This window comes from Parambassis ranga, chromosome 13 (assembly GCF_900634625.1).
Source record: "Parambassis ranga chromosome 13, fParRan2.1, whole genome shotgun sequence".
NCBI lineage: Eukaryota > Metazoa > Chordata > Actinopteri > Ambassidae > Parambassis > Parambassis ranga.
Window position 1 is genome coordinate 10,597,970 of NC_041033.1, and position 117,899 is coordinate 10,715,868.

Below are 117,899 nucleotides of genomic sequence, written 5' to 3' on the forward strand. Positions count from 1 at the left end.
TTCAGATGTTTGGTTTAGAAGGAAAAAAATGCGACTATTAGCAAACACAATGTGCATGAAATAAAGTGTTTGAATGTAAAAATAAGTATAGAAGTGTGCATGCATATAAACCTGTGTGTTCTGTGTATTGTGTGTGTGTTCATGTGCCTTCACAGGGCTGCTGATGGCTTCATAAAGGAGCCTTTCAATGGCTTGGCTCTGGTAAATTCGTAGCAGATGTGAGGGAAAGAATATCCACCCAGGTTGAGTGGCCCTTTGCTGCAAAGGCGACAGGAGTCCAATCCAGGGGAGGCAGACGGACGGCAGACAGGAGCCAGGACACACACATTCACACACATACACACACAGGTTGGGTGAATTCCAATCAGCCAGAAGGAAACTGCAGGGCAGTAAACAGGAGACAGAAAGTTTCACTTTGAACCACTCTGGCTTTTAAAGTGAAAATAATTCTTGCTTCTTTTCTTTCTTTCTTTTTTTTTAATTTCTGACAGAGAGAAAAGTTTTTCTTTCCAGTGTAACAGCTCAGGCCAGGTGTGTACTTCAGGGATGGCCCCCACAAACTGGATCAAGCCTCCCAGTTCCCTCTGGACCCAGGGAGTCTGGAGCGCTCCGAAGCCAGGCTTTATGCCACCTTTCCTGGCTCTGACTGACGCCAGAGGAGGGCTGGGGAGAGACTGGCGCCTCACTGCCAATTAACATCCTCTCACGCTGAGAGCACGGCCAGGTAACACATGATAGGCCTGAGTCTGTTTGAGCACAGAGCTCGGCAGACGGTCAGGTGGAGTGGCACTCATTAGCCTCTCCATGCGCCGGACATCTGTCAGTGGAAGGTTTTTTTCTTTTCTTTTTTTAAGCAGAGCAACAGTCAGAAAATAAGATTATGTTTAAAGTGTTTACAACAAAAGGAAGACATGAGAAATGCATGATGCAGCAGTACAAGTGAATGCACCTAAAACTAAAATAACATTACATAAAGTCTTTATGTTCTGCTGGACAAATGTGAAAAGGTTCTCTGTCCACTGTGTCAGCAAAACCAGCTTTAATTAAAAGTAGTCTGGAACATTTATCACATGGGGGGTGCCTAAGCTCATTCCCACGGGTTCTTGCCTCCTACAGCCAATTACAGCTGATAGATGGCTTTATTACCTGCACGGCTATAAACAAGGTGTATGTACAATGAGCTTTTTTTTTTTTAGTTTAAAGTGATGAGGGACTCCATGTGCCAGCTCATAAATGAGGCCCCAGCACTGTGTATCTGGAGGGCGATTGGTAAACACAACATGAGCTCAGTCTCACTCGTAAACTGCTGCCTCGACTGTGACCACAAACGCTGCTGTCGGGCTTCAACAGAATCTTTCCAAATTTGATAAAGAAAGCATGAAAACACCACAGAAGATGAATGGAGGGATGCTTGGAGTTCTCCTTGTTCCTTCCTTCTGGGTATAGGAGAGGTCTTTGTTGTTCTTAGAGAGTTGACAGAGGTGATCTTGCATGCAAGGGTGCTTCTGGAAAACCAGACTCTGGAGAGTAAGCAGATTTCTCTGTAAGCAATAGACCCTCCTGTGTGTGGGAGGGTGGGTAGGTGAGGGCAACGGGCACTTTGTAACTCAGGCTGTTCCATCTGACTGCAACTAAAAACAAACAGCAAGAAGGGAAACCTCACACCCTGGGCACCTCCTCAGCAGATAAATGATATCTCATGTCCCTCTCTGCTGCATCAGTTTGTGTGTTTTGTTCATTTTTTCTGACACCTGACTGTCTCTTACCTTCTGTAGTTTGCTGTTCTGTCTTCATTTCCCACTCAGATGAACCTCGGGGGACAGACAAAGCCAGGGTGGTTGGCCGGCGGGCATCACTTTCACTTTTAATTAAAACTTCACACCCAAATAAATGTAGCTGAGTATCACACCCAGTCATATCACCCTATGAAAAGAGCCCGGCGGGGCCAGATGTTTGCCTTAGCGTGGATAAATATCTAAGTGGCAGCTTTCTCTGTAAGGGAATCTGCTCCCTCTGTCGTTTTGTCGGATTAGCTGGGGTAAGGAAAACATGAGGATCGTGTTCTGTGCGTTTCCCACTCGCTGGCTGTTCAGCATAAACACTACGAGTTCTTGGCCTCCCTCACATCCGCCTCCTCAGCTCCTCCACCACTCTCCTCAGTCTGCTAGGGTTCCAGCACAGGGTTTGTTTTAGTAGCATAGCCCCAGAAGAGTGTTTGGTTGTGTTGTGTGTCACACTGGGTGAGTGTTTGATTATGTTGAGTGTTACACAGTGTGGTGTGCATGAGCAGAAAGGCGGGAGACGATAATCCCTCTCTGCTTTGTCCTCTGCTGCACAGCTTTGGTCTTCACAGGACACTTCACACTGAATTCATGAAGCTGCCGCTCCCAGAGCGGCTCTGAGGGTCTCATAGTTGTGCACAATGAATGGTTACTTGCACATGCACAAACTGAGAGAAAGGATGTATCAAAGGACACCTCAGTATAATCAGATGGCTCTGGCTGGTTTTGCATTTAGTGGCCACTCTAACAGCAATGCAGTAAACTTATGGGGGCACTTGAAATGATCAATACATTGCAAGAAAGGAGAAGACAAAGGGGGGGAAATCACACTATGAGGTAACTAAAGCTCTGCACTTGTCATAAAAGCGGTGACACAATAATAGCGCCCCCATTTGATGGAGAGGTACTACACCTGGTTAAAGTATTTAAAGTTTTGATGCGCTCATAGATGAGAAAAACAGAACATTAGCAGCATTTTTCTTTAATTCTGTGTCCAAGTTAATGAGTCATTCAGGATGATAAACTGTGTTTTGTGGGGGGGAATTCATGTTGCACACTTTTCTAATGAGTGAGCCTGTTTCACCCTGTTTGGCTGTGTTGTGGAAACCAGGCTGCAGCGCGGAGCACCTGGCCCAGTTGGGTTCTGGTTTGGAGCTTCAGGCTGGCCCCACTAATAGGCACTTGAGCCCCCCCACATCCGCCTGGTACCATGTTCCACTTAATGAGGCTCTACCCTTGGCTGTAAACAAGCCCAGATGCAACCCCAAAACACACACAGGAAATGTCTCATGACCATAACAACACAAGGATCCTGCCAGCTCATGCATGATGGGGTGTGAACAGGAAGGCTGATCCTTGCAGGTTTTCTCCCTCTCTGCTCTACAAGCACTTATTATCCTGGGGGAAAAAGGCTACATGTGGTACTGCTGCTCTAGCTCTTGCTCGGCATGCCAAATTCTCGCTGGCCGCCAAGATCATCACAGACCGTTGCCTCACTTCTTTTCCACAGCCTACAGTTACAGTATGTACACAAACCACAGTTTATTCAGCACTGTGTTGGACCTGGCATGTCAGCTTTGACACGCCACAATAGGAACAATGTCTGCTTCCACACAAAGAGTATCTCTCATACAACAAGGTTTTTATTTTACTTGTAGGGGGGGCTGAGACCTTGACAAAAGGTCCAGTGTTAGAGTGAGTGTGGCCCCAGCTGGTTCCCTTTACTACACAGACTGGCTAATGTACAGTGATCAGCCTGAGTCAACAGTGCTGGCCGGAAAAAAGGACTTAATTGATGATAGGAAAGTTTTTGGCTAAATGTATTTGAGTTGTCCTGAGACGTCCCATTGAATTTTCTGTTTCATTTTGTTCACAAAATACAAATAAACCTGGACAACCTCTGCACATACCTATAGCAGGACATGTAGGGTTAATTACCATGTTCGTCCAGAGAAACCAGAACCAAAAACACTACACAGGCATTCACAGTCACCTTAATTAACCAGTTACACTTCTCTTTGATGTGTCACACTTGCTCAAGCTAATTTTACAGCTTAAAGTAAACTGATAACTAATTGACTTGAAACTTATACTAATGAACATATATAGTATTCTGCAGGACAAAAAGTGACAGAAAGTGCATGTAACCTCATTTGATACAGCATCTTGTGAGATATCAGTCCTCTCATCTAATTTTAAACAACTGAGATGAAGCTGTTTCTTCACTCGCTGCTATTGATGATCTTTACTGAATGATTAGGCAGCATTACAGCTGTGCTACAGAGCAGAGTTTGAAAACCTTATAAATCAAAACAATCAATATGAAACACAACTAAGTCAGAAAGAGGGAAAAGGCAGACAAGAACAAACTTCAAAACTCCAAATCAAAGAGTGTGAAATGCAACAGAGAATAGCAGATCCTTACTGAGCCCCGGGCTGGAGTGGGGGTGGGGGGCTGGGGTGAGGGGGGGGACAGCGCACAGGGGGGGGGGGGGGGGGATGTGCCTCCTTGCTGAGAACACAGAGCCGAGGGGTGAACCTTTGATGGCAGAGCGTGACATGAGCACATTTAGGATGGGGGAGCAGCGGCAGTGTGACAGCAGACACACTTGCCAGACGACCCAGCTCTGGATCACAGCAGTTCTGATCCATTCTGGTACCTGATGACAGACAATTGACAGACTTGCATCAACTGTCCTGTTTACTCACCTGCTGGAGCTCTTCCACATGTTTTCAAAAGACAGAATCTAAGAGTTCAAAATTATATGCAAAGGGCCCCAGATTTGGATGCTGCATCTCGCCTGCTGTTGTTGCTGTGATGTGATCCTACAGTCATCCAGTCTGTGGCACAAACAAGGGGTTTAAAGATGTTCAGGAGGGCCGGAGCAGGGTAGAGGGCCCAGCTTAGACTCCCACATCCTGTCCCCGTCCACTCCCTCCCTTTATAGTGTTTCTAAAAGCAGGCCTTGCATGGGTTTGTGCTCTTTGTTGATGCTGTTTTCACATTTTTTTCATCCTTTGTAACTCCTGCTCCCTCTCTTTTTCTCTAGGGAGACACTCTTTGGTACAAGAGATTAGAGCGGGTGCTGCCTAGCAACTGAATAAAAATGGCAGCTACAAAAGGGGCGCTCTCACTCTCCAACGTCTGACCTACATAATCCCAAGCCTCTGATCGTGCAACATAACAACATGATGAAAGGCTTGCTGTGATTTAACCCTCAAACAAATACTTGCCATCGCTGACCCCCTAGCTCAAAGAGCGATCTCGCTTGCTGCAGAACACCAAAGGGTGACTTCTGAAATCTTGACGGTGCCTAATTAGAAAGGAAGAAGAGGCCGTGAACGCTATTGGAAATGAGATGAATGTATTTGAGGAGATGGCAGCAGAGTGGCAAAGGAGATTAACAGTGATCACAGCAATGCTGTTGGCTTCAGAGAGAAAGAGCGAGCGGTGGAACCTCCCTCTGTTCACTGATTCATCTCTCCTTCAGCCACAGGCAGACGGAGCACAGGAATGACTACAGAGGGATGAGAAAGCTTTACTTCTCTGTCTTCTGCTTATTGATCAAAGGACATAAAAAATACAGAAAAAGCTGGAAACTTTTTCTGGAAACTTTTACTTCCTGCTCTTAACATAATCTGCCTGGCCTCTGGTCCTCTCTCTCAGGTCTGACCTGTGTGGACCTGTCACAGTACAGCTCTTCATAAATCTAAGAGTGTGTTTGATCAATATGAGCTCTGGTTATTGCTGTGTTAAAGTGAGTACTGACAACACTGGTGCATACAAAACAGACTAAACCAACACCAACCTAACCCAGGCCCTCAATCCGCTTATATGTGAACTATTATATTTGACTGAAATATGACCACCTGGTGTAACAAATGTGACCCTTTGACAGAGAGAGAGCTGTGTGCTAACAAAGCAAAACATGCAAACACAGAGCGTGAGGAGGCAAAAGCTCCACTAACATGTGGTCTGATGAGTGTATGCTTTGAAATGTTAACTAAATAAGAGTGTGTTTGTGTCTTGTTCAGATTTGGTTAGGTCTCAGACTTACTAAAGCTGTCATATTGCATTTTGTGACTTATTCATCACTGCACACTCCTGAATTTCTGCTAATATGCATGATTGACCTTCTTTAAGATGATAAAATGACACTTTTAATCCTGATAATGCATAAAATGTGTAGTGCAGTGGAAGAGTTGACATATGAGTTGGTATATGATTTGAAATAGAGTTGGTATATGATTTGAAATACATGTTGAGGGGATCTTTGTGTCTAAATCTAAATATAAGTCCCTTTTGGCTGAGGTTTAATTCATACTTCGTTCTGATTTAAATCCTCTTCATTTCTCTTCCCTCATTAGATGAAGATGAAATGATGTCTCACGCAAAGTACAGTACATATCTTGTCAGTCTGGTTCGGAGACTTAGTGTTTTACTTTTTAAAAGTTAAAAACTTTCAGGTGGATGCAAATGTGCTTCTAATACAAACTAACTTTTGTTCCTAAAGAAGAAGAAATCCTCATGAGACGGTCACTATTTTCAGCAGTCTGCCTTCCACTGCCTGTCTTAATTTGGATGAGGAAATAACAAAATGTACCTTCGCTTTAAGTTACTGCTGAAAGATTTAACCTCAGACAGAATGGAGAAGTAATCTGAGGATGAATCTGAAACTTCTGATACAGATTATATGAAAAACACTTCAGCAGGACTCCTGAAATTCCACCGAACAGTCCTCTGCACTCCAAAACAGATTTTTAATCTCTGGACCTGTCTGCTTTTATTTCATTGACTTGATAAATGCTGCAGAAAAATTTCAGCTGCTCCATCTCTTCAAGCCACCTGACACTGATTTCAGCAAGAAAGCCAAATTCTGAAAAAACTCTTTATTATACCTCTGGAGCGGATTCTTCTCAGAGGTCACCGTGTAAACGTCGGCGTGTTGAAATGAGTCAGCATGCATGTGCAGTTGTGTATTTTTGTGCGTTGTGGCCCTAACAGGCGAGACGACTGTGGGCGCACAGGGCGTCTGATTGGAGTCCGGTTGCGATGAGTAGTGAGCTGTGTGAACTCTGGTGCTCTCTGACTGCCGCATTTTCATGGAAAGCATCTCTTTGGGGGCCTGCAGGTTTTCAATGCGCTCATTTACACATCAAAACAGCACAGGAAAGGGATAGTGCTCAAGGGGGAGAGGGACTGCAGGAGGAGGGAGGGCAGGGTAATGAAGGATGCTTTATTTTCTCTCTTTTTTTTCTTTTTACCCTCAGGGGTGGGCAGGGGTTTAAGTCTACGAGGGAGGCGCATTGATGCCATAATGATCGCCTTTAATCAGACCCATGACCAGATGGAGGGATTTCTCCTCGCCAGACAAAAACATGGTGTCAGCAGCTAAGGCGGGATAACCGCTGAGGTGTTTTTAAGCCTTTTTATCAAAAACAAACTGTACCAAATCTTGAGGAAACAGACTTGTTCTGTCACTTTAAGAATCAATAAATAAAACTGTTGGGCTCACAGTCAACATAACAATGAAATATTCCCGAGAACCCTTTAAGGAAAAGTGTTGCCTTTTCTGGGAGTAGTCTCACTTCTGGCCCAGACAAAGTTGCTGCTCAGTGTGACTGACTCTGACACTATTTAACCTCCTGAGCCAGAGGAGAAGAAAAACAGCGCGGACCCTCAGCCAAACTAAATCTTTCGAGCGAGACCGAGCTTACTTACTCCTGAAATTGGACATTGCTGAAGATGGGGTGGCGTCTTCCTCAAAACAAGGTTGCCGTTGATTGGCTGGCACTGATCCAGAACTGCAGACCTCAGGTGTGTGCGTGTGTGTGAGGAAGGTGTTCCCAGCAGCCACATCTCTGGCGCCAAAAGGAACCACAGCTCAAACAAAGTCTGTTTTTGGAATGAACCTTTCTTTCTGTCTTTCTTGCCTCTATCTGCAGCTCCTTTCCTCTGGCTAAAAATAGCTGTCAGTGACCTGGAAATGTAGTGATAGAATTCATATTTGTGGAAAAAGAAACAGAGTAAAGACTTCCTGTCGCTGCTATAACAAGGCAAAAAATTAAGAAAAAATTAGACAGGGTGAGGAAAAATAAAAAGAGAAATGCAGAGAAGGGAAAAAGTTTCCCATGTGTTTAACCCTCTCCTTCCTATCTAATCAGTGCAGCTCGGTGCAGGTGGGACTGGCTGGTTTGTGTCTCACACAGCAAGTGTTTGGCCTCTCTGGGTCGTGTCACTGGAGTGTAAACTGGGGAGGAAGCACGCGCCCCCGTTCAGGCGCCCATGAACTGGAACATGTGGTTGAAACACCACCAGCCGAGTCTATAGCTGCGAGTGTGCTCCAAGCAAAACAGCCCTCTTTTTTTTTTAAATAGTTAAATGTGATCCACACAGTGTCAGAGTCCAGGACTCACAGTGCTCGCCTGCCAAGCCATGGACAACGTCTACAATGGCTGAGTAATGAGAAAAAAAAAACATAAAAAGTGGGGGAGGATGTTGGTAGTTAACCCACATCTTGTTCTGAAAAAGGAAGAAATAAGTAATTTAAGCTAACTCAGGCGTTACACACAGAGTGGAAATGCGGTTAATTTACTACACAGACATAATGCATCTTTGCTTCTAGCTGGTGCTAACATGCTCATGGAACAGGCTGCAGTACATGAATCTTAACTTTTAACTCTGCTGGAATGCAAACGGTGGAAAAAATGAAAACAAAACATCTTTTAACCTCCAGAGATGTCAGGCGAGCACACGCCTGCTGATGTTCCAGTAATGTAATGAAAACAAGCTCCTGGTCATCATGGTTTTTCCACACTATCACTTCCCATGTGCTGCTGGTGACACAGCACACACACACAGACATAATAAACAATCGCACACTACTGACCTGCACATGTGCGAGGCTACAATTTGTGTTGGCACTTAAATCGTTAAATTTTAAAGCTATTTATTTTCATTTTTTATGGACCAGATGAGGACATGGTGGCTCTTATGCAATATAAAACAAACTTTATTACTGAAAAGTTAGCTGCAAGAACCAACTCTTACTTTTCATTTAATGAAAAGTAAGAGTTGCATACCTTTTCTTTCAATCAGTCAGTGATAAATTTGAGTTTTTTTAAGTTCTAAAAGTAGACTGCTCTTTAAACAAAATGCCCCTTAATGCATATCAGTCTCCAGGAGCCACATATTATAAAAATTCATCCACTCAATGAGAAAACACGCTTTTGAGTGCCTGTGCTGAACTCAAATCTGTCAGCGAAACCATGCAATCAGGCTGAAATCCACTTCAGATTTGTCCTCTCAGATCAAAGTGTTTGCACCAGGATAAAACGGAGCAGCGAGAGGGCAACAACAGCAACTGTGGAAGGATTTAAAAAAAAAAAAAAAAAACCCAGCTATTAATTAAATATATTCCTGCTCCTGCATTTTTAAGCCTGTGATGCAAACATTAACACTCGCCACGGTTTGTCACTCTATTCATCTGCCATTCTCTTTGAGGATTATTGCCGGGGACGCCTCTGGGAGGTAGCGTGCGCTTGAAAGACGCCACATGTGAGTGAGAGGGAGTCACGGAAGTGAACCTGAACTGTTTAAGATGGCTGTGATGCCAAAATAAGACAAGGAGGCTGCATATGAATTCCACAAATTTATTATCCTCCAAAAAGGCCAGAACCAGAGCTCTTAGAAAAGGCACTTCAATTCCCTTGACCTTTAATAAATGCATCTAAACAACAAATCTGGTAAGAGCCAAGGTGAACTTTAAATTAAATATATTTACAATAAATAAAACCTTTATACAGATTTATACAGTCAATCATGCCACTTTTGTGGAGGACAATATTTCCCAAGATACCTGCCAAAACAGTCCTTTTTTTGCTTTGCAACACTGGGCATGTGACTGCACAGAACACTATGAACAGGAGAATATGTGTAACAATACTGAACACTTCCCTTTATGCATTGAATACTGACGCCTGTACCTGTGTGTCCCTTGGCAGCAGCAGAGAGAGAAGCAGCCGACAGTTCAATTCAACCACTCATCTTCTTATAAAGTCTTTTAGCAGCTCCTCACACAGGGCGTGTGTGTGTGTGTGTGTGTGTGTGTGTGTGTGTGTGTGTGTGTCTTTCAGACGTGTGTGGGGTTGTCTGAGTGCAGGTCAGTCTTGGCCATGTGCAGAACCACAGCAGGTGATTTGTAGTGGCAGTGTGTGCTGCCGCAGCTGACGCCGCTGCACGGTTTCCTGCTACTAGTCCTGTCCGCCAGCTTCCTGCTGCACAGACCCTGCCAGGTCTGCAGGGTCTTAGAGCTCCATACCCACACCCCGCTGGTGATGCCCACCACCAGCGACATGAAAATCTTCAGCATGAACACGGCCACCGTGGGCACGGAGGTCTGCAGCGAGCAGTCGCTGCTGTGGCCGTTGAAGGATCCACACTTCATTTGCAGCCCCCTCAGCTTCCAGTAGTCCATGTTGAGCCTCTCATAGAAATAGCAGACTATGACGCAGGTGGCGGGCACAGTGTAGAGGATGGAGTAGATGCCGATTTTCACCATGAGCTTCTCCAGCTTCTCCGTGTTGGTGCCCTCCGTCTTCATCACTTTGCGGATGTGGAAGAGAGCGACAAAGCCTGTGAGGATGAAGGACGTGCCGATGATCAGGTAGCAGGACAGAGGGATGAGGACGAAGCCGGTGAGGGCCCCCGAGTCCATGCTCCCTACATAGCAGAGCCCCGTCAGCTCATCTCCAGCCACCTTCCTCATTGTGAGGATGATTATAGTCTTCAGAGCTGGGATGCCCCAAGCAGCCATGTGGAAGTAGTTGCTGTGAGCCTCAATGGCCTCGTGGCCCCACTTCTTCCCCGCAGCCAGGAACCAGGTGAGTGTGAGGATGACCCACCAGATGGAGGAGGCCATGCCAAAATAGTAAAGGATGAGGAAGACGATGGTGCAGCCAGTGGACTCCAGGCCCTCCTTGATGATGTACAGCTCGCCATGCTCACGGTCGCAGGCTATATTCTCAGCTCCGGCCACTGATCTGATGATAAAGGCCACAGAGTAAACATTGTAGCACATGGAGAGGAAGATGATGGGCCGCTCAGGGTACTGGAAGCGATGAGGCTCCAAGAGGAAGGTCAGCACAGTGAAGGCAGTGGAGACGAAGCACAGGATGGACCAAACAGTCATCCAAATAAAGGCAAAGTCTTTATCCTGCCTGGACCAGAAGACGTCTATAGCAGGAGAGCAGCGCGGAGCACACGACTGGCTCTTTTCCACAAACTGGTACTTGTCTGGGTTCTCACAGGAGCCCATACTGCCTGGCACAGGGCCACTGTTAGTTCCCGGTGGCCTGGGGCGAGGGGGCACTGGGAGCATGCCTTCGCCTTTCTTTACCTCCGGCCTGGTTTCATTCTCAGGGGCCTCCATGCACAGAGCGTTGGGGTCGTTCCTGGTGGGCAGCTTGGAGCAGTCCAGTGACTCCGGCCAGGAGTAGCTGAACTTCTTCATGATGGGGGCACATCTCTCCCTGGCCTGCTCACACATGGGTCTGCAGGCGGGGATGGAGGTCGACACTTTGTCCGTGCACATGGGGGCGTAGAGGGAGCAGAGGAAGAAGCGGAGGTGCACGTCGCAGCCGTAAGCCACCAGAGGGGCGAACTCATTCAGCTTGATGGCAGCCTCCCTCTGGTCGTCGTGGTCCATGAAGTTGGGCATCCGGGTCAGGTTGTAGCCGATCCCCTCGCACATGGGGATCACGATGGGCTCGCACTTGGCTGGTCTGCCTCGCTCCAGGTCGTAAGAGCCAATTTCAAAGCTGGAGCCAGAAATCACCAACAGACACCACAAAAAAATCACCACCTTCAACGGGCAGCCGTCCACGCTCATGATTTCAGCCAAAAACAGAGCTGTGCGCGTTAAAAATGATCATGAACACAAGTCAGTCACACGGGGGTCGGACACAGAGAGGTCCCCGCTATTTCCCCATGTCGACGGCAGCTCGAAATGAAGTCCGTGCCGTTAAATCCGCTCCAAAAACAGCTGCACGCGTAAAGTAGCAGAGTCTTTAACCATTTAGACTGGAATAAACGCGCTCACTCCCGCAGACAGTCGGAATTAGGGTCTGCAACTAAAACGTGACAGTCGGAAACTTCGATAAACAAACGCAGTGAATTCAGAGAGACGAGAGAGCTGTGCGTAAAATCCTCAAACCGACAACAAGCAGACCTGACAGCGGCTGTTTGTGCCGTGTGTGGCAGATCCAGATGAGGCTATTTGTCGGCTGCGGGCTCTTCGTCCTCCGCTTTCAGGATCGAGACTGAAGTTTGAGAGCCGCACAGTGGGACTTCAGTCAGGGAGAGACGGAGAGAGAGAGAGAGAGAGAGAGGAGGGGGAGGAGGAGGAAGAAGACGAGGAGGGGGAGGGCGCTCCGTGACGCTCACACCAAGCTCCACACAAGGAAAATTATCAGACAGATGCTGGAGGATGTTCAAATACCTCTGACATCTCTGCCCCCCTCACACTGTACAATTAGAAATGAAAGAAGTGGTGAAATATACTCAAATACCAAAAGCACGTTACACCTGAACGTTTGCAAGGCGTTTTTACTGCAATAAAAGCAGTAAAAAGTACAGTGCTACTGAGACAAATCAATAAAATGATATCTTTGAAATAATGGAGGACTTCCATAACATAAGGCACCCTGTGGGCCCCTGATCAGCCCCCTTAGCGCTCACCATAGCAAGAATTCACACCACAGAAGAAGAAATAACAGAAAATCTAACATTAAAACTAGTGCTCTGTGAATAAGCCAATAATATGAACAAGGTGATTTTTTTTCTGCACAGGTGGCAGGTGTTGAAATGCAAACATATCTGAGATATGTCATCAGAGGCTGAGAGGGAGCTGATGTCCCTGAACAAGAGAAAAGTGAAACAGTGGCTGACTGTGTGTGAAGAAGTCAGTCAATTTGTCATTAAAACGACATAAGAATGAGCGGTTGTGCATGTAAAGTTACTCAGACTTTGACAAATGGAGAAAGCTGCATGTCAGCACAGACTCTACGATCCTGCAGAAAACTACTGAGCATGTGTGAAGCTCAGACTGCAGGTAGACTTAAAGAATAACAAGGATGAATGTCTGCAGCTGTTATAGGAGTTACACTACAAGGTGCTGTTGATGAAATGATCACAGCCTACGTGTGGCATGGTCTAGTGGTCCTGCACAAAAGTACTATATAGATAATAATGTATATATACAGCATACACTTCTCTCTAATACAGTGGAATAAATGAATAGATAGATAATAGAAACATTCAAGGACAAGTAAATGAGTCATAGTGTGGCAGAGCTAGGAGCAAACCAATGAGTCATATCAATAACATTCACATTATACTTTATTAAGTAATTATAAGAACAACACAAAACTCGAAAAGGTGAAGCACAAACTTTCCCCTCTGGATCCATAATAAGAAATCTGCCACCACTGCTCCGAGTCAAACACAGAGCGGTTTATTTTTCTTCAGCGTGGTTGTAGAAAATAACTCGCTCCTCTGGTAAAACGATAGTCCCAATGGCCTTTCACTGTTGCTAACTCCAAATTACTCTGTCACCATTTCTGCTAATGTTTTCATGCAATATAGTGTGAAACTTTACTCAACCCTGCAGGTCAGTCCCCCTCTGAGCAGAGCAGAGAGTCCTGCAGCTGGTATGGGGACTTCGCTGCCTTGCTAATGGACACTTCAGAAGGAAAAATGTTTGAAGGTGGAGCAGGTGATAGATGGTTTGCACAAAGACACACAGAGAATCCACAAACAGGGTGTTTTCATTGAGACAAAGAATCAGCACTAACATCATGCATCAAATGAATGCAGCAGTGATTGTGCAGCGCAGGCTATTGTTTCCATCTAGTGGCTGAATGGGAAGAGCCTGCAGCTCCACAGCTGTTGCACTGAGCATTTGATCTTTTCTCAAACAGGGGTGGAACTCAAGGATTTTGGCCTCTCGCCCTGCAGGACTGAATTGGTTGTCAACTGCATACTGTCTCTATTAGTCCCTGTGTTAAAGGTCAACCTGCTGCAGCAGTTACTACCAGTGGTGGAATGTAACTAAGTATTTGTACTTCGTTACTAAGTACATTTTTACATATTTATACTTTACTCAAGTAAAAATAATTGTGCATACTTTAGACTTTTACTCCATTACATTTTGCAGCTGTTATATACATTTTCTGCTTCACTACATTTATACAATGTTTATGACTTCTTACTTCTTATGAGAGTTTTGCCAAATTGTTGCCTCGATCTACACAAAATATAGATTGTGTTTCTGTCTCTGAAGTTTAAACCAATCAGGTGGCTCTATCGGCTCTAATGATAGCAGAGCTCACGTTTGGCAGCAGCACGACAGTAGATAGATTGTCTCTGTCCTCCTGTCCTTCACAGCTAACCTTACCATTGAACATGGATCCAGAGTCAGCCTCCACTGAACTGAGCCACCTGTGAACATATTTAAAAGATGTGTTTGAGTTTAGAGGGCCCAAAAATGATTGGTGGATATACCAGAAAAGAGTTGCTGGCAGTAGTGACTTACTTACTAGTAGTGACATCTGTAGAGGCAGAAGTATTACCAGGAGCTGTATCTGCATCAAAATGGCACCACCTAGATACCGAGAGACAGCTCTTTGCTTTTCTTGGTGCTTTTAGTTATATGTGTTTTTTGTCCTTGTGAGTATTCCAAGCGTCCAGCCTTCCAAGCAGCCCTGAGTGTTCTAGCTTTGACCTTCAAGTGTTTTTTGGATCTACCTTAGCTTTAGTCATCGTGTTGTTCATAACCTTATAGTGTTTCGGAACGACTTAGCCTAGCCATTTTGTTACCTGTGCTTCGTGGACTGCTGACCTGTGTACAACCTTGGACTGTATTAAAGGACCGCCCTCTTGGTAAACCCTGACAACAAGTAAGTACTTAAAACTTTCACTTAAGTTTGTTGATGTAGCACTTCTACTGTTACTTAAGTATATATTTTGCTTGGTAGTTGTACTTTTACTTTAGTACCAAGCTTCAGTACCTCCTCCACCACTGGTTACCACCAGTAGCTTAAAGAATGAAAACAGCTGAAACTTAAAGAAAAAGAGTTAAAGAACGGTAGAATAATGTATAAATTGTTTGTACATTCACAAATGAACACAAATTATTAACAAAGTAAAGCTAAAGGCTGTGAGTCTCTTTAAATAAGTGAAGATAAGCATTTACTTTCTCAGGAAGGTCACAAAATTCTCCCTAAACTGTGGATTTTTCCTTTAGGATAACTGTATTCCCCAATATTTTCATCCTGTCCAGTGACGTGTCCAAATAAATTCAGCTTGTTGTATCCTCAGGTGTAACTTACCTGTGCTTTAGGAAAGGAAATCTCCTCTTGTGCTTCCTAGATGACAAATTGAGCTAGATGAAGGCTGTATGAAGGAAGCTTTATCAGATCTGGCTTCAGGTGGACAAAAAAAAGCCTGCAACTTCAAATTAAGCCAAATCGAGTGCGGGGGGAGGAAATGCATTCCAGACCATGAGATGATATCTCATTGTACGTCAGCACTGAGGCTTTTGGTGAATCAAACAGAAATGCTTTGACTGAAGTTCCATTACTACTCAGCAGCCTCTCCACTAACATTTTTTTAAGTTCACACTTCAAAGACAAAAGGTCATTCTGTCGGGCCAACTGGAGGAGTGAGAGTGTACCCTTAGAAGGCCTCAGATTAGTATCAGAAAGATAGCTCTCTCCAAGCTAAGCAATACATATCAGGAGGCATTAGAATCCAAGTCATAAACCCTCTTAAGGCAGGAGCAGCTCTGGATCAAGGTTTAACTCTGAATTACTGCCCTTCAGTCTGCATTGGTCAACACTAAATTTGCCTCATTGTTGTATATAATTTAAAGATGGTGTGAACCTGGCTGGATCCCTTCTGTGTGGAGTTTCGCACAGCATGCGCTGTATGTTCCTCATCTTTGGTCTCAGTATGCACCGGAGTGCATGCAAGTCAGCAGAACTGAACCCTAAAGCTCACTAATCAGTGCATCACAGGACATCTGTGTGTCAAAAATAGCTTAGCTAACCAAGCTAACCTGTTGTTCAATGTATCTTTATATATTTGCCATGTAGAATACGTATCTGACTCTTGGCAAAGCAGCAGACAACAGCAACCCTGTTATTCTGCTGTGGGTTGATTTACAAATTAACAACTAGCACAGTGAGTTTGGGAGGCCTCTGACTCCTGCGTGTTCCTGGGGCGACATCCACTAAGAATAAATGGCACTGTGCTGTTGATTAGTTCAGGAGCCACAAGGTCTGACCGCAGCACTGCTGTGTGTCCTGAGCCCTACAATAGGATACCATTGTGCTTTCGCAGCGTGTTTTTATATCGCCTAATTGTGTTATTTCTTCTTGACCTGATCGGAGAATGGAATATGTGCAACTTAGTATTTTGATTTTGGACATTGTCTGGCTTGTAGTTGATTTGTTTTAAGAAGGTCAGCACTATTTTCTTTGCTATTTGGTGGTGGAAATGAATATATGCTATTTGCCCCCTGCTCGTAATACGCCGTATGTCAGGTCTCTGTATGTCTTTGTAATAACTAGCCTCCACAAAGAACCCCCCATCTTTTATTTCACGCATTCATCAGGCAATCCGACGGAGTGTGGGCCTTGTAATTACTACCTCTTACTTATTGGTTATCATATATCAGGCACACAGCTATAAACATCCCATGGAGAACAATGGGAGAGCCTTGCCACGGCCCGGCATGACATTACTATCCCAGAGACACAGGCTGTCTGAGATTGTTATGGGTGTAATAAGAGACACCTCACACGTAAAGCAATGCATCTGGACCAGTGTGCTGCCTTTGACAGGGAGTATAATGGAGAATTGTTGAAGCTTGGATCATGTAATTATGTCTTTCTTTGTATTGTGTAATAATAATCTGTAATTTATGCAGCGCTGGGGGAATAAGCAGGCACAGGAGTTGTACTTTCTTGTTTTTTCATCATGACTGCAGAGTTATGATGTCTGTTAAAAGTGACAGTGCTCAAATCCACTGGTTATTTGCTGTAACGAGGGGACAGTGTGCACAAAATGTCTCAGTTTCCCCGTTATGCAATTTTATGTAGTGCTATTAGGTGACTGAGTGAATGGACCTGATTCATCACTTCAGTCCATCTGTGATCCTCATTCTCCACTGTTTTGAAATGAGATAATGTCCTTTACAGCCTGCAGCAGGTTGCGGGAGTGACGCTGCTGCCATGTCCTAAAACTGTCAGCATTACAGGAATTAAACAAGCAAATAATTGAGCTGTGTAAACATCATAAAGGCTTCAAAGTGGTCCAAGTTTGGAAGAGGTTCTGATTATAGGTGTCCTATAAAAACATATGTTTCTAAAAAGCCTGTCAGGAAGTGATGGTGCAGCACATGAGATTACCAAAAGAAATGTGAACCCCCAAAATGGCTGCCAGAGTGCGTTAAGGAGTGTGAGGCTACTTTAGTCCTCTGCGCCAAGGTCCACTCAGTCATTCTGGTCCACTCTGGCGTAGAACTCCAGGCGGTGACCGTGATACAGTATCAATTTTAAATTGTGAAGCAACCACTCCCGAGAAACAAAACCAACCCAGAGGTACGAAAAACTGCAGTTCCTCAAATGGCCACTTGAGGCTGGCTCCAAATGCAAATCAATCTTCCACCTCTTTGCCCATATTTGGATTAGACTGGGAGATAAGCAGACTTATGAAGTGCCAAGATGGCGTCACAGAAGCTTCATCTATCTTTATTTACAGTCTCGTCACAGTACAGGAAACTGTTCTGTGTACACACAGTGTATACTTTATAATACAAACATACTACATAGCCACTGAGGCTGTTTTGAGCTTTAACATCCCGTTTACACTGTTTAAAACTTAACTCTTAACTGTGGTATTCATGTAAACCAAACATTGATCAGGGACACTGAATATATCAGTCTTAGCTACCAGGTGGCTACATGGAGCTTCTTTTTAAGGGCAGTGGCTATTTGTTGCTAAAAAGGTTTCAACAAGCTGCCAGATGATGGTTCATATAAATAGGATGTATTTTGTACACTGCTCTGTTTAGAATAACTGGGGCCTACCTCTGCTGCACACCAGCGATATGAGTAGTATGTGACGGGCCTGCCAAACAGAATGGTTGGATGTAGATGTGAGATTTACGCTGGTTATGTTTAGGCGTGAGCCTTGAGGGGTTCTGTTATGATTAGACTTAGATTTGAGATGATTATTTTTGGTATTTCTGTCTGTTTTCTGCCGTTTACACAAGCGGCTCATCCAGGGGTTACCTGCTTTCACACCTGTCCCTCATTCCTCTGATTAGTCACCTAACACCAGCCCACCAGCAGGCTCCTGTGGCAGTCTGTCTCTTTTGCTAATGGACCTTAGCATCAAGCACTAGTTTGGTCGTTCTTTGATTTTTCATTTCCTGTCTGCTCTCTTTGAGCTGTTATCTGCTTTAATGACATCTTACCTGCTGCTTTGTGTTCAGTTACCCCTCCCAGGCTCTGACTCTCCACAGATTCTATAGAAAGCATTTTTTATTTCGATATTCCAAAGTAAAAATATAGTTTATTTTTTCCTGGTAAACACATGTTTTATATCCTTGTATTAATATGCTGACATTATTCCTTTTAAATGTATAAAGAGTACACGTTGTTTATCTGCAACAAGTTGCTTCAACATTTCCTTAGTTTCCATAGCAACAAGTCCTATCAGATCTAAAATATATTCCTACACTTAATCAATCAAACAATACAAGCATATACTGACTGTAGAACAAGAAGCAGTAATAATACGTGTATTTTTGACAGTTATTCATGCAAACGCATAGTCAAAGAAATGAGTCTATGTGTCTGTAATAATTTGTCTTGAAATAATAGTTAAACAGTTGGTATACAACAGCTGGCCTCATGCTGAACCATCCCATCCTGACTGTGACATAAGTTCAAAATGGCCCCTGTGGGAAAGAGGTCTATAGGGTTACAGATCTGCAGCTGCATCATAAACTATAAAAAGGTTGTACAAGAATAGACACAAATACTGAAACCTTTTTGTTCAGCATCCTAAAAAAAATCCCCAATTTTTTGTGATGATATTTCACTCACTGTTTCAGCCACAGGATGTTTATCCATACTTAGGAGATCATGCAGGCTCTCGCTGATTCAGCTGGACACTCACATTAACTGTGAATATGTCCTGAATGTGAAATACCAGCAAGAGGAAAACATTTTTAGAGATATTCTAAAGTAAATTGGGTCTCTATGTTCATAAGAGAGGGATTTGTGAAAACATCAACAGTCTCCTAAAGGTTTGTTTTAGCTGAGGAAAAATAAAAAGGTTAGAGAGTTCAGTGAAGACGGATGCTTGTCTTCAGGCTGATGCCGAATGTCTTGATTTGCAAACAGTTAAATGTCTCTGCTTTGTTTTCGAAGGCTGAAGTTTCTGCACACACACACACGTCCACTCTCAGATGTCCTTGGGGAGCAATGCAGTTGAAAGCAATACTAGCATATGGTCATACATCCGTATAGTGGAGAGGGGTGCGGGTGTTTTGAATGGCTGAGGCTTTGCACCGAGGGAAAGTGGGGTCAAAGGATTTAGAAATATTTCAAGATAAAGTTTTCAGGGGAGGTGAGCCTAAACAATGATATTATGTTATTTAAATTGTTAGAATTTCTGTGGGAGGAGAGGAGAAGAAAGAGTGCCTGTTTGCCAAGCTTTTATGACTGGAGAGGATGTTTTATTCCTGTTTCCCAGAGCATGAATTCATCATCCTGCATTAGTGAAAGCACGGATTGATTGTGTTTCACTATGGGTCGGAGTGCAGCGAGTGGCCGACTTCAGGCTGTCAGCCAGACCGGCATGGAAAGACTAAAAATGGACTGAGGGGTGTAGTGAGCAAGGTTAAAGGAACAAGTAGCATATCTGACTTGAAATAACACTGGCAGTTGCTGTTTATTTTGTCAAGGCCTGTCAATCAACCTTAACTGTAAGTACAGAGTGAACAAAACATATCGATTTACCTATGTTTGGAAGATACTTCGTTATAGATAGCACTTGGACTTTGGAGGTTGTGGAAAGTAAACGTGAAACTGGCAGGACTGAAGCTCTCATATGTTTGTTTTAAACCCGTTTAACTAAACCTTTTAATTATCTGAAATATGACGACATACAATCGTTTTCACACAAGAACCCAATCAAACAAATGAAACAAATGTTTCACTTTTTCATTTATTTTTTAAGAAAGGATCTAATGTAACACATGTGAGTGGCAGAAGTGTGTGAACCCTTGCTTTCACAGTATCATCTGTGACTCTGTGTGCAGCAGTAACACCGACTAAAGGTTCCTGCTGATCAGTCACCGGCTGTAGCTTGGAGGAATTTTAGCCCATTCTTTAGTACATAGTAGCTACAATCTGAGAGGTTGGGGGTTTCAGGTGCTTCCACAACATTTGAGTTGGAAAAAGGTCAGAACTTTGACTTTACCATTTCAGAACATTAAAGAAGGTCTCAGTTAATGATCTGAAATGATCAAGTCAAAAGTTCCAACGTGTGTGGTTGTTGTTGTCTTTCTGTATGAACCACTTTACCACCCTTGTCTAAGTCACTGTTATCATTTCAGAATTCATTGTTTTCAAACCATGATACTACCACCACCATGTTTAACAGATAGGATGGACTCATATACTGGAGTGCAGTGTCATTCTTTCTCCCAACATCAGGCTTCTTGTTTAATTCTACTATGTCCACTTAATATTTTCCTAGTGGTGGTCTGGTTTGTCCACCTGAGCTGTAATAAAGGTAGGGTAGGAGACTTTGAAAACTCAGTGAGAGTCAGCCAGATTTTGAAAGTAAACACATGCCCTGTTCTCTCGGAGCTCACCCTGAAGCCACACCTCCCAACCAGTCTGTGACTTCGGCCATCATGCACGTACCTCTCTGGTGTGCGCAGAGCAGGAAGAGAGTGACAACCAGCCAACTATACGCGCAGGGGCACCTCGTAAGATTGGCTGATGCTTTTAGCGTTTTATAGCTTCCACAGATGATTAATATTCTTCGTTTTAAAGCAAAACTGCCGAACTAATCAGTTGCTATCGGATTGTAAAGAAAAGTTACACTAATTTAACAAAAAGTGCATCAGAATGAAATCTCCTACCCTACCTTTAAACTGTGGACAGGGAGCATAAACGTTAACATTAGCCACTGTGAGAGAGGTCTTTAACTGCTTAGAGGTCAGCCTGGGTTCCTCTGTAACCTCACAGACCATTACATGACTTGTTTTTGGAATAATCTCTTTTTGATAGACCACTCCAGTGGATTTGTGGAGTCCAAACTAGATAGAGATGATTTTGTTTCCAACCTGATAAGCAGCTTCTACGGAGTAGTTACAGACCGAGGTGACAAGTGCAGAATGTGAAAATCTGTCTCAGGTGTCATGTTACCATCAAAGCTAGAGGAAGTGGAGCTGATACATGTCTGACACAACTGCAGAGTCATTTGACCAGGAATGATTGGTGATTATACCCTTTCACACTGGAGATAAGAGGCAGATGGCAGGTTTTTTTTGGTCCAATTTAAAGGGAAAAAAAATTGATCGCCAAAAGAAATGTATTCACGTGTTGGTGCTGCCCAAATCCTCCTCACCTCAGAGGCAAAGCTAAGTTACATGTTTGTCTTTTCTTCATTCTTTACCTTTTGGGCAGTCTGTCAGGTCTCCTGTTTCTGGTCTTTGTGCTAAGCTACATTAGCTTCATAGTTACTGTATTAACATGTCTGTGTGGAGTTGTGTTTATATAAAGTACTAGAAAATCAGATCAAAAATATTGCTGAAGAAAGTCTAATCATTCTAGCTACAGAATCTTTTCATTGTTAATGGTGTAAACTGGTCCTGGTACATGTGCTACAGAGCTGTTGCTGTAACTAGTGCACCCGTCTGGAAAACCCTCCATGGTGCTCAGGTTCAAGTCCCGGTCCCCTGCCAGGCCGTCCCCCTCCCCTCTTTCTTTTCTCCGTGCTGTCGGAAAAACTAATAAAATACTGAAGGAGGGCGGATTGCTCACTCTTCTTTGAAAAAAGTGAAGGGAGAGGATTATTCTTCACAGCTGTGCAGTCCTGAGGCCATATCTAAGGAGCCGCCACCGTAGAGGTCAGCTCTGCCACAGTCTCAAACTCGACTTTAAATCAATCACATGTCAAGGCTGTGAATAGCAGACCAATAAGCTCAATTAACACCAAAATACTCTGAATCCATGCCCTTCTGCCGCCCGTCACCACCTCCTGGGAGAGGCCTCTTAGATCTCGGGACATGAGAAGACACCGACAGCCCTGACCCACCATAGCTCTAGCCCAGCCGTGGCCTCGCAGCCACGTACGGCCCCTATCAAGCTATAGCCACATAACTTAAGCCTGCACTCACACACAAACAGCTTGGTGCCTATTTATACATCACATCCTGGCAACGCACATGGGAAAACAAGACCCCGTGCTATCACTGTATCCAGTGTTGTCTGCCCCTTACTGTTCTCTCCCCGTCTGATGTCGGATGGGGCAGAGACATAAGATAGCTGCTTAGGATAGCTGAAAGATGGCTGCTTTAGATAGCTGGAGATACCAAAACAACTTGATTATGCATTTGGCAGGAAGGAGCAGTTGTTGATATTCCAGACGTTGCATTCCCTGCTGACATTCCTGTGCATGTAATTGTCTGCAGTGCCGTGTTATCAAATCATTATCAACATGAGTTAGCTACAATAAAACAGCAGGCTGGGATGATTTAATTCTGCCTGCAGCGCCATGCGTTCTACTGCAAAATAAAAAGATCCAAATGATTCCCTAAACTCTGTTCTTTATTTGAAGCCTGTTTCAGCTGATACCTTACACGCACACACACGAGAAAAAATAAAACGGAGAATATCAGAAGCACTGGTCGCTCCAAGAAACACAGCGTTTCAGTAGAATGTGTTTATTTTGTACACCACAAAATATTTATTTTGTGAACTTGGCATAACAAAAACAACCCAAAATTATAGGCTATTTTATATTATAATCATTACACAAAATATCACCTACTTTTGGTTTAAGATGCGGGCCATAAAACTGCAATTTCCTTGGTGTGGGTTCAGCCAAAGACTATGTGATTGTGCGCCACCAGTTCTCCCCCACACGTTTCAGTTGTTTTCTATCACAATGCATGTTGCATGTAACCAGCCTGCATGAAATGTGTTTGATCCATGCTACTACAAATAGAAACCAGTTTCTGCTACCAGCAGAGAGCCACTCTATCTCTGTCTAATGACACTAATGGTTGACCTGGGGGACACCAAGTGGCATCAGGCAAACACATTTTATCAGTGTGTGGTGATAACTGTCAGACTGATAGAAGCCAGATCAGAAGCTCAGCATGGTACCTCCTGTTTATCCTCCTGATTGCTGTCTTATCTTAGTTTCTTTCTTAGCAGAAAAAGCCTCCAACACAGTACCAGGAAGTTTGATTGTCGGGGTTTGTTTACTTTAAAAGCACATCCCAGGTGGATCTGCAGTGATTACACACTGTGAGCCAAGAGTTATACACTCTGAACTAAGACAAGTTTAAAATCAATTTGTTGTTCTCCTCTTTACTCAAGGCTCCATATTTAATCCAGTTGATCGTCTTTAATCTTGTTAATCTACACATCCCGTTTCTCAGGGACTCGCTGTTGGGAAATACAACATGTGAAAGCCGAAGAGTCGTAATTCATATTTTAACACATGTTGACTCATTCTGTGCCGCAGGCCAGGGGTGCAGATACATTGAGGCGGAGCAGAGATTTAGGGGTCTGTTATAATTATGATGATGAAGCACAAATCTGCTCTCAGTCGCCGACCATTTGCCATGTGCCCCGGCACCTCGAGTACAAGCTGTCAACCAAGCTCCAGCTGAAGGGAGAGCAGAAGGGCGAGAAGCCGAGCGATGATGATGATGAAGCACAAATACCTCTGGCCATTTGTCATGTTTTCATGTGTTTGACCATTTCGATTACATGCTGTCAGCTGGAGAGAGAGAGAAAGAGAGAAAGAGAGAGTGTATGAGAGATGGAGGGCATGCCAGAGAGAGTGCGAGTGACACATGTTACACCGAGTGAGTGAGGGAGGACACATGGTGGGCCGACAGCAAGGGAGAGGGAGTCTGTAAGAAAGACAGCGACCAGCCTGTGAGAGAAAGCGGGCACCAAAGAGAACGAGTGAGGGGGGTTAGAATGAGTGGTTAGAGGACACAGGGATATCAACTATCTTTGACCCTACCCCCACCCCGTCTGCCCACCCTGTAAGCCTCAGCGCTGGTACGTCAAACGAGTCCTATTTATAACCTGTGGATGGATGAGGGAATCAGGTGGACTCTTCTCTGGAAACAGTCCACATCTGAAGGGTGTATGAATGTGTTGATGGTGAGAGCTGTGTGTGTGCGTGTGCGCGCGTGGATAGAAACATATGTTCATTTGCCCCAAAGTAAGTGCACGGGAATGTCTGGACTGCTGTGCTAATGTGTTGAAGATGAGCTAAAAATGGAAGAAGTTTGTTTGTCCTCTGTCTTTTTGATCTCATGTATTATCATTGTATACTTTGACAGTATAAAAATCTTAGAGTACAAGACAAAGTTGGAGAGGAGCTAAATGAATTAGTGGTCCTTTTTACTTCACATTTTGCAGGTATATTAACTAGCATGTAATACTTTATAATAATAACTTAGCACACCTTTGACACCTCTTGTTTGAATTTAGGAGTTGCATCCTTTGAAGATCATAGCCTCTGTAAACCAAAAAGGTCTGGCCTGTGGAAGTATACTCGTTTGCTTTTGCTTGTAGATCCAAACATCAGTAGCCCCATTCACACAGTCTGTTGACTGTTTTACCTCGCTGTGCCCTGTGAAGTGCACAGAGGCTTAACAGTGGAGCATTTTGTTGAGCCGGCTGCTGGTTGCTGTGTGAAAGGGTGAGCCGGCATGGAAGCAGCTGTCACGAGGGACACCTCTGATCGGAAACGGCTTCATTAGAGGTGTGTGAGTATGCAAATGTGAACAAAGGCAGCGTTAGGAGGGGGGCAGAGTTACCCCAAGTCTTCAGATTCATCTTGGGACAGGTTGGGTCAAAAGGGCTTATCTATTTTATCCTTTTAACCCAACCTGTCCCAAGAAAAAGATGTCTATATTTCTAATAGTCATTGAAGGATATATCGGACCGCTCGATTGTGCCGTTGTCTTGCCAACAGTCCTCAAATTGGGCCTTCAAAGGATACAGGTGTACAGTGTGCAGTGCCAACTCGTCCAAAGTGTATTTCAGGGCAGCGTTTTAAGGTGTGTGAATGAGCATTTTGGAATAAAGAGTGTTTTTGGACAGTTTTTGGGTTAAAATGCATCAGTTTTGTAAGCAAAATCTTAAAACCAAGTTGTTTGGTTAAAAATAAGGGAGATGACAGCTTTGTGGTGGAGTGAGCATCATAAATCGTGCACAGTGCAAGTATCTTGGACAGCATTCTAAATGCTAGTGAAATGCATGTACTCAACATATTTAACATAATTGCCTGCTGTGTGCGGGAGCTGCTTCAGATTTTTCTTAATTTGATCTCATCGGTCGTCCCTGGCACTTCCTCTTCTCCTCCCGCGGGCTGCTGGAACTACTTGAGGTTTGTGCCACGAGGCACCGCCGGCCGAGGTGTAAGGCTAAACCTGCGCTAACAGTGGACAGCTAATGGGCTCATCCATCATGGAGGAAATGAGACAGGCTCTCCCCCGCTGGCGCTCTCCCCTCTCGCGCTCTCCCCTCTCGCTCGGCCAAGTCTTGAGCCCAGACACACTCTCACACACTTACAGGCGAAATTACTGCAAAGTTCTCCACCAGGGTACCCTTTCTTTATTATTCTTAGTGAACAAGGGGGCCCTTCATAGTCCACGTAATTTATCCAGTGTCTCATTTCGAAATAAAAAAATCCAAAAATGAAGCGAAAGGAGTGAGAAGGTCGTTGTGGTTTAAAGCCTCCAAGCCACAGGCCTTCCTGAGCGGCCTGCATGTGGAACCAAGGCTGGGGGGTCATGAAGAGGCACATTGAGTCCTGGCTCTGTTTGACACGGGCAAAAACACAGATCCATCACTGCGAGCATTTATAAACCCTTACATTCCTACACTTTCTTCCATGATTTGCTGGCTCGTAGTTTCAAAATATTTCAGTTTCATGATTTTGAGGTTATGACACTAAAAATATCTTCTGTTTTTAAAACACAGCGAAAAGGAAGCAAGAGAAAATATGCAGCATATTCTGATGCTGGCATCCAAACACGGCTGCATGCACAGATGATATTTGCTGTGTTTTATTTTAAGTGTCTGGCTCTTTTTTTCAGTGTAAGGTAAATATATGCCCAGAGAACATGGAAGCAGGTGGAATAATTCCCTCACTGGAGAGATTACTTTTGTTATCAGTAGGTGTAAGTGTTTCTGAATCAGTCCAAAACCATACTTTTAACCTGAGGTTATTAAAGCCACAAAGATGTTCACAGTTGTTTTTGCTGTGAAAAATTATCAAAACTATGCGTGGGCTCTGTCGGAGTTCCACAACACGTTGTCTGAGACTTTGGGGTCATTATCTTGCCATTGATGCAGTTGCTGATAAAGCATGCATCTTGTTGAAGGAAGGAGAGTTGGATCACGATACACTTCAGAATTCTGTGTGAAAGAGAGCAGGAACAGAAGGGGCATTGCTGTAACACCTTAAGGTTTTGTTTAACTCTTTTTGCCCTGTGCCAAGCACCTCCACAAAAATATAAGTACATCTCACAGCAATGCACACTACTACAGTTGTGATATGTCCACTTAGTGGAAGTCACAGTATGTAAACATACAGGGGTCAGAAACGTATAGTATAAGTTAATACTGTGTCTCTTAGCAACACTGCTTCTCAAATGTCAGTCACCCGTTGCCATGGGAAACACCTCTCAGAGGCCTGAAGCCGATGTGGTTGACACAAAATTGTTCAATAAATATTTGACCTTTCTAAAGATGTACACAGAACCTGCAGCATCAATACACAAATGTTTAGTTAGATATGTGTGGTGACTCTACTATAGTCACCTATTGCTCATGCAAATGACACACACACACCTTTAGATGGTGAAAGACGTCTTTGATTTGGCCTCTAGTGCTTTACGCAGATGTCTGCATGTTTTCCTAAAAAGCAGGAAAATCGTAAAATGTCCAGGTTCCTAAATTACTGTCATTCAAAGAGTTCCTTTCTCCTTCCCTCTCTCTCCCCCGTCTCCATTCACCTCTCCCTCCGCCAGCCCCGCAGTCTCCGACCCCTTCCTGCTTCCACCAGCAGCAATGGGGGCTTTCTCTTGTTTCCTGGTGCTGGCGCTGCTGGATAAACACACAAGCTCCCCTCATATAAAGGCTCAATTCTTCTCCATCATGTTTTAAATATGGATACAAAGAGAAACTTGTATGATAATTTTTGGCATATGGTGGTGGGGGTCAGCGGGTGGGGTGTGTGTGAGTGTGTGTGTGTATATAGTGGGGGGTGAGGGTTGGGAGGCCCGGCGAGACAAAGTTCTGCCTTGTTCTGATACTTGTCTAAGAGTTTGAGGTTTTTGTTTTATGCAAGATCAGACCAATGCCATCTGACAGAGTGACTGAGTGACTGAGTGAGTGAGCTGCAGTGTGTGTCTGAGCGTGCCTGAAAATGTGAGCTTGGCTCCCCTCAGTCGTACGCTGATATAAGTGTTGGCAGGATATGCTGCTGCATAAAGTAGCTCTGTTATGGAATTTGGGTGGCATGTGGAAACACACTGAGCAGTCAGAGATTAAACAAAGACTTAATTGCAAAAAAACTCAAACGAAGGCGATCAGCTCTCCTATCCGATGGTGGGCTGTCTGGTCCCCGGGCATGCAGCAATCTTTCATCTTTGATTTCATGATGTAGTAATGGAAATGAAGAGAGAATCTGGCTCTTGGCTTGGAACATGCCGGAGATGACACAGATACCCTGGATGATACTGATGGCCTGCTGATAGCCTGTAGATCACCTTACTGCCCCTGTGCCAGCAGCACTGCAGCGTGGCCAGTATGGGCCTCTGAGGAGGGTGACGTTACCCTCTGTGGATGATTCAGAGTAAGAGATCACATGAAGATGCAGGCTTGGTTTGGTTTGATCGAATAGGCACACATTCTGAAAATCTCTGCACCTCTTGTGTCTCTTTTTTGTTTTTATATAAAAAGAAATTGATCAGAATAGAAAAATAAAATCTTTAAAGAATGATGCATGATATGTATGACCACAGCAGTTTATTAATGTAAAGTAATAAGAATAAGGTACCTTTCAACTCACAATTTGTACTGCTTTTATTGATATTCTGCTCTGAGGATTGAACTGAGATTATGTTTGTATCCCTCAAATTAGGATTATTTAGTTTCTGCTTAATTTAGTCCTGAATGTAAAGATTAAATCCCAACAGCTAAATCCATCAATCAATGTGATACAATGGGTCATTTTAGGTGTGTGCTTTGTGGTCATAGTATTTGTTGCTTATCAACAACAAAAATCCAAAAAACAGCAAGCAGAAACCAAAACCATCAGATAGGAGCTGGCTCCATGATTCTTTCTGGTGATAAAACAGGATCAGCTGGGATTTGAGAGTGGGTGGCGTGTGTGGACGGTTGAACTCCTGCTAAAGAGGTGAAAGATTTCAAAGATGTGGATGGAGGTGGAGATCACAGACTCCTCCTTGATTTCATTTTTTTAAACAATGCAGCTTATTATATTAGTAAAATCGTAGCTGTTTCTACACTAGTGTGAGGGACACCTATGATGATTGGCAGCCTTACGGAGCATTAATAAAGCAGTTCATTCTTCTTTCTGTCAGAACATAGAGCGCGCATTCAGCAGCCGCCAGCAGACACAGCCTGCTCCGGTTTGCTGAGGAGGACATATAAAAACCCTGTTTCTTTTGTAATCATCCCAAAAAGCCTATTTGATATTTTAATCCCATCTCACCTTACCGCCGCCTCTGAAAAGTGAAATTTGGAAAAACAACACATTAAGTTTACATTTGGCTGAATCTTTTCCATTTTGACTTATTCCATGTTTGTATTTTTGTGGAACAACTAAAGAGTCCACATCAGATGGTGTGTAATTACTCATGCCCGGTCCAAAGGGAACTACTGACAGTCAAAGCTAGACTTGGACCATACACCAGATTTCCAACCAGATTTAACCTTGTTTCTGCAGACTTTCAATGCAGCCCTGCTGGGCTCATGTATCTTTTATGCCTGTAGCACCAACACCTGACCAGCCTTGGCTCCAAACTCTCCATCAAAGAGGCACAGAATAGCTGCACTGTAAATTTGTTTTTATCTGGGCAGTGACCCTTTGTAGCGTTTTCAGCTCACTTGGTCGTAATTGTATCAGTATGTGGAGAAATGAGGTCTGTAACTTTTAACCTCATGCCCTCATCTAACACTGAGGCACAGAGGGGGATTAGTAGACACAGTGTAGGGAGGACAGGGTAAGATAAGGCACCCCTATGCCAAACTGTACACCAGAAAACTGATCTCACAGATAATAGAGATCTAAAACACCAATGTTCAGGTTTCGAGCCGATGACTTGGACTCATAACAACCTCCTCAGTGCAGCGGGCATGAAAGAAAAACCTTGAATGAAACTGACATGTGGAGGAGTGTGAGAGATGCAGTGAAAAAAAACAACACAAGACTTTTAGTGTTTCCAGTGAGACTCATCTGTTGAGCTGAGTAGACAAATATATACACAACTTTCAGAGCAGTATTTTTGGTTTGAGTTGTTTTGTTGTTGTTTTTGCCTATAATTCAGTTTCATGGTTACAAAAGTTTGTTTATCTGGATTACTTTGATAAAACTGAACCACCTGTCTGCTGGGTTATTATGTATTCAGACCACAGATGGTTTCTGCAAACCATTAATAGTCAACATACCCCCCCACCCCCTTCCCTCTGTGAAGTTGTCATGACAAAAGTCAGGAAAGATTCTCTTCAAACTAACGCTGGTTTTGTACCAGGCTGTGAACATGTTTATGTTGAACATTTTTAACATGGATGCCTACTTTTGGAGGCAGCCTCAAGTGGCCACTGGAGGAACTGCAAAGTTTGCTTTTTGATCTAACAAACAAACATAGTGTTTACTTGAGGGGTTAAATACCTTCACCTGAGATGTCCACAGAGCTGTGATTGGCTCAATAACATCTGATATGTTATTGACTGATTTTCTGGCTTTAGTTTATATTTCTAAACCTGACTCTGTAAACTTGTGCCAATAAAATATCACTCTAATCTAAATCTCCACTTACAGGTGTATGCGTTGTGCTTCTCTGTGTTGTGTCAGGACTTTTGGTGGAGCCACTGCTGTGTCGAGCATTTATCATCCAGAGCTCAGTCTGTCAACATTCAATAACATACTTTACTGTGTTCGTGATCCCATAAAGCTTCAGCCAGCATTGCAAACTCTCCCAGTCTCAACGGCCGGATGGAGGATGAGCTGAAATATTGATTGTGCTCACTTCACCACATAAATCCTGTTAACAAGAACGTTTCATCTACCACAGCTGTTGGATGGAGAGCTTGGTGTCTTCAGTATTGAGGAAAAAGACATTAATATTGCATGGGAATTTCTGATAGATGGCCATGTATTCTGAATGTAACATTTTTCACGCTGCAGATGAGGGACTGCCGTCATAAAAGGCTGAGTGAGTGCATATAAGGTAATGTAACTTTTTCAGCCAAGAGTTCAGCGTTCACTCCCCTCAGACCGACCCTTGTGTGTCTCCAGGTTAAGCACATGTGAGTTACGATGCGTGAACACCAGCAGGAGAGTTTTAGCTTCCTCTGGTGTCATTGTTCAGGCCCGCTGATTTACAGCACGTCTTCCCACTACTTCCCTTGACCTGACAGAGTCATGGCGCATGGTTAGGGAGGGGGCTACCGGCCAATCAATGACCGGAGCAGTCCAGGTCACAGTGTGCGACGTGGTTCCACAGGGAGGCATACTGAAGTCTAATAAAGCTCCAGTGTGTCTGGGAGCAGAGAGGCCCCAGTCCACTGGGGGGACTCAATCTGTCATGGCCCATCAGTGAAGCCTTAAAGCACAGCGATGGCTGTATTCTCAACAGCTCACTGGAGCAGAGTTTGTTACAGAGCAGGTCGGAGTGCTACTGCTGTCTCCATCCCACCAACCTGTTTGATGAAGGCCGACATGGCTGCATCTAAACTTTATGTGACGCCGCTGCTGACTGACACATGCACAGTGCACTGCAGTCAGGAGGTGTCGACAGAAAGCTGCACATACAGTACAGCAGAACCAGCCGACTGATGCAAACAACATGCTAAATTATAAGGTGATTACTGCATCTTTCACATCTTTACTGCTGCTAAATTTAGTTTGTACTTTATAAAATGTGTCTTGAAGTTGCTATAATAATGTCAGTGCTAAGCTGGTTCACTGTTCCCAAATATACATGGTCCTAGTTAAAACAAATAGGTCCATTTTGAAGCTGAAATATTGATTGTTTCCCTACAGGATGATTGATTCTGCGGTTTTACTCTGTTGTGTACCCTGTTGGTCAAAAGTTCCTAATGGTGTACTCCAAACTAAATGTGAAATAATAACCCAAGGTAGCTCAGTTAAAAGGCTTGAACCAACAATGTTTTGCACATGTTGTGTTTGGCCCTGATGAGCTGGTCAGCCGCAGATAACTTGAAATTATATAACCTGTAGTCAGAGTTAGAGCCCATATGTATAAAGTGCTGAAGAGATGCAGAGTAAAGTTGCCGCTGCTTTTTCTGGGAGACGGCGTCACAGCAGGGCGATACGAGTCTCCAGGAACTGACAGGTAGTGTTTGTACTCCAGCTGCTGTGCCGTGCCAATCCAAACCGAGTCACTGTGCTGCAGTCAGACGAGCCAACAGAAACAAGAAAGCAGCTTGTGGACTAAAGCTGCATTTATGAATCCGATAACTTTTTCTTTTCAGTTTAATGACTGAAATGTGTGTTCAATCTTTCAGTGAAACATTTTAAAATCGACATGTTTTGTGTTTTACCTTCAACTCTCACAGCAAAGTCATGGTTAGTGTCACATCTGTTCTCAGTCCAATATGAGGGGAAGAAGAAGTGCAGCCCAGCAACATATTATTAGACAGTCACTAATTCTCTTTGTTAGTATTTATGTCAATAAACAGGTAGTTATTAATGAAACATTAAATATGACCCCGACTGAAGCTCGTGGTCATTAGAAAGAAGGATTAATTCTGCTTCCTCGCCTTCGTATGTCTCCAGAGGTGTTTTAGAGCAGCTGCTTCCCAGCATTGCAAAGCATTGCAGGTTTGATGTGTTTTCCACTGATCAGAGACCATTTATGATTGACCAACAAGCAAACAAGCACAAACCAAACCGCTCAGATTAACAGCGGGAACAAGTTTATTTCATAAAGACAATAAATGGAAAGTGATGGATCCTCTAGACACCTGCCATTACTGGGATTGAAGGCCTCTAGGTCTGTGTAGGAGAAGATAACATGCAGGTGGTTGTTTTTTCCATTATTGTTTGTAGCAGTCATCCATGAATCCAACATGTTGAGGAAATACACACCTAATCTTAGTCAGTTTACTCCATGTAATGACATCTTTGTGTCTTTTTAGGACACCCAGTTCAACCAGCTCTTCCATATTAACTCGTACTGACACCTTTGCTGCTTTAAGAGCTTAATATTCAACTTTATCTTCTTCACTCCTTTAGCTTCACACCCTGATGTCATGTATAATAGGCACATTTTCTGCAGTTGGTCCACAGACACATTCTCAGGAAAAAAAGTGAGCACAATGCTTGAATACTGATTTTTACATACAGGATTCATATTATATCAGAAAATTGCATGCACCAGTTTTGTACGGTAGTTTTCTCTTTGAGATTGTTGATACTGAGCCTACAGACACACCTTCTCTCTCTGCACCTGACTCGCCCCCTCAGCACTGTCCACTATGTTTTCAATGTACTGAGGAACGCTAGCTCGGCTCAGCCAGATCTCACAGAGGTCCCCCCTCTCTGGCCATAAAGGCCACATTATGCAGCTGTGCATCTGTGACCCAGCCTGTGGAAATGTCACACTCGGCCTGTTTGCAGCTTGTGTGCTCTTCCTGGCACGGAGGACACTCGCAGTGCTCAGTTACTCACAGATGCCAGCGAAGGACTCACTAATAGATGCTAATGCATTCAGGGTGGAACATGTGCTTTCTTATGGAGTACTTCCACGTTAATGTTTAAAATGTTTGACCTCTGAGTCTTGGTATCAGTGCAGAGCAGAAAAGAGTTAATCTGGCTGACTGGTGCGGTGATGAGACCTCCGCAGCACATGTGTGCAGCGCCCTCCTGAAGCGTATTTGCAAGGGATTACATCGATGAGCTGTGATAAAGTGCTCAACTGTTTTCCACACGCCGCTCTCATGGCCACAAGGGCTTTAGAGATAGATCGAGACACAGAGCACAAGAGAATGAGGAAAGGAGACAGAAATAGCAAGTGAGCTAGATGGACAAAGAGTGACAAAGAGACAGTGAGAGGTAGAGACAGAGGAAGACAGAAGGCTGGGCTGAGGGAGAAATGAGCAGCGGCAGAAGCAACAGACTGCGAGCATGAGATGGCAGAGAGGGAGAAAGAGGGGAACAAAGAGCATATTGTCAGTGCTGGGCGCTAATCGTCTCCTCTTAGGCTGCCAGAGACAACAGGTGAGAGCAGTTTGACTCCCTGCAGGCTCCATGAAGCTTTCAGGGCTGTGTGTGTGTATGTGTGCGCGTGATCAGGGGCCAGGGGACCAAGGGAGAACACTGCCAATGCCAACTCAAACGGCAAATGAGGAGTGAGGGCCGCGCCATCAAAGGCTTCTTTTCAGACATGCCAGGCCCTTGGCTGTATAATGTGTGTATGTGTGTGCGCAGTATGTGCAATATTGACACTTCTTCCGAGAAATGCTCCATCCCCTCACAGCAGCAATAATAATGGTGTATATGTGTTCAAAGCAACAACAGAAAGGACATCACACTGATGGAAAAAGAGGACGTTCGTCTTTGATGTTTACAAGAGTGTGTGGGCTTATTATGTGTTAACAATCTAACAAAGCATGTGATCCACAGCAGCTGTCTGAGAGACTCTCACCTACAGGAGACTGCAGAATATAGAGCAGGAGAGACTAAGAGAGAAAGGTGAGCTGACAGAAGATTGGATGGGTTTCAGGAGAGGTGAGCGGTGATCTGCCTTCAGACTCCTGGGATGGGATCGAAGATGAAACGTGACACAGAGATGGATGATGTCACATCATAGTTTTCCTGAAGAACAGTTTCCAAAGGGCAGTGTGTGAGGCTCCAGTGATCATCATACTTGGCTTGAGGGCACTCTGATCTCATTAAAGTCTAAACATGACCCTGTTCAGACTTGTCTAATCAATCCGACTAGAGCGGGACTCAATCTGAACAGGTTAAAGCCGGATTGATTTCATTCAGAGGTGCATCTAGCTGGTGGTTTGCACGTGTGCAATAGCCTGATTTGAAAAATAGGTCTGAACGTAAAGCAATCCGGATTCGATCCCACACTAGCTGGGGTCTGAATGGGGTCTATCATTTAAAACCATGGACACATTATTTATAAAGACAATAGAGTTTTGCTGTTGGCTTCAGGTTACTTTACATACTGTACATACAACATTATCCTCCATGTTAACACTCTCAGTGTATATTGTAATACACTTTAATCACATCTAAACACAAGCAGTGTTTTTAGTTTAACTGTTTTGTTTTAAATGTTTAGTTATAGTTCTATGTTTCATATGATATGTGTGATATTTGATAGCATCATTATTCATGAAGTTCAGAATAGGTGTCACATTACAACCACAACAAGGCAACAACAACCATTCAGTCATGTAAACATCTGACCAGAATATTACCATTCCTATTTATATTTAATATGCCAAAACTGACAGGTTAAGTACAAAAACAGTTGAGCAGCTATTGGCACTGTGATGAACCTGTTCTATAAGCTCACTAAATGTGAGCACAGCTCTGATTGGTTAAACTCTGTGCTGACCTCACACAGGTGCTTTCAGTCAGGCGGTTTTCCTGCTGCGCCTGTTTCATTCATTCATTTTCTCACTAAAGCCATGTCAGTGTGAGAGTGAGCCGCAGAACCCAAACTAATCTGACTGAAAGCACAAATCATCACCGTGAGTGTTGTCCCAACATTTGAATAGAAAAGTATAAACTGGTGAGTGTTGCCTTATGTAGAACGTTTTCAGCCTCTGCAGCGCCTTACAGTGTGATTGAGTTCCAGTGGAAAAGTGCGGCAGGGCTCTGTTGTGCAGAGCATGGAGAGCTAACTAAGCATGCAGGATAAACAAATGTGTTGGAGCCACAGCAGACCATGTCAAGAAACATCTGCATGGCTTGTGTGCATGTATTTATGCTGGCATATTTATGTGTGTGAGTTAGTACATGGTAGAGAGCACAGACCACATCCTCCTGATCATCACAAGATAACTCCCTCATACATGCAAGTATAAAACATCATCCAAAGATAAAAATAAGAGTGATAAGGTTACAGTGGGAGTTTTTAGATTTGAGGCGTGTTACCGCTGAAGGCATTCTCAACACAAGTTATGGTCGTCGGTACTGAACTGGCAACTTGAGCTCCATTCGATCTGAAATGCCAGGAGACGGCCCACAACAAGAAAGAGCCTAAAGTAGTCCTCCTTAAATTAGCCTATCTGTCAGAGCAAGATGTAGTACCTCTGAGGAGGCAGAGAGAGCTGGTTTTCATCTGGGAACTATCATTATCCATCTTTTTTTCCTCACAAAGACATAGTTTTGAACTTATTAGGACAAAAGTGTGTATTTATAGCTTGTATTTTAGTGACCCGCTGACCTTAATGTTGCGGTGACGCTGCAAAGCAAAATAACTTAATAACTTTAATAACGTTATTGTCATAATTTGTCAAAAATGGAACAAAGCAGTTCGAATCTGAAGAAGCTCTGCCAGACGTTTCTGTAAGCTGCAGGGCAATTTTCCATTAGATGGGCCTGACTTTTGCTTTACTCGCTACTTTCAGAAACACAAACCCGTTCACGGTTGTTTGATTTAATTGTAGTGTGGAGCAATTGAGACAACACACAACTTTCATCACGAACGGTGACATCATCTACATGCATCAGCCATGTGCAAACAGAATTCTGAACTGTGATTGACTGATTTTTGTACCAACAGCAACAACTACAAAGATTCAAAGGACTGACTCCTTTGTGCAGACATTTTTTAAGGATGTTTGAGTGTATCTGTGCTACTGTTAAATCAACCACGTTCCTCTGTGCATGCACATAGGTTAATGGATGTGGTTGAATCTCTTACCAACACAGCTAAACATGAAACCAGTATGCAAATAAAACCTAGAAACATATAAAGACAATAGTTCATCTGTAGTGATCATACCAGCCAGGATTAACCATTTAATACAATTTGAACAGCATCTTTTCATGTTAGAGTGTCTTTAGGTGCATTTTTCTAAGTGTCTAAACCTTTGGCCAAAAGTCCTCCTTCACTTCATGTTTACAAGGAAGCAATGAATCAGAGTATGAGCTGAACCTGTGAGGAATTAACACATAGTTTGGTCATAGTGAAACCAAAGGTCCTCTGTCAGACGCACACAAATGTATCCATTAACACTAACACCACTGCAGATGGGTCCATTGGTATGAAGTGAATTCACATATGCACACACACCAGGTGACACCGACAGACTGGAAGAGGTATATTACTGCATCTGAGAACACACGCACGCATGCACACACACACGCGCACGCTCACTCACTCACTCTAACGCAGAGGTGGACTTGGACTGAGTCCAGACTGCCTGCCGTGCCAACTGTCAGTCATATTACACTGCTGACAAAGAATGCAATAAGTACCAGCTAATTAAATCAAACTGGATACACTCTTAGAAACTAACACCGCCTCACAGCTAGGATTTCTGTTTTTTGTGTCCCCGCCATCCAAAACCGTGGAATCGATTGCTTTTGTACCTGCTTCTTAGCACTCACACACACAAGCTGTCTACACAGACACAGATGCCAAAACAACTGCCCGTTCAGTGACCCTCGAGGTAGCACAGTGTACTTTAATTAAAGTACATTAACACATGCACCACAACTGTTGAGGACGAGGAGTCGTAAAGTGTTTTCCTGATACAGTATTCTGTGTCATTACATCCCTCAGCCTCCGTTTGATGTGCTGATCTTCAATCACCCTGCAGTGGAGGGGCGAGGAACATCAGAAAGCTTTATCCGCTGGCCAACTCCGGTTTCAGGATGCTATAACTTTTTGAACTTTAAGCTGTTTCCTTGGGATTTTCTACTTGTGGCAGAGAACTTTATTCCTCGTGACAGGTGATTGGAGAGATGTGGCAGAGTGCTGATGGTGGAAATGGGCGGACTGTGAAAGTTAAGAAGCAGGATACAAGGTTAAAAAGTGTGGTGTAGATTCAATAAACGCATACATGACAGCGAAAGACACAATATAACCTGCCCCCAGTTACCTCAGATATGTATGGTGGCCCTTTATTTATATATTATGGTAAACACAGGCCCTCTTTCAAAGACGCATAAAAACCCTGCAGTTATTGTATGAAGGGTGACTGATAAGTTTGTGTCCTAGGAAAACAGCAGCAACCTGTCACCTCATTCTCATCTCTCAATAAAGGTGGTGGTGGTGTTTTTTTTCCCCTTTTGTCTCCTTAATTTATTTTGGAAAAATGTCCCATTTGGCAAAATGCTGCAAAAAAAGACAGTGTGGGACTGTCTACAAGTGTGTTTGTGTGTGTCCATGACGTTGTCCAGCCCCTGGCAGTGGAAGGGGTCTGAGGTCTGGGCGCCATGGAAACTGCCCGTTGGGCCTCAGCGGGGAAGAACATCATGCACACACATGCTCTGTTTCTGTTGGACCGCCATGCAGGAATTCACTTATTTGTGGAAATGTTAAGAATTCAAGCAATGAAACTTAGAACGTGAAGCAAAGACGAAACTCTTGGTAGCAGAGGTCATGCTACTGGTAGCTCAGCATGGTGAGCCTGACCTGGTCCTAGTTCCTACTTGAACCTTTTAGGTGAAATATATAAAGCAATGGAAACGGCATCACATTGGCCTTGAATGTGAGACAGCATGCAGCAGCCCTCTTTCTCCTTCGTTTTCTCCCAAATGGCAGGCTCTCACTTTCCCTCTGCAGACAATGGCCTCTCTGTCTCAACTGTTTAACCGTTTTCTCACCTATCCTAATACTCACCCACACACACAGACACAATGGCATATACAGTGTAATTTTCCTGTTTACATCTACGGACATGTAGCACACACACTTGCAGCCAAAGAAGGGAAAAGCAGCAATATCAGTGGTGTAATAGCATCCCAAGGATGCCAGGGCAGAAGTGAAGTGTGGCATAGGCCTTTGATGTGAATCCAGAGCATGGGCATGTAACAAACGTAGATACCAAATTACACCCTGTCCCGCTTTGATCTCTAAAACCCCATGCCTGCTTCTACAGAGGTAATAAGATTGTGTGCGTGTGGGTGGGTGTTAAAGTGTTCTGTGGGGGTTGTGTACATCTCTTTCCTGCACAGTCAGCATGCATGTGTATGTGTGTATCTGCATGCATGAGTACAAATGTGTTATGATGCATCCAGTGTGTGTTGCAGCGCCAGGCCGTGGGGAACTGAACCCCTGGCAGCGGCTTGTACGCGCCTGGTAAAAACATGTTCCTGGAGACCTTCTCCCGAGTTTGTCTTGTCGTCACGTCGTCCACAGTGGACTCCCCACTCTGCCTTCACAGCCCACCGCTGATCGGGTTGCGTCTTGGATTTCCATCTGAACCAGCCTCTAATCTCACGACAGTCAAGCGTGAACGGAACCACTTCTCAGTCCTGTAAGGTCAGCCCCTCACAGGAATTAGCACAACACATGTTTATGTGTCCCTCATTATGTCGGTGTGCTTGGGGCCTTTGGAGTGGCATGCTGAGTGAAACACTCTGAATCTAATATTGAAATTTGTAACCAAGTGGTGTGCTGTGGCTGAGATTTAAAGGCACAAGTACCTTCCTGCTTGGATACATGATGACAGATCATATCTGTGCCTTTGTATGAGTAGGCGAGGATAATCTAAACCTGCAATATCAAATGTCATGCACACATGAGCAGAATTTCTGTTGGTTCTTTATAACTTTTTTTATTTTTCTGTCATCACATCTGGTAAAAAAGCAAAAAATATACCATATAAAACATAGGGACATATAAAGTGATATTAATAAAAGCACCATGTTTATGCATTCATAGAATGACTTAGAATATTTTGGCACACTGTGAGCATCAATAAATTAAAACAAGAGTCAGAAGTAAGACACCTGAGTTGAGCTGGTGCACATTAGACCTGTCTTTCTACTCCACTACAATTATCAGCTTTCATTATTTTTTATGAAGATAAATCAGTGGATGTCTTACAAACAACAGTGTGTAGACATGCTCACATTTGAGATCAAATTGTGAGTTTTCAGCCTTACTTCTCACATGATGTGAATTTTTAAAAGAATGTTCATACAATTGAGCAGAAAAAGAAAAACTAAAAAAAAAACAGAAATGAGTTTTTTTCTTGTTTCCTCTTCCATTAATCTGTTGCTCCTGATTATCACACTGTATTTGAAATAGTCCAAACAAGCTCTGTGTGAAGGGGCTACAGCAGTAGCATGCTGTTCTGACACTGATTCATTATTAATAAGGCAATTTCCCACATTTTACTCCACCTGAAACTACATTATTGTCTATGGTCATTGCTTAAAGGATAAAGAAAAGTAAAATCTGCAACATGAATGTTTTGTCAAGTAATACCAACGCTATGAATCAATGAATCAGCTTCTCATAAACATCCTGAGTTGTTGCTGTGCTAAGGGCTCAGTTGGTTTGTGTATAGCTTACAAACAAAGGACGATTTGGGGGGTTGTAAAGGGGATTGGCATTGGTTTGTTAGAGCCAAAAATTCTATATTAACATGTTTGTTAGGTGGAAAAAACGACAGTTTGCCTGCATCCCTTGTTAAAATGAATGAACGAGTCATCCAGTGCTTGTAAATACCGGAGCAGCACAGTCAGGATAATGGGGATGATGGATAGAGGCTGAGCTCACTGCACAGGTGTGTGGCGGCACTTAGTGGTGAACGTCTGCTACTGAAAGAAAACACTCCAACAAATAGACCCACTCACATGAGCAGAAGGCCTTGATGGTATTTGTGTGACACTTCAGTCATCATGAGAAACATTATTGTAAATGCTGACAACAATGCTGCTGTTTGCTGGCGACACACACAGTCATTGTGCAGCTTGTTTACAAACACATTTAAACACTTGCCTGCCAAAAATGGCCGAGTGATGTAATGGAAACTATGAATGCACTGGGATCTGCTGTGTCTCCAGGAATAGAGGGTAAAGTGTAAAGCAGTATAATGTCAGCATGTGTTTCCAAAATAAATACTGTGTCTTTCTTTCCCTGCTGCGACAGATGTCTCTGACAGATGTTTGACTATTATTTTAATTTTCTTAAATCTTCACAAACATCCAAGCTGGTTCCTGGGTGGAAAAAGGCAAGTAGGTGTGAAAATGAGTTTGAAAAGGTTCCTGAGGTGCTTACAAAATGATGCACATCCTGGATTTCCAACCCTCCTTGCAGCCATGTCCGTTCAGCCTGGGGTCATTCAGCTCGTCGAACAATCCACTCTCGATGATCTCCTTCTGCCACTGGATGGACACGGCTCCTGTGCTGAATTCCTGGAAAAATGTCTTGTCCTTAGCATTGATCTTGATGTCCTTGACCTCTGATGTGGCCCTTAACTCGCCTGGGTCTTTGGCATAGATCACATTGGGCTTCGGCACCCAAGGGGGGTCCAAAAGTCCGTTCTCCAGACGATTGAAGTTGATGTTCTTGAAAAAGACATGGCTCCGTGGGTCCCCACCACTGAAATAAAAAAAAAGGTCAGACTGGAAGAAAGCAGACTACTATCTGCAGCTAATGACTGCATCATTGAGTGATTGTGTATCATCAATCAATCAATGGTTTCTGATACCTTATAGAAATATACATTAGCAAATATCTTGAAAACTAATCCTGTTTTTAGACAAATGGAGGCTAAAACCACATATGGTGGCTGGGTGTGTGCATCCTTTTATGAGAGTAACCAACAGGAAATACCTCTCTATTACATTGATCCTCTAACAGCAAATACACAATATCATTTATCAATTACTTATTCTAAAAGTGATGGAAAGAAAAACCAATTGTACCAAGTGTAAAGAGAGTCTGTAAGGTGAGGATTTGTTTCCCAATGACTCTAGCTTCCCCTGGTGCTGGCAGGGCTGTACTGCACATCAGTGTTAAGGTCTACTCAGGGCCATTTGTCATTGACATGCCATGGTTAATCGTGTCATTAGTAAGCAGTTCGACCTCTAAGTTCAAGCAAGGAAAGCTTTTAAAGTCTTGTGTAGCAGAACTGCACTGTGTCTGAAAGTCCTGCATTTGCTGGACTGGATCACACAAAACAGTGTGTTACACTACAGCACATCAAGTCTTATTCTTACAGCCGACCGCCGAGGCGATGCTCAGCCTTCCTCTTGAGAAATCGGCCAATAATGTCTTTGGTAGGGGCGTCGAAGCATTTGTGTTCAAACTTGCAGTCCTCTTCCAGAGTGCGACGGGTCACCTCTTCATTCTGCACCTTCTCCCTGAAGTCTTTAAAGGGCAAACGGGCCGCCACCATCTCATAAATGCTGCAGCCTAGAGACCACCAGTCCACAGATGTGCGGTAGTACTCCTGCTTCAGGACCTCAGGAGCCATGTAGCCTGTGGTACCAGCCTAAACAACACACACAAAGAGAGAAATGAAAGAAAAGGGGGCCACGAGCCAAAAGACTGGGTTTAAACTGGTGTAGAATAATCTAGATAATAACTGACTGAAGATCTCCTCACATATGAACAACATCGTAAATTGATTTGTAGTAGCTCCTAAAAAGAAAATTAATCATTTGGCAGGGAAGACAAACAGAATGAGTAGGCGCTAGGGTAGATGGTGAGACTAAGGTCCCATGTGTAAGCCTTTTTTAAACCTTTTTTTTTTAGTTTAGTTTATCTAGACTACTTGGTTAGAAAACAAAAATCTGTGTTTGGGTTTAAACCAAGTAGGAACCTGCCAGGGCTGCAGAGAAATCCCTTAAAATGGTTATTTTGTCACACAAAGGCACTCTGAGGAACTGCTGACTCCACAGATATGTGGAAGACATCTGGTATTAGCAGAGCAAAGATTATCCGGATAATGCTAACAGCCTCTGGTCACTCTCCATACATGTCCCCCTTCCAGTGCAGTATGTGATTAGGGGGTGAGGTCAGGCACCTTTTAATAAGATTCATTTGGGTCATAAAGGGTTATGCTCTATTTCTAGTAAGTCACTTGTACTGGTTGGTGAGCAGCATTATATTTAAGTGGTGGTATACTCTTCATGTCATTCTGGATTTCTGAGAGTGAGGCAAAAACCACAAAGAGGCTTTGTGGAGTTGTACAAAAGTCTGATAGTGACGGTGTTATCTAGGTGTCAGGTCACACTACTAACCTTCTGGCAGATCAATTTGCCGTTTGGCAGCTCCACAGCCAATCCAAGGTCCGACAGTCGACACTGGCCCTTACCATCTAACAGCACATTCTCAGGCTTCATGTCACGGTACACAATGTCCATAGAGTGCAGGTGGAGGATGCCAGTGGTTATCTGTGCCGTGTAGTAAACGACGCGCTCCATGCGGATACCCCTCTTCCCCAACTCATAGATATGAAACTTGAGGTCTCCTCCAGTCATCAGGTCCATGACCAGGCACAGGTGGGTATTGTTTTGATAAGCATAAGCCAGGTTCACAATGAAGAGGCTGTTGACCTTCTCCAGGATCTCCTTCTCCAAGAGGGCCAGCCTCTCGCCACCCTTCTTCTTCAGACGTGTTTTATCCAGCTTCTTGCAGGCATACATCTTGCCTGTGAGTTTCACCTGCACTGCACACACCTGTCAGACAACAGCAAAGGCACCTCAGAGTTTACCTCATTTTCTGACGGAGTATGACTTAATGTTAATGCACACAAAAAGCACTATGAATGCAAACATTGATAAATTAAACAAATGAAAGAGTAAAGCCAAAAACACCAGTGCACTGACCTGGAGTGTTTTGGTATTCATTACATTGTTTGTTCAGAGGATGGGATCTCTTTAGCACCTACCTCCCCAAAGCCGCCTTTTCCCAGCATCCTGAACTCATAAAAATATCTGTCTGTGATTTGCTGCTTCTCAAACTCCTTCCACTGCAGGAACTTGTAAAAGAAAGGGCTTTTCAGGTACTCAGAGAAAGGTTTACCCTGCAGGAAGTCTCTTGTGGCTTCTCTTAGCTGGTCCATGCATTTCTTGTCTGATTCATTGCACATTCGATGGGTCTCCCTTGAGAGAAAAGAGAGGAAACTCATTGACTCTGGGTGACAGAACTTGGCGAGAATCCTATGTCTGGCATTTTTTCTAGATTCATCATCACCAAGGCTCCAATCATTCAGCTCCTCCAGGAACTCAGCAGTGGCAGCATACAGATTTTGAGAGTTGAGGAGAAACTGCTGAAACAACTTCTTGCCAATAGGCTGCTCCTCACAGAGTGACTCGTACTTTATTCCCACTTCCTCCATCAGAGCAGAGTGCTTCTTAATTTTGGGGAGCGTCAGGTATAATCTCTGCTTCCTCAGCTCGTTGCGATCTATCTGCTGAGCCTTTAGGTAGGCAGTGTTGGCCACCAAGTTATCCAGTCCCACCAGATCCCCCATGCTGGATGGATCCTGTGGCTGATAGACACTAGAGTTCACTCATGTCTAGGTTCCAGGCACGACTGAGGGTCCAAAGCACCTGCATGATGGACTTCCTCCACCTCTTGCTCCCTGCCCATTTGATCCTTAAACGCACCACTGTCCTCAGGGATTTGTTAGTAGCTAAGTGTCTTTGCACGTTTATTCATAGACAGCACACAGGGAAAGCAACTTATGTGGTTGGAACTTAAGAGGCTTTAGGCTGGTCTATTTTTAGGAGAGACAAAGTGACTGTGTACAGTAATTGGGCTGCCAGTATGAGATGATGATGTGGCAGATCCTGACTTTAATGAGTTATGCTTGATTTTTATGAGAATTCGCTAGGTACCTATGTACAGTATGTGTGAGCAATATTAGCAGTAAGCACACTGGATAGATTATAACAGGGAGAAGAATGTGGGCAACACTATCAATTATCCTAATTGGTTAAATAGGCCACCAAAGAAATTGAATTTTCTTGACAGATTAGTGCAGTATAGATGTGCTTCATCTTTGCTCTGTTTAACATCACAGCTGACATTGTGATATCGGGGACTTTTTTATGCCACTTATCTGCAGATCTGACTGATAAGGTTTAGCAATTCAAGTAATGTGAAATCCTTTGAGGCTGTCATTGAAACTATATACACTGTCACACAAAGATTTATAAATTTAGTTATTCTAACTCTAATAAAAGTGGAGACAGCCCAAACTGACTGCATTTGGCAGATTATTTAAAATTAGTGAAGATAAGTTGACACTTTAATACAAATGAATATGTGTTATACTTTGTTGGAAACACTGTTTGTTGTAGAGTTCAGTCTACGCATAGGTTTTGTTTACGTTTTATTAATGTATTGTTCAGGTCACGTTTTAAATTTCCCCCCTCACGTGACGAGGGACTTCCGTTGCGATTCACATACCGGAAGTGGCCGTTATGTTGTTGCACCAGAGCTGCTGTCATGTGATAGCTCGTCCGAGAAGCTGCTGTTCACAGTGGCTTTCAAGCTTTACATGAAGCTATAATAAAACCACGCAGGACTGCAGTTTTATGTTTGTTAGAGAAGAAGAACGCGGCTCGTTTCCGACGGAGTGCAGGGAAACTGGGGTTGTGTAGTTTCGCCCCTCGGACGCTGCCATGGGTTGCTGTTACAGCAGCGAGAACGAGACAACAAGCCAGGTAGTTAGCCGCTAGCCGGCTAAAACCAACAGGCACATTATGTTTTATTAAAAAGTAAAGGGTGTATTCATAGTCATTTTTTGGCAATGTGTCCAACATAATGTGTGATTTGTAACAACGCAGCTAAGCAGTCGGTTTTAAAGCGGTTAACGCGATGACATTAAAATGCAGCCTAGCTTGCTACTTTAAGCCTTCGGGAGAGGCCTGGCACCAGGCAGCCCCTAAAGTTACTTCAGATAAATTCAAACCACTGAGATGAGAAGGACTCCACGAAAATATGTATTTTAAAGGAAAAATATTTGTAAAAGCAACGAGCTTCGACCAGCTTTTTGATTATCTTATATTTATAATCCCCTGTTTACTTTAATGCCTTATTTCTGTTCTACGAAATGTTATAGGGCAACTTGGAAGTCACTGAAGTATTTACTTCTCAGTGTACTTAATTACGACTTGAGCAAATCTATCATTTACCAAGGATGTATATTCTGGAGGCCGTTCTGATGTGTTTTATGTCATGTGACTGAAGATTCCTATCTGTTTTTAGTTTAAGGAAGTCTTCCGTAGTGCAGCATATTTTATACTCCTGTGCACGTGACATGTCTTAATAAGACTAACGTTAAAATAAATGTGATATTTTACATTTGTCATGTCTGTAAAAGGATCTTCTATTTTCATTTTTCTCTCCAGTCATTTCATTTCATCTCAGTCTTACTTTGCACTTTCTATTACTTGAAATATTTGCATTTATACAATAATGTAACAAAATGACATGAGGTTAAGCCTTCCTTTTCACTTCTTGTCCTAGAATTCCGATGAGGTTAAACCATTGATCCCCCACCCAAACCCAGTCAGCAAACCTCCAAATGGGACGGACTGGATCACTAACAATGTACCCTCAGCACGTACAGATGAACAGGCCCTCCTCACATCCATCTTGACAAAGACAGCACAGTAGGACACTCGTCTTAACATCAACTCGTCAGATTTAGCACGTCTTTCTGACACAAAGGAACATTTCATTTTCTCCTCTCTTTCAGGAACATCATTGATGTATCAGCAGCTGATTCTGTCATGATGGAGCAGCATGAGTATATGGACAAAGCTCGGCAATATAGGTGTGTGTGTGTTATTAGCTGCCAGACGTTTATGGACGAGGTGCATTGTTTGGACAAGAGCTGGCTTTTTATAATGAGATGAGAGAATCTTCATTTCCCTCAACCAAATATTGTTTCCCAGGACAAAAAAATATGAAGCTCCTACGGTGTTAGGGCCTTATATTTCTACCAGAATGTCGACTGTATTCAGTCTGCCTTTTTATCTTTTGATCTGCTTGGAGGGTGATAGAGGGTAATAGGACCAGCTTTAGGAGCCAATTTAACAGGAAGTGCATCATCATCAGCTATTCCGGTGACACTTTTGTTAAACATCTAGTGAAATTTGGATGAAAGATTACATAGCAGCTGTTTAAAACACAGCAACAGCAGTCTAGTTCAAGAGAAAATGTAAGATTTTCAGTCTTTTGCATTTTTTTGTTCCAGTACAAAGCTGGCAGTGTTGAGCACCAGTCTGCCCCAAAAGAAACCCCTTGCTCTCCCCTCCCTCACCAGCCAGCCCCACCAAGTGCTTGCGAGTGACCTGGTGCCATACTCCGATGTCCAGCAGGTAATCCCATATGAGTTGGCATGCCTTTTCCCGCACTGTTTCGTGCCATGTGTTGTTTTCTTGTTAGGTTTATTTAGTCACCAAAGAGATGTATAGCGCAGTTCCTTAAAGTTGTGTCAATGTGATAGCGTTGTAGTTTGATTTATTTTAACCGCCCTCCTCTCACTTTCTTTGCAGGTGTCTAAAATAGCAGCGTATGCCTACAGTGCAATCTCTCAAATCAAAGTGGATGCTAAAGAAGAACTGGTGGTCCAGTTTGCCATTCCTTGATTCTGCAAAGGCCTGCAAATTCTTCCTCCTACCCCACTCTGTCTGTCACTTCTGCATCCTCAACCTCCAGCCCACCCTTTATTAAAGTATTTTGGTTCTTGTGCTTCTTAGCTCTGCCTCTAACTGCAACAAAGACAGAGACAATGTCAGATTTGACCTCTAGCTGTCTTTGTAGTGTGATTATGTATTGATCAGTGACAGATTGTTAAACCGGGAACTGAAGATGATACTATAAATCACACAGCTATGGGGAAAACAAATTCATCATCATCATCCATTCTTCTTGATGTTGTCTCTGGTTTCTGAAAATGATCCTCAAGGCCATTTCTCAATTTTTTTATTTTGTTAGACTCCTAAGCCTGTATGTTAAGGCAAGCAAGGGCAGCTTTATACCGAGCTGATTTTGAAAAGCATGGAATCACCTGGGACAGAGCTGTACGATTTTTATGGCACAAGGAGTTGGCTGTTGGTTTATTATGTATACTGGAATACAAAAAATTATGCATGGAATAATGGACACCATAGGTGCAACAACAAAAGTTGGGGGTATCAGCTGATGTATAAAAAAAAAAAATCAACATGGCTCCACATCGGCATCATCCTAGATCATAACAGAAGATCCTGGCATACCCACTATGTTAGAAATGTAGCTTAAAATGATAAATATGTTTTCATATAAGATTAACCTGGCTTGAGTACATATTATTTTACAACCTGGTATTCCAGTTGAAGCCAAACCATAAGAACTGTGTCATACAGGGTGTCGCTGCTGTGCAGGCTTGCTTATGTCCCTGGGAGCAGGAAATGTTGGGAGTGTTCTTGGGGCTCACATTCTCAAGTTTACAGTGTCCACTGCAGTTTCCTAGTAGTAAAAAATGGACCTGGCAGACTCTTGAAATCAAATTCCAGATCTTCACATATTTAATGGCAGTGGAGGCTTTCAGAGATGAAGGGGTGGGTGTTTGGAGGGTGCAGGAACAGATATTGTGTATTCATGCCTTTGTACAGAATCTTCTGATTGAATATAAAACAAGAAGGATTGTATGACGTTCCTCTTTTTATAGAGAGTTCAGGACTGGTAAAGATCTTGCAGTGACAAGAAGTTTTTATGAAACAAAATAACACGTTTAAGGCCTGCTTTTAAACAAAGCTTTTTGCTGCAGATTGTAATATGATTGAGTTGTTCACAATAATCAGAAACTAACCATTGTAGCAATGCGTGGGGTGGGCGGGGGGGACTGTTCACAATCAATATACCACAGCAGATAAATGGATCCGAGACATTTTTGTGATTATTTATTTGTGTTTTTAAATGTATATATGCTCCTCAGATGAGAGCAGCATGAGCAGCACTGCCATGTGTGCAGTCAGCACAGTGAGCCGCTCTGAGTCTCTAAAGGGATGTTCTGCAAGGCTGTGATTATTTAAACCACGCATCAACTGATTTGAGCTTTTTGCAATGGGTTCTTGGCATTTTTTGTTTGTTTTTTGTTTGTTACTCATGTGTATTACTACCTGAAATATGTTTGTAATATCTTAGGCTAGTACCAAAAAGTTTCAATTATTTTTTTTGTTGGTTCATTAAAGACTTTTAACAAAGCACTCATGTCTTATGAAAAAAATGTTGACATCCATAACTATTTCTGAAAAATATGTGGTTCACGTACAGCCAGCAGTTGTTGCCTTAACATTCACTGAGAGTGTTCTTGCTGCTTTTGCTGTCGTGATGCCAGATCTTTGCCTGGACACGCTCCTGTCGTGTCACAGCACTGAAGTCCATCCTCTTTAAGTGAGGCAAAACAGAGATCACACGATTTCTGGACAAAAAAAAGACACAGGTGAATAGTTGTACCTTTTTATACATCAGAAAACAAATGAGGGATATCTCAAGTTAAGGAACAACATTTTCTCTACATGTCACTGGTGTTTACACTACATACTGGATTAAAAAGCTGCACAGTGTCATTGGAATAGGGTTTGAACCAGTGGCTCTATCTGCACACCATATGTGTGTGTGTGTAACTGGTGTTACTACGCAGACTAGGATATGTAATATGAACTTGATCTTCACTCAAGCACCTGTTACCTACATGCTTTTCCAAGCACTCAGGTCCCACATACACACTCACAATATAATTGCACTCCTGCAGCATAAGAGTAATCACTCCACACCTCTCACATGTCTGACAGTACGAGGCATTGACTATCACTATTTAGTTCTGTCCACTTCTTCTTCCTATGCACCAGCAGCCATTCTCTCTCCCTCTCCTTGTGTGTGTTTTTGTGCTTGTGTTGGAGTGGGAGTGGGAACAGGTGCAGGAAAGCCAGGCTACCAGCTGCCTTTCATCACCACTCGACACACTGCCACAAATACCGAGCCATGCTGTGAAATGTGTACATGGTTTTTTCCTGTCAGTCTTGTGCCAGCTGTTCTACATGTTTGGCTTGTAATGAATTCCTGTGATTTCACTCCACTTTCTAAGTTTTCTGAAGCGCTCTACATGGCACCCTATAAACCCTCTGTCTAGCTCTAGCTTCTTCCCTGCCCACGTATATTAGCCTCCTGTTTTGTCTCTTAGCTCCTCTCTGGTTACTAACTCACCACAAATCATTTCCTACTTTTCTGATTAATCTGTAAAGTTGAGCAAATTTTGGTGTTTGGCGTAAATTCCCCACCTGTAAGACTTGTTGCTTTCGATGGCATTTCCATGCAGGGTGATGGTGTGTAGATACGGCAGTGCTCCCAGCCTGTCCACCTCTGACAGAATAAAAATGTTGTTTCCATGAAGGTATAAGACACGCAGTTCGTGCAGCTCACTCAAAACCTGAAAGACACCAGTTGTAGATGAACAATGTCAAGCTTTAATGAGGCGTCTGTTTATATTACACTAGCACTACAAAACTCACCTGCTCTATATGTGAGATTTTGTTGAAGGAAAGATCCAGCCAGGCGAGACGCAGCGGCTCAGCCAGGAAGTGGCTGACGGTGTTCGGGAGGTCAAAGAGGTCAGTGATGTTGTTGTTGTTGAAACGTAGGGAGCAGCTGTAGTATTTCATCTCTGCATTTCTCTTTAAAGGCCGCAGACCGCTGTTGGGTTCCTCTGACCATGTGTCTACATAAAAACAAACAGGCTTAGTTATGTGAGCACTTTGTGATGTATTTAATGCTAATGCTGTTGATTTTTATACCAAATACAAATAATTGAGTTTAATTTGGTGTTTACGCTGCTCAAAATGGGCTTTGTTGATGAACTGTCTGTGACAAAAGCTGCCACCATTTAGGCTACAGGTATGTCTCCAATCTCCACCACATATCTAAGCTTCATCCAACAGAGGCAGTCTTAGCCACAACGGACCCGAATCCATCAACGACTCTACTACAAATCAATTACCTGCCAAACAGTTGATGTTTTTAAAGGAGAAGTCCACTGGAGCCCCATGCATCATCACACCTGTGACAGACTCGCCTGCAGGGTGACAGTCGTGGTTACTCTAATTACTTCTTATACAGAGTGACTATAAAAAGTTCTCTTACATGTGAACACAACATGAGCAGTCTGACATTCTCTCGGTGTATAACTACCTCGGTCCTCTTCCTTCGTAGATTATATTAAGAGGAAACTCTCTGTCGGTCAAAGATTTCTTTGTCGACGTGACAACAAAACCGTTACTAAGGAGACGAACGGGACATTATGGGAGTTGTAGTTGAATGGCATTACATGTTTTTATTGTTCGCTTTTCATGTAGGATTTTAGTTATTTATGAACATTTGTGGACAAAGGATAAATTAATGACATCATGGTTACGAACAAGCGGTTAATTATAATTTATATAATTTAACCGGTAAATCCGGGGCTGAGAAATGAGGCCAACCCGGAAGTGGCTTGGAGTGCAATACCGCAGTTGGCCGGCAGGACACACTTGTGGGCCATCTGAAAATAATGTTAAACCTGAAAAGATAACAAGATTATTTTTGATGTGTGATTTATATACAACTGTCTGAGCCTTTGGAAACGCTGACATTTGTATTAAACATGCAGAATAAGTGTGCAGTTTTCCATAACAACCTTCTGCTGTCACGCAGATGCAGTGCCCGACTAGGCTGCACTGGTTTTATTCTTCACCTTGCGCAACCGGCCGCAGATGTAAACGAACGCACCAATTATCCTTGTATGTTTTTACTGTATTTCATTTTAAGGTTATTTTAATCTAATAATCTAATCTAAATATTTTTTACATAGTTTTCTACTTATCTTTTACTATTTTTTAAGGTAACAGGATGTATTATTTGCTGGTTTATTTGTATATAAATAGGAGGTGTGATTTTATATGAAAACGAAAAAGAAGTGTGTTTTATTTGAGTTTGTGAAAAAGACGCGCAGGCGCGTCAATTGACTCCAGAGGGTTAATAAAGCTTTAAAAAAAAGTAAACGAACACACCAAAAAAACGAGCGTCCTGTCGACTTCCGGCCTCTAACCCAATCACCTTAAGCCATTTCCAGACGCGTCGATACGTGAAAGCGCATTGGCTGGTTTAATCTTCGGCGACTCATTTTGAATTGTATTAGGCGTCGTTCACATTTGTAGTCAGACGAAGCGGTACCTCATTATCTTCAGAGAATAATATACTAAGTGAGATAGTTCAAGCGGCAAGGATATTTGGCTTTTGAGGTGAGTCGCTGTTTGAAAGCAACTTTTTTAACCGTTCGCCATTCAAAATGACTGAACCGATGTCAACATATGACAACTAACACTAACTGCCTGGTTGAGCTGTGTTTACTTGTTAGCTTTTCAGCTAGCTGTCTTAGCTTTTTTTCTGCTTCCTTCTAGGTTGAAATCCCTTTTTAATTAAAAAGGGTCAGCCAAGATGACCATTAACTTGGGTGTTAAGGCTCTCCTCTCCTGGGTTAGTCGGTAGTAATATGGTACAGTTTAAAAAATGAAGTTAAAGTTGACGTTTTATTTACATTATCTTTTTTTTCTGAAAATGTAATTTTACAGGTAAACAGTATAAAGCTGTCCGACAGAGAAATCGCTATCGATGATTTACAAGATGGCACCGTGTTACTGCAGCTTGTTTTCATGCTGTAAGTACAGACTGTGAGTTGAAAAGCTTGTCATGTGTAAACAACAGAATGTCAATGACTGGTGAACTACATTTTGGATATGTTTTTACCGTTTTCGGGTAATAAATAGCTAACATCAGCTTTGTTCTGGTTTTAGGAAGAAAGAACCAAATTCTTGCTTCACTAATGCAACTGAAGATCGATTGAAACTCATTGCAGACTTTGTGGAAAGTAAGTGCCTCTTTACCTTAGAAGAAGATTATTGGTGATAAAACTTCTGGGTCATCACATGCTTTTAATATAGTTCATTCTTTCTGCAAGCAGATGAAAAACAGCATAGTGTGTCCGTACAGTAGGATAAATCAAAGGCATTGTTTACTCTGATAATGTGCACCTTTAGCCACACCCTGTATTACTGTTTGCTATGTTTTTTTCAGTGTATCCTGTTGTATCTTGGAGTTCCTCCCATATCTAAATCACTTACAGACAGAATGATCTCATCTACACCTGTTCCTTTGGGAATTCATTTTTGTCTATGTATTTGGTTTATTAGGAGATTGCAGATTCAGTCCAACCAAAGACTCTTCACTGTGTTGGGACAACATAAGAGATGGTATAAACTTAACAGTAGAAATTGCCAAGGTAAGGTTTAAAACGATGACAAAAACACACACAAATATAATCAAAAATTGATTCTGACTTTACTTTTGTTAATCACAATCAGGTACTTTTAGTGCTCATATACCACGACATGATGAATGACCGTTGTACACTAAACATGCTGGAAAATGATGTTGAGGTAAGACTTTGTATCTAAGCAGCTGTGTCCACTGCTGTACATTTTGTTTTATTCATTGTATTTTCTGCAATTTTATAATTCTATGCTAATCTGTCCCATTCTATTAGCGAGAACTTGCAAATCTAACTAGCTCCTTTGTGATGGAGAGCGAGGGCTGTGTTTATCTGAGCAACAAACTTGATGCCCACTTGGCAAGGAAACGTGAGTCATACATTTTCTTAATTGTCATGATGTCCAATATAATGTACAAACTGTGTTTGTCTCACAGACAGCACTTTGGATTTAACATGTCAACTGTAAAATATGCCTCAGATTTGCCAGCCCCCCGTGAAATATTTGCACGATCAGCATCTACCTCTGTCTCCAATGTGTCAACCCTAACCTCGCTGTCGGATGAGGGATCTCCGGTCTTTCCACGCACACCAAAAATCACATTTGTGGACATGCAGACTGTGGCTTCCTCCTCAGTTAGGTACTGAGATTATTTTTACAATTAATGGTCAACATGTACATTGTATCTATCAATATCCCTATTTTTCTATGGGGAGCAATTTAACTTGTATGTAATTTCCCGTATTGTAAATCTATTTAATTTGCCTGATCTGCTTTTTTTCCCGCAGCTCATCTCCTCTTGAGGATGTTATGAACACACCTAAGTTTCGATTGAGAAAAATGCAACGACAGATGATGAAGGAGAGAGACTACAGAGATGGTTTGGAGAGGGAGTTGGCTAGCAAGATTGCAGTCATTGCGCAGAAAGGTACCACCAATAAGTACTGAATAATGTCTGAATAAACATGTGCAGTTAGAATGACTAAAACAATGACTTTTTTAAGTTATTAACAAAAAAAACTTGGAATGATCTTCCAAAGCATTTCTGCAATCAGTGACTGCTGCTTTATTTTTTATCAAAATAAACTTTGCTTCATTTTTTCCCCCTCCTTTCTTCAGAGTCTCATCTAAACCAGTTGCAGTACCGCCTGGATAAACTGAAAGAAGAGCGAGGTGATCAGGAACAGGTTACCAGAGAACAAATAGATGAGCTTGAGACAAAGAATAACACGTAAGTAACCTCGATTAGGTATGATTAAAAGGTATTTTTTTTAACACCACAGCTAAGGCATATTCATTAATGCATGGCTATAGCACCTTGTACATCTAATTTGTATATCATTTGCACAGCAATATCTTAATCTGTCTCACATTTTCTATGCCACAAGAGTAACAACATACCTTCTTAACACCTAGGGCTTTTACTGTAAAGGTGGCTGAAAATCTCCTTCTTGCTATAGGTTACAAATGCGTCTTAATGAAATGTTGAAGCACAATAAAGATCTCAAGGGTACTTCTTCAGTCATGGAGCGCAAAGTGGATGAGCTTTCAGAGGAAAATGGTGTACTCTCTTCTCAGGTAATATAATATGTAAAATGTCATTCCGTTGTAAAGGACTCTCATTCCTTTTAACTTGTCAACAAGTATCGCATTCTTCCAGTATTTACCTTCAATATGTTTCATATTTTCAGTTGAGAGCAGTATGTTCACAGCTGGCCATCTTTGAGGCAGAAGTTGGCAGACTGACAGAAACCCAAGCATCTGCTCAGGAGGAGTTGAGAAGCAAAACGAGCTACTTACAGTCTGAGCTCCACCAAGCAACTGCTCAAAAGGTAGACTATAGTTTCATACAGAAGTGATGTAATAACTGTTTTTAGTTCACATAGAAATGACTTTACTATGCCTCTTGTTTCTCAGGAGTTTTTGACTGAACAAATTCAGATCCTCCAAGGAAAGATTTCTTGTTTGGAGGATGAAATAAGCAGAGTCTCAAAGGAAGAAGTGGGAGAGAATATGGGGCCTGTAATGGAGGTGGGTGCATACGTCGTTGCAAAAACAAACTAAATAGTATTATTAAATATCAGTTTGTTTCAGTATTTTGGATTATGTTTTGACTTCATGCATTTTCTTCTTACTTTCCCAGAGAGAACTTTTGGAGAGTGAAATCAGTGATTTGAAGAGTGAGCTGAAGTGCACAATTTGCTCTCTGAAAAAGGCTGAGGAGGAGATTGAGACCAAAACTGAGCAGCTGGCCAAATGCCAACAAGAAATTGTTCAATATAAAGAGCTCATGGATCAACAAAAGTCTCAGGCTGAAGAAACGATTCAAGCAAAGGATCAAGTTCTGGACAAGTTGCAAAAAGAAATCACTGAGGAGAGAGCCGTTCTTCAGCAAGAGATACAGGATCTCCAATTGCAACTTGAGCTTGCTGAGCAGCAGAAAAGTGAGCAGGTTTCCAGACTACAACAGCAAATCACTGCTTGTCAGGAGGAACTTGAAAAACTTAAGGAAATGAAGAAAGAGAAGGAAGACCTTTTACTTCAGACTGTGGAAAAGATGAAGGATCTTGAGAGTAAGCTGAGTGTTGCTGCTTCTGTGATAAATGATAAAGAGCAACAAATCAATGATCTCAAGGAGGCAGTTGATGTGTTCACAGATCAAACAAACAAAACCCGAGATGAAATTCAAGCCAAAGAAGAAGCGATTGCTAAATTACTCCTGGAGAAGTCTAATGAGCAAGAAATTCTTAATAATAACATTCAGACCCTAAGTACCCAAGTGGAAGAGCTTAGCTTATCTCTCAAACACACTGAACTGGAAATTCAACATAAGCAAGATATACTGGCTCAAACCCAGCAAGAGAGCAACCAACAAAGAGAGGTTCTTCAACAACAGATAATAACACACGAAGAGGAGATACGGAAACTGAACACAGAGATACAGGAAAGAAATGAACAGCTTCTTATGCTGAAGACTCTCAGCTCCCAGCAGTCTGAATCTCTGCAGGAAGAAATCAAAGGTCTAAAAGATCAATTAGACAGTCTGAATGAATCTAGCCAAAAGGCTGAGGAACAAGTTCTGACTCAACAAGCTATGCTTTTAAAACAAGAGCAGGACAGCGCCCATGAGAAAGAGCTGCTGCAGCAACAGCTCTCAGCATCTGAAGAGAAGGTGAACATGATGAAAGAGGATATCCAGACTAAAGAGGAACAGATGAATATCTTCAAAAATCAGAGTTCAGAGCACACGGAATTACTGAATCAAGAGATCCAAGATTTAAAGAGAGAGGTTGACTGTCTTAGATCCTCACTGAGGACAGCTGAGGAGAATTTGCAGTCCAAGGAAAATCTATTAACAGAGCAGCAGTTGAAGAACTCTCAGGATGTGGAGGCTCTCCAAAGGCAGATGGCAGCATCTCAGGATGAGGTGATGAGGCTAAGTGCAGAGATCCATGCTAAGGAGGAGCAGCTGGTTCTGCTTAAGACTGAGGCGTCTACACACTCTGAATCCTTACAACAGGAGATGGACAGTCTGAGCACACAATTAACCATCATGAGTGATGCCCTCAACACTGCCAAGGAGCAGGTTCAGGCCAAAGAAGAACTGATGGCAAAGCAAGAACAGGAGAGCACTTTGCAGATTGAGACTCTTAGGAAGACGAGTGCAGTTCTTGAAGAGGAGATAACGCAACTGAAGCAGGAGATCCAAACGAAAGAGGGTGATGTAGAGCTGTTAAAAACCGAGAGCTCTAAGGAGTCAGAGGTCCTGCAGAATGAGATCCAGACTCTCAGGGATCAGGTACAATGTCTGAATGAATCACTGAAGACTGCAACAGAGCAGGTTCAAACTAAAGAAAACCTGCTGGTGCAGAGGGAAATGGAGATTTCTCAGGAAAGGGCTTCATTCCAAAATATGATGACAACCTCTGAAGAGGAGATAAGAGACCTGAGGGTGCAGATCCAGGACAAAGAGGAACAACTGATGACACTAAAAACGGAAAGCTCCACACATTCTGACAGTCTACAGCAGGAGATCCAGAGCCTGAAGAACCAGCTGGATCATCTGAGTGCCACTCTCACAAAGGCAGAGGAAAAGGTTCAGATGCAACTTGACATGATGAACAAACAAGAACAGGATAGTGCTCATCAGAAGGAGGAGCTGCAGCAACAGCTATCTGCTTCTGAAGATGAGGTGAGAACAATGAAGAGGGAGATCCAGACTAAAGAAGATCAGATGAATAGCTTCAAAAAGCAAAGTGCAACACATACTGAACTACTAGATCAAGATATCCAAGATTTAAAGAGAGAGGTCGACTGTCTTAAATCCTCACTGAGGACTGCTGAGGAGAATTTGCAGTCCAAGGAAAATCTATTAACAGAGCAGCAGTTGCAGAACTCCCAGGATGTGGAGGCTCTCCAAAGGCAGATGGCAGCATCTCAGGATGAGGTGATGAGGCTAAGTGCAGAGATCCATGCTAAGGAGGAGCAGTTGGTTCAGCTTAAGACTGAGGCATCTACACACTCTGAATCCTTACAAAAGGAGCTGGACAGTCTGAGCACACAATTAACAATCATGAGTGATGCCCTCAACACTGCCAAGGAGCAGGTTCAGGCCAAAGAAGAACTGATGGCAAAGCAAGAACAGGAGAGCACTTTGCAGATTGAGACTCTTAGGAAGACGAGTGCAGTTCTTGAAGAGGAGATAACGCAACTGAAGCAGGAGATCCAAACGAAAGAGGGTGATGTAGAGCTGTTAAAAACCGAGAGCTCTAAGGAGTCAGAGGTCCTGCAGAATGAGATCCAGACTCTCAGGGATCAGGTACAATGTCTGAATGAATCACTGAAGACTGCAACAGAGCAGGTTCAAACTAAAGAAAACCTGCTGGTGCAGAGGGAAATGGAGATTTCTCAGGAAAGGGCTTCATTCCAAAATATGATGACAACCTCTGAAGAGGAGATAAGAGACCTGAGGGTGCAGATCCAGGACAAAGAGGAACAACTGATGACACTAAAAACAGAAAGCTCCACACATTCTGACAGTCTACAGCAGGAGATCCAGAGCCTGAAGAACCAGCTGGGTCATCTGAGTGCCACTCTCACAAAGGCAGAGGAAAAGGTTCAGATGCAACTTGACATGATGAACAAACAAGAACTGGATAGTGCTCATCAGAAGGAGGAGCTGCAGCAACAGCTATCTGCTTCTGAAGAAGAGGTGAGAAAGATGAAGAGGGAGATCCAGACTAAAGAGGAGCAGATGGCACTGCTGAAGACTGACAGCTTAGAGCAGTCAGGTGTGTTGCACCAAGAGATACAAAACTTAAAGAAAGAGCTGGAGACTCTTAGCACCTCTCTGAGGACTGCCGAAGAGTGTATGAAATCAAAGGAAGAGCTGTTGTCACAGCAGCATCAAGAAAATTATCAACAAAAAGAAGAAATCCAGGAGAAAGTCCAACAAGTAGAGAACCTACAGAAACAGATTTGCTCATGTGAAGAAGAGATTCAAAAACTTGAGGAGTCTCAGATCGAGAAAGAAAGCTGCCTCCTCAAAGCTGAAGAGAAGCTTCACATCCTCCAAACAGAGCTGTCAGTCATCCAGACACTTGTAGATGATAAAGATCAAAATATCAGCACACTCAAACAGGAACTTGCTGCCCAAGCTACTTTGGTACAAAAAGCAAAGGAGGAAGCTGCAGCCAATGAAAATATTCTGGCTGAGATAAAGGAGGAGGGTTCCAAACAGGCAGACGTTCTTCAGCGTGAGATCCAGACTCTGAAAGTGGAGGTGGAATCCATCTCTCTCAAACTTCTGAATAATGAGCAGAAGTTACTTAAAACTCAACAGGATTCTGCTCAGCAAATAAACCTCCTCCAGCAGCAGCTTGTGACAGCAAACACAGATCTGGACCAGCACAAAAAGGCAGAAGCTGCAAACCTCAGACAGAAAGAGGCTGTGCAGGAGTTGCAGGTCACCACACTCAGGGAGAAAGAGGCTCTTGTGCATGAAAAAGAACAGCTCATGGTCAGAATACTGCAGGCAGAAAAAGACCAAAATGCTCTGGAGACACGAGTTGAAGCCATTTCTGCTGAGAAGGAGAGACTTGCACAAGCCAATCAGGCCATAGAGAGGGAGAACATAGCCTCTCGTAAACTGGAAGCTTTGCTGCAGCAAGAGCTGGAAATACTGAAAAGGGAGAGAGAGAAGCTGTTGAAAGAGAGAGAAAAATCTGAGGAGGCCGAGCTGCTGAAGAGAAACCTGCAGGAACAGCTTGCAGCTAAATCAGAGGCTGCAGAACACTACAAGACTCAGGTATGTGTACCGGTAACTCTGAACTGACCCCACAACCAACATAAAGTTTTGCAGTTTTTGCTCAGTACAGAATGAGGTCAGATGAGTAAAGATAGCTGTATGTTCTGTGTTAATGCCACAGATGGAGAATGCCGTGAGTCATTACAACGGCAAGAAGCAGCTTCTCCAGAAGAGCAAACAGGAAGTGGATGAGCTCAAACATTCCTTAGAGATTAAAGAGCATGAAATAAAAGCAGTCATCCTGGAAAATAAGCAGCTCAAACTTGACCTGGACAAGACCCAAACCAATGAGAAGAAACTTTCAACCAAGGTGGCCAGTTTGGAAGCACAGGTTTGTATTAAATCATGTAGACAGTGGACATGAGCACCTGCTCACCTCATAGCATAAAATTGCACACTTCTTTTGTAATTCACCTAATTCTGACTCCGTTACCTTTAGCTGGCCTGTGCTGATCAAACCCTGCGAGCACAGAATAAGATTCAAAGCAACGGAGGCAGTTCATCAGGCTCGTGGTACTTTGATGTTCCCAACACACGCTCAAGTATTTCCACAAGAGCACAGGTGAAGAGGACCATGAGCTCCGACAGCCTGGACCAGAGCTCTCTAGATGACTCTTTGAACAGCACAAAGTAAGGACTGGTATATGATGTTGAGTTTGAGGGATGTGAAAGGCCAGAGGTTTGTCTATATCGTGTGGCTTTGTGGGAATAATGATTGTAATCTTGCACAATGTTCTGGTTTAACTTTGCAGGAAACTTTCAGCGCCGGGTGAATCAAGCACACCCTGTGTTCGTAGTTCAGAACGTTTGGCTAAACGCAGAGGTCTGCAAGCCGAGTCCCTGGAAACCTTGTACTTTACACCTATAAACCCCAGGACCAACAGGTATGTTACAAATACATATGAACAGCCAAACATTACAGACGAGCCACTTTCTTCTTTAAGTTGTTAACCCTATTTAGCATTTGCAGGTTTGTTAGATCAGTTATTAAGATTATTTTTAAGTCCATGTCAAGACTATTTAAAATCAGTTCAGTGTTTCTGTGTGTATATTTTATGGTAAAAAGTAATGCCTGCGCACATGTCCTGTCCATAGTACAGTGTCAATTTAGTTCTTCTTCATCACCCAGGAATGCCGTGGATAATGTGGATCTGGATTCTACCAGAAAAAATCCAACTTCATCTGTCAAACGGCGCAGAACCACACAGGTTATAAACATCACCCTTACCAAGGTGGAGGACACTAACCTGCACACTTGCTTTATGATTTTGCATGTTCACAATGCACTCTGTTGAAGTTTGAACACTTTTCAAATCACAGGTGTTTGTATCTCGCTATTACTCACTACTTTTTTATGTCGAGGACAATGTCGTCTCAGGTTATACTAAAGTATTAAAGTCCAAGGTCATTAAGTAACTGTTGAGGGTTGATCCACAGAAAACCCCTGGCTGCAGTGAAGGTGATGAGACCTTCTACAGCCTGGCTTCAGCTCGCTCACAGCCAAACCTCGCACATTCTGCACGACCCGTGTCTATGGAGCTGTTTGACACACCAGGCAGGGGTACTGGTGATCAGCTCGCTGGACTGCCAGGGCTAAGACGAAGCACAATCCATTCAAAGAGTAAGTAAACACCTGGATTACCCACTTGGCTCTATATATTACCCATTTGTAACTCTATTTGTATTCCATCTTTGCCTTTAGCAACTAGTACGTTCTGTGTGGGAACAGAGAACGAGCCCGATGGTGGTCCTGAAGATTGGATGAGGATTGCTGAGCTCCAGGCCAGAAACAGGGCCTGCCTTCCTCATCTAAAGAGCAGCTACCCTGTGGAGTCTGAGGTAAAGAGAGCCGCTCAGTTTCACATGCATATAGCTTAGCTATGAGCTATAGCTATGATTAATTGTTATGCATTCAGGCCAGAAAGGGAGCTTGAACATGTTTTATCAACATGACATTTGTGTTGTTAATGTATCACTACCTCTTATGAAATAATGGACATTTTTCTCTAGACTGGCTGTGGTGGTCAGTTTGCCTTCACAGATGAAGACCTACGCACAGGTGACCCATCCGACACAATCCGTCGGGTGTCCACTATGCCTGGACAACTGCAGGACTCCCTTGTCTCTCACCGCCAGTCCCTCATGTTGGGACAAGTGGGTGCTGCAGTGACCACTCGTTCTCACCGCCTGTCCTTGATGTCGGGTTCGCTGTCATCAAAAACTGTCAGCTCCTCTCAGCTGAGGAGCCCAAAAGGCACAAAACCGTCTACATCTACGTTGTCTGTTTATCCAAATTCACCTGAGGTTGGTGATCACAAATATAATGGTAGTTTAAGCGACAATGTCATAAAATGTATTTCATTGAAATTTGTTTTTTGTTTGTCTTTATTTCAACCTGAAGAATAAGACAAAGGCCAGCTGCTTCCCTCGTCCACTTACTCCTAAAAGCAGGAACGTGAACAGCGGAGCTGCCGGATCACACTTCTGTCCTATCCCAAGTCCTGTGAGTTTATTATATACACACACACACCTTAAGTTTTTATCCGTTTTATTTGTCATCACGGACTCTGCTTTAAATGTTTAACTCACAGTTTTACCCGTTTTATCCACAGGCTGAACGGAGGCAGTCTGTCATGTTCACTGTTGATAACACCCCGAAAAACAGCAGCTACCTAAAGAAAGGCCTGAACAAACTACGCAGCTCCACGCGGAAATCACCAGGCAGAAATTCAAAGAAGTCCCCCACTCAGACAAGTGCACGCAAGGAAAACAAGCCTTTAGTGCATTCTCGTGTTGCAGCAGTGCGGGCTGGCAGAGCTGGCAGCTTGAAGTCACCCCAGGTGGGATCTAAAGGACTCAAGAAATCCCCTCAAACCACCAGCAGGTCTGCAAAGTCTCCTCGACTGGCGACCAGCGCTCATAAGGTAATAGACAAATAATTTCATGGCACACTTGTGTGTGTGTCTCTGTCTGCTATAAGCTAAACAACAACAACCTGCTTGATTGAGACTTTAAGTCATTACATTTGAGTAACTGCTGAATATGACTACTGTTTCAGAACCATGTACCTAATGAGGGAAAACTTGCTGGACCTCTGCAAAGGTTAAGATTGATCAATAGCAATCGAGTATCTTTCATTGTACAGAGGTTGTTTCTCTGTATTTATTAAAGGCTGGCTGGTGGTTCTCACATTATGGCATAGACAACTCTCGGTGTGGTTCTTGCACATATTGGTGTTTCTCTCAAGTTAAACACAGCACAATAGCTTTACTTAAATGTTCACGTTATCAAATGTGGGCTGTGGTTTAATCAGATTTTATCTTTTTGCCCCTACAGATGATGTCCAGGATTAAAGTTTAAAGAACGGGTCCCAGATTGGATCTACAGTTCTACCTGATCATGTGTTTTTTTTTTTTTTTTTTCTTTCCCCTACAAACTCATTTTTTTTGTCTTTATCAATCTTCTATCTGTATTTTATGTAAATGTAAATAAAAATCTAAAATGACATTGAGGCTTTTTTTCCTCCTGTGTGTAGTATCCCACAGTTATGGAAAAAGTGGAATTTTGGGACCACTTGTTTGAGTTGATGTATTATTGTTTTTACCACATAGAACTGGTGCACAGAAATACACAGCTATTGGCATATTTGTGCAAATAATGCATACAATACAATATATAAATTACTATGGCACCGCATAATATATATATATATATATATATATATATATAAGTAGCTTACAGGGTAAAAACGTTCAACAGCAGCTCGCGTCCGCTTAAACTTTCTGTTTCGAGCAACGTAGACAACTTCCGGGCCAGGTTTTATATATATATATATATATATATATATATATATATATATATATATATATATATATATATATATATATATATATATATATATATATATATATATATATATATATAATGAGTCGCACTGGATTAGACTAATTTTAGGACACGTTTATAACGCTAAGGAAGCTTTTATTGCGAAAAACCTGGCCCGGAAGTTGTCTACGTTGCTCGAAACAGAAAGTTTAAGCGGACGCGAGCTGCTGTTGAACGTTTTTACCCTGTAAGCTACTTTTTCTGAGTTTGTTGTTAACTCATTTTTGTGTACATAGATCATTTGCTTTGATGCTATTGATCGCGTCAATCTTTATTGAGATTTATTACGCTAGCCATTTTAGCTTAGCCAAACACTAGTGACAGCGCTAGCCAGGTGGAGTCAGTGTTTGTTGCATGTTGAACGTTGGATTTGCAAGGTAATATTTACTTGAGTATAATCCACTCTGCAGCTGCGTCGTGAGTCTGTTTTTACATGGACCCGGACAACGAAGTTGAAAGGTGGGTGTTGTCACTTGTTTTGAGCTTGTGAAGCTTCAGTGGTCATCTGTAAGCTCTGTCATTACCACATCATTTCTGACGAGCAAAGCTAATCTTCTGCCACATGTTAACTTGCTCCATGGCTGTCAAAGCCTTTAGATGTTCACCTGTGCTTCAAAGTTTCTCAACTCATATACTGTGTGTCAGAATAACAGAGTATCAGACCCACTTCCTTGGTTTTGTTCCCACCAGCTTGTTTAGGACTGAGCTGGATGATGACGAGAAGGAGAAATTTAAGAGGCCAGCCTCCAGCTATGGTTCAATGAAGAGTGAGACCGAGGAGGAGGAGGGGGACGTGCTAGTTGAGAGGGTGGAGATGGAAAAAGAGGGAGGTGACCAGGTGGCTCCTGTACTACCTGAACGACCTACGCCACACGCCACAGGGTATTCTGTTTGTATTTATGCAGTGTTTCAGTCTGTCTTATTTTAACTTCATGTTACTGCTGACTTCAGTCTGTCAGCTGCCCAGCTGGTGTTTGATGTCTTAAAATGTAGGCAGAAGTTTGGAACAAGCCTCTTTATACATTCCCAGTGTACACATTTGATTTAGTTTAGTTTACATAAATATTTTAGGTAGTTTGTTGCTTTCTTACATCAGACATGTGACTGTCCTGTGTTAGCAGCTTTCAGTTGCTAACACAGCAGGTAGTTGAGAGTGATCTGACGGCGTATTGTCTTTCTCTGTGATGTTGGACAGGTTTCAGATGATTCGCTCGGAGTCTCCAGAGACCCTCTACACCATTACTACAGAGCAGACCAAACCACCAGGAGCTTTTGTAATTGACACGAGGTGATGGACACACACTCCTCTGTCCTAGATTGGAAAAAGCTAGATGACAGTGAAATTCTGTGAATATTTTCCAGATGTATAAAACATCGGAGTGTCACGTTTTTGTTTCATTGTTGTTCCCTCTGTTTCTCAGGTCCTCTGATCTGGATGACTTTCTAGATGATGATGATGTTGATGATGAGGAGGATGAGGAAAGGTCGACAGTGAATTCCCCAGAACCTCCCGAGCCTGTTGAACCAGATGATGCAATGCAGACTGATGAGAACAGAAAGCTGGGCATACTGCACCCAGAACAGGACCTGCCCTATTTATTCAAGGTTGGTGAAGTAGTTTATTACACCCTTTTTTCACAGCAGTTGTTATTTGGATGTATTTCACTGAATACATTGGTGTCATATTAAGACAAATCCCAACAATATTAGGTTTATTAGCTTTACTGATCTATAATTATTGGTAATATCTTCCTCACAGGGTGCTTAAGTGCAACATGATTACATGTGTTTTCATAACTTGTTCTCTGTGTGAAGACTCTCCAGAAAGCTCTGACAGGCCTCAACAGTGACGAGCTAAGAGCATTTAAGTATTCTTTTTACCAATGGGAACAAAAGATGACCCTGAAACAGGTGATGGAAGGAGACCTCCTTGACTTTGTGGACAAGAGCTTGGAGGTTCTTGGTAAGAAAACACAGCTATGGCAGTTTAAATGCTGCAACTAACATTTGTGAATGTGATGGTTTTTTTAATATACATTTTTTTAGGTATAAATGAGACATCTAATTTCAATTGTTTCATTGTTGAAGTGTTAAAGGCAGGGTAGGAGATTTTGAAAACTCAGTGAGAGTCAGCCAGATTTTGAAAGTAAACACACACCCCTTTCTCTCGGAGCTCACCCTGAAGCCACGTCTCCCAACCAGTCTGTGACTTCGGCCATCATGCACGTACCTCTCTGGTGCGCGCAGAGCAGGAAGAGAGTGACGACTCCAATACTCCGCGCAGGGGCGCCTCGTAGGATTGGCTGATGTTTTTAGCGTTTTATAGCTTCCACAGATGATTCATATTCTTCGTTTTAAAGCGAAACTGCCGAACTAATGGGTTGCTATCGGATTGTAAAGAAAAGTTACACTAATTCAACAAAAAGTGCATCAGAATGAAATCTCCTACCCTACCTTTAAAAGCAAGGATAAGCTGTGGAAGAGACCATGGGGGTACATTGCTTATAATATTTATTTTGTATGAAAATGTCCTTTTGCAGGCCTAGAACGTACACTGTATCACACAATACGTACTCTAGAAAATGTAGGTAAGAAAGAAGAAGCAGAACAACTACGGAATCAATGCAAGCGAGGTAAGTGGACAGCTGTCCTGTTGTATCCCAGGCTAATTCTGACCATTAATTTTATGCTGTATCTTTACATATTGTCTAACAGCTTCTATCTCTGCTGTTGCAACAATGCAAATTCCCCATTGTGGAACACATTTTTTTAAATGTCTACTTTTATGTTTATGTATCAAGCAGATACTCAGTGCTTTATTATTTGCTGGGTATTCACATTGTAACAGGAATGTGTTGTGTAGCACATAATGAGATGTTATGTGGTATGATGTGTTGGAATGATGCAGTTATAGGTGTAATATATGTTTTTCCCTTTCTATCTGTCTCTGTCTCCAGCATTGATCCGTTTTCAACTGCAGCATTATGCATTCAGAAAGTATCAAGTCATCCGCGAGGGCGTTGTTCAAGCTGGAGTAGGGAATCTTCTAGACACAGTGTACGTAGAGCCACAGATTTCTACCTGTGGCTTTGGAGGCGTTAACCCCGCCCATGAGTTCAGCCAACACCGACCATCACATCTTCAAGTCCCTAGTCCTGACAGCTTTGTTAGCCTGAACGAGCTGTTCCGACTGCAGAAGGTTGACGGCACGCCAGTGAGGACGGTGTTGACCACTGGGATTCCAGGAATCGGCATGTCTGTTTGTGTAGGGAAGTTTTCACTAGACTGGGCAGAACTGCGTGCCAATAGGGTGAGATTTTTTTAAAGGCTGAAATAATTGAACTATACTCCTCCTCCTTTTAAGTTTTTTATATGTGGCAATGTTCCTGCTTGTGATGTGTGGTTATTTTTTTATTTTCTGTTCAGGATCTGCAGTTTATTATCAAACTTTCATTCCGGGCTCTGTGGACTCTACGAAGCAAAAACCTTCCTCCTTCTCAGAAGATGTCCGTCATGGAAATGATACAATATTATCATCCTGATTGCAAAGGCATGCCTTACCTGGAGGAGGAGCACTGTAAATTTCTCCTCATATTGGAGTCCTTTGATTGTTACCAGACTACTTTGGACTGGAAGGTAACCTGTCTGCACACAAACACTCCAGATCCATTCCTATTTGTCATTTTAATTTAAATCAGGGGTCTCAAAGTAGCGGCCCGTGGGCCATTTGCAGCCCGCAAGCCGATATTTTGTGGCCCCCCACTTGACATCAAAGTTTAGTGTTAGTGCGGCCCGCACATTTTTCTCACACGCACTGTCTGTTGGACAGTTCTCAGCAGCCTAGCCATGCTGGTATGTTGACAGTGTGTGTTTTCAGGTGCTGCGTGATCTCAGTGCGCATGTAGCAGTGCTCCGTCAGAATATAGTCCCAGAATGGATCAAACTAGGAGACTGCCGCGTGTTAATCAGCATTTCCATTTGTGCTCGCTGTGAATACTCAGGTCTCATGAAGTACTTGGAGTTTCTTTCTTTCTTCTTAATCAGGATGCAAGTTGAATAGAACCCGTGTTCTCGGTAGCTGCCCTCACTGTAAACAAGCTGCACACACGCCTGACTCCTGGACATGTGTCTGTGTGAGGAGCCAGTGAACAACTTATTTTCATGTTAAAGCAGCTGGACATATTTTATTTTATTTCTATTCGCAATAGATTTTGTTATACTAGCCTACATAAATGTCATTGTCTGTACTGTATCCCCAATGGTATAGCAAATCACTCATTAAGGAATATGACATGCAGCTTATTTAGTAAACAATGTTTAGATTTTAGTCTTAGTGAAACTGAGGGAAATTCAGGCCCAGGAAAATCACCTCTTATCAATTCGATCGATAAGGTCATTCAACTAACGATTATTGAATTAATCAATAATTTGCATCCCTATTCTGACCTGTTATTAATAAAGATTGAGACGATTGGACCAGTTGTACTTTTTTGGAATATTGGAAACTTTTTTTGATGCGGCCACTGCTTTTCTTAATCTAGATCAAGTAATGACTGAAAAATGATACATTTCTCTCTGTCTCGCTCCAGAATGCGGAAGTTATAAATGACATTTCGACCCAAGCACATCCTGACGTCCTGATTGTAAACATCCTCCGAGGCTCTGTGCTTCCTGGAGCCTACATCTGGATCCTGGGGAGACGAGCAGCTGTCTCACAAATTCCATCTCAATTCATAGATGTTGTCACAGAAATACAGGGCTTTAGGTGTGTAGGTTGTGTCTTTTTAGCTTACTATTTGCTTGTGTCCTGTAATGCATCTGGAGGACGCCGTTTGTTTGTTTGTTTGTTTCAGTCCAGTCTGTCTTTTTTCCTCTTCTCTGCAGTGATGAGATGAAAGACGACTTTCTGACCAAACGCTACACAGATGCACAGCTTGCAGCAAAGATTGTGGCACATTACAAACGCCTCCCAGCACTGGTCACACTCGCTCATCAGCCCTTTGTCTGCTGGATGATAGCTTCAACGTACGAGCGATCCTTCCGTTATGACGACTACGGGGTGCACCGCCCTCGACTGACACCGTTCTACATCAGCATTATGATTATCCAGATGAATCGCAGGCTGCAGTTCTACTACGGAAAGACAGATTATAACCTGGTAATTGTGCATCGGCCTACGTGCACAAGCATAAGCAGTTTACCGTTGGTGTCGGGAGTTTGTAATGTCTTCTTGTCACTGATTTCTTTCTGTTCAGAAATGGTCCAATGAAGACAAGCTCCTGCTGCATCAGATGGGGAAGATGGCCTTCAAGATGCTGGAGAGGAACACCAGTGTGTTCTTTGAAGAGGATGTGAAGGACAATGGTCTGAAGTTGACAGAGGTGGTGGTGCTTTCTGGTTTGTGCACAGAGCTTCCCTCTCCAGCCTCAGACGGGAGGAGAACTTTCTGCTTCATTCACTTAACGGTTCAGGTAGAACTCTAACCATGTCACACTATTGGTATTTCCCTTTCAGAACCTTTCACCAGCGGTGTTCAGAATACACCAGGAAAGACTGAAAACCCCCTTCTCTCTCTCTTGCAGGAGTTCATGGCTGCTGTTTATGTCTTCACAACATTCCGAACAGAGTCTAAGAACGTTCTGGACTCTGGAGTGATACCCAGACTCATGTCTGGGTATCAGACGAAATCGGCAGCAAGCCTATTCCAGAGTGCTTTGACACGAACCCTCAACCATCCACTAGGGCACTACGACATGTTCCTGCGCTTTCTGTGTGGCATGCTTGGCCCAGAATGCCATGACAAAGAGCTCAAGGGGATCCTCTACCCGCACAACATGCCAAAGGTGGCAGGACTGGAAGAGGCAGAGAAGCTTCTGGAGCAGTCCATACAGACTGCTCCAGCAGACAGGGTGGAAAACCTGAGGGAGTGCCTTAGAGAGATGACACAGGAAGATGAGTGAGTTTTGGGGAGTTGACATGAGGAGAGCAATTGTCACTTGGTATGGATGTGTTGCTTAAAACATCAAAGAGTGCTGAATCAGACAACATGAAATGCTCCTCTAAACACTTCCAGTACAGTGCACATCATACAGTAATATTTTATGAAAAATCTTTAATTCGTTTAAGTTTTTATTATAACTTGTGGCCTTTTCTAACTAAATATATGGGAATGGCAAAAGCCAGTGATATATTATAGATTTATGAAACATGTGAACCAGAATCTGTCTTTGTTAACTCCTGGTTATTACCATACCGCTTTGCATACAGTGCAGAAATCAATGTTATAACAGATGGTCAGGGAGTATACCCTGGTGCAGTGTGCCTATTATGTTTCTTTTGTCTTTGCAAATTAATTCTTTTGTCTTCGCAGATGTAATACTGTGTGTTGGTGTAAATTAAGTGTTTGCATTCCATGATTTTAGTTGTTTAATGAGTGTGTAACTGAAACAGACAGAGTTGCTTTGATCAAAGGGTTAATAAAAGGGTATTCTAAGGCTGAGTGTGTGTCTGAGAAAGTCATTTTTATTCCTCAAAAATAAAGAATAGATGAGATAATGCATTTTATTATTTATTCATTAATCTTACAATCAATCCTCTCTACATAATAGAAGTTGCATACTTGGCAGCTTTTCATTGGTACTGAAATAAATGTCAAACTCATGTAAACATCTCACTGTGGCAGGTCATTCCAGTAAAATCAATATTTTGTGTGCAAACAACATTCTTTGATTCAGTGCAGATAACGGTAAAACTCAATTTTCCAGCCCCTGTCTGCACAAACCTAACAAAATGATAGTCAAATATGAAGGAAATATACAGCATCATCACGAAACCAGGACACATGAGACCAGGCTTTTGTGTTTAATGAGGATGATGATGAGGACATGCTGAATGTTTAATAATGCTGAATAAGGATTTCTGACATAACGATGCTCTCAAGATAAACTCAGAACTTCAACACATGTGGATATGTTAGATTGCACAAATGTGAAGACTTCAGAGGTGAGGAGCTGAAATCTTTTATTTTTCAAACCCAGAAACAGCATTCACCATTTTGTGAATGGGTCGTTTAGGTAACTTATTATTTCATGCACTAAACACACACAACACACATAAACAACAGAAATAGCAAACAATGTGTGGGAGAGAGGTGTGGACACAGAGGTGGTGCCAAACAAAATCAAAATATACAACAAAACCAGGCCTAGTCTACCTCGCTTCCTACAACCAAAATAACCAAAAGAGAAGGGCCTGACTGGCTGCAAAGCAGTGTTACAACAATAAAAATACAGGGGGTGGCACACACCACTAAACCTAGTGTATTTAACAAAGAAAAATCTACTTGAGCAAATGTAAGGGGGTCCCCCCAGCTTACCTGTCCACACCTACCCACAATAAAGTGTACAACAACAACAACCGTTTCAGCAGCAGCCAAGACAAAGTAGAGCAAGAGAGAGCGAGCCCACTTTTGTCCTTGCTTTTATGCTGGCTCACCACCACTGGCTGAATCCAGTCCCGCCCACAGGTGCGCACAGGTGATCCTGCCAGGGTGATCACCACCTGGAGCACAGAGGGGGAGGGGAGAAGGAAGAGGAGGCAAAACACAGAGGGCCTGTCCCTGCCGGGCAGGTAACATCAGTACTAATAGTTAAATGACATTTGTGCTGTTTTAAATTGCTGCCAACAACAAAAAGCCTTTCTTAGATTTTTTGTCATAATGTGTTTCTCTGTCCCTCGCTGTGTCCAGGGAATGAAGTTGATGCTGTGTAGATTTGACTGGCACCAGACAGGAAGTCTCCCTCTATGCAAAGAACTCATTTCCCGAGCTCAGCTATGTGGAGGCCAACAGCAACACGGTGAGTGCCGTCACACACTCCTCTCTCATCCTTGTATTTACATCATGTGCCTGTTCTCTGACTGTTCCAGGTGAACGTGCATGTGGTGTTTGATCCACAAAATCAAAAGGTGGTCAGCTAAAAATAAAAAAAAATCACAAAAACGTGTGTGACTTAAGTAGGGTTCAGGAAAACATCCAAAGTGTGTGTGTGTGCAATTTAGAAAGATAGGATTTTGGTGCCCTCTTGTGGCTGTATTAGAAAAAAGCCTGCTTTGTGTCCGTCTCAAAAAATATGAAATCAAACAAATCAAAACCTAAAGCAGCACAAGATAGAGCTTATATCGTTATCGTTTGTCACATATCCAAAAAGAATCATCACAAAACAACAGGAATACATTATTAACATAAATTATTCTTTTTACACAAACCTGAATGTTTATAGAGTTTGCCGTCGGAACATTTATTCAAATTTAAGTCAAAATTCTGACTGCAAGAAGGTAAAAACAAACCAGAAAAGCAAACACATGTCTACGTGTCAATACAAAGCTCTAGAAGCACAGATATTCAATATTATGATCTAAACTTGAATTTTTGAAGTTTTAAGAACTGCAAATAGTTTTTAATGGTTGATAAAAGAACATGATGTTAACATCCATCCATCCTAGCCTACTGTGTTGAGATTCCTCAGCTTCTCTCTGAGGAAAGAAAAAAAAACGGATAACTTGATAGTAGTTTCAAACCAGACTGTAACTCAAATAAAGCTGAATGTCACCTTGGCAGATGAAAGGGAGTTGGTTTTTGTGGCAGTGTCCATCCAGATACTTGATTACTTCTGTCTGATTATTCCAGACTAACTGTCCACAATGGTTGTTGTAGCGGTTAACAGGAAAGCTCCTGTTCCACGGAGAGATCTGATCTTTTGACCCTGAAATCCACTGCCAGTCATCGTTTGTGCCAATGATTGACCGCTCCAGGCCGATCCACACTCCTGTCTTGAGGTCTGGTTGTTTTTTCAGCAGACACTTCACTCCATGCTTGGTTGTCGGCTCGGTGAGTTCAACCAGGGAGGCACCACGATCCTTACACCACTTTAAAGCATCAATCCAATTTATGGGTCCCTGGTTGAAGTTCAGACTTGAACCTTGACACAACACACAGACACACTACATGCTATTATCACAAGTTTATTGACTCACCCTGAAAATTGGGAATGTTTGGGTTGTTATTTACACACAGGGCATGCTTCACACAACTGATTCTATTACAGTCATATACATAATAGTGTGTGTGATGGTTTAGCATCAACCTTTTATTTGTTATTTTTTGTATTAGCAAATGCAAAAAATAACACATGAATATTTACTTTTCATTCTAAATTATAAGGTAAATAAAATCTTAACATTGACTGTACATCGGTTATGGGACAGTTCACTTACCGTCATCTAGCATGTAATCAGTCTCATTAAATGTGATCTTCACTGTCTCATCATCTTGTATGATGATGTTTATTTGTTCTCTGTGGAAGACAAACACACTCTGATTCACAACATGTGACACACACACTGATTCCAAGAATCACTGGCAGTAAACGAGCACTGCAGCATTGCACTAAATAACTGAGTTGATGCGAAGCATATTTACCCATGTTCATTACAGGCAGTGGGATCTTGTTTTTTATTGTTTTTGACACACACACATCTTCCTGTGGACTCCAGCACACACCCTGACACATGGAAACAACATATAAAAATGTACAAAGTTACATTTCAGATTCATGTAAAATCTGCATCCAACCCTTTATTTCCCAGCTCTGCTTTTTCCCCTCATGTTAAAGACACAGCAGACAGTATCAGATGTCGGCCAGTTAGCAGTGCTCACACTTTGTCTCATAATGAGCTGCTGACCTTTTCAAATGAAGGTGATAAAGCTGTGAAGTGCTTACCGCCTTCTGTCTCCAGAGACAAAACCAAACTGTCAGTGCCGTAGAGTGTGACACTGTCTGACTCATACTTGGTCCGGTTCATGACTACCACAGTGACTTGGTTTGTGTTGTTTGTACAGTTCAGTTTCCAAACCAATCTGTCAGATGGACATGGCTGTGTGATCAACCAATTCTGACAAAACTGTGGGACAGTGACCGTGATTCCTCCTGGTGGAAAGAGTGTCAGTGGGCGGGGGGTCGTGGGCATCTCTGTGGTGACTGTAACACATAAGGAGATAAACTGACATTCAGTTATTTTAATCAGTGAGTAAATATGGAAATTATAGTGAAATCCCACTTCCCATCGTTTGACAAACCAGGAATTGAAATGCGAGATATCAACAATGAACAGGACGGTGTGACAGTGGCTCCTCCTAGCAGTACAAAAAATAAAAATTGAAGAGATCAACAAAGTAATTGCAACAAAAAGACTAAACTTTGACATTAAAGAGCCATTTCACATAAATTATGAACACTCTAAGGAATCACTCCTGGTAGACACACAGATTTTGTACCTTAACACAATAAAAGTGATTTCACACACTCCAACACACACATATACTTTATGCCTCCGTGTCATCTGTGGTATCTAATCAATGGATTTAAAACTATGGAATATCACGATGCCACAACACACATGCACACACACTTTATGCCTCCTTTTAATCTTTAAGGTATTATCTGATTATCTGATCAGTGGGTTTTTCAGAGTACAAACAGTCTGCTTCTGACAACAAATCCTGTTGCAGTCATACAAACTTTAAAATAATATTGTTTTACTCTAATTGAAGTGTTAGATGTGATGATGTGTGGCACTTTGTAATGTGTTTTAAAGTAAACTGCAGAGTAAATGAAATCCTAAAAACTTTAATAGGACAACTATGTGATATTTTGATTGTGCCAAATAAAACAACTACTTACCTCCAGAACAGTGACTGACAGGGAACGTGCATTCATTGTTTTTAAATGTGATCTTCACTTTATTATTACTCTCATTTTCAATCTTTATTTCCTCTCTGTGGAAGACAAACACACTCTAGCTGATTAACAACATGTGACATACAAATGCTTATTCCTAAAATCATAAGCAGCAAATCTTTAAGAGCACTCGAGCATTGTACTAAATCATTGTGTTCAAGATGTATTTACCTGTTACTGTTACACTGGTTAACAGAACACTCTTTGAAGAAGAAATGATACTCATCATTGCCATGTTCATTAGCCACAAAACCTGTTACATGGAAACAAAAGTGTATGAATCTATATAAAGTGGAAATGCAAAGGCATTTAAAATATTCACTAATTCCTTCACTTCCTGTCGTTGTACCTTTTTCTCCTCTATGGTACAGCAGGCTCAGATTTAACATTAATAATGTCAACAACACACACATCTTACTTTGACTCATTATAAAGTGCTGAGATTATGAAATAAAGACAATAAAATGTTTGAGTGCTTACCGTCTTTGTCATAGCATGTAACACTGATGGACCTTGGCGGGTTGGTTGGGTTGGTTGGGTTTATGACTTCCAACTTTACATAGCTTGTGTCCTGACAATCAAGTGTCCAAACACATTTGCCAGCTTGACGTGGCTGTGTAATATTCTTGATCTGACAGGTGTTTGGGACATAGACTGTGATTTTCCCTGATGTCAGCGTTTCATAGGTCAAGGGCAGAATCGAGGTCTGTGCCGTCACTGTAACACATCAGGAGACGTTCATTTGTTGCTGTATTACTTTCCTTATTCATCAATGATAAGGACATTATTATACATGAGGAAGCACAAAAATGAACAACAGATAAACAGATAAACACACAATGTTCCCTCACGTTTTGACAAACCAGGAATTAAAATTGGAGATCAACAAAGTCATTGGAACAATTTCCACTGTGACTTCCTTTTTGTATTTCTTCAAATATCAAGGTTTACAAACTTGCTTGCTACTTGTGTGATTACATCAGTTGTCTTAAATTTGGTGCTTTATTACTGTCCTTATTAATCAGTGACTGAACATATTAAAAGTACCAGCAAGCCATAAACTGTCTGCTCCACACAGAGAAATCTGTTCACACTGAGTTCTGTTGATCAAAGCTGAAGTGAACTGACCTTTAAAGGTTTGTAACAATAACATCTAGGTGGAGCATGCTTACCTTGCTGCAGTGATATCACAATCAGCTGTGCCACAGCACAGACAGTGATCACTGACACCATCTTCTATGCACTTGTACCTTCAGAAACACACCTCTGTACTCCTCCTCTGGTCCAGATGTGGGAACAGTTTCTGAAAAAAGTGTCGACTGTCAAACAGGATGTTCAGTTCAATGCAGGCAATGAGCCATCAATGACACAATGCAGCAAGTAACTGAAAGAGCAACACATTGCTTTGAGATGAAAATTCAAAAGGCGCTCTGAATAATGGAGAAAGTATTAAATCATACATTAGTAAATGTAGAAATACTACAGTCAAGCTCGAGGTATACTCAGATTAAAGAATTGACATATCAGAAAAATTAGACTACTTCAATATGAAGTTGCGCTCTATCATAAACTCACCTGGTCAGTGATGATGTGCCGTCACTCTGAGCTATGACAGAAAAGTGAGCACAGATCTGTTATTTACCTTCACTCCCTGTTTTTACTGAAGAGACACGCCCACAACTGGGAGCTCATTTATTATTCAGGAGAATTTATTTGAAACAAATATGAAACATGGTGACATGCAACATTATTTTCTTACATTAATCTGGAAAAGAAAAACAAATTTGTTATTTGATTTTGTTGTTGGTCCTCTCTACACAATGGAAGGTGCATATTGGACAGCTTTTCATTGGTACTGAAATAAATATTAAAACTCATGTAAACATCTCACTGTGGCAGGTCATTCCAGTAAAGTCAATACTTTATGTGCAAATTCAACAAAAGCATTTAAAAAAAAAACATCTGCTTGTCCATCAATGCACTTTTAACCATCTTCCTGTGGGTTTGGATTCTTTGATTCAGTGCTGATAACAGTGAAATTCACATTTTCTTCCTTGTCACCTCAAAAGCACAAACAACAACAACAACCAGCCCCTTGTCTGCACAAACCTCATGTAAATCCATATTCAAAGAGCTAACAGGAGAACGGGATGATAGTCAAATACGAAGGAAATATACAGCATCATCACGAAACCAGGACACATGAGACAAGGCTTCGTTTGTTGCTGGATGATAGAGGTTTGTGTTTGATGTTTTGTAATTTTCCTTTTCCTCCTCACCAGCCTGAGAAAATGAATATAGCCTATGTCTTATGTAAAATGTTTTTTTAAAACTTCTACTCGTTACCACGGTGATTACAAACAGCTTCAGGTTGTTGACAACTTAATGTTGGCTACATAATGTCATTATGGCATTGGCATTATGGCATTACATATATGATTATATGATTTATTGTCTTACCTGTTTTTATTAGTTTGATTTCTCTGTTTAACTCCACCAGCCCACTATTTGTTTTATCATCCATCACAGTAAAGGACTAATGATGAGGACATGCTGAATAATGCTGAATAAGGATTTCTGACATAACCACAGTGTGGTTTGCACTATGACACTGTGTTATAAACGGAATAAAAGGAGCCACACTGTATGACACACACACACACAGGTGCGTTCTCTTTTTATCCTGGTGTACCATGATGCTCAAGAGATAAACTCGCAACTTCAACACAGGTGGAAATGTTAGATCACACAAAGTTGTTGTCCTGTTTTCAGTAGTTTATGTGTGTTGTTTTACAGGGTTGGTCCTGCTGCAAGTGACGCACTACAGACATAAAAAAAGGATCATGTTGCAGTATTCCCATTCATATTTCAGTCCTTTTTCATGGACTTTGGACTTTCCATGGACAGCAGGGGCCCCCATAACAGTGAGAAGCCTGCAGAAGCTGTCCAGGCTGAGGTGAAGACTTCAGAGGAGAGGAGACCCGATCATTATTCAAACCCAGAAACAGTATTCACCATTTTCATCTTTGGCATAAATAGATTTAATTATCTATACATTTCCTTCTTATTTTTTCAGTACTCTCTGTCCAGGGAATGAATTGTGATGCTGTGTAGATTTGACTGGCACCAGACAGGAAGTCAGGTTGCCGTCTCCCTCTATGCAAAGAACTAATTTCCGGAGCTCAGCTATGTGGAGACCAACAGCACCATGGTAAGTGCCTTCACACACTCCTCTCTCATCCTCATATTCACATCCTTTTCTGTGTCTCTGACGTGTGGTGTTTGAGACACAAAATCAAAAGGTGGTCAGCTAAAAAAAAAAAAAAAATCACAAAAATGTGTGTGACTAAAGTAGGGTTCAAGAAGACATCCTAAGTGTGTGTGCAATTTAGAAAGATAGGATTTTGGTGCCCTCTTGTGGTTGTATTAGAATAAGGCCTGCTTTGTGTCCGTCTCAAAAAATATTAAATCAAACAAATCAAAAACTAAAGCAGCATAAGATAGAGCTTATATCGTTATCGTTTGTCACATATCCAAAAAGAATCACAACAGGAATACATTATTAACATAAATTATTCTTTTTACACAAACCTGAATCTTTACAGTTTGCTGTCAGAACATTTATTCAAGTTTAAGTCAAAATTCTGACTGCAACCTGAAGAATTATGAGGGGAAAAAGAAGGCAAAAAGAGGCAAATCTTAAATAATAATAAAAAAACATACTTTTTTGACTGGTGGAAAACGTTTTCACAGTGTTATTAAGGATAAGATGTTTGGGTGGTGATTGTCCTGTGTGTCTTGAGGTTAGGTACATTCTGATGCTCATTGCTTTTAGGCGTAGCTTCACGCAGGTGGTGTCAGTGTCATGGCGGCAGCGTGGACGGTGAATGCTGCTATGCTGATTTGACGCTTGACTTCCTTCCAGTCCTTCTCTTTGTCAGCTGAGTTCTCAATGTCAAACAATGCATCGTAGATCCCGGGGAAAGACTCGCCTGCATATTTATTATGGCTGCTGGGCGCAAAGATCACATGCCTGGAAACAGGGCAGAGATGGGAAGACGCAGGCTGTTGTTAACACTGAGGAATGTACTGGAAGCAGTCCAGAGGAAATATCTGTGTGGTATTTTTAAAACAAGCTCAGCAGGGATTAAACAAAAACAACAAAAAGTCTGCTTTCAGCACTCTTTAAGTGTTTGGCTGATTTTATTTGTATTTCCGATCTTAAAGATCATCTTTGTTGTGTATCATCACACAAACCACATCTATGATAAATGTGTGTCTGAATGTTGACATCAAAGAACAGCTCATCTAATACTATGAATTACTGTGGAATATACAGAATAGACTGTATAAAAAAGTTTGAATGAGGGAAAAGTAAAATCACCTTTCTTCATGCAAAGTACTGATACACTTCAGTAGAACACATCTCTGAGCTTCACAGTACCACACGTGTTTTAATAGAATCAGTGTCTTTATCTTCACCTCTCATAAGACACACAAACAGACTGGAAAAAAACAGGTCTGCTGATAAAGCTGAGTTCTGCTATGATTAAATCCAAAATGGGTGAGAAAAGTACCGGTCCGGTCCTGTGAATAACAACAATGACTGCTTTGAATTAAATAAGTTAAGTTAAGTTGTATGTGTGTGTCCATAACTTCAGTTGTGATAATCCTTTCTTTCTTCAGTACTGAAATCTTTGTTCATGTGTGTGTGTGTGTGTGTGTGTGTGTGTGTGTGTGTGTGTGTGTGTGTGTGTGTGTGTGTGCGTGCGTGCGTGCGTGCGTGCGTGCGTGTGTGCGTGCGTGTGTGTGTCTAACCTGTAGAATGGTCTGCCAGGTAAGCCCAGAGGGTCGACAAAGGCTCTCTCCAAGTACATGAATTGATCATTGATGACACGTACCTGCAGAGGACTGACAAACACACAAATCAAATGCAGTTACACCGTCATCTGTTCTCAGACACACACACACACACACACACACACACATGTCTGAAGACTGTGAACATCTTACTCTGCTTTGTTGAGGGTCTGAAGGCGGTCATGTAGATCCCTGGCTGCAACAGTAAAGTTCTGCACTGCAGAAAACAGGGGGTCTAGAAAAAACACATAAAATAAAAATATGTCACACATACATCCTGGCTGCAACTCTTAGGATCAGTATTGATACCACCGGTTGCAGTGATCATAAATAACTCACCAAATGACACCTCATACAGCTCCATCTCCTCTGGGTTCTTCTGTGCCAGCTGTGCGATGCTCTGTGCGTACTTCCTCAGTGAGTCTGCGTACTCGTTAGCATCAAGAGGCAGCACCTGGGAGTCGGCCAATAGAAATATGAGCCCGCCCCTCACCTGAGCCACTGCCCGAAGCCTCCTGAAGGAAGGGTCGTAAAACTTCTCCACGATCTCAAAGGTTTCATACACGCTGTGGTACACCGGATAGCTGCTGTAGCGCTCGGTTTTCTGAACAGAAACAGAAAAGATGTGACTCCATGTCTGTGATGTCACACGGACAGGTGACACACCACTCACCTTGTTCTTGGTGTATCTGGCTCTTCCTGCAGCAATTCCTAAACGGATAAAGTAGGCCTCAAAGTCACTGCCTGAACCGAGTTTACTGATCCTACAGCACGCCGGAGAGAACAGACCCATTCAGTGATTGAAGATTTAACATGTTACTGTATTTTGTTTCTGTTTTATAATATTGAGATTTTGCCACCTGGGTGCATCTCTGTCATTTGTCCAGTTGTCCCTCTTATGCCAGCTTTCGTACAGAGAAACTCCCTCCTCACCTTCTTCTGGACTGGCTATCTACACAAAAACATGAGGACAAGGTTGAACTGAAGAGACGACACAATGCATGAACGACTAAAGTTACTCACTTCAGCTTCAGATTCACACGTTTATATATGGTTATATCTTTTTAAAGCTGCTTACCTGTTTGGTGAGGTCGTACACCAAAGTGTGCAGTGATGGAGTGCAGTCAACCCTCAGTGTGTACATGCCTACAATACACAAACACACATTACTAGAACCAGTCACATTCATAATTCATTGAGATTTCTCAAGTCACACACACACTCACCCTCTATAGAAGAGTCTGCATTGATGTAGGCCACAGCTCTCTCCTGAAGCAGCCTGGCATTATCCTGTTGAGAGCGAAGTGTTGTCAGAGTGTGTGTGTGTGTGTGCATGCTCTAATATGAATGTGTGCATTTATGGTACCTCTGCCCATTCAGTAGATCCCAGCAATCCAAACTCCTCCGCATCCCAGCTGGCAAATATTATAGTCCTTCTCGGCCTCCATCCTACACACACAGACACACACAAGTTATTTTTTAGTCTTTTAGCTTTTGTTTGTTAGTGGTCAGTGGAGAGACAGGAAGTAATGGGGGAGAAAGAAAAGAGATGAATCAGATCTTACCTTTACTAAGCAGTCTGCCAGCACTCCTGGCAGTCTCATGCATCACTGCAGCCCCTGACATGGGATCAATTCCTCCAAATACCCATGCATCACGGTGTCCGCCTAGGATCACATACCTGTCTACACAAACACACACCGACAACACACACTGGAGGAAAAGCTGGAGAAAGAGTTTCCTAATTCCTGTGCAAGAGGTTTTTATGTGTCCCTGGACAGACTGAAACAAAGCAGCCATCTATGTCAGTAGTGCTTGTGTGTTGCATGTTGTGTGTATAATAATGCAGAATGAAAGGAGTTGGCTCCTCGTACCTGGCTCCAGGGCTCCTCTAATTTTTCCAATAACGTTATAGATCCTGGTCACTTTGTTGTTAGTGTGGATGTTCATACGCACTTTCCTGAAACAGACAGATTGAGAAATCGGTCATACACAGAAAGAAACAGATACAGGTCATTGCATTTCCAGATGTGAACTGAAAAACGGTTCTTTTCCTTCTGTTTTACAAATCTTCATTAACAGGTTCAAAGTGTTTATTCGTGTGAACTACTGACAGAAAGAATTCAGACAAAAACACACTAAATGAATAATGTGTTAATTCTGTCACTCCACTATTCAAGTACACAACACGGCAGCATCATTGTTGTTGTGCAGTGTGTATGTCTGTCACACACAGGAGGTACAAGGACGTCCATTGTACTCCAGTTGGCTACTTGCCACTGGGTCATAGTATCCGAGTGAAGGGGAAGGGAGGGAAGTGCTGGAGATGATCACAACAGAGGAAAGAAGGTTGTTTTAAAAAAAACAGAGAAAGGATTGGAGATTATGGAGAAGTCAGACAGGATGAAAGCTTTACAGAAGCTCTTACTGGCTCTTGAAGTCATCTGTAAAGCCTGGACCAATCCTATAAGAGACATTCAAAGCTCCCTTCCAGTTGTTGGGTGGAATATGTCCTCCCATGTTCCTGTGGAGTAGTAAATAATTCAGCCACACATTCCAGTTAAGGACTCCAATAAAATTTTTAGTTTCTTGCCCTATATTCTAAATAAAATTGATTTTTTTTTTAAATAGCACTGCTCTGCCTGAAACTAAAGGAGTGAAACAGCCATACTTCAGCAGGTGAATGGCATCATGGAAGCCAATTGGATGCACAGGGATCTTAGGAAGTCCCACTCCATCCTCCAGGCCAAACCGGTAGGTGTATTCTGTGAGGGGAGAAGAAGAAGCACATTCATTTCTACAAATACACACCCAGTCTGGATCTCCTAGTAAACATATTGAACCTCCAGAAAGTAGTGCATCTTCACTGTCAAAATGGAGACCACTGAGCCCCTTCTTCATCTTAAGGAACAGCACTGATGGTGCAAATGTTTCTGATTCTTCTACCATATAATAGATAGATACAGTATTAATGCAGGCTTTAGGATAATGTGTAAGCTCTGACATACAAACCTTTAGCAGGGTACCCTGGTGTTAGCGGGTCTCCTGCTCCATTCAAGTTTAGGACATTTCCCCTCTGAGCTCCTCCACCTGGCAGGTTCCAGCCATCAGGGTAGGGCTGTTCACAAAAACAATTCAATGTGTACGAAGGTTCAACGACTTCTGGAGGCTCTATAAACTCTGGAACAAATGTTTTCCAGTCATCAGGTTTTAGTGGTCAATCATGAACTTATCACTGTCTACCTGGACTCCAGCAGCCCAGTAATCAGCTGGATCTGAGAACATAATGATCCCCTTGGCTCCTGCTAACATGGCATTCTTCACCTGGCAGACAGACATGAGAGCAGCGGGTTATTTTGAGGGGGTGTAAACTCATATTTACAATGCATGCCTAATCTGTCTGTGTAAACATTGTTGTGTCAGGACAAATTGTCTGAAAGCGTGGATGATTGCCTTGATAAACCACAATGCACATGTTAAAATACTTTGATGTGCGACAGTATGATCAATCAGTTAAGGTTGACCCCTTACATATTTTGTAATCAGTACATTTGGAGTTCAGATCAAGACATTTCCCACCTTATTGCCTCTGAATATTTTCCCATATCTGACAATGACAATTTTTCCAGTCACGTTGATGCCCAGCTGCCGCTCCAAGTAGAAAAAGTCTTCTGTACGACCATAGTTCACATACACCAAGTCCCCCTGGACAGAGACACATTAAAAGAGGAAGACAGCTCATGTGCTTGTTTGTATCATTGTGATGGTTTGTGTGTATGTATGTATGTGTGTGTATGTGTACCTCAGGCTGTCCTTTAGCAGAGAAAGCGCTGTATGGAGGCACAATGTCAGAGACATTTTCATAACCCTGTGGAACTGGCTCAGCCAAGGAAGTGTTAAAAACCTGAGACAGAAGGAAAGGAACAGTAAACGTGACACAGTTTTTAGAGGATGTGCCAAAAACAGACCAAAGAGTCATAAAAAAAGGTTTTTACATATTTTGGACTTTTGCAGGTCTATTTTTTGTAAGGTGATCATTTCAATTGAGCCTCCAGCAATGGTGTTACTGATCGTGGTCACTAGGGGGCAGTGCTACGTACTGTGACGTTGCTCCCCTAAGATTTCGCGCGGTGCATCTTGGTTACATCTTCTGTTTATGTTTTGGAGAACGTCATCTAAATAGGCGCAAACTAGCGGTAGTATGGGGTTTTTAGTAGTTTTAGGATGTTATTTGTCGACATGTGGACAACATATTTGAACATGTTTGTATGTAGCTATGTTGTTTTTGTGGCGGCAGTCGGAGACCGCCATGTCTCCGGTGAAGGCTAAACCAAAACAGTTTAAGCTAAGTCTGCGGCTTCCACGGTGTCAGCGTCCAGCGCGGAGAAGCTTCGTGAGAGGTTTGTAAACAGCGTGCATGTAACATATATTTATCATGGGGGCTGTACCACAAAGCGAGATTAGCCGGTTAGTAGATCTGGTGAGCCTAAAGTTTGAGTTTCTTTCAACCTGGCTACATATTTATGCTGCTAACTTAATGTTTTTTTCTTACATCGGATATAAAAGCTGCCCCTCATTCACTGACTGCCTGCTTTAAAACACCATCAACGCCATTCACTGGATCTAAAGGTACCTGAAGTGTAGCAGGTTCTCCTCATGTGTGTGGCAGATGATCAGTGGCCTTTATATGTGGACTTTATGTCCCTTCAGAGCTGCTGATACTGTTCTCTGATCTGCTCTTGATATATTGTTATCTGGTTATCAGCTGAAATATAAATCCTGATTGGGCTTCTTACTGCCGGCACTAGTGGTTTTTCTTCTTCTTGTTTTGCTTCTGAGCTGTATCATTATCTCTGGTCATAAGACACATTCAGTGGTTATCTCACAACAATTATGGTTATAACAGGACTTTGGACTTGAACATGTTGTGTTGCGGTTTTGTGGTGAAGTCGAGCAGAAGGAGGGTGGTGTGGAGGAGGATGCAACCTGGAGAGGTATGTCACTGTTTTCAATACATGATCCCTAACGGTATGTTGCAACTGTCTCCAAACACACTGAGTAGTAGTCAAGTGTTTGGGCTAATTTATGTGAAACTTTTGTCGCCACAGAGTGTTTAATTAAAGAGTGTTGCTATAGTTTTGACATTTTGATGCTATAAAAAGATGAAAGCCAACAGTAGTGGGAATACATTTTTGTGTTGTACCTCAATGCCAAGGTGATCAACTATGGAGATGTAGTTGGGTTGTGATTTGTTGGGGTAGGACAGCAGTACATCATACGGCACCATCTCCACCGAGTCCAATCCAAACTCCTGCCACTCTTTCTTGATTTGCTCTGCATATTTCAAGTTCTGCTCCGTACCAGCCAAGTGGGGAAGGCGTGTGAACTTCCTGTGGGAAGGGTGTTAGCCGTTACAAACGCAAAAATCAACCTGCAAAATTTAAATGTCGCACTTTGATGTTCAGAAAAGATAAAGTTAAAAAAGATGAAGTTGAAAAGCTTCTATTCACATGAACACAGGATGCACCTTACTATTACTATGATACGTTTACCTGTCTATTAACCAGAGACGTAAAAAATACCATTGGCCCATACTTGAGTAAAAGTACAGATACTCTTTCAAAAAATGACTTGAGTAGAAGTAGAAATCTTCTTTAACCATCATACTCAAGTAGAAGTATTAAAGTAGTCAATATTTTTTGTACATAAGTATTAGAAGTACAAGTTCAACTATGGAGTGTATGAGTAACGGTGCTGCTCAGACTCTGTACTACTTATGTAGTTAATAAAGAAATCAGTCCAGTCGTCTGTCCTTATAGTTCAGTGGTTCTGTTGTTGCAGCAAACTGAGGCAGCTTGATGACCCAATGACAAACCAGCTCCACCAAACCTGCTTGTAGTCAAACTGCTCTGGCAGTGATGCTGTAATTGTAATGGAGGTTCTGCTCCAATGTGTCACTGGTTGGGGGTTTGTCACCTATTGGTGTGTTGGCCAGAACGCAGCTTAATGCCACAATTCCCCACATGAATGAGAAGGACACAGGGATGGATTTTTACTTTACTTATGTAGATGGAGGGAGTGGTGTGGAACAGTTATTAGTTTAACTTAAACAAATTCCTTGAAGTAATAATAATCATAACAGTCAAATAACAACAAACATATCAGTTTGTTAACTGTTTTCAGACTATACTGGAAATGTTTAACCTCACATGCACCACAACATACAGCGGAGCAGTCTTTCAGATTACAAAATCTATCCTCTAATATTTATCACTATAGAATCAACATGAATTACCAATGTAGCATAAGCAACATCACTAGCATTAACTAATTACCCGAACTAGCACATTATCGAGAGATTATCAGATTAGATTAGATTAGGAGCACACAGGACGAAGAGGAACAATGTAAGTGTAGCATCTGTCTCTTTGAATAACAACACAAGCACTGCTGCTTACTCGTGGATCAGCAATGCACCCTACATGGCTTGAAAAGTCAGTGTGTCTGTGCACCGAGTAACAATGCTGCTCATAGACAGTGTAGTAGAATATGTAGTGAAGTAGAAAAAATAATACTCCAATAAAGTACAGATGCTCTGCTGTTATCATTATACTGTCACAGATGCAATGTGATTGTTATGGGTTAAATTTGACAGACAGTTTTGGTATGTTTGAAGCTTTTAGGGTGTTTATATGGACTGTAAAGACATATGGAGATTGGCTGGAGCTAATCTTGGGGAGTCTGCATAAAAAGGGAGTTCGCCATCTGAATTGGCACTCAGAGTATTGATGTCCTTAATTCAACAAACCAGTAAGTCTTTCATTCAAGAGCTTCAAGCAAGGAACTTGTTAGAGTTTCTTGAAGACATTTTCCTCTCCATTAGTTCTGCTTTAAGCAGCAGAGAAATGTCTCCAAGGAACTCTCAACAAGTCCAGGCTTCCAAGCTTTAGAAGGAAAAATGACCTGAATGACTTTGAATCTTCATTGACATAGAAGATTGTGTGTGAGGAGCTGCACTGTTTGACACTTCAAGGCTGGCTGCATTTCTCAACCACGGAGGTTCCTGCTTGGTTAAACTGATATAGCCAGATGTGGTACCAAAATGGTGATTGAGCATTATGAGCATATAATCCACTGATTATATTATATTTACTGCATCTGAAATGTGTGTCAACATTTGCCTGTGGAATCAAGTGTTTCATCACCCAGCAGCAATTTTCTTGCAGGAAGCAGAAGGACTTACGTTGTCACATAGTTATTACTCTGGTGCAAAACAAAGGGAAATCCGCTATATGCACTGCTTCAGGTTGTCAGTGTTATTTTTCATTCATGAGCTTAAGGCAGGGCAGCTGGACCACGCCAAACTTGTCCCATGAAGACAATGGGTCGTTAACCAGTTTCAGCATCATGGCCTCCCTGCAGTGTGAGTCATTAGCCAGTCGTTAGAGATACTAGCGCTTTAACAGAAAGTCAAACTAACAAACTCAGTTAAGTTGTAGCATTAGTAGTTCCAGTCATGTGAGTTTCACAGAGATCCACACACTGACGTCCTCAACCACATTTAAACCTGTATTCCCCACAAAAACAGGTAGAGAGAGCAGCATAATAAGCTGATGATGCTGTTTAGGGATCCATCTGAAAGAAGTTCTAAATAGTCTGTTGCCAGTCGAGTTAGGTTACTTGTAGTGCTGAGCAGAACAGAGTGAGTGTGTACCTGAGATGCTGTCTGATCTGGTCTGTCTGCATTTCATCCAGAAACTCCTTCAGATACTTGCTGGAATCTTCACGGTTTTCAGTGCTTATATGTGTCGGCTTTGCAAACCAACCTAAAGCACACACACACATAGAGTCATCATGATCTTAAGTTACTCTTTCAGAGAAGCATACAGACTATGGGCTGCTCATTTGTGTCATATCTTTAAAGGTACTTGTGATTATGGACAGCACGTGTTAACCTGCTGTGAGCACAAAGATGTGAAATGCATTAGAGCGCTGCCAAATTCACACATATCAGTACAGAACAGCAAAAAAGTACAATTATAACCCCTTGTATAGTGATTCCTGTAATCACAGTTACAGTTTATATCACTTCATGTTCCAGCTGGCTGTTGTATTGTGGCTTACCTATGATAAAACCCAGCAGAAACAAAGCTGTCACAATGACGATCCACCAGATCCAACGAATTATGCTGCTCTCCCTTCTCATTTTATGGCTGTATGTCCCACAGACGTCCAGCACAACCGACTGCAGAGCAGGCTTGCAGAGATAGAGAGTAATTTGTTTAAGCAGTGGACAGTGGGAGGAATGGCAGAGTGAGGGAGGAGTGGAGAAGAGTGGGAGGGGTTAGGTGACAGTCTGACTAGAGGCAGTGAGTAAAAAGTTGGACAGGAGTACAAAGAGGGAGACAGTCATTAGTGCTCTGCTTTGTCAGGGACACTGACTGCTGTTTGTGCACCTTGGCCATTCTGCTGCTGACTCAGTATTACACAACAGGAGACAGCCACACAGGCCTGTCTCCTTAAAGCACGGCACTCTGTATTTTCTGATGTAAAATGTGTCATTAAACTTGTTAAATACTCTATGCATGATAAAGAGGAGCTGTGAGTATTAGAAAATAAAGTTTAAAAATGAAGGAAAAATACACGGCTCAGGTCACCAATGAAGATGACAATAGTGTGTGACGTGATATATTTGACCATCCAGCCAGTAGATATGGTTATATATTTGTCAACATAGAAATGTAGTTACGTATTTCTGCTGCTGAGACAAATGGACTTATTGCTGACTCAGGACATCCATAGGCTTGATTTAAAAAATACAAAAGAGTGGAACTGCAAATATGGGAGGTAGTTTTTTAATTATTATTGTTTCAGTTTAGGGGTAAACTCACTCATGCAGTTTATTGCCAGGGATAGTGAGACATTTTCCCACACTACAATATAGGCCTCGGTTTTGTTTGACCCCTCCTGCCTCCTGACAGCTGTGCGGTGTGGAGGGCAGCTCTTTCATGCGATGGTCTGAAGCGTGAAGTGGCGAGGAGGCTCTCCGCTTTCAGGAATGTAGGGAGGACTTCACACAGGCTGCAGCTTGGCCTCATCATCAACACACTGTTTATCTGGAAAACAGCATTTACTCAGCTAGCGGTCATGACTCAGTTAGACGAGGTAGATTTAATTTGACCTCCTAAAAATAGTGCTGGATATTCATACGTACACATAGCTAAGGAATGTGATTAAGTTGTAAAATAACAAGCTTACTTTCTGTGTGGTTTTCTTGTCAGCTGTATGCAATTCAGGCACAGTATTACAGCGTCTTACATTATGTCTGATTTATCCAGGCAGTGGGAATATATAGTAACTATATCATTGCATGTCACATTGTGAATGACTCACACAATTCTATTTTTGCACAGCATCAAATCAGAGTGAAACCAGTAAACAAGATGAAAATAAAACAGTATGAATTAATCGATCCATACTTTTTTTTGTTTTACCTTTGTTGTCTTGGGGCTTCATGTTTTTCCCACAACATTAAATGCTAACTAAGGTAAGTAAGCTTAGCTCACATACCAAGAGGTTGTAGTTTCCCTGTAGTTGTTCAGAAGTTTACAGACATTTGGGTCGGTATGTTATCAGATACAAATAATTGTTGTGTAATAGAAATATGTATCTGTATGTAGTAGAGCTGCTTAGCAAAGAGCTACAGTGCTAACAATGCTGACTACTTTTTTTAATCTTACAGTGAACAATCCAGACCTTAAAATGTAGCCTTCTGATTTAAACATATATTAAATATATCTGTATATGGTCTAAGTTTAGTAATAAAAACTAATTTTAATGGCTATCATGTAGCATTAAGAGCTTGTTGTGTTGCCAGTTCTTTTTCACCATCCTCATCCAAATATGCTTTTTGTTGAGGTACATGCAGTCATGAAAACACACATGTCATGCATAGATTTTATCCATCAACAGTGTAAAATTATAGGTCCAGTCCTGTTTTCTAGAATAGTATTAAAAAAACGATATCATTGCATTTCTTGCTAACTACACAAGATGGCGCTGTCAGCCGTCTTGTTTACACTGGTTTATGGTGTTAAATAGGTTGCCAGGCAGGTTGGGGAAAAATCTGATTGCTAGTTTGTTTTTATATTGTTTGATGTTTGCAGAGTTATGTCAATATGTGCCTAAAGAGGTTTTAATTGTTTTAACCCAGTGCTGCACGTTTCAATAAACAATAATATAGTAGAGTTTCTTTTTATTCGTGATGGCTTCTAATTGACCGATGTGTGATTAATTCGCTTAAATTTTAAAATGTAAACTCTTGAAAGTGAGAGGTGATTAAACCCTTCAGCGGGTTGGTGTGTGGCTCCCTCTGGTGGCAGACTGAAGCAGTGCGGATTTGTGCATTGATGCTCATTGTTCTCCCGTCTGTTTATTCTTACTCGCTGTAGTGCCTCTTTTTTATTAGTAAGGACATTCAGACGTTGTTATAGTTTAACAGCCACGTTGTTGCTGAAAGGCGGGGACAGGCAGCAGTCCGTGTGAGCTCAGACCCGCTGTGGGGGGGGTGAGCAGACAGGAGCGGCGTGACGGAGGACGGAGCAGACACCGGCCGGTCTGTGGGCGCTGCACACAGACACACAGCAGCACCGCGGGGAGGACGCGGTGTTTCAGCTCTCGGCTGCACCGAGACACTGGAGCAAAGTTTGTGTGTGCTGCTGACCGAGTTCCTAAAGGAAGCATAATGGTCGTGTCGGCGCGTAGCTGGATCGCCAACGAAGGAGCGAAGCACTTAGTCCTGGTGGGAGAAGTTTTGTCAAAAGTTGTTGAAGCTGCATTCATGTCGTTCGCTGTTAAAGGATGTTTGTTTTAGCAAAATACAGCTCTGTAGCAGTTTGTGTTCGGAGGCTTTACTGTGTCTGCTCTGCAGTGAGTTTGATGTGTTTGCTTTAAATATTCTCTGACCACATAACGCAGCACAGCATTTGTAGAAACATTACATACATGTATATGTGGCTTATCGGGATTCCTTATTCCAACAAAAACAGGATGCATTGGCTGCCATTATTTTGATGCTAAATAATGGGCTGTAGTTTAGACTCTCCTGTGCGGTTTGTGGCTATTGTGCAGATGCTGTGGCTGGGAGCGAACACCTGGCTGTTCCTCAACACCTTCCTGCTGTACTACACCGGGCCACAGTACCACTACCTCTACAAGATGCTCGGGGTGAGACATGATACATTTATTGGCCTTTTGTCATTATTTAATATTAAAAATATAACTAATTATAATGTAGTATACACGCCGTATATGATGTAATAATTACAGTACTGCTGATGCTGTCTAAAACACAGGGCATCCTCTTGTCAACACTGATCAAAGTATACATGTTAATGATGGCTGAATTCTTGTTAGTGTTGATGCTGGTTCACTTGGACGCACAAATAGAATCTAGTCAGACCAAGATGTGGTTGGATAGAACCACAACAAAACCTTGTGGCCCAGGTGAAAGTGTGTTTGGAGTGGGATCATAAAGCTGTGCTTATTCTGTCAGAAAACATGTGTTGTGTTTCCAAAATGCCACACTTTTATTAGTTTATTATAGGTCATAGCCCTCAAAATTGGTCATGTGATGCCTTCAAGTGGCTTTCCAGATAACAAAGCCTTTAGAAACCTGCTGCTCTTGGATTATTTGTAGGTTTTGGGATGGATGGTTGACAGTCATATGGTGATTTAAGGAGTCTGATTGGTGACTTTAAACTCTGTGACATCAGTTAGTGGCATGTGTGTTCAGAGGCAGATCTGTGCAGATTGTAGAGTTAGCCATGGTGACATGAGCAGAAGTACACACACACACACACACACACACACAAGATTAGATTTTGATGCATGCTGACTCATTGTGGTGTGTGTGTTTCTTGAAGCATGCTTACGAGAGTGAAAGCGTTCCTTGTCTTGAGACAAATGCCATTGACTTTACTGTTAACCCTAACCCAGACTTTGGGACACTGCCTGTTGTTTCCACCAGCTATTTGCTAGTCAAACTCTAAGTTAGCAGTTGTCCCTCTTCTCCTTGTTTGTGGTATCATGTGTGTTGTTACTTTACAGCACAAATACAGCATATGGAGCGGGACAAGTTAGTAAGCGGTTAAAAATATAAAATAAGATGCTGCAGCGAGGCAGTGATTACACTGCTTGTGCAGTGTGAGGCAAAGGCGAAAGAGGGGCAAGTGTGGGCACGCCGCTGGTTTGACTGAATGCCTTGCCAGAGGGCTTTAGTTTATGTGTGTGTGTATGTGTGCAGGATGGGGATGTCATTTCAAAGTGTCAATGGAACTGAAGGTAATTTAACTTCAAATAGCACCTTATCTCATTCACCTGTATGCCTCTGTGTGTGTGTGTCTGTGTGTGATGTACAAAGTGAAGGATATCCAATCTCCTGCTTGTGGTTTTGTCATCAGCTGCTTTTCTTTGAGAAGCTAAGTAAGCCCAGTGAATGTGTGTGTGTGTGCATGGCTATAAGTTCATTTGAACTTTGATGTGTTATAAGTTGCACTCCCCTGTGTCTCTTTAGACTGTAGGTAGATTGTTGTTTTCCTTGTCTAATCACATAAAACTAGTTAATATAACTTCTTGTGTTACACTGTATCCCCACTATGAACCCAGCCACTATCTCCTCTGAGGCTGGACTACAGTTTTACACATGAAACATTCACACAACTCTATACCTTCAACACCAGTTCCTTCATTTTCTTGCTATAATCAGAAAAGACGGCACTTGCAAGGCACACTGAGGCTGGCAGGAAAGTGTTTGAACATGAGTTTAGGATACCCCGAAGTACATCAAATGTTTCTGTGTGAAAACAGCTTTGATTATTGAGCTGTAGCTTGAGATTTGTAGAAGCTGACATGACCCCCACCCCGATGTAATTTAAGGGGAGCTGCCCCTTTCCGCATGCTGTATTAGGATATTCAGAGATGCAGTGTCCTAGCCGAGTGGCTCTACAGTGTTTTCTAGCATTTCTGGCATCATGGATCAGAAACCTCCCATCTTTTAATTTAAGGCAGTGATGGTTTTGAGAACCCTTATATTGCTTGTTTTTTGCACTGAAACTGGATGATGCTTCAATCTCATTGTACTTGTGTATAGTGACATTAAAAGGCATTCTATTCTATTCTTGAGAAGTTATCATTCAATCCTTCTGATGCTCGTGACGGAATTGTCTAAATCTAACAATGTTTCCAACAATGTGTGTGTTTGGTTTCCCCAGTTAGGTTTGTGCATCAGCAGGGCATCTGCATCTGTGCTCAATCTGAACTGCAGCTTGGTGCTCCTACCCATGTGTCGCTCCCTGCTCACCTGTGTGCGAGGATCACACATGGTAAGGAAAACAGTTAAAGAGGATAGGAAGGGCTCTTGGAGGTTTTAGGTGTGACAGAAAAACAGGAAAACTGTTGCTGTGATGTTACTCCAGCAACAGATATTATGGTATTGTCTCACACTTTTGCAGGTATCAACTAGAAAGACACGCAGACTGCTGGATAAGAGCAAGACCTTTCATGTGGCATGTGGAGTTGCCATCTGCATCTTCTCTGGTAAAAAAAAACTGTCACTTATCACCCACAGCTCACATTCATTCCCATATATCAGTGTGTGTGTGTCCATCTGAAGTGTGGATAAGTGGATCCCGGCTGCCTCAGCACTCCTGGTGTAACAGCTGTGATGGTCCTTCTCACTGGTCAGCTGTGTGTGTGTTGATATCCTTGTGAGTCTGCAGCAGATGTGTGTGAGATGGGTAGCTTTAATGTAAAGACAGAGATGGTAGAGCATGCAATATCAGAGTGATTCATGTGTGTGTTCCATGACATTGATATCAGTTTCTGTAGTGTAGTGGTTATCACGTTCGCCTCACACGCGAAAGGTCCCCGGTTCGAAACCGGGCAGAAACAGTCGTTTTTTACTTAATTGTTTTTTACTATTACAAAATCTGAATTCTTAAGCCTTCTTTTATCATTGCCATTGCCTTCTCCACCCATTGACCTAACATGCAGACTAATACACGTACACAGCTGCTCCCTTGGGCAAAGTCCTTATGTTCTGAGTAAGTTCAGAGACAACAAATGACAATGAAAGAAGAAAGAGAGGGAGAGAGGGGTGGGGGTGGGAGGCAGTGGGAGTTGGGAAAGGATGTGGGTGAGAAAAAAGGACCCTTGTGTCTCATGATTACGCCCTCTAATTCCATCAGCTGTTGGGCTGCAGCATGGTTAACCTATGATGTCAGCGGGACATGTGTATGTGCCAGGAAGTCAGGAGGATGTTTTTTTGCTTAATAGACAAAGAAGTGTTTGTACGTGTGACCACCAGAAGTTCATTTTAACCATTATAATTAAAAGTGTGTGTGGCAGTTTGAAGCAGAGAAGACATTGATATGTGCTGATGTTTGTAAATATGTGTTTTAAATCAGCACTGTGCAACACTTCTTCTTCTTCTCTAGTTGTGCATGTGTCAGCCCACCTGGTGAATGTCGTCAACTTCAGCGTGAGCTACTCGGATGACTTTCCTGCACTCAATATGGCTCACTACAGAGGAGAGGTACTGTACATGTTTTGCACTTTTATAAAGGTGTAGGTGTTGATTGACACTGTGTAGTATATGCCATGTAACCTCAACATCCTTCACCTCATGGCTGAGGAATCCTTCAGGCAAACATGTGCATTGTGGTCAGGGTGAAGGATCTACTGCGTGAGATGGGCTGTAGATGGCATCATCTGCAGTGTCTTTTGCAATGTCAGAAGCTAAAGATTACACAAAATCTGTTTCCGTTCTAGGACCCCAAGCTGATAATTGCAACCACAAGTAAGGACTTCTCTTTGTTGTTTAGTGTATTATATGTGTGCCAGTATATTTTTGTTTGGGCAACCGTAAAGGTGGCAGATGTAGTGCAGTTTGGTGGTTTTAAATAAGAATAGCATGTCATACTGGGGTAGGCTTAAAAACATGAAATGCTTTTTACTGTTTAAAGTTTCATTTGTTTATATAATTTTTTGTCACCATTGTTAAGCTATTTGTTGACTTTGTCTTTTGGCTGATTGTCTGTAGTCCCAGGTGTCACGGGTGTGCTACTGGTTGTCATCCTCTTCCTAATGTTTATGTCCTCCTCCTACTGTGTACGGTAAGCTCAAAGAAGCCACCAGCTGTCATTGTAATCACTGCAGTTTGTGTGTTTGTGTCATGGATATATTAGGCGAAGTGGATACAGTTTGGCCCAATTAATCCAGAGACAAGTATTGCAAGAGGCAGTTCTGTAAAAAAATATTAACAGAACACTACAGACAGGGTGATAAGTTTTTTTAAACCACAAAGGTTTTATATTCCAAATGGGGCCTGAGGAGAACACAGGATAGATAGAAAACTGGCATGGACATTATCTTCACAGATTAATGTGTTATGTGGCACACTGAGGTGGGTAACTCCCAGGAACGTGCCCACGCAGTTATCTATAATACAACCCTCATGCTGGCTCCTCATACTCCTTGGAGCAGGTCATGTCAGGAGACATTCTTTGAGGTAGCTTGAGAAAGTAATTTGAAACCATGGATGAGACCTGGGTCCATCATTTCCAAATAGAAACCCTCAGAATCGCTGTTTCCCAACAAATCCAAATCAGTATGGAATAGAGATCTGTTTCCTGGGAAGGTATTGGAAGTCCTGCTTGGACAAGCATGAGGTTCTCCTGTCCAGAGTCAATCTAGAAGTTTTTGGTCGTGTGTGTTAAAGAAAACCTTTGTGGCTTAAAGCCTGATGAGCAATGTTAATGGAATGAATGGGACCCATATTAGAAGCAGTTCTCTTTATACAGACATGGTTTTTCTGTTTATGTATTTGTCCCACCCTTTATGCTGGTCTCTTTTTGTCATGTCTGGACAACTTCTGTTTGAGTTTATGACTCATCTTGTGTGTGTTTGAAAGACAAATTGAAGATTTGTAGACAATAGGGAGACTGTTACAGGCTGTTACAGAAAAAAATCACTGCTCTGTCATCACTCAGGTCATACTGGGTCACACGCTACACATACGTGTGAGGCTTTGTGCACACTCTTCTTGTTATCGTCTGTAATTGGACAGAAGATAAGAGGCTTTTCCAGACTATTTAGTACTAAGGCAAAGATGAGAGTTATCTGTGGTTACAGTGGTGGGGTGATGGCTGTTGCACACTGGAGAAATACCTACATAACGAGTCACAGTGATTCAGTGACATTAACACACATTACAAGGCTGTTAGCGTTCTGTTAATTACATTGTCAGTTTTGTGTTTTTTAATCCTACCTGGTGATTTCCTTTGAGTGTGCTTGTTTTTATCATCTTTGAAAGTCTTCTTATGAACTACGGTACACATATACATCACACAGACCCCGACAGACTTGCAGACATCGAGATGTATTTATAAACACATCTTAGGTCTAAAGTGAATTGTGGCACTCAGGCTATGTACCTGCATTCAGAGAGGACCAGGACAGGGTTGGATAATTGTGACTGTTTGTAGTGTTTATAGTGGGCCGTTGTGTGTAATGACCCCTTCAATATTGACCTCTGATGTCCTGCTTACTCAGGCTTTGAGTTGGGAGTCTGTGCGTCTGGCCCTGAACAAACTCTGACCTCGCTTTTTTCTTTGTGGTTTTTGCTCTTTTTGTGTTTTTTTATTCTCTTGTTTCACATTAACAAGCAATAATGTTTTTTTCCAGGGTGTCTAACTATGAAATCTTCTGGTACACACACAATCTCTTCATCGTCTTCTACATCATCTTAATGGTGCACATAGTCGGGTAGGTTGCATTAAAAAAAATTGTGTGGGGTTAATTGCTGCATGAGTCAGATATTTTTTTTCTGCACTGGTACAGTTTGTCTTGTTCTCCCCTCCTGCAAAGGACAAGATAACAATTTGCCTCCCATAACTACTACACATATTGGAGACTACATCCAATGTCACTAATGAGGAGCTAAGACCTCACTGACCAAACCAAGAATCAGGATATGTTTTTTGTACAAATGAGCGAAAAAAAATGGCAAAATAAATTAGTATGAAAAGGTTTGTTCACCTACTTCCAGTGAAAGTCATCAGACTCTTGAGTTTATTATAGTCCAGAGCACCAGTACAGCATAGAAATGATGGCAACTTCCCAAGAAAGGTCTTAGATAAATGCTAACACATGCATCCAAAGACCACATGAGATTTTTCATGCTGGACGTAATGATGAGTATCCATAAACATCACCACAAGGGAAACTGATCAACCGTGTCCCAGGGTGGAGGCAGAGGCATGTCGATAAATTACTTACAGTTATAAGTTGTTAGTATTTTAATATGGTCAAGCTTTGTATCATCCCACAGGTTAGACTTTAATGAAAACAGCTTCTTCAGATGACTTTTTTTTTTTCAGTTTGTCCAAAAATACCATCACCATGTTTGTCTTTTCTGTTCCATGTTTTGTCTTTTTTTATCAGAGGAATTCTGAAGTATCAGACAAACCTAGACACCCACCCACCTGGCTGTCTCCGAGCCAATCAGAGCAGCTCAGAACAGCAGAGAGAGGATCTGGAACAGGGTGAAGATAAGGAGACCATATGCAGAGAGGATGCTCGCTTCCAGCCTCATTACCCCCAGGTGAGTGTGTGTGTGTGCTGGGAGTTTGGGAAGTGTTGGTGGGTGTTGGCCTTGTTTATTAGAGGTGTAGTACCGTTAGGAAGGAGCTGGCATCCTCCCTCTACATAAAGGCCTGTGTTTGTGCTTCTTCCACATGTGTGATTATGTGTTTGCACATGGTCGTTAGGAAAAGCGCTGGTTCCATAAAATCCCCTTTAAACCCGATTGTGCTCCACGTCTTTACTGCTAATCTGTGAGCAATTAGCCTGCTACGGGTAACTGTCAACAAAAAGCAACAGAAAAGCCACACACTAGTCCGAGATTTAGTAGTTGTTCTTGTGAAAACTCCCAATTTGCAACCTAAGGTCAAAAAAATGGAAAATTTAACCCCAAAGCAATGACTTTGTTTAATTGACAAATAGCCTTCTGCTTCCATTGTCTGTGCTAAACCTGTGGTTTTTACTGCATCCTATCTGTGCATGTGTGTGTATAGACATGGCTTTGGGTGTCTGGTCCTCTCTGTCTCTACTGTTTGGAACGTTTCTACCGTTACATCCGGAGCAGTGATCCTGTCACCATAGTGACAGTCATCAGGCATCCCTGTGATGTCATTGAGTTGCGCATGCTGAAGAAGAACCTCAGAGCCCGCCCAGGACAGGTGAGAAGACAACTTTTCTTGGTACATCTTTGGCGATGATTAAATACAGTGCTATATATGTGCTATAGACTGTGAGGTTCATCTTTCTATCCACAACTTTAATCCTGCATTTGTTCTTCTCCCTCTCCCTGTGTCATGCTGCTGTTTCTCCCTCCTCTTCTCAGTATATTGTTCTTAACTGCCCAGGTGTCTCTTCATTTGAGAACCATCCCTTCACACTTACAATGGTAAGACTTTGTACCTCACTCCAACACATTCTTCACTCATGACACAATGCACACACACATATGTTTTTACAGGTTCTTAAACCTTCCTCTTCCTGAAAAAAACATGCTCTCACACAGCATACCTCCACCTCTAGCTGGCACTTGATTGACAGCTGGGTCATCCAGTAATATTAAGTTTCACATAGTTTATTTATGTTTTCAGATTTAGTATGGGTCACATGAGACAAAAACAGAGGGTAACGAAATAACTTTCCGCTTACACAGCATACAGGGAGGCACACACACACTCTCTCTCTCTTTCTCTCTTGCTCGCTCGTTCTCTCTCTCTCTCTGTCCCTCTCTCTCACACGGCACAATTACTGTGTGCATGCCTATGCCTGGTGTGTTATGGAGCTTTGAAGAGGAGGGCAGAGAATCACACTGACAGAGAGCAGACAGACCCCTGAGGCTAATAACGTTGTCTGCCAACAGGAAGGCTGTGTGTACATGTGCGCGTGCGTGTGTCTGTGTGTGTGTGTGTGTGTATGCATTGTTACATTTAATGAAAAGAGTGGCAGGATATATGTGCTTTGTTGTGAGTGTGTTTTGCTCTGACTATCTGCTCTTTAACTCCTCACAGTGTCCCACAGAGAACAGGGAAACTTTTGGCATCCATCTGCGTGTTGTGGGAGACTGGACTGGTGGGTCTCACACACACACACAGATGGACAGACAAATAGACAGTTTTTCTGTTCACTATCAGAGTCGACAGGAAGTTATTTTGTTTTGTCCTCCTCGTTCTCACTTCTCTCTGGGGAGGATACGTTTCTGAAAAAAGCTGCATTTTTTATGTGTGTGTTTCTCTTCTTCTTTGTGTGTGTAAGTTTTAGAAATACTTTGTCTTTACCTTGAGGCCAGCGTTGTTCCCACACATTTATTTGTCTTGCTGGAAAATAGTTTTTGCCATGTCTGCACACTCACAAACACTTGTGGTACACCCTCTATCAGCATTACAGGTCATGTAGAATGTCTGTAAACCAAGTGGGAAATAATTGTTTCACCTGTTTTAATATGTAAAAGACATGAAAACGTTTACACATCATGTGAGAGAAACAGATTCCTCACTTTTAGGGGAAATTGCTCTTTGTGACCTTGCTACAAACACAGGAACATCTGCACTTGTTTCCTTTTGCTACTGTACATATCAAGGCACACATGCTTTGAGACCACAGGAAGGGAAGTCAGTTTGTTTGTGTTGGCCCCTTGATTTTTCATGATGACTTGTAAGGAAATTGAGAGCAAGATGAATAGAAACAACCTTTATGTATTTGTATTGTTTATGAATTAAACTATGTATTACAGACCTCCTCCTCTCCTCTCCTCAGAACGGTTCACACAGCTGTTACTTCCTCCGCCAAAGATAGACTTGGAGATCATACCCATGGTCCAACAGAGGAGATACCCCAAGTATGTTTCTCTGTCTCTCTCCGTGTGTGTGTATGTGTGTGTGTGTGTGTGTTTCTCACTTGGTGGCATGTCAGAGAATTCCAAGATATGTGGGCTGTGGTGGTGGGACAGGTAGACAGCTCTCCTTTTTCTTTGAGGAGAAGAACAGCTGAGTCCTGTCTTGTGGAGGTGGCTCTTCTGTGGATTGGTTGTTTAGTTTCACCGATGCAAAGATGAGAGCATTCCTCACTGTACTGAACTGTATATATGAAATTACTGTGTTTGTCCCTGGGAGTTTTGTCCTTCGGGTGAACCCGTTTCTGTCTTAGTGTTGTCATGTTTAAATAGACTGGGATGTCATGGTTGTTGAAAATCCTGCAGAGTTTCTCTAAAACTCCTGACATGTATGGGATGGCCTAAGAGCAACTTTCAAGTTTTGCTGTTGTACAGGGCTATTAACTGTTGTACTGCAAATGCTGTGTATGTGTGTAACTCTGATGTACATATGTTGTTCTGTTGTGAGCTAAATGTTTTAGCATTTTAGCAAGGTCATATAAATAATATGTCTCTGTGGAGAGACATCGTATCACGTCATCAGTGTCTGTGAACTTTTTGAAGTCTGTGTGTGCATGCGTGTGTGAGTGAGAGAGAGAGTGAGCGACATGGCTGACTTGATTTCTCATGAAGGCTTAGAATTGCAGTGGAGTCAGAGGTATTGACCTCCTGACCTCTGACTCTGTGCTCTTCCTGCTCTCTGTTTGAGGCAGAGATAGAGAGCAGAGAGCTGGGTTTTGTGACAATAAACTAGAGCTAAACAAACCAGCACACTCCTCAGCAACTTTCCCCTAGCTAATAAGGGAGTTGACACCACAGTGTATATGCATATTCTATCAAACATTCATAAATAGGTTGAGGGTGCTGTATAAGAAGAAGCATATTTCTGTCTGTATACAACAACTTTATATTGTGTCATGAACTGTTTATTAAATGTTTGTACAGCAGGAAACTGACAGCAGCTGTGTGTGTGTTTTTGATGATGTGTTTAAGCAGCTGTTGTTAGGATAACGTGTGAGTGTGTGTTAGTTTGGGGTATTTCTTTCTGATTCTTCACACATGAACACACACAGACACTAACTATTGGATGGATGCAGGATGTTTGTTCACCTTTATTTGTATTTGAGCTGAGATAAGAATCATGAAGTATATCTGTGTCTAGCTCCTTAGTGAACTGTTGTGTTTTGTGTCCACTTCAGGCTTTATGTAGATGGTCCGTTTGGAAGTCCGTCAGAGGAAGTATTTAACTACGATGTCAGTCTGTGTGTTGCTGGTGGAATAGGAGTCACACCATTCGCCTGTGTGCTACATGCTTTGCTGTGAGTACAAATTAATGTCTGTCAAATAATTAACAGTGTGGGAAAAATGTATGTCTCATTCTTTGCTTCCTGCTGTGCTCCCAGTGATGGCTGGACAGGTTTCAGGTTGCAGAGGTTGTATTTTGTGTGGGTCAGCAGGGAACTCCAGTCCTTCTACTGGTTTGCAGAGCTGCTGTGTGCGCTTCATCACAAGGTCAGGATATTTTTGCCTTCATACTGTATTATATAAAAGTGTATTAATTAAAACATCCAGTGATTTTAGGAGAGGTTTGTTATCATTGTAAGCCCACATGCCACAAGTGCCTAAACAGTTGTGTGTGTTTTCTCTGAGTGAGGTCAAAGAAGGTTTTCTAGGTTTTAAGGGGCAGAGAAAGGTCAGAGGTCAAAAGTGTAAAAGAGTGCAGATGAGCAGGCGTCTCATCAAAGTGGCACCTGTGCTCTTAAAGTCACAGTTAAACAAATATTACATATGAATTGTATTAACCTATGTTTTACTTCCAAATGTGTAATAATGAAGTCAAAAAATGTATGTTGAACTAGGATGTATTGCCATCTTGTGGCCTCTTGTGCTATGTCAAAAACCCAGTGGGATTTTAAATGTTGCATTCTACACACAATACTGAATGGAACTAAACTCTTTTTAATCACCAACACTGAACTGTCCATTTGTTTGTTTAGCTTTGGGAGGAAAACAGACCGGACTACTTTAATCTGAAGCTGTATGTCAGTCAAACAGACAGTCTGCAGGTAAGAGTGATGTACAAACACACACACCGCCTGTTTTTCTAGAAAGTGTTTATTGTAATGTTTTTCATTCACAATCATTCATTTCCTTTTTGTCCCACACTCTGGAAGACTTTGAAATATCATCCACTAGAGGGCAGTATGTCACAAAGAGAAAGAGACGCTACAGCACACACTCCTGCCTTTTAATCCTGTGTGTTGCTGTTTGCTATGTCGCGGCATCAGAGCGTAAACAGTTTTGTTTTAAAGCCTTGTGTCAGGTAAACAATATGTAGAACTACATATAGTCAGTGTGCACTAGTATATAAGTAGTTGTGTGAACATTTGCTGCGATGACTCCTCGTTAGTATAGTGGTGAGTATCCCCGCCTGTCACGCGGGAGACCGGGGTTCGATTCCCCGACGGGGAGAGTTGCTTTTTTTTTTTCTCTCTCAAAAGAAGCTTCCTGCTTGAGTGAGTTTACAAGCAGCTGTGAAACCACATGTCTGACATAGATCACTGGTCTGTGAAGAGACAAGTGAACTGTGCCACAGTCAGTGTTCATGTAACACAAACATGAAACGATGACACATTGTTATATAGCTAGGATATGATCTACAAAAACAACCAATTGTATTGATCTTGCTTTGTGAGGCCTCATTAAAAGTGGAAATTGGATTGGCTTTACTAGGTAATGTTGCAGGGTGCTACTGGTTTGTAATGCAACATAAACTGATAGAGTGATGAAGCTCAATGTACCTAGTCACCTCATTAGTCCCTGAATGGCATTTGTTTTTCTGATAACAGATAAGATTTGATGACTGCAGAGGGAAGATGAATAATCTTTTTTTATGTTTTTATTATTATTATTGGCTTAAACAGGTGTCTTACAAAAAGACACTGTTGTAGTAGTAATGATTTTTGTAAATATTCAGATGTATGAAGTCAGTTTACTTTTTGTTATTTAGTGGATGTCTGAGGAGAAGTACCGGCCACTCACATCAAGGCTGTCGGTTGGTCGACCGAGGTGGAAGCTGCTTCTTGATGAGATTGGAAAGAGTAATAAACAGTGAGTATCCAGTGGGTATTAATCTGTGTCATGAAACCTATTCATTGCTAACATCCCACAAAAACTCTTTCTGTGTGTTTTCAGTAAGCGTGTCGGGGTTTTCTGTTGTGGACCCAAGGGCATCTCCAGGACTCTCCACAGACTGTGTAACTCCGCTCGATCCTCTGGGACAACCTTTGAATTCAATAAGGAGTCATTCAGCTGATTGAACACCTGATTTGCTCCTACACTTTGAGGTTCACCACAGTGAAGACATTTGAGATGGATTTTCATTCATTTTGGAAGAAATGCTCTTCAGTTTAAGTATTTTTCTGAACACCTTTGGGCGATCTTACTTACTTGAAATTTTGTATACACCTTTGGATCCACAGAACTGCCCAAAAACTCCACTATATGCAAAAGTTTAGCAGGAACTTACATGCTGCATGAGGTATGTTTCTGTCTGCAGACCTCCACCTGAAAGTTTTAATCTTAAAAAAACTTTGAGGAAATTTTCTCACAATAGAATCTGAAGCCACTATTCGCACTGGACAAAAACGTAAGGAAAGAGTCTCTTTAGTGGCCATTCCCAGGTGTTTATTAGCTCTATGTGTTGGAGATGTTGGTGCATAAACTTCCAGGAACATTTATTGTTTTATTCAGTCAGGTTATATATGGAACCTTATTCCATATTGGATTAAAAACCTGCATACTGTGCATGTTATAATTTTGGTATAAAAGGGTAAAAACAGAAAAATGTCACAAGAGGGAATTTGTCTTCAGTAGACCAGGACTGAAACAACACTCAGGGACTGATTTGAACCCCCCCCTTTTTTTGTTACATATAAAACACATGTAAAGGTCAAATCATGTCTGTTTTCAGGTTTGTCTTTTTTAAGTAATGAATACAAAATATTTTCTATTTATAATATTCTGAATAAATTTACTGTTTCTGACACTATTTATTACAAATATGTAACTCATAATCACAAGTAGAAGTTCACAAGCGAAATTTCCCAGCTTGGGATGAATAAAGTATTTCTATTCTATTCTATTCTATTCTATTCTATTCTATTCTATTCTATTCTATTCTATTCTATTTTAGATATTTATGTGCAACAAACATCTATTAAGTGAAAGAGAAATGTTTAAATATACAAACCAGCTTTAGCAGGCATTGTTGTAGCTGCCAACGGATAAAAAAAACCTTCATCACATTTACACATACATGAAAGTTTTAATCCAGTCTGGTTTACAAACTCATGATTCGTCTTTGTTAACATGATACATGTAGTTACTCAGCACAGTGTGGTTCTTTAGCACCATTGTTAACACACAGATTTAGTTAGTGTTTTTGTTTCAAGTACAGATTGCATGATGCTCAGATGGTCTTATGTATTTAACCATTTTACCCAAACTCACAGCAGTGGGGTTCAGAAGAATCCTGATCTTAAAAAAAACGATGACCACGTTTTATGTGACCTAGCCAACCTGAGCAGTCTGTAATTAGCAGACTTAGCCTCTGCCTGAAATACCTTCCTCAAGTGTCCCTGACCTGCTGTCGGTTTATTTCAAACTTATTTAACAAAGTGTATTAGAAAACTGAGATGCACAGTTACTGTATGTGTCCTGTAAACAGGATTGCACCCAAAAGTATAATAAGTAACAATAAATTAGATAAACTGTGGCTCTGTTCAGTGGAAACTGTGTATGCTGATCCAAACACAGTTAACTGCTGGGATCTCTTAAATCTCATCATTAAAATACACAGTATAGTGCAGAAATCAGTGTACTAATACTTCAAAATGGCTCTGAAAGTGTGTCAAGCAGAATCTTTCCTCTATGTATTTACGTACTATGTACTGACGTTGGGTCCCAGCTCTTTGTTCACAGTCTGTCTCAATACTTAAAGGGTCTGTTCTGTACAAAGATGTGCTTCTGTCATTTTAATTCCACTTTTAGTTCTGTCAAACCACACTAGATATTTGTTTCAGCAGCAGAGAACAGCAAAGGGTGGACTGGCTTTTCAAAGACTCTTTGTGTCAGGTTTATTATGGAAACTTGTACCAGCATTCATCTTATTCATTGGCATCCTTAATAGTTTGTACATTCATACACAGCTGTGTATGTGTGTGTGTGTTACAGGGTGGTCTGATAGGAAGATGAGCCTTCCTCTGAGCTGCTCTGCAGTAGCGGCTGTCTCTCTCCGTAGCTTGACGCCCTCTTCCTCCTCTGATTGCGTTTCCACCTCCTCCTCACAACAACAACCAGCATAGCCAACAAGGTGGCGATCAGAGCCCCGATAATCCCGGCCCCCAGGAGCCACTGCCAGATCTCTTCAGCCTGCTGGAGGTACGGCGTCAGGAATTCTTGGACAAACCTCTGACCTGTGGTGAGCACAGATGATGTTACATAAAGTTGACTAATTTATTGGACATGTTTGATGTCATGTACTGACCGGGGTCTAACAGGTAGGCGTACTCATATCCTAGAGCCTTGTTGGACAGGAAGTAGTCTCCATTTCTGTAGAGAGGCAGGAAAGGCACCATGTAGTAGCCGTCATTGTGGCCAATAGGAGCATTGGAACGTGGGTAGCTGGTGCGGAGAGGCTGGTGGGTCCTGAGCCATCGTTCAAAGATGCTAGAAGAGAAAGTGAAAAAAGACACCTATTACGTTGTGTCATATTACTGCCTCCTGCATTCCATCTGACAAGTTTTAAATGGCAGTAAATAATTAGCTTCTCTGTACCTGTCAATGAAGCCATGGTGCAGCAGGAATATGGGGTCGTTGGCTGAACCCTGCACTGAAGACATGGTGCCGTTCATGAAGAGGTGCAGGGCGTTGTGCATGGTGCTCTGCCCAGACAATGCCATACCTGTCTCTGGATTGGCAAAACCTGCAGCAGACAGACAGAAAAGTGCAGAAAACATGAGAAGGTTAGCAGGGAAGTATACTGAGACATATTTATGAATGAGGAAGTAGAACTGTTCAACCAAAGAACTTAAATTGTCCAAAACTACATAAAAATAATTTGAGGAAGACATCTTCAGTGTGCTTCCCTTTTAGCATGTTATAAGTTTTAGCTTGTCAAGTTGAATTGTATTTCTCCTTGTGTGGATCAAATAGGCCCATGCTAGATTAGACAGATTACAAAGGATTTACTGTAGATGCAGTCCTTAAGCATACGAGAAATGTGTGTGTGACTGGCTTGTGCTACTTTCAGTAACACACACACACACACATCAGACTCCAGACCAGTAAACTGCAGATGGCTGGTGTAAACGGGATAAAAGTGAGTCACTGGTTGACAATAAAGTTTAGAGAAGTCTCCAGGGAATTGTTGTATGCCTCCAAACATCAGTAACATCTCATTCTGTGTGTGTTTGTGTGTCTACCACTCGTACCCTCCAGAACATTCCTGAAGCTCATGTTGGAGAACCGGTCCATAGGATCTGTCTCGTAAGAGGGGAGGTTCACCGTGAACTCCACATCAGCTGTCGTGGGGAGTCGCTTCACGCGGTTTGGATCATGGTTGCCAGGGTTACGCAATAGTGGACCCTCCCCGGTAGCATTACACAATGCTTCTCTGTTGTTATATTCTTCTGGCTGGGTGCAGATCACCTACACAGACACATACACACATTTCTTGATTTACTGTAGCCAAAGTGTTGATATTCCAAATTTTCTAGAAAGTATTTTCCATTATATTCTCAGGATCAGCTGAAGATGAATAATTGGTCCTTTATCAAACAACTGTAATATCTTTTGCAAACCAACAGCATGAAATGGTAACAAAACACGGCCTTGTTTTGAGAGGACTTTTCAGTCTCTTAGTAATAAATCAGAACGTTTTACCCACACATCTAGACATTCACTTTCTTACCTTCCACGAGGAGAAGACAGAAGCAGGACTGATCAGGTTGGGGTTTAGGGAGTTGCGTCCTCCCATCAAGGCGTCTGTGCACACCTCACAGGTCTGGGCGTCCCTCCAGTCCCAGTAGGGGATGGTGAAGTTAAAATCTCCTGTCAGCTTTCTAATCTCGTTCTCCCAGTGCAGCAGGAAGACTCTGTGCCATGGCAGAAATGCTGCAGATTCATGGGCGAAGTCGATATCGGTCCAAACGTTGCCTGGTCCTCCCAAGAAGGCGTCCCGTGACACATAATAGTGAATCCAGACAAACAGGTCGTAGGTGTTGATGTCAGAGAACATGGGGTTCTCACCATTTTCTCCCATCTCTTGTCTTGTTGCTGTGGTAATCACATAGTCACGGCTGATGGTGTTTTTAGCCAAGTTCAGGTAAGAGATGAACTTTTGCTGCTCAGTGGTGGAGAGGGTCAGTATGTTCCTGCGCACTGATTCTCTGTACTCTGCGCAGTTTGCACCCCAGTAACCAAACCTGCATTCGCCACAGTTAAAGCCTCCATAGTTCCCAGCACAACGACACGTCCGGTTAAAGAAGGCTAAAGGCCATTGTTCCCTGTCATCAATCCCACGGTGTGGATACTGGGGCCCATGTGGCTCTTCTGACACTTCCACATCAGCACAGAAACCTCGTCCTGACAGTGCTCCGCAGGCTGAGCCATCTCCCCCCCACACCGGACAGCACTCTTTGGTTCGCAGTCCCTCTGAGTTTGCACACGGTCGAGGAAACTGGCATAAACACGTCCCAATCAGCTGAAGCAGAACTATAGATGCAAACAGGCTCCCCATTGTGAAAAGTCAGCGCCCCTCCAGTCTTTACCACAGTGGGAAAGTAGGTTCCTGGTGAAGAGATGAAGAACCAGGCACAAAGAAGAGAAGAGGCACAGCCAAAAAGTAACTTCTACAGGAGAAGTACAAGATTACTCAAAAACTAGATGGCTTCTGTAGAAAATTTAAGGAATAGTCTGTATTCGCCCACGTGCAGCCCCTTTCCTGCAGTTGTTTAAAACTAGAACCTACTCCTCTAAGCCACCATCTAACCTCCTTCCACCTTCTCTCTCTCACACATCCAGCCAGCAGCCTCCTGTTCTCCCCCTACTCATTGAGCCATTTTAGGGGCTGTACTCTGACAAAGTGTGTGATCTCATTGTGATCTTATACACACACACACACACACACACACACTTTTTCTCAAGCATGTGCATTCACACCATCACATGCTCAGGATAATATTCGTGATTTCTTTTCATTTTGTCTTGAGACCAGCTGACCCCTGCTCCACTGCACCTCAGGCAGTGTATAGTCCCCTCCCCATGAAATAGTCAAGCCCAGAATTTTTGCATGATCAGGAGTGTACGTGCTGCTCCACCAAACTGGGCTCAGTCTAAAAGTTCAGTTTGAAATCAAAATCAAATAACTTAATGAAGAATCTATATAGCTCGTGGAAATTTTAACTGTCAACAGCTACCATTGTGTCACTAACTCCCCCAAAAACATGTAAAAAGAGAGAGATAAATCTGAACAAAGCCACAAGGAACATTAGCATTTCAAACTTTATTGACAGAAATTAAACTATTTTGAGAGTATAAAATAAAGATATCGCTTAGCTTGGATTTCATTACACAAATTTATATGAAGGAAGGACCTCAGTTTGGCAGCAGAGACCATTTCTGCATGTTCTGTATACAGATAAACTCATTAAATGCTACGTAAATGAAAGTGGGCAGCGGCTGCAGAGACTGACAGACATGTATTGATGGTGAAGAAAACAATTCATACTGACAGCAGCATAAAATACACCTTTAATGTCACATTGATTTGAATAAAACTGTGTGAAAGTGGACATATGCAGCAAATTAGTGATACAGGTGGTTCTTCTTATTTGGAGATGAGTACAGTTGAAGTCATATTTTATTTAGTGTTTGAATTATGATCAATACACAGAGTGCATTTCATCAAATATTTATGTTCCGTTTGCTGTGAGCGTGCTCAGAAATAAATCTTTGATAACAGTAATAATGACATTGTTAGCTGTGCTTTGCATTCAGTCTCTGTACATGGAGTACATGCAGTGCATCTGGTATATACCCGCATGGTGCAGCGTGACAATCATCCGCCCAGTGCGCACCACATGTACACACTATGAGGGGGGGGGGGCTGTTCCTCGGTTTGCTTCGCCTCCCCCTCCTCCCCCTCCCTTCCTCAGCAGGCTAGTCCAGTCGGGCTCCGGGGAGGAAAAAGTCATCTCCTGCGCAAGCTTCGGGATCACAAGCCGGTCACATGCTGCCGTAGCCAGGCACGGGATGCAGCTTATCTAGCTGCAGGAACGCAGCGGAGCGTACAGGAATGACCATCACAGGACGAACCTTTCCGCGGGGCTCCTCTGACAGAGGGAGCCACGCAGACTGTTGCAGAGGGTTCTTTGAACCTGCAAAAATTGTAACCTCCTGTGAACGTTACATTTCACCCTCTGAATATGTTCAGCAGCCACATAACTTAAGACTCCAAAACTTTTTTAAATCCAAAGCAGACACAAGAGGGCAGTGTGAGCCGGGTATTGTGTGAGGCGCAGCAGGAAACCCGGCCGCCACAGCGTGGTGAGCGCGCTATCCCCCCCTCAGTTGTTAATGAGACAAGAGAGGAGGTAGTTCACTCCTGATCTGACCAGCTGGAGGTGTTATTTTACTTTTTCATTTTCTTATGCATATTGAAATCCAACCTGCTGACCTGCACAGATGAAAGAGGAATCTGACTGAAATGTATTACTGGGTGGAGACATACTGTAATTTGCACCTTGAGGCCCAAGAAGATATAATTTGTCTCTTTAGCTAGAAAATCTGTTTAGAAATCTGCATACTGCCTGTCAGTCCAACCTCAAAGGAAAACAGATTTCTACCTTGCTGTTGTTTGTTTGTTTGTTTGTTTGCTGTCTGTCTCTCTGTCTGTGCTTGCATTTGACCTAATGACCCTCAGCTCAGCTTCATCAGAGAACACATGTTGGGCTCCCCTGTGATCATGTGAATAAATGCATTTAAGAAGTCCCAAGACAATAGTAGCCAAGAAAATGATTAGAGGAGAAATTTGAAAACTGTGAATTAAGACAGACACATCCCCCAATATCATCACATTTAGGTTTAAAAAAGAGCGGTTTTTAACTGTAGATTTGGTAATGTCAACATAGATGTCTGTATGTGTTGACTCACTAATGGAAGCAGCCTCGTGTGGCCACTTGAGGAACTGCAGTTTTTGTTCTTTGCATGTTGTCATTTGGGTTTAATGTTGTGACTCATGTTCTTGTCTTTATTTTTATCCACTTATTTATTTATTTTGGCTTGAATATAACCAAACTGACAGAATTACAAAGCAATGTGAAAAAACACAGGAGTGTCCTGGGAGAATGTCTTGTGTTCATTCATAACAAAATCCCTGGCAACTTGAGGTGAAACAGCATTTCCACCTTGGACTTGTGGTTGTTGTTTTTTCATAGCTACATTAGGTAAGGTAATCAATCAATCCAGATAGGTAGATATTTTCGGTGTGCGTTCTTTCTTTCTTCCTGCAGGGTATGCCTGTGCTGTGCCTGTTATCAGAGCATCCTGGTACTCGGAGACACTGTGACAGCTTGTCAACTTGTGCTGACAGTTTGCATCGACACTGCGGCTGCTTTTACTTTGTATGCACCCAGACTCTGGAACAGTCTGCCTGCTGGTTTGAGGACAAACTCTCTTGAACTCTTCACCATTTGCATTTCAATGGAAAAAAAAAGAAAATGAGAAAAATAAATACTAAACCAACATCTGTTCGAACTTCTGTTCTGAGGGAGAACCTTGTCATTGTTTTGTCATTAACTTTATAATTAGATGTATAAGAGACATGTTGCATAATGTTGATGGGCAGAGGCATCTGTCTTGTGAAAATGTAATAGGTAAAAGGTTTCTCCTGGCCATTTTTATAGGATTTTTCACAGATGTTCGCACATTTTGTTGCATAAAACAAATAAGGGACACTGAAACCTATCTTTATTTAGTTTAAGGAGGAATCACAAACACAGGAGTGACTGTTTCATAACCTACGTCCTTGTTTTTCTGTTGGCATTGTTGTGTTTTTTTCTCTATTTGTCCTAGTTAGAGTGGGAATATCGCAGACAAGTGACAACCCTGTAAATCAGCTATGTGTCTATGGCAACCATGGGCATCCACTGTTATTCTGAAATGCCATTGAATAATTGATTTGCCGACTGTGACACTGAGTCTGTTGTGCTTGTGATTTTATGGAGGAGTGTGTCAAAAACTGAATTGTGCCCTATAGATGATATATATATATATATATATATATGTGTGTGTGTGTGTGTGTGTGTGTGTGTGTGTGTGTGTGTGTGAGATGGGCACTGGTATAAATTTACACACACACACAGAGTGCAGGTATGTTTCAGAGGACGTCCTCTGTTATTATGATTGTTGTGTCACATGTGTGCATGATACACCCAGGGACAGTATCAAACAGTGTTAAACACACACGTACTGATGGTCAATAATTCAATTCTCCACCATTGGTCACACTTCAGTCCATCATGTCATTGATTTGTTTCAGTTTCTTCCATATTAATTCACTTATTGATCTATATTTGCATCAATCAAGTTTTAAGTGTCCTTCTTAGTGATTAATGAGTTTAAGTGTGTGTGTGTGTGTGTGTGTGTGTGTGTGTGTGTGTGTGTGTGTGACAGCTGATCCATTGCTTGTTGATTTTTTGATTTGTTGTACTATAACTGTGAGTGGTTGCCATGGAAATGACCTCAGCTCATTCTAGCATTTCATCCATCCTAAACAGACTCTATTTAGGATAGCAAGGACATGATGTGAAGTGACAACAGATACACAGACACATCCATGTTTTTATACACTATTGGCTGTGAGGATTAAGGATATGTGTTGGGATTCAGCTTAATGTGGAGCATTTATCTGATGTAAGTAATGAGTGCTCACTTTTAAAACTGGGTTTGAACCTTCAAAGTGTTAATCTGCAGCACACATCTGGTAAATCATTGTAGCCATCTGTATTGCATAATCCATGATAGGCCAGTCAGTTGCTTTTTTTAATGGTGCATCTAAACATGCTCAGCTGAAATTATGTCAGGTTTAAGTTTTTCTGATTGTGTTTGGGATGATTGCCATGTTGGAAAAGGAATATCGGCACACTCCCACTTCCACAGACCTTGTTGTTTTGATTCTCATTTTCTGGTGGGCACATCAGTGTGTGTGTTCTGAAGCCATCTGATGCACACTAATTTATTCTGGTTTCATCTGTCATCATCAGGCTTCTTTTCATGTTGTTTGCCAAAGTTTGATGCTGCAGGTGTGCGCTGTTATGTGAGCACAAACCATTCACACAGGATGCTTTCGTGCACTGTCCTCGGCATAATCAGAGTGCACGCTTGCATGAATGGCAAATGGTAGCTCATTACCAATGTGAAGCCAGGCTGCATTTGTTCCGTTGAACTTTGGGCATTGATTAATTCTGCTTTTCACTGAGCCTACAGATCCCCTCATTGTATACAGAAGTCGGCATCTTTGCCTTCCACAGAGGCAAAACAGGTAACTACCAACTCCTTCTGCAAACCAAAGGTGCCAAATCTGGTACTTAGACAAGTTCAGATCCTCATTCATATCAATCGTCTGCTTCAAATGTTCTGCATAATCAAACAGGATGCATACTGCATTTTGACCAAAAATATGTAGTAACACAAATAAACACACATTTTAAAACTGTTTGTGTTAAAGTGATCTCTGGTGTTTGCCTGTCAGGTTCTTAGCTGGTGTCAAAACAAGCTGAGAGTGAAGAGGGAGGTCAGGGTTAGTAAGCTACTAACTAAAGCTATCATCACCTAAACGTGTGTGTGTGTGTGTGTGTGTGTGTGTGTGTGTGTGTGTGTGTGTGTGTGTGTGAAATAAAGAGAGAAAGACAGTGTATCAATGTGTGTAGCCGTGCTTGTGCTCTTTTTAATGGTCTACTAATCCCAAATGCATTTGGCTGGCAAATTAATCCAAGCCTTGTCAAGCTTCTAAACCTCCCCCTTCCATCCCTCCCCATCTCTCCCTCCATCCCTGATCCCTCCCAGGCTTCTCTCTATCAGTATCTATCTCCAGATGGTATCTTGGAGGTAGGTGTGATATCGAGAGAGGGATAGAGAGAGAGAGAGAGAGAGAGAGAGAGGATGACCTGTGACGCGAACAGAGCCTCCTCATTGGAGCGCGTGGCGCGCCGGAAAGAGAGAGAGAGAGAGAGAGGAGAGGGGGGTTCATTTGTTGCCATAGTGAAAAAGTAGATTAACCACCGCGAGCATGATGCCCTGATGGACGCGTGAGGGATGCTGTGTGTCTCCAGGAGCATTCACCTGTCCTGCAAGCAGAGGTAAGCCCATGCGACTCCAACTTATTTTCCGTTCGGTGACGGACATGGACGCAGTGGCTGTGAGGTAAAGTTGTCATGCATTCATGTCGCGCTTCCTCGTCTCTTCATGTGTGTAAATGCACCTTTAAGTGACAACAGCAATACGTATATAATTATATCTTTTTTATATATATTCTAGCAGCAATCTACACATGTTATGTCCAATATGTAAACCTCATCAGTTTATTTTTTTTTTGTTGGAGCGTGCTTCAGCGGCCCCACAACAATTGTTAATTGTTAAAACTACAATTAATTGTTAAATTGTTATTATCATTTATATTCTTTGCTCCTGTAATAGACAGCAGTAGCCTATAGCAGTCAGTGTTCGTGCCATATGGCTGGAGACGGTTGCAGGGAGAGCAGGATGTTTCCATTAGATTTGTATTGATCTTATATCTTAAATGATTGGATCTGTGTGTGGGTCTTTTAGGTAGACGGCAGATGAAGCTGTATAGGTTAATGGTCCTTTACTCCTGTGAGCGCTATGAAACTTCCAAATGTTATCGATCCTCTCTACTGCATCGTTATCCCAGCCCACAGTGTCACCTCTGATGTCTATTTGATCACAGAGGAGAAGGAGACACACACACACACACACACACACACACACACTGTCCGCCTTCATCTTACACATTAGGCTGTAACACTCACGGTCAACAGAGCAATATAAAGGACATGCTTCTCTTTTTTTGATTGATCAGTGATTGAATAGATTGGAAATTACAGTAAATGTTGGAGTGAATGCAGGAAAAGCGAAAGGCACGGGGACAGAAGAGACACGGTGCGAAACGCGAGGGAAGGTGGAATGACGCTCGTGTGAGTGTTGGTAAAGTAGACAGCGTGTTTTTGTTGTTTTTCTTGTTGTGTGTGTATCTTTCTGTTGTTCCCCCTGCTGGCGTGACTTAATATTACACAAGGTTTTGGTAAAAGGGCCAGTAGCTTAAGTTTGAACGCTTTTTAAAGACAGCGGGAAGAGGGGAAACCGGCTCCCGACTCTGATTGGCTGCAACCCGGACAGGTGTTCTGGCTCCTGGGTAGTCATTTTCCGGTGTTGACCTTCGCTGGATGCTCGGTGTCCTGAGGCTGGTTGTTGCTAATGTGTGGCTAGATTTAGGTTACCTGTATCCGAGGACTGCTAAAGATTCTAGGTGAGAGGTAAAATTCGGGTTAAGAATAAGGGTGAGAAAACAATTTTCGGCGCATGCGCTGTAACTTATTTACAGCGTCAGCTAACGTTCGAGCAACTTTATGCTAATAGCCAAAAGTGCTCATGATAACTCGGATAGCATATTTAGCTATTATTATTAGCTAGACAAGGCAAAAAACTCCACCAAAAATACAGGTGAAATCTTTAGTTTTGTCTTTAACACGTTCAACAAAAAAGCTAGGTTGACGGAAGCTAAATTATTCTAGCTCTCCAAACAACAAATGTTTTTGTCATGTCGGGGTAGTCTACTGTAGTTTGTGGGCTTCTCTTCTTCTGCAGCACATTAATAGTGCAACAGGATAAGGGAAGATTGTTAAGGTGAAGGATGTGTTTAGAAATCAAACAGAATGACCTACAGCCAGTCTGTCTATGGAGAAAACAAAGGAGTGTAGGTCAAACGAGAAAGTGGGCGTTAAGAGAAGAATGTGGATAAATCTATAGGATGGACAGCATGACGGGTAAACAGAGAAGAAGGTAGTGGGGAGGACATGTGGGATGGGTGGGAGAGTGTGGAGGTTGGGACGTGGGGCTGAGGAGGAGAAAGGGGAGGTATGAAGGAGAGAGGTGTTTGGAAAGAGACTCAGGTGTGCGTGACTGGAAAACGGAGGAAGCTCGGGAGCTGCACAGCGACCAGAGGCAGCTTTGGGGTGTTTGACATTGAACGACACATTATCGGCTGCATCTTTTCTCTGTGGTACTCACTCCAATTATGAAACGGGACCCTGCTGATACTTCAGGGGGACAGTTCGGTTCCTATAAGGTAAGGCTGACAGTTCAGATGTTGCAGACGCTTAATGAAAGAGCACCGTAGTTCATTCACTATCCTGCACCCCCGACTCTGTATTCTGCACAGTGATTTTTGTCGCACTTGTTCTAGACTTACTTGCAGTTACATGGTCGTATTGTCGGGTTGTATCGCGATGCGATGTAACCTAGTTAAAGAAAGCAGCCAGTTGCACTGATCTGTCGTAAGGCATGCCAATAAGACAGCGAGTGCTCAGAAAGTGGGCTTTCATCGGTGCAGGCTGTAACCATGTTCATTTCAGACAGTGTCTCTGTCATGCTTTGCACCATCCGCTCCTAACAAATCGTGTGTGTGTGTGTGTTCGTGGTTCGACGATCTTCTTTTGCGGGTGAGGGATGCAGCGCTGCGCCAGTCGTTGTTGGGTTTTCTATTTCTCCTTGGAGAGAGAAAGGCTGCATGTCAGTGATTAATTAAGCGCTTGCCAAAATGCCACATTAGCCAATTAATTATTTTAAATGAAGGCTACATGGGAACACCAATGAAACCACATTTGATAATTATTTCTAAAGTGCAATCAGGTCGAATAGAAGAGACTGCAAGTCCCCGTTAAAACATAGCAGGAAGTGATTTAAGGTCAGAGCTTGTGAGGGGGAGTCATGCTGTCGCACCTTGTCTGGTGTTGCTGCAGCAGGTAAAGTCGTTATTGTTTTGACACTTCCTGATGACAGACTGTTCATCTATAACATTCCCACAGGGAGCCTGCAATCATCAGTACCCAGCAGCAGCAGGTTTACTTAATTTCTGTCAGGCAAATATGTTGCATTTGATTCTAAAAGCCCTGGAATATGTCTGATAAGATCATCCATTATCTTATTTTTTTAGCTTGTTAGATTAGATCAGAATAAGGTAATTGACTATAGCATTTAGATAAGATGTAACACACTTGGCAGCACAACTCTGAATGTGAGTCCCCTAATCTGAGCGCCAAGCAGGAACAGCTCAGAGATAATTCTAGAAACAAGGCAGCAATAAATGATGGTGAAACCAAACTTGTTTTTAAAGGATGCTTAAATATGTTCCCTCAGGCTGCTGCAAAAAAATAGTACCCTGTCCACCCTGTAATGAAAGGCACATGGAGATATATTGTCACAAGCCCACTCAGCAAAAGCCACGTATAGGCTACACAGCAGGAAAAAAACATTATGACCCATTTTAGTTGGCTGGAAATAAATCTGATTATTATAGGCTTTTTGAAGGTTTACATTAATATCTGTCCTATGATCAAAATGTGGCATGCTCAGAGACATAAAATATGTCATGTTAAAGGACATGTGGTGGCCCACACATCAAGAGGGTGATATAAGACCTCTCCTCCCTCAGATTTATATGGATGATGCACATCCATTTTTGAATTGCCAACAAGGCTGCCTACATTTTCCATTGCATTTATGTATCTGTATATGAGCAAGTTTGTCATAAAACATTGCAGTCAGCTTAGACATTTGTCATTTTCCCTCTCTCTTCATTTATCATCTCAAAATATGCAGTTAGTAGAGTTTTACAGAAACTGCCCAGATGGTGAAAAGCACAACTATTTATTCATATTTTGAAAACTCTAGACACTGTCCTCTGCCCCCATTACAAACACAGCTAAGTGTGTATCATACAGAGGCCTCTGAATAAAGTGTAATTGTTAATGCTAATGTGCAGCAAATTAAATGTTTTATCAACACACAGAACAGTGTGTCAGCATAATGAAATCACTGAATTAAACTGAGGCAGACAGGGATTGGGAATGCTGTGTGTCTGTATAAAAGTAGATTTGGAAGGTTTTATGATGCACTTGTGCGTTGTTTGGATAGAAATAAAGATATAAATGCCTCATGGCATGTGTGAGATGTTTGTTTAGGGAATGAGGATTTTATTTTTTTTCCTCTCAGCTATCGTTAGTAGAGCAACACAGAGGGGGAGGCAGCGTCACAGAGAGGCACAGCATGTATGTGACTGAGTGCATTGCAAATGAAACTGTGCCCTGTCTAAGGGGGAGAGAAACATGTGCTGAATCAGTTTTGGTGAGTGGAAATGTGGATGTAGTTAGCAATAGAATTTTAAGTGAGGAAGGTTCTATTGACGTTTAAATCTTTATAATGTGTCTGTAGGTAGAGAGAATAGAAGGCTGAGATGGAGACACAGTTGCGTCACCAAGTTGCTGAGTTTTGTTGGATTTGCTCATTATTGGAGCATCAGTTATCCTGACACTGTCATGTTAATTATGCTCATTGAAGCACTCTGTCCCTTGATGCCTCTATTTTATCACTTCTGCTCCTTATCTTCTCCTTTGTCTCCCTCTATCTTGTTCTTTCTCCATTTAAGGCAATCTGCTTCCTCCCTTTTCCCTACTGCACTCCACCCTAATTTTTCCTCCGTCCTTTCACCGCTCAGCTAACCACCGGCACCCCTGTCATGACCTTGATCCTGCTTTGCATAAGCAGCGGATGCCATCCTATGCTGTCTGGACCGTCTTTGTTCCCCTGCTGTTTACGGTCAATTAAATTGCTCTGTTGCTGTGGAGTTAAGTATTTGTGTAGTTCTGAGGTTAAGCAAATTCTAAGACCCATTAGTGCAGAGGGATAGCTTCTTCAAAAAATTTACTGGAGGGAGGAAACCGATGTCCCCCCCTGCCAGTACTGTTAAACACAGAATGCTTGGTGTTTTTCTTGTAGCTAGATGTGTCCCTAATGTCTGTTTGAATCATCCACTTAGTGGCTGACTTGCTCACATTTTGCAAAAGGGGTTTCCTCACTGTTGCCTAACTCCAGTTTGCACTTCATTATTGTGATGCATTCTAAAGAAGGCTCATGCTATAGTCTACTTTCCCTTTTCCATGACAAAAATGAATACAAAATAGCCTTGAATGCAGAGCCAAAGTCTTTGTTTATTTTTGAAAACACTTTAAATTAGAACAATAATAACTAATTGAGGGTAAATTAAGAGAGAGCTACTAAAATCCACCATTAATCTAATACAGTTAACATATGCATAGGTTTGATACAGTTACAGTTGAGGGGCAAATACTTGAGGATATACTCACTGATGGATATTTTTAGTTGTTATCATGGCTTTTCAACAGTAGAGTTGATCTTAGCAGGCCAAACAGTCATTAAAGAAGCTGCCAGTGGTTTGATGTGACCTTATATGTTGGTTGTGTTGCAGTTTTAAAAGTGAGTGGTGTATAAAACCTGTCAGACAACAACAATTCCTCACAGCATTGGTTAGGTGTGATATAGTGTTGTGCTTGTGTTACTGATATTATGTTGACACAGTGGTAACTGTGGTGACTCTGCCCAGTCACATTCATTTTTTTTCAGAGTTTTTCAGTAGGAAGGCTGTTGTTAATGAGGCCTTTATATACTTTATCACACTGAGCTTCATTCAGACCAAAAAGTGACTGCTCTTTGTGTTGGTAACAAAAATGACCTGTGCAGTGGTTATCATGTTGTTTTGCAAAATTGACACCCACTTAAAATTAAATCTCTTTTCAGACATTGGATACATAATATTGCAGGCTTAATAAAGCTGCTAAAGTAATTTCTGTTATTCAAGTCAGTGTTCCTCATTTAGACTTATGCATAGCAGTGACAGTTGTGGTGTTTGCCAAACATGCAAGATTGGGAGTTTCCTTCCTCGTTATCTGCATGGCCTGTTCTGATTCTTTGCGAACACTCTCCTCATACTCTATTTGGTCTTGGAAGTGGCCAGCCTGTCTTTGCTTAAGCATCATGCAAAAGCCTGTGCAGGTCCTTGAAAGTCTCCTAATGCCTGGACTGCATGTCTGTCTGTTTGCCATTCAGACTCCTGTCTTATTCAAAAAGGCGTTTAAATGTTACTATGTCCAACCTTAAAAGACTTTCATTACAGTTTTTATGGAAAAGTGACCAGGCTGTTCATCCAGACACTAAGCTGACATGTTCAGATGCAGTCAGGTTAATGGAAAGGAGTGCA

General features: G+C 42.3%; 10 protein-coding genes and 2 non-coding genes across 14 annotated transcripts; 6 read left to right on the forward strand and 6 right to left on the reverse strand.

Moving 5' to 3' along the window:
- Positions 1-9,457: 9,457 nt before the first annotated feature.
- On the reverse strand, positions 9,458-12,136 carry fzd9b (frizzled class receptor 9b). The gene has a single exon (XM_028420526.1). It carries the CDS (start codon positions 11,669-11,671, stop codon positions 9,914-9,916), a length of 1,758 nt encoding a protein of 585 aa, XP_028276327.1. The 5' UTR covers positions 11,672-12,136; the 3' UTR covers positions 9,458-9,913.
- A 28,460-nt stretch (positions 12,137-40,596) lies between these two features.
- Positions 40,597-43,805, reverse strand: LOC114444840 (rhodopsin kinase 2-like). The gene is made up of 4 exons (XM_028419695.1): positions 43,221-43,805; positions 42,571-43,008; positions 41,545-41,819; positions 40,597-40,924 (listed from the first exon to the last, which is right to left on the reverse strand). The coding sequence occupies exons 1-4, from the start codon at positions 43,803-43,805 to the stop codon at positions 40,597-40,599; spliced, it is 1,626 nt and encodes a 541-aa protein (XP_028275496.1).
- A 949-nt stretch (positions 43,806-44,754) lies between these two features.
- lamtor1 (late endosomal/lysosomal adaptor, MAPK and MTOR activator 1) lies at positions 44,755-47,979 on the forward strand. The gene is made up of 5 exons (XM_028418835.1): positions 44,755-45,003; positions 45,809-45,954; positions 46,041-46,118; positions 46,542-46,665; positions 46,843-47,979. Exons 1-5 carry the CDS (start codon positions 44,962-44,964, stop codon positions 46,933-46,935), a joined length of 483 nt encoding a protein of 160 aa, XP_028274636.1. The 5' UTR covers positions 44,755-44,961; the 3' UTR covers positions 46,936-47,979.
- Positions 47,980-48,115: 136 nt separating this feature from the next.
- On the reverse strand, positions 48,116-50,600 carry lrrc51 (leucine rich repeat containing 51). 2 transcript variants are annotated; one of them, XM_028418833.1, is made up of 5 exons: positions 50,519-50,600; positions 50,328-50,402; positions 49,843-50,048; positions 49,612-49,760; positions 48,116-48,752 (listed from the first exon to the last, which is right to left on the reverse strand). In XM_028418833.1, exons 2-5 carry the CDS (start codon positions 50,380-50,382, stop codon positions 48,620-48,622), a joined length of 543 nt encoding a protein of 180 aa, XP_028274634.1. In that variant the 5' UTR covers positions 50,383-50,402; positions 50,519-50,600; the 3' UTR covers positions 48,116-48,619. The 2 variants fall into 2 exon arrangements, with proteins under 2 accessions (XP_028274634.1, XP_028274635.1); XM_028418834.1 differs by having other exon boundaries at positions 50,471-50,585.
- An 886-nt stretch (positions 50,601-51,486) lies between these two features.
- On the forward strand, positions 51,487-62,372 carry numa1 (nuclear mitotic apparatus protein 1). The gene is made up of 24 exons (XM_028418832.1): positions 51,487-51,606; positions 51,766-51,841; positions 51,937-52,022; positions 52,159-52,232; positions 52,555-52,643; positions 52,726-52,800; positions 52,908-53,001; positions 53,113-53,272; positions 53,421-53,560; positions 53,752-53,863; positions 54,093-54,210; positions 54,324-54,464; positions 54,550-54,663; positions 54,776-58,939; positions 59,061-59,270; positions 59,379-59,569; positions 59,692-59,823; positions 60,069-60,171; positions 60,377-60,560; positions 60,642-60,778; positions 60,950-61,243; positions 61,341-61,442; positions 61,552-61,863; positions 62,276-62,372. Exons 2-24 carry the CDS (start codon positions 51,803-51,805, stop codon positions 62,297-62,299), a joined length of 7,095 nt encoding a protein of 2,364 aa, XP_028274633.1. The 5' UTR covers positions 51,487-51,606; positions 51,766-51,802; the 3' UTR covers positions 62,300-62,372.
- A 544-nt stretch (positions 62,373-62,916) lies between these two features.
- On the forward strand, positions 62,917-69,323 carry nlrc3l (NLR family, CARD domain containing 3-like). The gene is made up of 13 exons (XM_028420633.1): positions 62,917-63,011; positions 63,235-63,283; positions 63,515-63,706; positions 64,020-64,112; positions 64,246-64,429; positions 64,640-64,787; positions 65,365-65,457; positions 65,782-66,134; positions 66,251-66,460; positions 67,414-67,589; positions 67,709-67,982; positions 68,080-68,295; positions 68,407-69,323. Exons 2-13 carry the CDS (start codon positions 63,258-63,260, stop codon positions 68,782-68,784), a joined length of 2,343 nt encoding a protein of 780 aa, XP_028276434.1. The 5' UTR covers positions 62,917-63,011; positions 63,235-63,257; the 3' UTR covers positions 68,785-69,323.
- Positions 69,324-69,827: 504 nt separating this feature from the next.
- On the reverse strand, positions 69,828-75,231 carry LOC114444986 (uncharacterized). Its single transcript, XM_028419902.1, has 11 exons — positions 75,196-75,231; positions 74,793-74,923; positions 74,101-74,337; positions 73,792-73,873; positions 73,564-73,658; positions 72,960-73,016; positions 72,604-72,861; positions 72,303-72,384; positions 72,098-72,177; positions 71,434-71,802; positions 69,828-71,356 (listed from the first exon to the last, which is right to left on the reverse strand). The coding sequence occupies exons 2-11, from the start codon at positions 74,851-74,853 to the stop codon at positions 71,346-71,348; spliced, it is 1,332 nt and encodes a 443-aa protein (XP_028275703.1). The 5' UTR covers positions 74,854-74,923; positions 75,196-75,231; the 3' UTR covers positions 69,828-71,345.
- A 1,414-nt stretch (positions 75,232-76,645) lies between these two features.
- Positions 76,646-86,749, reverse strand: naalad2 (N-acetylated alpha-linked acidic dipeptidase 2). The gene is made up of 20 exons (XM_028420278.1): positions 86,605-86,749; positions 86,195-86,306; positions 83,684-83,870; positions 82,283-82,384; positions 82,060-82,185; positions 81,724-81,804; positions 81,493-81,598; positions 81,152-81,245; positions 80,909-81,004; positions 80,355-80,440; positions 80,046-80,165; positions 79,847-79,929; positions 79,707-79,770; positions 79,559-79,626; positions 79,341-79,432; positions 79,154-79,244; positions 78,820-79,084; positions 78,634-78,715; positions 78,439-78,531; positions 76,646-77,653 (listed from the first exon to the last, which is right to left on the reverse strand). Exons 1-20 carry the CDS (start codon positions 86,684-86,686, stop codon positions 77,464-77,466), a joined length of 2,220 nt encoding a protein of 739 aa, XP_028276079.1. The 5' UTR covers positions 86,687-86,749; the 3' UTR covers positions 76,646-77,463.
- Positions 82,754-102,396, forward strand: nox4 (NADPH oxidase 4). Of its 2 annotated transcripts, XM_028420279.1 has the most exons (18): positions 89,103-89,281; positions 89,611-89,706; positions 91,752-91,862; positions 91,992-92,076; positions 92,976-93,073; positions 93,310-93,337; positions 93,581-93,653; positions 95,224-95,304; positions 95,983-96,142; positions 96,615-96,779; positions 96,944-97,006; positions 97,626-97,686; positions 98,371-98,452; positions 99,685-99,804; positions 99,889-99,997; positions 100,483-100,551; positions 101,496-101,596; positions 101,681-102,396. In XM_028420279.1, exons 1-18 carry the CDS (start codon positions 89,225-89,227, stop codon positions 101,799-101,801), a joined length of 1,680 nt encoding a protein of 559 aa, XP_028276080.1. In that variant the 5' UTR covers positions 89,103-89,224; the 3' UTR covers positions 101,802-102,396. The 2 variants fall into 2 exon arrangements, with proteins under 2 accessions (XP_028276081.1, XP_028276080.1); XM_028420280.1 differs by lacking the exons at positions 89,103-89,281; positions 89,611-89,706 and adding an exon at positions 82,754-82,880.
- Positions 92,358-92,430, forward strand: trnav-cac (transfer RNA valine (anticodon CAC)). The gene has a single exon. It is a non-coding gene; the product is annotated as a tRNA-Val (tRNA).
- trnad-guc (transfer RNA aspartic acid (anticodon GUC)) lies at positions 100,886-100,957 on the forward strand. Its single transcript has one exon. It is a non-coding gene; the product is annotated as a tRNA-Asp (tRNA).
- Positions 102,397-102,792: 396 nt separating the features above from the next.
- Positions 102,793-106,608, reverse strand: tyr (tyrosinase). Its single transcript, XM_028419196.1, has 5 exons — positions 105,459-106,608; positions 104,980-105,196; positions 104,324-104,471; positions 104,034-104,215; positions 102,793-103,962 (listed from the first exon to the last, which is right to left on the reverse strand). The coding sequence occupies exons 1-5, from the start codon at positions 106,284-106,286 to the stop codon at positions 103,715-103,717; spliced, it is 1,623 nt and encodes a 540-aa protein (XP_028274997.1). The 5' UTR covers positions 106,287-106,608; the 3' UTR covers positions 102,793-103,714.
- Positions 106,609-117,899: the final 11,291 nt, after the last annotated feature.

Coding starts and splice junctions, on each gene's coding strand:
- fzd9b (XM_028420526.1), bottom strand. CDS start 11,671: ATGAGCGTGGACGGCTGCCCGTTGAAGGTGGTGATTTTTTTGTGGTGT.
- LOC114444840 (XM_028419695.1), bottom strand. CDS start 43,805: ATGGGGGATCTGGTGGGACTGGATAACTTGGTGGCCAACACTGCCTAC. Junction 43,009..43,220: donor GAAAAGGCGGCTTTGGGGAG/GTAGGTGCTAAA, acceptor GTTGTCTGACAG/GTGTGTGCAGTGCAGGTGAA. Junction 40,925..41,544: donor CATCGCCTCGGCGGTCGGCT/GTAAGAATAAGA, acceptor TTTTTATTTCAG/TGGTGGGGACCCACGGAGCC.
- lamtor1 (XM_028418835.1), top strand. CDS start 44,962: ATGGGTTGCTGTTACAGCAGCGAGAACGAGACAACAAGCCAG. Junction 46,119..46,541: donor GACAAAGCTCGGCAATATAG/GTGTGTGTGTGT, acceptor TTTTTGTTCCAG/TACAAAGCTGGCAGTGTTGA. Junction 46,666..46,842: donor CATACTCCGATGTCCAGCAG/GTAATCCCATAT, acceptor CTTTCTTTGCAG/GTGTCTAAAATAGCAGCGTA.
- lrrc51 (XM_028418833.1), bottom strand. CDS start 50,382: ATGATGCATGGGGCTCCAGTGGACTTCTCCTTTAAAAACATCAACTGT. Junction 50,049..50,327: donor AAACATCAACTGTTTGGCAG/GTAATTGATTTG, acceptor GTTTTTATGTAG/ACACATGGTCAGAGGAACCC. Junction 48,753..49,611: donor GAAAGCAACAAGTCTTACAG/GTGGGGAATTTA, acceptor TTTTTTGTCCAG/AAATCGTGTGATCTCTGTTT.
- numa1 (XM_028418832.1), top strand. CDS start 51,803: ATGACCATTAACTTGGGTGTTAAGGCTCTCCTCTCCTGG. Junction 53,273..53,420: donor GTGGCTTCCTCCTCAGTTAG/GTACTGAGATTA, acceptor TTTTTCCCGCAG/CTCATCTCCTCTTGAGGATG. Junction 61,244..61,340: donor TTTATCCAAATTCACCTGAG/GTTGGTGATCAC, acceptor TTCAACCTGAAG/AATAAGACAAAGGCCAGCTG.
- nlrc3l (XM_028420633.1), top strand. CDS start 63,258: ATGGACCCGGACAACGAAGTTGAAAG. Junction 66,461..67,413: donor AGACTACTTTGGACTGGAAG/GTAACCTGTCTG, acceptor GTCTCGCTCCAG/AATGCGGAAGTTATAAATGA. Junction 67,983..68,079: donor GAAAGACAGATTATAACCTG/GTAATTGTGCAT, acceptor CTTTCTGTTCAG/AAATGGTCCAATGAAGACAA.
- LOC114444986 (XM_028419902.1), bottom strand. CDS start 74,853: ATGGTGTCAGTGATCACTGTCTGTGCTGTGGCACAGCTGATTGTGATA. Junction 73,659..73,791: donor AACCAGTGTAACAGTAACAG/GTAAATACATCT, acceptor TGTCTTCCACAG/AGAGGAAATAAAGATTGAAA. Junction 72,862..72,959: donor ATCTCGCATTTCAATTCCTG/GTTTGTCAAACG, acceptor TATGTGTTACAG/TCACCACAGAGATGCCCACG.
- naalad2 (XM_028420278.1), bottom strand. CDS start 86,686: ATGAGAAGGGAGAGCAGCATAATTCGTTGGATCTGGTGGATCGTCATT. Junction 80,166..80,354: donor TAGAGGAGCCCTGGAGCCAG/GTACGAGGAGCC, acceptor GTGTTTGTGTAG/ACAGGTATGTGATCCTAGGC. Junction 79,245..79,340: donor AATGACAGAGATGCACCCAG/GTGGCAAAATCT, acceptor GGCGTGCTGTAG/GATCAGTAAACTCGGTTCAG.
- nox4 (XM_028420279.1), top strand. CDS start 89,225: ATGGTCGTGTCGGCGCGTAGCTGGATCGCCAACGAAGGAGCGAAGCAC. Junction 93,338..93,580: donor GCTGATAATTGCAACCACAA/GTAAGGACTTCT, acceptor GATTGTCTGTAG/TCCCAGGTGTCACGGGTGTG. Junction 98,453..99,684: donor CAACAGAGGAGATACCCCAA/GTATGTTTCTCT, acceptor TGTCCACTTCAG/GCTTTATGTAGATGGTCCGT.
- tyr (XM_028419196.1), bottom strand. CDS start 106,286: ATGGGGAGCCTGTTTGCATCTATAGTTCTGCTTCAGCTGATTGGGACG. Junction 104,472..104,979: donor CTTCAGGAATGTTCTGGAGG/GTACGAGTGGTA, acceptor TGTCTGCTGCAG/GTTTTGCCAATCCAGAGACA. Junction 104,216..104,323: donor CACCATGGCTTCATTGACAG/GTACAGAGAAGC, acceptor TTTCTCTTCTAG/CATCTTTGAACGATGGCTCA.